Here is a 144,179-nt window from a genome sequence, read left to right as displayed (position 1 = left end):
TGTGCTGTTATAAAGTTTTTTTTTTATTAAAGTTACTTTTAAGAAGGCAGTGGCACCCCACTCCAGTACTCTTGCCTGGAGAATCCCACGGATGGAGGAGCCTGGTGGGCTGCAGTCCATGCGGTCGCTAAGAGTTGGACACGACTGAGCGACTTCACTTTCACTTTTCACTTTCATGCATTGGAGAAGGAAATGGCAACCCACTCCAGTGTTCTTGCCTGGAGAATCCCAGGGACGGAGGAGCCTGTTGGGCTGCCGTCTATGGGGTCGCACAGAGTCGGACACAACTGAAGCGACTTAGCAGCAGCAGCAGCAGTGTTTTTTAAGTCTTTTTCTTGGCAAAGATTTTAATGAAGAATAGATATTACTCAGGTGGCAGAGTAGTGTGCAATTTTCTTCTAAAGAAACTATATTTTTCATGAGAACAAAGAAAGATTGCAAATCATATAACCTAATTTAATTTTCTTTGTCATTCAAAGTACACTTTGCCTCCTGAGGGTTAAATTCCTATACCAACTGAAGATTATTATTTTTTCTATCTTTGCAAAATTAGCAAAATAAGAAGTCATTTATCTTTTAAGTCCTATGATGAAGTGTATATAAACGAATTGTACAAAATCATCACACAAAAAAGAAATTGCCTGTCAGATTCCCTTGTGAGTTTCATACCTGTCAGAAGGAGCATTCTCCTTTAGAATGAAAACAGGCCCACCTTCTCTAATTTTCTACTTGATAAGAGAAAAAGTAATTACAGACAGTTAACCATAGAATTCACCACTTATTAATTTTCTACTCTCCGTCTGACTAAATTTTTTCTTCCATTTCTCTTAACTGAAGTTACTAATTTTACCTAAAAACATCTTTATATGAGTCAATGAGTTAAGCCCGAAGTAGTGTTATTTCAATGAGGCTAAAAGACCAGATCTTTTTGCACTTTTCCAGAGCAACAACACGTGAAGCCAAAGTAAACTATATTGAAGGAAGATTTTTAGTAAGAAAGTGTGTGGCCTGTTCACTTATTAAATTGTTGACTTAGGGTCGGATCACAACTCCATGCACACTGACATTTCTGTTTGCTTGCTCCTGGGGACAAACAGCAGCAAGCCTTGCTTAGCAAGGAAACAAACATATCCAGTCCTTTCCAGAAACATCCTGAACTTCCTCAAGGAGGCTGAATGGACTATGGGGAAATTTTATTTGCTCTTGGTCAAAGGAACAATTAATTCAAAACAGATTTAAATCAGGGCAGCTGTAAGGCATTGGGTTGGAAAGAGGAAAAGGAAAAGAAAAAATTGTTCTGTGTTTCAAGAGAGTTTAGGAGATTTCTTTCAAGTCTAAAAATTGCAACCCAAAGAACACAACGTTTAACTAAAAATAACAGCATTATGACTCTTGGAAAAGAATCAAGACTTTTTTCAATAAAATAATCAGTACATCTGAGCGATCTACTATAACAGTCCTACAATATTCATACATTTATTGATGTTGCAACATAGAACAGTGTATATATTGGACCACAGTTGTGCTAAAATAAGGCAACACGGCAAATGTTTGACTACAGAAGAGTTATTTTATAGTGTAAGCCTCCATGAATAAAAATATACATGCTTATCATCAAACTGACACTAGATGTAGGATGGAGCAATAATTCCCACAGTTGGGTTTCAATAATTTATATATTAAGTGCTTCCATTTTGAGTCAATTTCCTAATACATGTGAATATAAAATTAATTTCATATTTCAACTAGAGAACATACTACATAATTTTATATGGTCTATTCCATTAAGAATGGTCTCTAAAGACTTGATAAGACCATGATATTGTGCATGTATAAAATGCTTTGGGAGTTCTTTGCAAAATAGATAATTTACATTTCATCTGCAAAATATGTCTATAAAACCATATAATTGTATGCAAAAGTATCATAATATTAACTTTGTATTTACTTTGTAAATACCTAAACCATTTGTAAGAAATAATAAACTACTTTTTGTGTTTTGATAATAATCTATATCAGAATTTCCAAATGAACAAAATAGAAAAAAAGTACTTGAAGCCATAAGTTATATTTAGGTATTTGTCAAGAAGCCAGATTCCATGGGTTTTGAATATCTGACCCTTTGGCATCTTCCCACATAATCAGCTCTTTAACCCAGACTTGGAGTAAAGGGAATAACAGTGTTTTTTTCCTTCTCTGTTTAACTTGGCTTAGCTTTCTGTAGAAACTCCTCTTTCCCACAGCCTAATTCCAAACAAATTGTAATGTTAACAATACTCTTACCGTGGTTAATTCAACCATTTTGCCTGTTAACCTGATGAAAGGCCAACATTAGATTGTTTCCTTTTTAGGTGAGAAAGTAATTAGGAATTTCAACCTATGATTGACTTGTATTCTTATTACTGAATTTCCTTTTTTTTTTTTTTTGCTTTTGAGCAAAATTTTCCTCTTTCATTGCTTTTGAGCAAAAATTTCCAGACATGGAGAGATCTTAAGAACAACAAAAAAACCTGAGGGGGATGATATCAAATGATTTAGAAAATATATGCTTTCCCTTCCTGAGTAACCAATAGGTAACAGAATGCTGGAAAATGGGCCGCAGATAAACTTTGATATGATCATTTTTCCAGGGTAAATTTCCAGGGCATCTCGTTTGCCAACAAGACATTTGAACATCTCAAATTTACCCTGGAAAAAAAAAAAAAGAGCACTGGGATGACCCTGAGGGATGGTATGGGGAGGGAGGAGGGAGGAGGGTTCAGGATGGGGAACACATGTATACCTGTGGTGGATTCATTTTGATATTTGGCAAAACTAATACAATTATGTAAAGTTTAAAAATAAAATTAAAAATAAAGAAAAAAAAAGAAAAAGAAAAAAAAATGTCTTGTTGGTTTTTTGTAATCATCAGAGAGAAAATACATGGATTTGAAAAATAATTATATTCTAAGTCAGGAGACGAAAACTATCTGTCATGCTTTTGGTGGAAATTAAATAGCTAGGGGCTGGAGAGCAAGATGATTTAACCCTATGTGAGGGGCTGAATGTGACTATCAGGACAGAGTATTTCAGCTTTGCTTATTTGACAGAAAAGCAGGAACCATGAAATATGTCAAAAGTCTCTGTTCATGAGGCAAAAGTGGGGTCCAAGGACTGCAAACCTGCTGCCCACAACACTGGGCCAGGAGCTTGCTGGTCTGTTCCTGTATTTTCCAGGGGGTCAAAGGGGCGCTACAGTCCTACAAAGCATTTAAATGATGTCCACAGTGGTGGGGGCAGAAGGTTGGGGCAACAGCCTTAGTGATTGCACATGATGTAGAAATGCTATTAATGTATTCATGGTTTGAACGTTTAGTGTTAAACAGATGTCTGACTTTGCTTATCCAGAGCTGCCCACATTTATTTCAGCAAAGAATTTCCCTCTCTATTCCTTGCCATACACACACACACACACACACACACACACCAAATTTTTCACAAACCAGAGAACATAGGTGTCCTAAAAAAAATGCATCTTGGTCAATGATGATCTTCATTGTTGTCAGTTGTCTGAAACTAGGATTGGATATATTGGTGCAAAAGTTGTAAAATATTAAGGACTTTGGAACTCTCAGGATACACATTTGGCTCTTCTTATCCACAGGTTCCTTGTCCACAGAGTCAACCAATAGTAATTCAGAAGTGTTTGAAAAAAAATTTCAGAAAGTTTCAAAAAAGAAAAACTTGAATTTGCCTTGCACCTGGCAAATATTGGGGCTTCCCCAGTAGCTCAGTGGTAAAGAATCCACCTGAAATGCAGGAGATGCAGGTTTGACCCCTGGTTCAGGAGGATCCCATGGAGGAGGAAATGGCAAATTATTCCAATATTTTTGCCAGGAAAATCCCATGGACAGAGGAGCTTGGCAGGCTATAGTCCCTGGGGTCGCAAAGAGTCAGACATGACTGAGCCTGCATGCCTTTGCAACTATTAATTAATAGATTTGCATTGCATTTGGTATAATCTATAGATGATTTAAATTATATAGGGGATATGCAAAGGTCTCATGCAAATACAACACCATTTTGTAGGAGGGACTTGAGCATCCATGGATTTGGGTATTTGAAGGGGGTCCTGGAGTCAGTTCCCTGTGGATACTGAGGGAACACTGTATTTAGTGGTCTGACACTACCCATGAAGGCTGAGTTCAAAGGATCTAAAAATGAATCACATAAGAGCTCAATATTCAGCTACTTAGAGAAGTCTATGTTGTCTTGCCTGGGAAATCCCATGGACAGAGGAGCCTGGTGGGCTACAGTCCATGGGGGCGCAAGAGTCTGATATGACTTAGGGATTAAACAACAACAATAACAAGAACACCAATGCTAATCTACAGAAGCACGGACTCATTCCCTTTGGTCTGTGTACCCAAAGCATCTATCTAACATTGTTACTCAAGGTTGAGTAGACATGGGGACCAGTACTTAAAGACTTATCCTTCTTTCCTTGCTTTTTATTGTTAATTGAAGTTAGGATCTCCTCTAGGGCATTAGATATTTTCTACAACCGTTGTTCCTCTTCTTTCCTATAGAAAATTAATTTTTCCCATTTAGATAGGACCATAAGAGCAAAACCTGGCCCTTATTTCAGTCATGAATATTCTTGAATGCAATGAATGTAAGTGGTATTTTTTGTTTAATATAGTACATAAAAATGAAAACCAGGCCATAGAAGATATGTTGGATAAGCCTTGCCTCATCCTACATACTGTAGGAGGAATAAATATCTAAAGAGGAGAGAATTGGAAAGATATTGAAGATGTTATGATGTAGGAAAAGTGTAACCCATGAAATCTGTTAAAGGACTCCTCTGATTTGGAATTAAAATATTTTATTGCTCAATCCTATAGCTTCCAATAATTATAAAATAACACACTCACAAGTGATTATTTGGGATCATTTTATTTTTATGTGACTCCCATATGCTGAAGAGTCACAGTGTGTCTGAAAAATAGACAATCCTGTTACTAGTAACAAAAGTATCCACTCTCTATTGCTGTTGGAGGAAACCAGGGGAAATATTTAAATGTCTTTCTATATGTAATATCATGACCTGTATACAGTAGTCACTTAATAATGCTGCTACAGTTGTGCTCATATCAAACATAGGAGAGTCTTCACTCCCATTGCTGGAAGGTACTAGGAGGCTACACAGCATAAAAGGAGAAAATAAGGTGCATATAAGGAACATTCATTTAGTAGGAGTCCTAGGTATTTACCCCCAATTCATTAATTTGCTCTGCAAATATGATATGAGATCAATTAATCTTTCTGGCATTCTGATACTTTCCTTCTGGACTAGAGATAATATCACTCATTTCTGGGCATGTGGTTTTGTGGAAATTTCATCATGATAAAGAAACGCTGGGCTGGAGGAAGCACAGGCTGGAATCAAGATTGCCAGGAGAAATATCCATAACCTCAGATATGCAGATGACACCACCCTTATGGCAGAAAGTGAAGAAGAACTAAAGAGCCTCTTGATGAAAGTGAAAGAGGAGAGTGAAAAAGTTGGCTTAAAGCTCAACATTCAGAAAACGAAGATCATGGCATCTAGTCCTATCACTTCATGGCAAATAGATAGGGAAACAGTGGAAACAGTGGCTGACTTTATTTTTCTGGGCTCCAAAAATCACTGCAGATGATGATTGCAGCCATAAAATTAAAAGACACTTATTCCTTGGAAGGAAAGTTATGACCAATCTAGATAGCATATTAAAAAGCAGAGACGTTACTTTGCCAACAAAGCTCCGTCTAGTCAAGGCTATGGTTTTTCCTGTGGTCATGTATGGATGTGAGAGTTGGACTATAAAGAAGCTGAGTGCAGAAGAATTGATGCTTTTGAACTGTGGTGTTGGAGAAGACTCTTGAGAGTCCCTTGGACTGCAAAGAGATCCAACCAGTCCATCCTAAAGATCAGTCCTGGGTATTCATTGGAAGGACTGATGTTGAAGCTGAAACTCCAATACTTTGGCCACCTCATGCAAAGAGCTGACTCACTGGAAAAGACCCTGATGCTGGGAAAGATTGAGGACAGGAGGAGAAGGGGATGACAGAGGATGAGATGGTTGGATGGCATCACCGACTCAATGGTCATGGGTTTGGGTGGACTCTGGGAGTTGGTGATGGACAGGGAGGCCTGGCGTGCTGCGGTTCATGGGGTCGCAAAGAGTCGGACACGACTGAGCGACTGAACTGAACTGAAACCATATTTTGAAAATGCCTACTTATTTATGTATTTTTGTCTGTGCTAGGTTTTCACTGCTGTGCGAGTGCTTTCTCTAGTTGCGGTGAGCGGGGCCTACTCTCTAGTTGTGGTATGAGGGCTTCTCGTTGCAGTGGCTTCTTTTATTGCAGAGCACAGACTTTAGACATGTGGGCTCTGTAGATGTGGTACACAGCCTCAGTTGCCCCAAGGCATGGGGAGTCTTCCCAGACCAGTGATTGAACCCATGTTCCCTGCATTGACAGGCAGGTTCTTAATAATTAGACCAATAGGGAAATCCTCTATATTTCTGAAAGAGTATTAAATCATAGCTAATCACTAGCTTAGAATCATACAAAATGGCAGTTTTTCCTTTTTCTCCCCATTTTATTTCCTTGACTTAATTTGGTCAAATAATAGCACACTTTTAAAAATATTCAGTTCTCAGAAAATAAAAGCTCTTGAAGGATGTAAAAAAAAATGTGTCCATGCATGAAACAGACCACTCAAAGCTGGTGCACTGGGACAACCCAGAGGGATGGATGGGGAGGGAAGTGAGAGAGGGGTTCAGGATAGGGGGACACATGTATACCCATGCCTGATTCATGTCAATGTATGGCAAAAAACATTACAATATTGTAAAGTAATTAGCCTCAAATTAAAATAAATTAATTAATTTAAAAAAACTGTGTTCAATCTCAAAATTCTTCAAAATCACATACAAGACCCTTAAGTAATTTTTTTAGTTTCAAATATATTTACAATTATGTGTGTGATCGTATTCACTGCTGTGCTGTGCTTAGCTGTTCAGTAGTGTCTGACTCTTTGTGACCCCGTGGACAGTAGCCCACCAGGCTCCTCTGTCCATGGGGATTCTCCAGGCAAGAGTACTGGAGTGGGCTGTCATGCCCTCCTCCAGGGGATCTTCCCAACCCAGGGATGAAACCCAGTTCTCCCACATTACAGGAGGGTTCTTTAGCACCTGAGCCACCAGGGAAGCCCAAGAATACTGGAATGGGTAGTCTATCCCTTCTTCAGGGGTTCTTCCCGACCCAGGAATTGAACTAGGATCTCCTGCATATCAGGCAGATTCTTTAGCAGCTGAGCTACTAGGGAAGCCCATGATAGTATCAGTTCAGTTCAGTCACTCAGTTGTTTCTTTATTTTTGCAACCCCATGGACTACAGCATGCCAGGTTTCCCTGTCCATCACCAACTCCTGGAGCCTACTCAAACTCATATCCATTATGTTGGTGATGCCATCCAACCATCTCATCCTGTCGTCCCCTTCTCCCCCTGCCTTCTATCTTTCCCAGCATCAGGGTCTTTTCCAAGGAGTTAGTTCTTCACATCCGTGGCCAAAGTATTGGAGTTTCAGCTTCAGCATCAGTCCTTCCAATGAATATTCAGGAATGATTTCCTTTAGGATGGACTGGTTGGATCTCCTTGCAGTCCAAGGGACTCTCAAGAGTCTTCTCCAACAGCACAGTTCAAAAGCATCAATTCTTCGGTGCTTTCTTTATAGTCCAACTCTCACATCCATACATGACTACTGGAAAAACCATAGTTTTGACTAGATGGACCTTTGTTGGCAAAGTAATGTCTCTGCTTTTTAATATGCTGTCTAGGTTGGTCACAGCTTTTCTTCCAAGGAGCAAGCGTCTTTTAATTTCATAGCTGCAATCACCATCTGCAGTGATTTTGGAGCCCCCCAGAATAAAATCTCTCACTATTTCCATTGTTTCCCCATGTATTTCCCATGAAGTGATAGGACCAGATGACATGATCTTAGTTTTCTGAATGTCGAACTTTAAGCCAACTTTTTCACTCTCTTCTTTCACTTTCATCAAGAGGCTCTTTAGTTCTTCTTCTCTTTCTGCCATAAGGGTGGTGTCATCTGCATATCTGAGGTTATTGATATTTCTCCTGGCAATCTTGATTCCAGCTTGTGCTTCATTCAGCCCAGCGATTCTCATGATGTACTCCACATATAAATTAAATAAGCAGGGTGACAATATACAGCCTTGACATACTCCTTTCCCTATTTGGAACCAGTCTGTTGTTCCATGTCCACTTCTAACAGTTGCTTCTTGACCAGCATACAGATTTCTCAGGAGGCAGATCAGGTGGTCTGGTATTCCCATCTCTTTCAGAATATTCCACAGTTTGTTGTGATCCACACAGTCAAAAGCTTTGGCATGGTCAATAGAGAAGTAGATGTTTTTCTTGTATTCTTTTGCTTTTTCAATGATCCAACAGATGTTGGCAATTTGATCTCTGATTCCTCTGGCTTTTCTAAATCCAGCTTGAACATCTGAAGTTCATAGTTCACATACTATTGAAGCCTGGCTTGAAGGATTTTGAGCATTACTTTGCTAGTGTGTGAGAGGAGTGCAATTGCGCAGTAGTTTGAGCATTCTATGGCATTGCCTTTCTTTGGGATTGTAATGTAAACTGACCTTTTCCAGTCCTGTAGCCACTGCTGAGTTTTCCAAATCTTCTGGCATATTGCGTGAAACATTTTAACTGCATCTTCTTTTAGGATTTGAAATAGCTCAACTGGAATTCCATAACCTCCACTAGCTTTGTTCATAGTGATACTTCCTAAGGCCCACTTGACTTCACATTCCAGGATGTCTGGCTATAGGTGATCACACCATCATGGTTATCTGGGTCATGAAGATCTTTTTTGTATAGTTCTGTGTATTCTTGCCACCTCTTCTTAATAGCTTTTGCTTCTGTTAGGTCCATACCATTTCTGTCCTTTATTGTGTCCATCTTTGCATGAAGTATTCCCTTAGTATCTCTAATTTTTTTTGAAGATATCTCTAATCTTTCTCATTCTACTGTTTTCCTCTATTTCTTTGAATTGATCACTGAAGAAGGCTTTCTTCTTCTTTTCAGTGAAAAAGACATCTATTTTGGGTATTAGTTCTAGAGGGTCTTGTAGGTCTTCATAAAACCATTCATCTTCAGCTTCTTCAACATTACTGGTTGGGGCATAGAGTTGGATTACTGTGATATTGAATGGTTTGCCTTGGAAATGTACAGAGATCATTCTGTTGTTTTTGAGATTGTCTCCAAGTACTGCATTTCAGACTCTTTTGTTGACTATGATGGCCACTCCATTTCTTCTAAGGGCTTCTTGCCCACAGTAGTAGATATAATAGTCATCTGAGTTAAATTCACTCATTCCAGTCCATTTTAGTTTGCTGATTCTTAAAATGTCGATATTCACTCTTGACACCTCCCGTTTGACCACTTCCAATTTGTCTTGATTCATGGTTCGTATGCAATATTGCTCTTTACAACATCAGACTTTACTTCCATCACCAGTCACATCCACAACTGGGTGTTGTTTTTGCTTTGGCTCCATCTCTTTATTCTCCACTGATCTCCAGTAGCATATTGGGGACCTATCGACCTGGGGAGTTCATCTTTCAGTGTCCTATCTTTTTGCCTTTTCATACTGTTCATGGGGTTCTCAAGGCAAGAATCCTGAAGTGGCTGCCATTCCCTTCTCCAGTGGACCACGTTTTGTCAGACCTCTCCACCACGACCCATTGTCTCAGGTGGCCCTACACAGCATGGCTCGCAGTTTCACTGAGTCAGACAAGGCTGTGGTCCATGTGATCAGATTGGTTAGTTTTCTGTGACTGTATTCCATGAGAGTATTTATATATATACTAATTTAATGCCAAAAGCATCCTACTAAAAGGTGAGCATTCCATGCTAGATGCAGAGACTTTTTAATGTTAATTGGTTTAGTAAACAAAGTTCACAATATTGTAGAGATAAAGAGATTACTACTGATTCCATCCCTGGAATTTTCTTGTAGTTAGTTGAAACTATAGAAACTAGTTACATATAAGTCATATAATGAAGCTATTTTCTAAGATGCCATCATCCATTCATTTATTACCTTGCTCATCAGTATTTGTTGAGTAGTTGACATGTACTAGGGATAGAATCGGAGAAGGCAATGGCACCCCACTCCAGTACTCTTGCCTGGAAAATCCCATGGCGGAGGAGCCTGGTAGGCTGCAGTCCATGGGGTCGCTAAGAGTCGGACACGACTGAGCGACTTCACTTTCACTTTTCACTTTCATCCATTGGAGAAGGAAATGGCAACCCACTCCAGTGTTCTTGCCTGGAGAATCCCAGGGACGGGGGAGCTTGGTGCGCTGCCGTCTATGGGGTAGCACAGAGTCGGACACGACTGAAGTGACTTAGCAGTAGCAGCAGCAGGGATAGAATGGTGAGCCCATCAGACAGACTAGGGGCTCCATAAAGCCATGGAGTCCACTCTGTGTACATGTCCATGTATGTTGACCTATTTGTTAAGAAATTAACTGAAAAAATTAATGTCCCCTTTTAGGGTTTGCCTTATTTTAGATTCTACAATTTGATTGCTTTCTTTTTCATATTCCTTGGACTTTAGAGTTTCATTACTTCAAATTAATTCAAAATATATTTGAAACATAAAAGCAAACAAGTCTTTTTATGGAAATGCTACAAGCAATGTTTTATAAATTTGTTTAGAACTGTGAAATTTGCTTACCATCTCCCACTTGATATGGCTCATTTATCTATGGTAACAGCAATGGAAAAAAATTAAAGCTATTCTATATTTAACCATATTGCCTCCAATGCTATATGTGACCAAAATATGATTTCTGATGGAAATATAAATGAGCTCTGCTAAAATATGTCAAGAGATCTAATCAGTACATTAAATAATACTTTTCATACACTAGGTGGGAATATTTCCCTCACGCAAGGTAGAGAGTTTTTAGATGTCAAATGTGTTTCACCATTTAAAAAGAACTGATGAAAATTACCCTCCTAAACAATAATTATCCTGCTCTCATTGATGTTTGGGTAATTTCAACAGTAAGTTAATGGTGGAAATTTTTTTTTTCCTGATGAAATATAATTTATTAATATCTCAGTTGTGGTGTTGGTACAAATGAGGAAGATGATAGGAAGATAGTAGTAAAAACCCATTACATTATAACTTAATGTTTGTAACTTATTCTATTTGTTTCAGTGGCTGTAATGCTTCCCTTTTCCACCCCAGTCACCCACTCCACCAACACTTTGTTACGTGTTTGTTGATCTAACCCAGCTCTGCTGTGTCTGGTTTTCTCACAGTGATGTTTGAACCCCACCACTCACATATGCACACCCTCTCCATAACCACATTTGAAGACCATAATGCTTGAAAATGTCTTAAACTTGTCTGTATTTTTTTTTCCAAATTTCTTATAAATGCTTTATTCTGACTCTGGCTGTGATAAATGACTTTTCCACAGAGTATGAAATAACTCACCCCATGCTCAGGTAATAGAGTGATTAGCTCACACCTTAGTTCTTAAAATAGGATCCTCACATTTGGATCTCGGAGTCCATACATTGACAAGAGCTAACCTTGACAATATACGCAGGAGACAGACTCTGCTACTGAGGAATTTGTGAAGCCACCAAGGACTGTCATTTCCCCAGTGATTTCTTCCTTTTTTTTTTTTTTGGTTTGAAGATAATTTTATTTTTATTTTTTTAAATTTTATTTTATTTTTAAACTTTACAATATTGTATTAGTTTCCCTCTTTAATTCACTAGCTACTCATTCCTTGACCTCTACAATGAAACAACTAACCTTCCACAGACCATTGAATCTGACCCCTACAAGATCATCAAAGACTCTTCATCTTTAAACATACCTTTCCTCCATCCTTGCCACCCCCAGTGCTAGGCTCCCAGAAATAATATGAAGTCACCCTGTGTGTCAGACAAGGGGCTTTGTGGCAACAGAAACTGGTGCTGGCCATCTGTATCTAGTAGGATAGAGAGGTGGTGTGCCATGATCAAGTGGAATTCATCCCAGAGATGCAGTGGTGGATGGATCTGCAAAGCAGTCATGTGATGCACCAAGTTAACAAAACAGAGAAAAAAATCATGATCATTACAAGAGATGCAGAAAAAGCATTGAACAAAATTGAGCATACATTGATGAGAAAAACTCCCAATAAAGCAGGTGTAGAGAGCAGTACCTCCACATCGTAAAGTCATTGGATGGCCAGCCCACCCAAGAGGACTGCTCTCTTGATTTCTGTGCATCTCCTGCCAGACCAGTCCATGCACAACATCCACCCACTCATATGACTGACCTTCCCTTTAAATCGTGGAGCCCCAATCAATAACTGTCTATGTGCTTTCCCCCAGCCCCTGGTCCCCAGCTAGTTATTGATCCAGTATGATAGTGGATCAGTGAGAAACATCCCCCGCTGTTGGTCCTTAGCATGAGGGACTGTGAGGGGCATTTCGCTCTGCTGTTTCCCTGGAAACCCCTCAGCCAACCTGATGTCAATTTCCCCTGTAACTGGGTACTTGCTTCTCCCCCAGTAGCAAAGACTGCGGCCATTTTCTGTCCTGCCCAATGTCTGCAGCACACTGCGGGGTGTTGCTCCAGGGCCTTGCTTCAGACATGAAAGATTCCCCATCCATTAAATCATTGATGTCTCTGTCACTGACTCCAGACTCTTTGGTCTCAAGGCTGGGCTTGCAGGCATGTGGCATACAGTCCAACCTTCATATATGATGAGCCACTGTTAAGCTGTGGTTTTTCCAGTAGTCATGTATGGATGTGAGAGTTGGACCATAAATAAGGCTGAGCACTGAAGAATTGATGCCTTTGAACTGTGGTGTTGGAGAAGACTCTTGAGAGTCCCTTGGACAGCAAGGAGATCAAATCAGTCAATCCTAAAGGAAATCAACCCTGAATATTCATTGGAAGGACTGATGCTGAAGCTGAAGCTCCAATACTTTGGCCACCAAAGTATTGATGCAAAGAGCTGACTCACTGGAAAAGACCCTGAAGCTGGGAAAAATTGAAGGCAGGAGAAGAAGGGGATGACAGAGGATAAGATGGTTGGATGGCATCACTGACTCAATGGGTATGAATTTGAGCAAGCTCTGGGAGTTGGTGAAATAGAGGGAAGCCTGGTGTGTTACAGTTCATAGGGTCGTAAAGAGTTGGAAACAACTGAGAAACTGAACAACAAAAAGAAAAAAAGGAAAACATTCCTCTTTACAATTACATCCACAAAAGCAAAGCAAAATACCTAGGAATAAATTTAAGCAGGAAGTGAAAGACATTTATATTGAAAACTATAAGACATTAATGAAGGATATTGAAGGACACACAAATAAATGGAAAGAAATTTTCTGTTCATGGGTTGAAAGAATTAATATTGTTAAAATGTCCATACTAACAAAAGCAATCTACAGACTCAATATAATTGTTATCAAAATTCCAAGAGCATTTTTCATAGAAATAGAACAAATAATTATAAAACTAGGATGAAACCAAATATCCAAATATTTAGTAATTAGCAAATTAGTTAACAAGTTTACTAAACAAATTACTAAATTACTTAACAAATTACTAATTACTTAACAAATTACTAAAGTAACAAATTTTGTAATTAACAAATATTTAGTAGTTAACATAGTATGTTATTGGCATTAAAAAAAGACACATAGATCAATAGAACAGAAAGAGACCTTGGAAATAAACCCACTCATAAGTGGTCAATTAATTTATGATAAAGAAGAATATACAATGGAGAAAGGACAGTTTCTTCAATAACTTTTTTTGGGAAAACTGGACAACCACATGTAAAAAAATGAAACTCAAGCCACTATCTTATACAATACACAAGAATTAACTCAAAATGGATTAAAGACCTGATTATAAGCCCCCAAATCATGAAACTCCTAGAAGAAAACATAGGAGGAAAGCTCCTTGACATAAACCTTACAATAATTTTTTGAATCTGACATCAAAATCAAAAGAAACAAGAGCAAAAATAAACAAGTGGGGTTGCAGAGGAAGCAACAGAATGAAAAGGCAACCAACTTCATGGCAGAAAATGTTTGCAAACCATATATCTGATTAGGGCCTAATAGCCAAAAGACATAAAGAACCCATACAACTCAATAGCAACAAACAATTTGATCTTAAAATGGGCAGGAGATCTGAATAGACCTTTTTCCAAAGGCCAACAGAGAGATGGCCAGTAGGTACATGAAAAGATGCTCTACATCATTAATCATCCGGAAAACGCAAGTCAAAACTACAGTGAAATATCACTTCACACGTGTTGGAATGGTTATTATCAAAAAGACAAAAATAAAAAGTGTTGGCTAGGATGGAGAGAAAATGTAACTCTCGTACACTGTTGGTGGAAATGTAAATTGGGGGAGCCACTATGGAAAACAGTATGAAGGTTCCTCAAACAATAGCAAATGGAACTGCCATGTGATTCAGCAATTCCAATTCTGGGTGTTTATCTGAAGAAAAGGAAAATACTAACTCAAAAAGATACATGCATCCCCACTTTCACTGAAGCACTGTCTCCAAAGTCTAAGACATGGAAGCAACCTAAGTGTCCATCAATGGAGAAATGGATAAAGAAGGTGTGCTAAATTTATACATACACATATATACATACAATGGAATATTATTCAGATATAAAAATGAAATCTTGCTATTGGTGACAACATTGAGGGCCTTATGTTAAGTGAAATAAGTCAGCAGACAGAGAGACACAAGCACCAGTATCATAAGATCTGTCTTACACGTGGAATTTAAAAACAAACAAAACAAAATCAACACCAAACCCAAGGTCCTAGATCCAGGGAACAGATTGGTGGTGGCCAGAGGCTGGGGTGGGGTAGGAGAAAAAGGTGAAGGGGATCAAAGGACAAAAAGAAATAAGAAGATAAGATAAAAAACAGACAAATCGTTCTATATGTTACTCGTAATCCACCTTAGAAGTTGCAGAAACACACCAAAATATTAAGTACCACAGAAAAGTAAATAAAGAACTAACAAGTTAAAACTCAGATTATTAATTAGTCTTTTCCTAAGAAAAATAGTTTCCAGCCAGTGGGGGCCTCGTGGGCCGTGGGAAGCTGACGAGAACATGTCCTTGTGGCTGGAGCTGTTGTGCCTACACGGCAGACACCTCGCATAGCTCAGCCTCCAAGCTTCTCCAGGAAGATGTCAGTCTCGTCTCTTCACATAAAAGCAAAATTCTCCCAGCCTACATCTTTTATCAACCTTAATGGTTCTTCTTCTTCTCATCTCTTTTTAAAAAATCTCCACTGCCTGACAGATATTTCCACTTGGATGAATTACTGTCATCCCAAATTCAATATGTTTAAGCTTAAATGTATATTCTTCCCTCTCCTCTTTCCAAAGAAACCTTAATGCCTCATTATCCCAAGGACATCTGTACAGCTAGCCTTTTAGCAGGCTGAAAACTGTTAGTTATTTTTAATTCTCCGTACACTCCTGGTTCCTATGTTCTCTTCCAACTTGTCCAACTGAGATATCAGTTTATTTAATTTACTATCCATTAGTGACCTCGCGTGCAGAAAGCCTGGGCTTTGCAACAGGTCCCCTGCTAAGTTTCACTTAAAATGTCAACAATAGTAAGTCCAATGAGGTTAAGAAACTATTTGAGAAATAGTCACTGTTAATAGAAAAAAGGGAAAGAAAGAGGGAGGGAAGTAAGGAAAGAGGGAAGAAAAGAGAGGAGGAAGGAAGTAGAGAGGGAGAGAAAGAAGGAAGGAAGGAAGGGAGAAGGAAAGGAAGGAAGGAGGAAAGCAAGGGAAGAAAAGGAAAGATAAGCTACGTAAATAAAAGACCACTCAATAAAAATTGGGAGAACTGGTTCTCCTTGTACTAGTTAGCTCCAGTAAACCATTAAACACTGTTGGTTTTCAGTAACTTGAGATGGGAGTATTAGTCTGTGTGGCATGAGATCTTTCCAGTCCTGACACTGTATGACTTTTCTTCAGAAATCCCTGTTTTCTAGGTTGCAATCCTCAAGCTAGATTAAGAGAGAGCCCTGGAGTCAAGTAGAGACCTCAGCAGGCCTCGAGAGGTGCTCAGGTTACTAGGGGGGTGCCAGAGAGCATGCAATTCCCCAGTGTCCCCATCCTAAGAAATCAGGACCTGTGATGCTAAGCCAGGGTCAGCTGCAGAACCTGAGAGGCTTGGTCAAGGATAAGATAGGGCATCTCTCGTCCATGGCTACTAGGTGTGGTGGAGGGAGAAGGGTAACCCAGGACAGCATCTTAGGAAGTCTGAGTCAAAGCCAACCAGACCACCAAACAAATCTAAACCATCTAAAGGGCTGGAGCATCCATCCAAGACATGGAAACAACCTAAGTGCCCATTGGCAGATAAATGAATGAAGATGTGCTGCATGTGTACAATGGGATATTACTCAGCCATGAAAAAGAAGAAAATAAGGCCACTTGCAGCAACATGGACGCAACTGGAGATTATCATACTAAGTGAAGTAAGTCAGACAGAGAAAGGTAAATGCCATATGATATCACTTATATGTGGAGTCTGAAATATGACACAAGTGAACTTATCTGTGAAACAGAAACAGACTTGCAGACACAGAGAACAGACTTGTGGTTGCCAAGGGGGAGGGGCTCAGTGAGGAGTGGAGTGGGAGTTCGGGGCTGGCAGTGGTAAACTATTTCATATCACACAGACAGTAGATAAACAACAAGGTCCTAGTGCATAGCATAAGGAACTATACTCATATCCTATGATAGATCATAATGAAAAAGAATATTAAGAAGTTTATTTATATAGCTGAATCACTGTACTGTACAGCAGAAATGGACACAACATAGTAAATCAACTATACTGTAATTTAAAAAACAAAGGACTTAGGCAGACAGGAGAAAAACATATTGGGTTGGTCAAAAAATTCGTTCCGGTTTTTCTGTAAGATGTTGTGGGGAAACCCAAATGAACTTCTTGGTTAGCCCAATATATGAAGCAGAGAAAAATTCTAGAAATTTTCTCTCATGAGAATTTTGTCAAAGGCTGATCATGTCCTCTGGCTAAAACTTTGACCTGGCTCTGTCTCTGTGTGTGTGTGTATATGTGTGTGTGTGTGCATGTATTTCTCTGTCTCTTTGTGTCTGTGTGTGAATGCTAGTTTGACAGGAGGATGAAAGATTAAAGATAAAAAAGCAATGGGCTAAAATAGGAATGAGATATTACATAATGAGTGTGAGTATATGTAAATTATTCTGTTAATGTTTTCAAGACATTTGATAATGAAGGAAAAATGTAAGTAACAATTAGAAGAGGGTATAGATTGAAAATAAATATTTATTGAGAATCTATTATGTCTATATGTTGCTTCTAAAGAGTCAGCAACATATTAAACAAACCTGGACCTCAAACTGTGCCATGATTTTAATGTAAAACTAAAATTACCACAATGCCAGACTTAAATTATCTTGCTTAGCATCTTTGCTAAAAACCACACAGACTAAAGAAGAAAGCATGTACAGCAGACGAGTTAAGAAAGACTGTGACTTGCTAAGCCTCTGTGAAGCTCCTGCAGGTTTGCCTGAAACTTGGTGACACCCCCACTCCCACCTCACATTGGTGGAGGAGGATGAACTTGCCCTTTCAGGCTGTGGAGTGGTCACTGGGTATGACCACAATGACAACGAACACATTCAGGGGATTCACGGGACAAAGATGTAGTTGAGGCTATAATCTACCAATAAAACGCTCCTCCCAGCTCTGTTCTTTGTAAATGTGTGAGGACAGAAAGTGAGGCTAGTATAGGTTGGAGGTCAAAGGAGACAGGTTTTCCTCTTAGCTTTCCATCTGTCACTGCAGCAAAAATCCCCAAGTACCACTGTGCTCAGGCAACTCTGAAGCTGAAAACCTTCCACAGATTCATACTGATGTGTGGCAGAACCAATACAATATTGTAAAGTAATTAGCCTCCAATTAAAATAAATAAATTTAAATTAAAAAAAAGATTTGCATGTGAGAACAGGTTTATTCTTTTCTGTTGGTTTTTTTTTTAAATTTTAAATTGAACTATAGTTGGTTTACACTGTAGTGTTAGTTTTAGGTATACAGCAAAGTGACTCGGCTATACATACATATGTATCTATTTTTTCCAGATTCTTTTCCCTTGTTGGTTATTACATACTATTGAGTAGAGTTCCCTGTGTTACACAGTAGGTCTTTGTTGCTTCTCTGTTTTATATTTAGTAGTTTGTATATGTTAATGCCAAGGTCCCAATTTTTCCCTCCCCCTTTTACCCTTTGGCAATCATAATGATACAAATGAACTTATGTACAAAACAGAAATAGATCCACAGATCAAGTTTACTCTTGACTACTTTCCTCCATTTATTTATTTCTCATTCATTCATACAACCTAGCTATTGGAGAAGGAAATGGCAACCCACTCCATTGTTCTTGCCTGGAGAATCCCAGGGACGGGGGAGCCTGGTGGGCTACCGTTTATGGGGTCGCACAGAGTCGGACACGACTGAAGCGACTTAGCAGCAGCAGCAGCTATTGTGTAAAATTTATGCTCTAGGTCCTAAGAAATAGAAATAAAGTGGTTAAAAAAAAGAAAGGGGCCTGGGCTCACAGAGCCTCCCATCCAGGAGGGGATACAGACAATGACCAAATCATCGCAATGCAGTGAATGTTACTATTACGGGAAGTGCTATAGAAACACAAAAGGTGCACTAGTCGAGGAGTGAGAAATCAGTTTTGAAGAGAATGACACTTCAGATGAGACAATGACTTAGCTGAAGCGAGAGGAAGACTCCTGCAGAAACATGCATCATTGAAAGCAGGCTAAATCATGCTGACAGAACAAAAGAGATCTGCAGGTCTCAGTGGTTTATGTCTCCCTCATGGGTTGGCTGCAACTCTGAGACAGGCTGGGACCTGGGACCCTTTGCTGCAGTGCTTGCACCTGGACAAACAGCTCCTCAAGCAACAAAATACAAAGAAACTATAAGGGACTAAAAATAACTGTCATGGGCAGTTGGGGCAAATTATGGACAGCAAGATACAAAAAAGACCAAAAAAATCCAACAGCTGCTTCTGAAGAGCCTGGAGCAAAAGGAGGAGATTGGGAGCAAAAGCAGGATACTATACAAGCTGTCTGCTCTAAGCCATCCCTCCCACTTGAACCCTGGACACACCCCTCCCCTCACCCCATGTAAGGACCAGTTTGCCCACTCTTGGGGAATGAGCAAGGGGACCTTTTACTTGTTCTTGCTCTCCCAAATGCAGCAGGGCCCCCAATAAATCCTTGCCTAAATTTCTTGTCTGGCCTCTAGTCAATTTCTACTGATTTGGGAAGGGCAAGTATCCCATTTGATATCAGCTCTGCTCTGCTCTCTACCTTCTTTCTCTAAGACATGAGTTGACAGGTCCTTCTTCATCTGGGCCATCACTTGTCTTATGGCAGAAGGCAGACATCCTGTTGAAGCACAGAGCTATTATCCCCAAGTGAGATGTGCCACTTCTGCTTACATTTCACTGGGCAAAGCAAATCATGTGGCCAAGTCCACAAGGTCAGGGTGTTTAACTCCCAAAGGGCACGGCAGGAAGCTGCACTATGAACTGGACTTGGTAGCAGAAGACTGAGACCATCCATCAATGTTGTAAACAAAGGGACAGACCGGTCATTGAAGTGGTGCAGTCTCAGAGTTCAATGGTTGTCATGCTCCTTGATCTTAGATGGTGAAATGGAAAGTGACAAGGCAAGAGCTGGGACAGACAAGCTCCATAGGCTGCCTTAGAGAGAGGATTTCATCACAAATGCTCTGGGAGCCTTTGCTGGCTGCTTGGACTATGGAAACTGGATTGGAGAGAAGTCAGATTGATGGAAGTGTGGACATTAAGCCAGGTGAAAATTTACAAAACCTGAATAAAGGCAGTAGGAAAAAGATAATAGAATTTAAGGGGTGTTTGGAAAATGGAATCAGCAGTGGTTGGAGAACTCTTGTATATGAGGGATTAACACCAGAACATGCAAGGAGACAGCCAAGTTTTGTTCAATTCCCAGAAGAGGGGTCTCAAGCCCAACATAGAAACACAGAGCAGGGTCAGGCTAGGGAACAAGATGGTAAATCGCATTTGGGGACTTTTGATTCTGGCTCTTGGAAGCCATTCCAGCAAAGGTATCAGTGAGTCAGGACATATTTAGGTCTAAGGTTATGGAAGAGGGGAAATCTGAGCTAGAGGTGTACAGAGTTCATCAGGATATAGGCATGAACCGAGCTGAATGGCTGGCGTCACCCAGATGCTGTGTGAAAGAAGAGGGGAAAGGATGGAAGAAGGCAGCATAACAAAAACACCTTTCCAGCTGAGATTTTCTAGCCCTTTATTAAACACACACTTTTCAGACTTCTATTTCTCTGTCTTAGAGGAAGTGCTCTCATTCCCAAAGAAAAGTTTGGGACAGGTTTTCCCACTGTTCTCAACATAGCATGATCAGAAGGACAATTAAACCACAAATGAGGCAACTTGGGTTCCAATTTTCAGCTTTGCTCATAGCAACCATGTGTCTGTGTTGTTCAGTTGATAAGTTGTGTCTGACTCTTTGAGACCCCATGAACTGCAGCACATCAGGCTTCCCTGTCCTTCACTAAGTCCCAGAGTTTGCTCAAACTCATGTCGATTGAGTTAGTGATGCCATCCAACTATCTCATCCTCTGTAGCCCCCTTGTCCTCTTGACCTCAATCTTTTCCAACATCAGGATATTTTCCAATGAGTCGGCTCTTTGCATCAGGTGGCCAAAGTATTGGAGCTTCAGCTTCAGCATCAGTCCTTCTAATGTGCATTCAGGGTTGATGTTCTTGAGGACGGACTTGGGAAATACCTTAATCAGCAGTGTCTGAACTTTCTCATCCTGAAACAAGGGTGTTAACACCTCAGCTCCCTCCTGAAGGAGCTTGTCAGGGCTGGAAAAGCTATATAGTACAGGTGAAAGTTCCTTGAAACTTGAAGTGCCTTTTAAACACAAGTTGGCGTTATACCATTCACCCGAGGAGGGGAAATTCCAAGATCTATTTTGAGATCTCATAAAATATGAAGGAAATAGAAAGTCCTTTGCCAAATCTCATAAAAGCAAAACTGACAACATTTTTGACATGACTCATTCTTCTCTTGAAAACCAACTATCAGATAAGGGTCGGCTCCTTTCAAATAGAAATTTATGGAAAATAGCACTTTTAAGAAATCTTGTTGGACTGAGATTGCTATTGTTTCACATTGCTCATTTTTGAGGTGTCTGTCATTATTTACACATGATTTAGCCTGTAGCCTTGACCCCAACCCTAATATTTGTATTTTCCCCTTCAGGAAGATACATTTAAATGGTAGCAAAACATTTAAGTTTTCCAATTATGTCACCAAATTTTTAGTGATCTTTTTTTATGGAGCTCTCAGTATTAACCAAAACCTTTGAATATCCACATACTTAAACGAAGATTAATTCTAGAAGATTTCTCTAGAGATGTGAATTAGAATGTTTCCACTGCCAACGGTCCAGTGAATGTGTTTTCTATAACTGACATTTTCAAACAGTAATTATGACCCCCTTTCCAATGCTTTTTATTTATTTAGATTAGAGTAACCTTCATTGTCATTGCTTGTGTTTTGTTCTTGTAAACTCCCATTTAAATCTATCCAAGCAGGTTATGGGAAATTTTGGACTTTTGGTTGTAGGTCAAGTGTTATTTTAAAGACTGTCAAGAGTGGGAACTTGTGCTTCAGCTTACTATAGTTTTTTTATTTTCACAACCGAAAAGTGTTCCAAATGTGAAAATATGATAAAATTCATCATATACCACAAGAACTATCACAATTTAGAGAGAAAAAGAACTTCACTACACATTTAATTAAGTTTCTTTAAGCTTTAAATGTTAAAAACATGCTTGGTGCATATACACAATAGAATTTATTTGGTCCTTGAGTTAATTTGTAAGCTATAATATACAAGCTGGAGGGGTAATAAATGTTAGGTATGTAGACCATTAATCACCACACTCACCCCAAACATCACTATCATTTTATATGTTCTCAGTCAGTCCTTAGAATTTTTCTCAACACGATGCTCTGGGAAGCCACGTCCAGTTACTTACCTGTTTGCCACCCTGAGGCCGGCAGTCTTCACAGGTGATAAATACCAATAGTCAAATGTATTTCATCCTACTTTATCTACAGTAGATGTATCTTGTATGTAAATTTTATCTTTGAATATAAAAAATCTTCCATAGAACTTAACCTATGCTATAAGCACTAAAGCTATAGGCAACTACCTATTTTTTTTTTACAGGTATTAACACTACTTATGGAATAATAAATTATGACTCTCCTACTATTACTGTCTCTGTCACTCTTTGCTACCATCCCAAATAATGAAGTATTTGCTAATTGTTAATCACTAATGACTATTTAGCAATCATTCCTACACTCACTTCAAATAAACTGTGAATTTAGGAAGGAAAAAGTTGATTTTAAATCTTATGCAAACCTTTGTTTTATCACTTCCATGACTACAGTCTATTTTCTCAAATCTCAGCTAATCTCTTCATTACTGTTTGTGAAGCAGTAATAAAATGGACATTTATTGTGCGCTAACGTGGAAAGTTATCATTATTCTTCCAGAGCACATCCTATGCCTCTTATTGAGAGGCATTTTCCTTTTTCACATTCCACTGGACTCTTCCAAATGAAAGTCCCCTAACCGCATTGTAAAATTGCACCATGTAGCTCTTGATATCATGCAGATGTGTGTTGACAAAATAGCTACTTCAAACTTTGTGCGTGGCCTTAAAAAAAGTGTTTTAATGACTAGGAAAGGAGATTTGTTCAAGAAAACAAGTTGACGGTAAGCAGCTGTTCCTGTTTTATACATTCCATCTGTTGGACCACATTTTCTATCTGTCCTCTTTTCAAGTCAAATCTTCAACAGATTCATCTTAGTCATTCATCTAATAGTAAATGTCTGGTTTGGTACAGTTATGAGACTTGTAACAAACTAGTTGGTGAGTTTTACCCTGTACCCCTGGTGGGGAGCCTTTGGCAACTTGACTGTAGTGCACAGTTCTTACCTGACGGCATGAAATCAATTTCCAAGTGCTAAGGAAAATGCCATAGTATATCATTGTCTATAGCACAACAAAGAGATCTTAAAAATACAGTTTGGGTAAAAACATATCCAAAAATAGTGGCTTCAGAAGTGTGTCTGGTATCAGCACATAGTATGTCTCTTTGTAGACAGCCCACACTTAAAACTCACTTTGAATCAACTTAATAAGTCTTTGATGGCTAATTATAAAAGGTTCTTTAAATTAAAAAAACCTAACATAAATGGCTATTTGTTGATTTTTATTGTGTATTTGCTGGTTTTTATTATATATTTTTATTGTGTATTTTTGCTGGGGTGTAATTGTGACTGTATACTTATTAAAATATACTTAGATTGCACAAATCACTAGTCATACTACTTACATTGGATAATCTTATAGTACCATAGAAAGTACTCTATTGCTTCAGAAAGGCTCATAATTCATGGGTTACATCACAGCATTGTCAGTCTCTCCTGAATAACCACATGTCTCAAATGAGAATTAAAATGACTTATGCTGTGATTGTGTGGCCTTGATAATTACCAGAGAGCCTAAGGGGTCTAATTTCCATGACTGAAGCATATTGATGGGGGTGGGAATGAATGTTCCTGCTCTTTGAACCAGAAATCAATGATTTGAGGTTTTCTAAGTTAATTATATGACATGTTGTTAAGATTTTATTAGATAATATTAGAACTAGTGAAATGTCAGTCCATTTAAACAAAGAGCTATTTAAAATGTAAAAGTTTTAATATATTCACAGATATAGATGAGTAGACCACAGTTGACAATTTGAGTTCCTCTGAAGAATATTTTCATCAGGGGCTTCCCTGGTGGCTCAGTGGTAAAGAATCTGTCTGCCACTGCAGGAGACACAGGTTCAGTCCCTGATCTGGAAAGATCCCTCATGCCACAGATCAGATAAGCCTATGCACCAAAACTACTGAGCCTGTGCTCTAGAGCCCAGAAGCTGCAACTACTGAGTCCATGTGCCCTAGAACCCAAGAGAAGGCCCTGCAAGGGGAAGCCTGCACTGAAACTAGGGAGTAACCCCTGCTCACCACAACTAGAGAAAAGCCTGTGTAGTACAGCCAGAAATAAATAAATAAAATTTCAAAAAAGAATATTGTTATCAAAAATAATAGAAAACGAATCTACTGAATGAACTTAGAACCATCTGGAATCCAATATTGGCAAAGCAGTGATCAGTAACTTGGTATTGACATGTCACATAGTACTCCCACGAGGTCACAGAGACTCTGTGACTTTGAGGTAAAATGTACATTTGAAGGGCACATGTGACTGAGAGTCTGGGGGTCTTGCAACTTGACAACATTTAGCGGTTCTGAGCACCTGTAAAAAAAGGCTTGATATCAGTGCTTTGATCAGTAGTTTTGATGACAGAAAATGAGACAGTATAACCATGATATGACTCTTGACTTTATGTCAAGATTGTCTCTCAGTTTGTTAAGATTTACTCAGTTTTATTCAGAGAACTTCTAAGCCATGATTTGTCAGGATCAAGTTTTTAAAAAATCTTGAAAATAAATTATTTTATTGATGTATAGTTGATTTACAATGCTGTGCTGATTTCTACTGTATAGCAAGGTGATTCAGTTATACATATATGTATACCTTCTTTCTCACATTCTTTTCCATTATGGTTTATTACAGGGTATTGAATAGAGTTCCCTGTGGTATACAATAGTTCCTTGTTGTTTATACATTCTATACATAATAGTTTGCAAGTCAAGATCAGTTTTAAAGTGTTTTCAAAATTTTAGTTTTCAGCAGAGCAATCAAGAATGTGTGATTTGCTTGAAAAATAAATGATAGTAGATCCTAGAGTCAACTTTCTCCCTATAGCATTGCAGTGTTTCTTGAGTAGAAGGTGAGGAATGACATCAGAGTGAGCATCTTAAGGCCCTGTGAGCTGGCACCCTCTCTGGTCTGAACCTCCTTCCTACTAGACTCATGACAATGAGTGGCTTGGGGCACATCATTCTCTGTGTGGGGCAGACAAAGAAAACCATCTTTACTCTGAAGAATGAATTGGACCCTCAATTGCATACCAGTCAAGGGAGCTCAGACCTCAAAGAACTTGTAGTCAAGGAGTACGTGCATGCTAAGCCACTCAGTTGTGTCCTACTCTTTCTGATCCCGTGAACTGTAGCCCCCCAGGCTCTTCTGTCCATGGGATTGTCCAGGCAAGAATACTGAAGTGGGTAGCCATTCCCTTCTCCAGGGAATCTCCCCAACCTGGGGATTGAACCTGGGTCTCCTGCTTTGCAGGCAGATTCTTTTACCTTCTGAGCCACCAGGGAAGCCTAAGGAGTAGACAGGTGTACACAAAATACTACAATAAAGTATCTAAGTCCTAAAAATTCATATGAACAAAACAGACAAAACTCAAATTGTATTCAGCGTTTGCACATGGGAAGAGAAGACCTCACACATGAGAGGAAGTGAAAGCAGGCAAGGGGAAGGGGTAGGATCCAGGACAGTGCCAACACCACTCTTGGCTTCTCTAATCTCAAGGGTAAGAAAAAATTTCCATGGAAGGGTCTGCAAGGCGCTGAGGCTGGAGCTTGCTCACAACAGAGCCAACTTTACCTGCATCCCAGAGCTGGAGATGCCTCTTGGGGAGAATGGATGTACAGGAGAGTCCAGTGTAGCAGGGGTCCCAAACGGATACACAGACAATAGAATGTGGCCTCTGATCTCTCCCTGGACCACAGGTCAGAGACAGAGGAATTTGTTCTTGTGCATTGCCAAGGCCACCATTTCTCTACTTGGTCTTTTTAATCTATTCTTTACTTCATTCTAATCTCTTCTTTACTCCTTTCAGTCTCCACATCAGCTACACTCATCTGCTTTCAGTCCTTCAGACTTGCTGTTTCCTGTCCTCAGGGATCTCGCATATATTGTTCCTTCTGTAGGAAACCCCCTTCCTTCCCTGACACTCCATCCAGTTCCCATGCACCCTCCATATCTCAACTCAAGCTTCACTCCCTCTGACCACATCTCCATCTCTCATCTGCACCTGCAAAGATCAGGTTCTCATATTTCTTTGTACTTTCCTTTTATAGCACTTGGCTTGTTTCTAACTATAGGGCTGTGGGCAAAATCTTAAACTGTTTTGCTCACCACGGTATTTTGTTAATATGTAGCTAGACTCTATTTAATAAATAAAAAGTATTATTAAATCCATCTGAAAAGGTCATCTTTGAGAACACTCCCCTACCCTCTTGTGTTTACTTCTGTGATATCCCCCATATCTGAACCTCAGCATGAAATTCTCAACCAGATGTTTTATTCATTTTCCATTGCACCTTCTCTTCTATAATCTCAAGCATCCAAAGAAAAATAATCTTAGTTTTTTTAAGAGTAAGACTTAAGGGAAAAACCCTTAGTGTCCACTTTTCATCTTTGCTATTCTTTTGATATATCTAACTTGACAGTTATAAAAAGTTTCTTCTGAGAAAGAAAAGTGCTCTGAACTGCTGGCCCTTTTAATGTGGGGCATAGGAAATTTCTGTTATAAACAGAGGAAGTCAGATGTTTCCTTTTCCACAACTTCTAAGAAAATTATTATTGTTAACATCTATTCCCACCTAGGAATAAAAGGAATTTAATATAAATCCAAGAAAATTCCTCATCACAGAAATAGATTTGCTTCATCTAGAGAAACAGAGGTCAAACCACATTCTCATCAACTTGATGGGAATATTTGCAGTTTGTACACAAGACAGAGAAGCATAATTTAATTATTGATAAGAAATACCATTTGCTGGTAATGTAAGAACATGATTTTATGTTTATCAAATATTTGAATCTTGTAATGATAATAGTCTCTACAGGTGAAATGACAGCCTTGAGTTCAAACACTTGTCCAAGTCAAACTGTAGCTGCCTGAGTCTTCCCATGTAACTTGTAGTCTAAACCAGAATTTCTGAGAGTACAGAGGATGCTACAAGTAACTGAAATTATGCAACTTTTGACATGTTTATTTTTTCAAATAAGACAGCAGTAGTATATTATCGGAGAAGGCAATGGCACCCCACTCCAGTACTCTTGCCTGGAAAATCCCAGGGACGGGGGAGCCTGGTAGGCTGCAGTCCATGGGGTCTCGAAGAGTTGGACATGACTGAGCGACTTCCCTTTCGCTTTTCACTTTCATGCATTGGAGAAGGAAATGGCAACCCACTCCAGTGTTCTTGCCTGGAGAATCCCAGGGACGGGGGAGCCTGGTGGGCTGCCGTCTATGGGGTCGCACAGAGTCGGACACGACTGAAGCGACTTAGCAGCAGCAGTATATTATGGAGACATGCATTTTTAAAAAATATGTCTATTTTCTTTTTTAAGTAACTAATTAATTAATTTTGGCTGTGCTGGGTCTTTGTTGCTGCACATGAGCTTTCTCTAGTTGTGGCAAGCAGAAACTACTCTCTAGCTGCAGGGCATGGGCTTCTCATTGCAGTGGCTTCTCTTGCTGCAGGGCATGGGCTATAGACGCACAGGCTTCAGTAGTTGTGTTGCGCAGCCTCAGTAGTCATAGCACATGGGCTTGGTTGTTCCACAGCATGCGGGATCTTCCTGGACCTGAGATCATAGAGCACTCCTGCTCTCCATGTTACCACGAAACCAACAGGGCTCTTGTATAGCTGAAATTTGCTGCAAAATGCAGACTCTCACTGAAGCCCAGAATCAAGAGATAAAAACAAGAACACTGAAGGAATTTGAAGCCTCTTGCACCTACAGCTCAAGTAAACATCAAGAAAATCCCAGTGCTTCTCATAACAAAACTTCTCAGATTAAAGGCCTATTTCCTTCCATTTCTACTAGTCAATACAAAATGTCCATCTTTCTCCAGAAAATTACAAGGCATGCCAAAGGCATGAAAAGACATGATCTGAAGAAACAAATGAAGCATCAGAAGCAGATTCAGATATGACACAGATGTTGGAATCATCAGGCAAGGAATTTAAAGTAAGTAAAATGAGTAAGTTTAGGTCTCTAATGAAGAGAGGACAATGTGTAAGAACAGATGGGTAATGTAAGCAGAGAGATGGGAACTCTAAGACACAGTCAAAAGGGGATACAAATTAACTTATCTACAAAACAGAAATAGAGTCAAGGATGTAGAAAACATCTGTGGTTACCAAGGGTAAGCAGTGGTAAGCAGGGGGAGAGATAAATTGGGAGACTGGGGTTGACGTATACACATGTATGCATGCTCAGTCATGTCTGGCTCTGGCCACCCCATGGACTGTAGCCCTCCAGGCTCCTTTGTCCACGGGATTTTTCAAGCAAGAATACTGGAGTGGGTTGCCATCTCCTCCTCCTAGGGATCTTCCTGACCCAGGGATCTAAACCATGTCTCCTGTGTTTCCCACATAGGCAGGTGAATTCCTTACCAATGAGCCACCTGGGAACCCCTGACATATACACGCTACTATATATAAAATAGGTAACTAATAAGGACCTGCCGTATAGTGCAGGGAACTCAACTCAATGCTCTGTAATGACCTATATGGGAAAAGAATTAGAAAAAGAGTTGATATATGTATACCTATAATTGATTCACTTTGCTATACACCTAAAAGTATACTAGCACATACTAGTATACTGTATATAGCACACCATTGCAAATCAACCATGCTCCAATAAAGATTTTTTAAAAAAGAAATTGTAGAAGTCAAAAAAAGTACAACAGAAATGAATGCTTTTGACTGATTTTTTTTTTTTCAGTAGAATATGACTCAGTCAAGGAAAGAATCAGGAAATATGAAGATACATCAGGGGGATCTTTAAAGCCAAAATGCAAAGACAAAGAAAGAACAACAACAACAAAATAGAATAGAACACTTAAGAACTATGGGGAAATTTAAGAATGTAAAATATATGTATAATTGAAATATCATAAGGAGAAAAAAAGAGAGCAAAGCAGAAGAAATATATACGTAATAATGGTGGAGAACTTCCTAAAATTAATGACAGACACTAAAGCACTGATACAGAAAGTTTGGAGAACATCAAGCAGAAGAAATTCCAAAAAAGCTCCACTTAGGGCAATGGCACCCCACTCCAGTACTCTTGCCTGGAAAATCCCATGGACGGAGGAGCCTGGTAGGCTGCAGTCCATGGGGTCGCTAAGAGTCAGACACGACTGAGCGGCTTCACTTCGACTTTTCACTTTCATGCATTGGAGAAGGAAATGGCAACCCACTCCAGTGTTCTTGCCTGGAGAATCCCAGAGACGGGGGAGCCTGGTGGGCTGCCGTCTATGGGGTTGCACAGAGTCGGACACGACTGAAGTGACTTAGCAGCAGCAGCAGCAGCAGATACATACTACTCAAGCCGCAAAAATACAAAGAAAAAGAAAAAAATCTTTAAAGACATTGGAGGAAGGGAGGGAATGCTGTCTGAAAAAGAATAAGGGTAAGAATCACATTGCACTTCTCATGAGAAACTGCAAGAAGAAACAGGAGTAAGATAACATGTTAAAAGAAAAAAAAAAATCCTCTAAGCTAGAATCCAGCAAAATTAACTTTTGTAAGTGAAGGAAAAAGGACAAACAAAAACTGAAGATATCCACTGCAAACAGACCTGCCCAGTAAAAAATGTGAAAAGAAATTTTTCAGAAAGAAAGAAAATTCTAAGGTCAGAAACTTAGATCTACTTAAATAAAGGAAGTGCTAGAGAAAGAATTAAGGTATTTTTCTTTTTCTTATTTTAATTTATTTAAAATACCACTGCTTTGTAAAGGAACAATAGTAGGATATATTGAGTGTTTATAAATTATGTTTAATGTAAGTGTCATGAATGACATAATGTCATAGGGATGGGAAGGAGAATTGGAAATATTTTGTTATAGGTTACCTACACCACATATGAATCAATGTAGTATTATTTGAAGGATAACAGATTAGTTAAAAAGTAGTGAAACAAACAAACAAAAACCCTTTAGGACAGCACTCAGTTTTATAAAGACAAGTATAACTGATACACTAAGATAAGAGATAAAATGAAGTCATGTAAAAATGTTCATTAAGCCAGAGAAGACAGAAAACAGGAGAAGGAAAGAAACAATGAATGCATGCAATGAATGGAAAACAGTTACAAATTTGGTGGATATTAATCCGACTATATCAATAAACACCTTAAGTATAAATTGTATAGATATAATAAGACACACAGATTGTATAGTGGGTTAAAAAAGACTCAATTATACATCATCTATGAGAAACCCACTTTAAATATGAAAAACTGATGCTAAAAACAAAGCAATGAGGAAAGAAATACCATGGTAACACCAATCAAAAGAAAACTGTAGCAGCTGAGTTAATCTAAGAGCAAGCTGACTTCAGCACAAGGAACACTATCAAGCATCTAGGGTGGATTTTGACAAGAATAAGAAAATGAACATCAAAAAGTAATGTATATTGCGATGACCTTGAAAGGAGGGAAAGTAGAGAAAATCAGAGCAAAAGCTGGTCATTTGAAAATATAATTGATAAATCTCTCAGTCAGTCTAATAAATAAAAAATAGAGAAGACAGACATTACACATTTCAGAAATGAGAGAAGGGCTGTCATTATTGCTTTCATGGACATTAAAGAGTGATAAAAGAATGTTATGGACAGCTCTATGCCCATAAATTTGATAACTTAGATGAAATTCCTTGAAAGACATGAATTACCAAAATTCACACAAGGAAAAATAGATGAGCTGAATAGACATATAGGTATCAAAGAAATCAAATTAAAAAATGAATAACTTTCCAGAAAATAAATCACCAGACCCTGATGGTTTCACTGGTGATTTGTACCAAACATTTAAGGAATAAATGATAATATTCTATATAACTTTCTCAGAAAATAGGAGCAGAAGGAACATCTCCTAATTCATCCTATGGAGCCAATATTAACCTAATATTAAAACCAAGTAGACGTTACAAAAAAGGAAAACTACAGACTAAAGTGTGTAGCATGGAAAGGAAGAGGCTGAATGATAGGATTTGGGGGAAAAAATAAGATATCTTATAAAAACTAAGGGAATATGAATACACTATGGATTACATAATAATTTATCAATATTCACTTAGCATTGTTGTTCAGTCATGTCCCACTCTTTGCGACCCTGTGGACATGCCAGCCTTCCCTGTCCTTCACTATCTCCCAAAGTTTGCTCAAACTCATGTTCATTGAGTTGGTGATGCCATCCAACCATCTCATCTTCTGTCATCCTTTTATCCTCCTGCCTTCAATCTTTCCCAGCATCAGGGTCTTTTCCGGTGAATTGGCTCTTTGCATCAGGTGGCCAAAGTATTGGAGCTTCAACATCAGTCCTTCCAATGAATATTCAGGCTTGACTTCCTTTGGGGTTTTTGACTTCTTTGATCTCTTTGCTGTCCAAAGGACTCTCAAGAATCTTTTCTAGCACCACAGTTTGAAAGCGTCAATTTTTCAGCGTTCAGCCTTTTTTATGGTCCAACTCTCACATCCATACATGACTACTGGAAAAACCATAGCTTTGACTGGATGAATCTTTGTCGGCAAAGTGATGTCTCTGCTTTTCAATATGCTGTCTAGGTTTGTCATAGTTTTTCTTCCAAGGAGCATCTTTTTAAATTTCATGGCTGCAATCACTGTCCACAGTGATTTTAGAGCCTAAGAAAATAAAGCCTGTCACTGATTCCATAATTGGCTTATTAATTATATCAAAAGTATGATATTAATGTAAGATGTAAAATCATAGGAGAAACTGAATGTGGGGTATATAGAAACTCTGTGTTCTAATTTGAATTTTTCTATAAATATAAGACTGTTTTTAAAAATAAAAGTATTTAAAAATAAAGTTTCACTCTATAAAAGAGTATTAAGAGAATAAACAGGTGAGTATATTTACTTCTTATGACAAACATGGTTTATAACTATAAGTGAAGAAGTAAACTTTTTAAAAAAAATTACATTCAACACAGAGAGTGAAGGAAAATGAAGAAACAGAGGAATATATTTCAAATGAAAGAACAGATAAAACCTCAGAAAAAGACACTACTGAAGTGGAGGTAAGTGATTTACCTGATAAATTGTTGAAAGGGTGCAAACGTCTAGTATTTGCAAAATAAATGTCACAATGCGTTGCAGAGTTACTATAGTTAGTAATTCTGCCTTTTGTATTTGAAAGGTGCCAGGAGAGTAAGATTTAAAAGTTCTCATCACAAGAAAAATGTGGACATCTTTTACTTGTTATTATACAAATATTATGTTGTATAAATTGATACAGCCACTATGGAGAACAATAAGGAGGTTCCTTAAAGAACTAAGAATAGAGCCACCATATGACCCTGCAATTTCACTCCTGGGCATATATCCAGAGAAAAACATGATCTGAAAGCTTACATGCATCCCAGTATTCATTGCAGCACTGTTTACAGCAGCCAAGACATGGAAGTAACCTAAGTATCCATGGACAGAGGACTGGATAAAGATGTTGTACATATATACAATAGAATATTACTCAGTCACTAAAAAGAATGAAATAATACAATTTGCAGCAACATGGATGGACCTAGAGAGTGTCGTACTGAGTGAAATAAGTCAGCTAGAGAAGGAGACATATTGTATGACGTCTCTTATACGTGGAATCTAAAAAGAAATGATACAAATGATCTTACTTACAAAACAGAAAGAGACTCACAGACTTAGAAAGCGAACTTATGGTTGCCTGAGGGGAATGGATAGGTAGGGAGTTTGGGGAAGTCATGTACACACTGGTATATTCAAAATGGAAAATCAAGAAGGACCTATTGTATAGCACATGGAACTCTACTCAATGTTATGTGCCAGCTTGGATGGGAGGGGGGCTTGTGGGAAAATGGATACGTGAAAATGTATGACTGAGTTTCTTCACCGTTCATCTGAAACTACCATAACATTGTTAATTGAATATACCCCAATACAAAAGAAAAAGTTTGAAGTTTGAAAAAAAAAACAAAAGCATTATGTTGTACACCTGAAATGAATACACTGCTACATGTCAATTATGTCTCAAATGAAAAATAAAGGAGTACAATATAAATGTTACAAAGATTCTCATCAAGTTCAGGATAACAATGGGTGAACAAAGTGAGAACTTCAACAAAGAGGTAGGAAATAAAGGAAAATACCAACTTGAAGTCCCAGAGCTGGAGAATATAATATCTGAACTGGAAAACACAGTAGAGGGCTCAACAGCAAACCAGATAAAACAGAAGGAAGGGCCAGTGAACTGGAAGACAGGGCGATGGAACTCATTCAATCAGAATGGCAGAAAAAAAAAAAATGAGAGAGTGAAGATAGCATAAAGGACTTAAGTGGTGTAGCTCAAAGCCCTTGAAAATACTGAAAAAAAATTCACATTATAGGAATGTTCTTTGCCTCTTTTAGGAAACAGGATTAAAATAAAATAGGTTATTGACATAAAATATGGAATAAGTATAAATTAAACTTGTTTTGTGCACACAGATATAGAAATATTTTTAGCCTACACAAAAGGCGATCTTTACCCTGTGCTTTCTTTACTTGTGCTCAGAGAACTAGCACAAGTGCTGAAAGTGTCTGTTTCTGGGGTTTGACCCTCTTTTCTCAACCTAACTTTAATCAGGGTTAAGTTATACAAAATTAAGTATTTGAATTTAGAATTTTAATTTCTACTTAATAGATGACCCCATCCTTAAGTTTATGGAAGCATATTTCTAGCACATATGGAAGAAGTGAAAAAGAAGATTCTTTTCTGAATTTTATCCTCTCTACGATGTTAATATGATCTCAGGTTATAACTGCAAGAGTGAAAGAGATGAGCTAGGCTCACTCGCACCCCATATGGAAGGGAAGCTTAGACAGAAGATATTAGAAAGCTTATAATCTGCAAACCGATTATAACTGCTGCATGTGTGACTGCTGCATGTCAAGCTGATAACCGTAAAATAGGTGTAAATAAGGGCTCACAAGGAAAATTAAGAGTTTTTTGAAAAGTCACTTCAAGCACACATTATTAACTGGAAGCTAATGAGCTTCTGAGAAAGGTAATAGCCTGCAGCATTCCAAATTAGAGCAGTCTTTCTACTGAAGCGTCCCTGGTGGCTCAGAGGTAAAGAATCCCGCCTGCCAATACATGAGACATGGGCTCGATCCCAGAGTCAGGAAGATCCCCTGGAGGAGGAAATGGTAACCCACTCCAGTATTCCAGTATTCTTGCCTGGGAAATCCTATGGACAGAGAAGCCTGTCAGGCTACAGTCCATGGGGCCACAAAAGAGTTGGATACAACTTAGAGACCAAACAACAACAAATACTACTGATGCGACAAAAGGAAAAATTACAATCAAGTAAAATATGTAAACTAGAAACTCTGATCATATGGTAACAGGTAATCTGCTGCATGTGATTCACCAGGACTGCGTCTGCTGTTCCACTTACTCAACCACACGGCCGTGTTAGTTGCTCACGTTCTTTGTTATCGCTTCCCTGATATCTATAGAAATGACTGGTATTGATAACTTCCCTTCCTTAATATTAGGGAAAAGTCTAGTATCCTCTCAATGTCTCTCTCTCCTTTCACTGACCCACAATTATGGCTCCAAACACACAAAAGTCCATTCTCCAGAGAATATATACTGTTCCTACCGTACATCATGACTCTGATCTTGTAAAGAGGAATAGAGGCCCCTCACGATAAAACTTGAGGGAAAACATATTGAGAAAAGATGTGCAGCAACCGACAGTGCTGAAGAGCCTATGGGTGAGGTGAGCGGAGGCTCAGTGTTCAGTAAAGTTCTTTTTACTGAGAACACATGTGTGTGCGCAGGAGGGTGGAGGGTGCAGGAGGAGCGGTCCTGATGGAGAAGGAAACAGTCAGAGACAATTTGCCAGGAGGAATTCTTGTTCCATGCTTGCTCTCCCAACATCATTATTATTAGCACACTCTCCATTCTCATAAATGATGCAGTTTAGACAATAAATCATTCTGTCAGCCTAAGATCAGTCACCAAGTCTCAGTTTTTGAGTAACTTAATGCAGCCGAGATTTTTCATCTACTAATGATGCCTGCCTTATTTTACTACTTTCCCACACTTAAGTTTATATCAAATATGTTAAATTATTTTTCATTGTAAATTATTTCCATATTTTAGCTGACAATTCCTAACATCCTTAAAATTATCCCAATCTATGCACCAGTCTCACCTTGCATGAAGAAAGGAAAATTGAGACACAGCAACTTTACCATTATGATTCTGTTTTCCCATCTAGCAACAATGTTCTAGTATACCACATTTCTAGTTACTTTAATTTACTCATTTTAACTCCCCAAAGATTACAATCATAATGTGCAGAAAGAAAGAGAGAAAGAAGGAGAGAAAGCACATAAGTAAATATAACAAGGTTCCTGCTGCTCCACTACGATGAAAATAATTAACTTGACTTGATAACTAACTTATTAAAAGTGCCTGGACATGGCTTCTAGGCTAAAATTATTGTTATGCAAAAGCCATCAGTCTCAGAAGATTCTTATATCTTTTGATCTTAATTTAGATTACAAACGCACAACAAGAGCAGATGCAAAGTACTTGGGTATTCTTTATAGCGTTTGTTGAATTAGTAAAGATAATATAAAACCATTATTAAAGAGTATGAATATAGTTGTGAACTTTCTTATAAGCTTTTTTTCTTGCCTTCTTGATTCCCTTTGTTATAATTATCTAACAATTATGTGTGACCCTTAAGCAGTTTCTGTGTGTGTGTGTCTGTGTGTGTGAGTGTGTGTGTGTGTTCACTGTCAGTATTGTTTGGTAGGTTGTTGTTACAATAAGAAATTTACTTCTTTTTCTTTTAAAGTACACCATGAGTCAAAAAAGGAATCTGAATCAAGCACTAAGCTCTTTATTTTCTGAAATTTGAGAATATATACCTTAGAAAACACCAGGGAATGCAGTGATATCTTCATCTTCATTTCTCTCAACACCAAGCCACCTCTCACCCATCCATCTGCTCAGCAAACATCTGGGAGCCCTGTTCTGTGTCAGGCACTGTGCTGGGTGCCGCACGAATCTACTCGGTTACCCAACCTCTCTGAGCTGCAATTTCCTAGTCCATAAAATTGGAATTGTAATTTAACTTCCACAGAAAATTACTAGACAACCTGGAAATCCCATATTAAGCTCATCAACTCTTTGAAATGACTCATGACCCTCTGTGGGTTCCTACACACCATCCAGGTATTTCTATTATATTCTGTATATCTATTTTGCAATTATTTTTCAATGTCCTTTCAGCCCATAGACTGTGAACTCCAGGAGGGACTATAATTAGATAACACCTCTTAAAATTCACAGCGGTTAGGTTACTAGGCAACTAAAATATTATTGAATCAAGTGAAATAATTAACTAATTGATTGAAGCATTACCTTTAAACGGCAATTGTTGTCTCATGAAATGGTAGACTATATGTTTAAATGTGTGAACTTAATTAATAAATATGAAATGTAATTGATTGAACTCATGTAATTGATGAACTAATGTGTCTATCACTCTTAACGTCTTGAGCTTTCTCAGTCTACCAATCAGCCCAAAAGGGGACTCCCCAGAGCTACCTTTCCTCTCACTCACCTTCCCACAGTGTTCTTCTGCAACCTGCTCTTTTTCTAATACCATCTCTCTATGGCCAAACTCAGAACTGGTGGATTTATTTACAACTTAGATGAGCAAAGTCAATATCCTATAAAATAGATTGTATGTGGGAAAAGGCCAAAAGCATACTGGTGTGGTGTTTGCAATAATGTTTTCAAGCTATGTTGTTAGGCCAGATGTTTTGTCATCAGTCCTGCCCTTTGCTACCGTCTCTTTAGCACCACAAGCAGGGAACTTGGAAACTACGCATCTCAGAATCCTTTCCAACAGCCTTGAGATTGGATTCTGAGTTCACTGGAGGTTTAGCCAGCAGAGAGAAGGAGCGTCTCTGGTCCCCTGGGCAGCAGCAGACACAGAGGGACTTATGTCCCCCACGTGCAGGCAGCTGGCATCACCAACACCTTCCTCTGATCCCCACACTCCTTGCCAAGGTCTTCATACAGCTCTGTCTAAAATGCATCAGGTGATTTCCGTTTTCCTGAAAAGAAACAATCTGACATAGTGTTCATAATAAAACATATATTTTATACCTGAGATATTAAAACGATGGCATTGGTCAGACAGTGACTTCTCTTCCCTCCCACCTCTCCACTCTGTGTCCATCGTCTTTCTCTGCTTTGTTTTTCTCACACCACACACCACCATCTGATGACCTACATTTTTTGTTAATATTTTTAATTGTCCTTCATAGTGGAAACACCATGACAACAAAGGTCTTTGTTTTACAGATTGTGAAGTGTCCAGTTTCTAGAACAGTGCCTGCTGTGTGATTGTTTTTCTACCAAAATATTTTAATGAATGGGTGATTCTGAGGGAACACTTTTTATTCCAGAGAGAATTTGTATTTGCTTCTGCCAGGCTCCTGCAGTCTTCCCAACACAGGATCACTTTTAAATTCAAGGTTCCACCTGCGGAGTTTCAAGCCACTGAATATGCATGAATTTCCGAGCTGAAACCATGGACATGCAGGCTTCAGATCAGGAAAACTCAGGAGAGACTGTCTTCTCTAGGTTCTAAGCCAACACTGAGGAGAAAATGCACCCCCACCGTGCAAGACCTCTATTGTGGTATCACTTCCTATCTGCGCTTATTCTCTCTTGTCCCCATGTCCGAGCTCCGAGGCCCTCGCCCACAGCGTCAGGTGATGAACTCCCAGGAACTCCTGCTACTACTGTGCTTGCTACCAGTGAGGCCCTTTTTTCCCCTCTCTGTTCCTTGCTTCAGTTTGTTACCCTTTCTAAACATCCAGCCTGCTTAAACCCTAAAATCCCATTTTTAATTTTACCCAGAGTCATCAGCGGTTCTCTACCAGGGAGGGCTTCTCTGCATGTCTGCCCCCATGTTGGAAAGGGGAGGCCTTTTAATTGCTTGCATTATTTCTATAATCAGACCAAAATAGATCCTCTGAAAAGGAAGAAGAATCTGGTAAGACACTACTTCTTGTAGGTAATATTGTCAACTGTTTAAACACTGTGTTTTATAAATATAGGAGCAGCAGCCATAACTGTCATTTTCATAAAGTGAGATTTCAACAAGTCTGCCTCTGCATAATCCGCCTTTTCTTTATGTCAAAACAGAGTTCTCTTTACTCTGAAATTCAGATCATTTTCTTGTTTTGAACCAGGGCTCAAGATATGCCTTTGGGCCCCATCCAGCGAGATGATCCCTTAAGAGCATCTTATTTCTCCTTGGATGCCTTTTGTAGCTTTCAGATCTATGTCTTTCGTGTTTCCCAGAAGAAGAAGCAAACATTTATGAGCGAGACTCAAAGGAAACGTCTTGTCTTTGCAAGTAAAGTGAAAACCAGAAGCAACAGTGGTAACCATCCCTTAGATACTTCTGGCATAAACTCATCAGCTCACGGATTCAATACATCCTCAGGGTGAGGCTCCTGTGTTGGAATAATGATCAAGGTATACTCCCATGAGACTGCTCAGGGAGAGGCATATTATTTTTGTCATGCCATATTTTATGGTTTTAAATTATAAAATAAAATATAGGAAGCAGAAAAAGTTTTTTAAATTTTTAAATTAAATTTATTTTTAATTAAAGGATAATTGCTTTACAGTGTTGTGTTGGTTTCTGCCAAACATCAACTTGAATCAGCCATAGGTATACATATGTCCACTCCCTCTTTAACCTCTCTCTCACCTTCCTCCCCATCCCACCCCTCTAGGTTGTCAGAGAGTCCCGGTTAGAGTTCCCTGAGTCATACCGTAAATTCCCACTGGCTATCTATTTTACATATGGTAGTGTATATGTTTTCATGTTATTCTCTCCATTTGCCCTCCCTTCTCCTTTCTTCCCCTAACCTGTATCCATAAGTCTGTTCTCTATGTCTGTGTGTCCACTGCTGCTCTGCAAATAGGTTCATCACACCATCTTTCTAGATGCCATATGTATGTGTTAGTGTATGCTATTTTTCTCTTTCTGACTTACTTCACTCTGTATAATAGGCTCTAGGTTCATTCACCTCATTAGAACTGACTCAAATGTGGTCCTTTTTATGGCTGAGTAATACTCCACTGTGTATGTGTACCACAGCTTCTTTATCCACTCATCTGTTGATGGACTTCTAGGTTGCTTCCATGTCCTGCTGCTGCTGCTGTTGCTGCTGCTGCTGCTAAGTCGCTTCAGTCATGTCCAACTCTGTGCAACCCCATAGACAGCAGCCCACCAGGCTCCCCCGTCCCTGGGATTCTCCAGGCAAGAACACTGGAGTGGGTTGTAATAAATGGTAGAGTACATGTGTTTTTTTCAATTTTGTTTTCCTCAGGGTATATGCCTAGGAGTGGGATTGCTGGGTCATATGGTAGTTTTAGTCCTAGTTTTTAAAGGAATCTCCATACTTTGAAAGCAGAGAAAGTTTTATCTGTTACAATATTTGAAAGGAGACAGGGAATGTTACTGACTAGAATATTCTTTTCATTCCTTTTACCAAAAAAAGCAACGTTGAAAATGTGTTTTTCTACATAGATGGCTCTTTTTCCTGTAGGTAAGTATGTCATATTGGTTTGGAACGTTCCCCTTAAAACTTAAGGGCTCAAATGGAGATGCAGACTTAGAGAACAGACTTACGGATGTGAGGTGAGGTGGGGAGGAGAGGGTGTGATGAATGGAGAGAGTAGCATGGAAACATATACATTACCATATGTGAAATAGACAGCCAATGGGAATTTGCTGTATGACTCAGGGATCTCAAACCAGGGCTCTGTGACAACCTAGAGGGGTGGGATGGAGAGGCAAGCAGGAGGGAGATGTAAGAGGGAGGGGACATATGTATATCTATGGCTGATTCATGTTGATGTTTGGCAGAAACCAATACAATATTCTAAAGCAATTATTCTTCAATTAAAAATAAATAAATTAAAAAAAACTGAAGGGTTCAAAGATTCTCCTGTATTCATATTTACATAAAAACCTCTTCTCATTTGGATTAAATGCATTCCTCTAAAAATGTCATTCTTTTAAGGCTGTGATTTTTTAAAACTCTATTTCAATTTAGCTTTGCAGGACCCCCTGAAATTGGGAGATGCTCAGCCTGGTAAGGAAGATGCTTCACCTGTAAGAGTTCTGGGTTTTTTTTTTCAAAGACCACTGACCAGACATGGCAGATGCTAAGGAATTTTCAGCTTTTTGTCAAAGGCTTATTTTCTAATATGCCTTGCCATGAAAGGAAGCTGGGACAAGTCAAGTTTTGGTAACATTTGAATAATTGGGATAAGATTACCTGAGTGTGATTGCCTTAATATTTTCTTTTGTAAGCAGTTTTATTAATATACTTCTAATGCTTTGTCTACTTGTTTCAGGAATCTTCCTTTCTCTCCTTCCTCCTCCTTCCCTTCCTTCCTTTCTTTCTTCCCTTTATGTCTGAATCAGTTTCTCCTCTCTTTCATTCTATAAGTGTATAAATAAATGGAAACTCATTATTACACCAATTTAGTTAACTGTTCCATTAGGACATAAAGCTTGTTAAAGATGTCTCCACTGCTCACATGCAGCTTAAACTAGCTTCAAACAAGGAAATTAAGGGAGTATAATAAACAGTTTGAAGTGTCAATGTTGAAAATCCTATTGCATAACAGTGTTGGGAATGTGTACCCACCCAGGGACTTCTTCACTAAGACATCTTTACTACCATGAAATATTCCGTGTTTCTGATTGTGACCCTCAACAGCAGAATGATCTATAGGTGCTTGTTAAAATGTAGGTTCCTGGGACCTGCAAGTACCCAGAGAATCAGATTTCATCAGCCTGAGCTGGGCTTCTTTGTCTTGCACAATTAGCAAGCTCTTTGCAAGATGGCCAGAGGGATTCACACTCTGGTTTTAGAACTAAGCCACCTGAGTCTGAGCCCTGCTTTCACCACTTGCTACTTGTGGATTTGGGGGAAATTGGTTAATTTCCCTATACTTCAATTTTCTCGTATGTAAAGCAGATATAATAACAGTACTCACCTCAAAGGATTCCTGGAGGAAAAGAATGACCTAACACATAGAGTGCTTGGAACAGTGTCTAATATATAATTATATCCTACAGTGCAATCTACTATGATTCTTTCCTGACGATTAACATTTACAACCCCAGAAAACAATTCAATCATCCTTCTTTAAATAACTTTGAAAGTTGTTGATGTTGTTTTCAGCTCTCATTTTAAAGCCAGCTTTATTGAAATAAGTGTGTGTGCGTGCTAAGTCACTTCAGTCACGTGCAATTCTTTGTGACCCTATGGACTGTAGCCACCCATGCTCCTCTGTCCATGGGATTCTCCAGGCAAGAATGCTGGAGTGGGTTGCTGTGTGCTCCTCCAGAGGAATCTTCCAGACTCAGCGACTGAACCCACATCTCTTACATCTCCTGCCTTGGCAGGTAGTTTCTTTACTACTAGCACCACCTGTACATACAATAAAACACCCATTTTTAGTGCAAAATTCGATGAATTTTGATAAATACATACACCCTCATCATCTCCACCACAATCATGATGTAGAACATTCCCATCAGCCAGAAAGTACCTTCTGCCCCTTTATTGGCAATTCCCAACCCTGGGTCTAGGCAACCAGGGTCTGCCATCTGTCTCTATAGATTGGTTTTACCTTTCCTAGAATTTCATATAAATGGAAACATGACACATGTACTCTTTTTTGCCTGTTTTTCTTCTTTTTTCCTCAGCATTGTTTCTGTGATTCATCTGTGTTGCTGTCTAGATTAGTAGTTTCTTTTCTGCTACTGAGCTGAGTTTTATTTTATGGATGTACTGTAAGTTGCTCATCCACCCATTTGTTACTGGGCATTTGAGTTGTTTCCTATTTGGGGTTACTATAAGTAACTCAAGTAACCTTTTTGTTGGCAGCTAGTTTCATTTTTTCTATTTAAAAATGACTAAGATCAAGGACTCAGAAAATAGTCTGTCTTCACATGATCAATTTTGGAAAACCTTGAAGACTTGTAAGAGCAGGGTGTGGTGTGAGGGACTAAGCTGGGAAAGAAAGAGCAATATGGAAAACTAAGTGTTAAAATTTTTTTTTTTTTTTTAATTTATGTGGCCACATCATGCAGCATGTGGGATCTTAGTTCTCCAACCAGGGATCAAACCCAGTCTCTTGGCCGTGAAAGGGTAGAGTCCTAACCACTTGAATTTCCCTAAGTGTATTTTTTAACTAAGTTAGAATAAAAGCTTTACCTTAGCTGTGGACTCCTTTTTTCTTTATGGACAACATATCTTCGTGTGACTGAACTATTCTTTTTAAACCTGTCAAGTTTTACTCATATGAAATATCTTTTACTTATTTTTTACAAATATCTTTACATAACATGTGCTGTGCTTAGTTGCTTAGTCATGTCTGACTCTTTGCAATCCAACATAGTTACACTCAATAAATACCTTTGAACTAGTTTGCCAAAGTTTATTTTGCAGTATCCATTAGCCCATTTATCTTAGGACCTTTTTCTGTCACTGTTTCTATCTTATGTTTTCCTCTCAGTTTCCTGAAGTCAGTGCAGTGGTAAGTTATTCCTGTGAGGGAAGCATTTTAAAAGCAGCATTAAATATGTTGAGATTCATAAAAGAACATTTTGGCCTCCTTTTGGAGCACAAACAATTTATGAATAGCAGTGTTATGTAATGATATCAGAGCTAAAAGAGTCAATATAATTAATACTCTGGGACATAAAATTAAAATACAGGGATCTGTTGTGTTAATACATTTAGCAGATTTTTCAAATATGAGAATTAACAAAACCTCTCAGGATTGCCAAAGCACGAGGACATCACTGTTTACCTAGAAGAGGATGGCGTGGTATCCAGATAAGCTTAGGATTTCCCAAATCACCAAGTCCCGGTTCCTTTCTGCTTAATGGTTCTTCCTTTAAGTTGTCTCTTTCCTTTCACATTTTCCAATAAGCAGCAAGAGAAACCAGCCTGTTCCTTCAACACATTGCTTAGAAATTGCCTTTGGTGAATATCCAAATTCATTGGTGCCACATAACCTGCAGCCGCCAATGCTGCTGACGTCTGCCACTGTACAAGGATTTCCTTTCCTCCATTTTCTGATAATGGGTTCATTTCCATCTGTGCCTTCCCTGGCAGTACTTTTGCCAGCAGATTATTCATGATGTGCTAGGAATTCTCTCAGATTATGGAGGCTTTCTCTGCCCTGCTTCTGACTCCTCACTAGCAGAGTTAACAGTCATATGTTTACTAACAGTATTGTAAGCTTAAAAATATTCACAGCCTAAGACAGAATTATACTGTATTCAACAGAAATTTTTAGGACTTGAGCCTGGGAGGCAGCATCTCAAGAAACCCTGAGAGAACTTCCCTGAGGAGGCAAGGGGAGGAACCAGGTTATATAGAGGTTTGGCAACAAAGCGCAGATAGTCTGAACATCAAAAGATTATTCCTAATTAAAGAAAACCAGATATCCTAAGTTAAGGGGTTTAGTGCTTTTCTATGTACGGGAAGATGCAAGAGCCTGGGTTCACTGAAATCATTCAGTGAACCGTCTGGGGCACCTCAGCTGTCTGGGGCCTGCGTCCTGTACTTTCCTCTGGGCTCACCAGCTATGGTGGCTGCAATCACTGAGGACTGTGACATCCTTTGTTTACTGACATTCCAGGAAATATTCCACTTCTCAAGACATTCCAAGCAACCTAGGCTTTTAAAAAAATCATGCTCCACAAAATTCTTCCAGTCTTGCCCCACTCCAAAGCTACTTTACATTTTGGGGATTTGTTACAGCAGGATCCCAATCCTGCTGGGACCAAAATCGTATTAGTTTCCTGTTGCTACTATAATGAAAAGCCACAAATCTAGTTATTTAAAAGAATGGGCATGCATTACCTAATATTTCTGGAAGTCAGAAGTCTGAAATGGGTCTCACTGGGCTAGAATCAAAGTGTGTATGTGGCTGCTGCTTCTCTGGAGGCTCTTGGGGAGAAAGGGTTTTCCAGCCTCATCCTTGTTCAGAGGCTGGACACATCTCTTGGCTACTCACTCCTCTCCATCTACAAAGCCAGTCATTCTGGTCAAGAGTTTCTCACACTGCTTCCCTCTGACTCTTTCTGATGAGGACACTGACACATTTGCCTCTATCTTTCATTTGTAAGGACCCTTGTGATTATACTAGGCTCACACAGATCATCTGGGATGATTTCCCATCTCAAGGTCAGTTGGTTACAATCCTAATTCTATGTGCAACCTTGGGGGGAAGGGGGCGGCAGAGGATGAGATGGTTAGATAGCATCTCCTCCATAATGGACATGAATCTGAGCAAATTGGGGAGCTAGTGAAGGACAGGGGAGCCTGGCAGGCTGCAGTCTATGGGTTCACAAGAGCTGGATATGACTTAGCAACTGAACAACAGCAACAAAACTCCCCCTTGCCACATGCCATAATCTATTCACAGGGTTCAGGGATCAGGAGGTGGCATTTTGGGGCCAAGGCCAGAGTGACAGGTATGGGGTGCATTATTCTGCTGACCAGACCACTCTAATGTTAACAAACACCATTGTTTTGAGAAAGTAGAATGAACTATATTTCTGTCACCCTTGAAGATCCCCTGGAGTAGGAGATGGCAACCCACTTCAGTATCCTAGACTGGAGAATTCCATGGACAGAATTCTACAGACCATGGGGTCACAAAGAGTCAGAGGCAACTGAGAGACTGCTGCTGCTGCTACTGCTGTCACTTCAGTTGTGTTTGTCTCTGTGCGACCCCATAGACGGCAGCCCACCAGGCTCCCCCATCCCTGGGATTCTCCAGGCAAGAACACTGGAGTGGGTTGCCATTTCCTTCTCCAGTGCATGAAAGTGAAAAGTGAAAGTGAAGTCACTCAGTCATGCCCGACCCTCAGCTACCCTATGGACTGCAGCCTACCAGTCTCCTCTGTCCATGGGATTTTCCAGGCAAGAGTACTGGAGTGGGGTGCCATTGCCTTCTCCGCCTGAGAGACTAACACTTTCATTTTTTAACTTTTGGTATCCCCAAACCCATGTTGCTTCATGAATGTCTATAACAGGGCCAGAAATTTAGGGAATCTGACCTCATGCTGTTCCACTTTCTTTAATTAAAACCTCACATTGCAAAAGTGACGTGGATGCTAACATGGTCCCAACCATCACAAGTTACCTGGTATCTAACCAGGTGCATTTCAAACACATTGAGGGTAAAGGACCTTAAGGAGGAAAAAAGAATAATAGAGAGGAAAAAATATAATGAAGTTTGACAATTTACCTTGATAAACGGTACAGCCAGTGCTTTGCTTGCTAAAAAATAAAGAGAAGTTCTGCTTCTGAAATATTTTTAAAAAGTACATGTGCACTAGTACCTCATATTTCTCCCTCCTACCCCCACCTGCTTTTCTCTAAATCCCTCTTGGTTTGTGAACTTGTGGTTCTGGTTTATGAACTAGACCAAGAAGCCAAAGAGATGAATTCTTCAGTCACAATACTGTTAATTTGAACTGAATGGTAATAATGTCCCAGATAAAAAGGAAAAACACTGGTTATAAAAATCCCCAGGTTTAAACAGATTCATAAAACCCATTTCCAGGTCAAGCACACTTAATGAGCTGACTGCAGATCAGTGCTTCCAAAACTGTAATATGTGTATGAGTTAACTAGGATTTGTTCAATAAAAGTTCTGATTCAGGTTTGGGGTGAGACCTGAGAACTATATTTCTTTTTTTTTGTTTCTTTTAGTCAAGTTTTATTTTATCTATTTTTGAATATTTATTTAGTCATTTATTTATTTGGCTGCACTCTTAGTTGTGGCATATGGGATCTAGTTCCCTGGCCAGGTATTGAACCTAGGCCCTTTTATTGACAGAGTGGACTCAGCCTCTGGATCACCAGGGAAGTCCCTGAAGCCTGTATTTCTGACAAGATCACAGGTCATGGTGTGGCTGCTGATTCACAGACCACACTCTGAGTAGCCAGGAGTTAGACGGCATCTCTGACTGTCATTGTCGTTTGCAAGTGTGAAAAGAATACACAGTTGAATGCTTGTGTGCTGTTGCCAATTGTGCTAACAGGGGAAACAAGGCATCTTGAGAAGAAAATTTTGATCTTTTCTGCCTGAGAGACAAAGTTACCTGCAAGTTGTTTTAAATCGAATACTTGTCCTTGTTAATATTTTGATGAAGTTGTCATGACGACTTTCCTGTGCTCAATAAAGTGAAAACAAGTAGGTTTTAAACTACACATCATCTATAAGAAAGAACTGATCTCAAAGATGATGAAATATTCAGGTGTTAATTTATCCACTTAAGGATAATTTTACTAAATCCCTACTGCAAATCATGTTCATTTCTGGGCACTTAGGCTGGAAAGATGTCTTCCCTAACATCAAGGAATTCTTGGTAAGTTTTCAGGGCACATCAGTCATTCAGATTAGAGAATGTCTTTCATCAGCCTTCAGTGGTTCCTGTACCTTTTGCTTTTTCACACACCCCACAGAGAATAGGGCCACAAAGAGAATAGGGACCACAAGCAGACTTCCTTTTATTACACTTCCCTTTGTTGCATTTTTTTCTACAGCTTGAAGTTTCGTGACAACTCTGCATCAAGCAAGTCCATCTGAGCCATTTCCCCAACAGTTTTTACTCGTTTCATGTCTGTGTCACATTTTGGTAATTTCAAAGATTTTCCTGATTATTTTATTTGATATGTGATTTTTTAAAAGATATTTTTATGTGAACCATTTTGAAAATCTTAATTGAATTTGTTACAATATTGCTTCTGATTTATACTTTGATTTTTTGGCCCTAAAGCATGTGGCATTTTGGCCCCAGAGCTCCCTGGCTAAGGATGGAACCCCTACCCCCTGCAACGGAAGAAGTCTTAACTGCTGGGCTGCCAGGGAAGTCCTTCAGTGATCTTTGATTTTACTACTAAGACTTGCAGAAGACTGACAGATGGTTGGCATTTTTTAGCAACAAAGCATTTTTTTTAGTCAAGGCAGATACATTGTGTTTAGACATATTGCTATTGCACACTTCATAGACTACTGTGTAGTGTACACCTAGCTTTTATATGCACTGTTGTTCAGTCACTCAGTCGTGTCCAACTCTCTGTAACCCTGTGAACTGCAGCATGCCAGGCTTCCCTGTTCTTCGCTATCTCCCTGAGTTTGCTCAAACTCATGTCCACTGAGTCAGTGATACCATCCAACCATCTCATCCTTTGATGCCCCCTTCTCCTCTTGCCCTCAGTCTTGTCCAGCATCAGGATCTTTTCCGTTAAGTCGGCTCTTTGCATCAGGTGGCCAAAGTATTGAAGCTTCAGCTTCAGCCTCAGTCCTTCCTATGAACATTCAGGATTCACTTCCTTTAGGATTGGCTGGTTCGATCTCCTTGCAGCCCAAGGGACTCTCAAGAGTCTTCTCCAGCACCACAATTCAAAAGCATCAATTCTTCAGTGCTCAACCTTCTTTATGGTCCAACTCTCACATCCCTACGTGACTACTGGAAAAACCATAGCTTTGACTATAAGAAACTTTGTTGGCAAAGGGATGTCTCTGCTTTTTAATACACTGTCTAAATTTGTCATAGCTTTTCTTCCAAGAAGCAAGTGTCTTTTAATTTTCATGGTTGTGGTCACAATTTGCAGTGATTTTGGAGACCAAGAAACTAAAGTCTGCCATCGTTTCCATTGTTTCCCTATCTATTTGCCATAAAGTGATGGAACTGGATTCATGATTTTCGTTTTTTGAATGTTGAGTTTTAGGCCAGCTTTTTCACTCTCCTCTTTCAATTTCATCAAGAGGCTCTTTAGTTCCTCTTCACTTTCTGCTATTAAAATGGTATCATCTGCATATCTGAGGTTGCTGATATTTCTCTGGGCAAACTTGATTCCAGCTTGTGCTTCATCCAACCCAGTATTTCACATGATGTACTCTGCATATAAGTTAAATAAGCAGGGTGACAATATACAGCCTTGACATACTCCTTCCCCAATGTGGAACCAGCCAGTTGTTCCGTGTCTGGTTCTAACTGTTGCTTCTTAATCCCCATACAGGTTTATCAGGAGGCAGGTAAAGTGAAAGTGAAAGTCACTCAGTCGTGTCTGACTCTGTGATCCCATTCTCCCCGCCAGAATACTGGAGTGGGTAGCCTATCCCTTCTCCAGCTGATCTTCCCAACCTAGGAATCGAGCCAGAGTCTCCTGCATTGCAGGCAGATTCTTTACCAACTGAGCTATTTAGGGAAGGTGGTCTGGTAGTCCCATCTCTTTAAGAATATTCCAGTTTATTGTGATCTACATAGTCAAAGGCTTTCGCATAGTCAATGAAGCAGAAGTAGATTAAAAAAAATTATTTTGCTTTTTCTATGATGCAGCGGATATTGGTAATTTGATCTCTGGTTCCTCTGCCTTTTCTAAATCCAGTTTGTATATTTATTTAGAAGTTCTTGGTTCATGTACTGCTGAAGCCTAGCTTGAAGGATTTTGAGCATAATCTTGCTAGCATGTGCAATGAGTGCAACTGTACAGTAATTTGAACATTCTTTGGCATTACTTTTCTTTGGGATTGGAATGAACACTGATATTTTCCAGTCCTGTGGCCACTGCTGAGTTTTTCAAATTTGCTGGCATATTGAGTGCAGCACTTTAACAGCATCATATTTTATATGCACTAGGAAAAAAATTCATGTGACTCGCCTTATTGTGATATTTGCTTTATTTTGGTGGCCTGGAACTGAATCTAGAATGTCTGAAGAACTGCCTGCACAGGACACTCTCTAGCTGAGAGCTAACTTTGGTGAAACTGAGCAGGTCCTGGTAGAAAGGACTGAGGTAAATGTAATCCTTCCTAAAGAGTTTGTGTCTGAGGATGGTAAAGGCACAAGTGAATGAGTTAAGCAAGTCATAATCCAAGATGCAGAGGCATTACTTTGCAAATAAAGGTCTGTCTAGTTAAAGCTATGATTTTTCCAGTATTCATGTATGGATGTGAGAGTTGGACTATAAAGAAAGCTGAGTGCTGAAGAATTGATGCTTTTGAACTGTGGTGTTGGAGAAGACTCTTGAGAGTCCCTTGGACTGCAAGGAGAGCCAACCAGTCCATTCTGAAGGAGATCAGCCCTGGGATTTCTTTGGAAGGAATGATGCTAAAGCTAAAACTCCAATCTTTGGCCACCTGATGCAAAGAACTGACTCATTGGAAAAGACCCTGATGCTGGGAAAGATTGAAGGCAGGAGGAGAAGGATATGACAGAGGATGAGATGGTCGGATGGCATCACCGACTCGATGGAGTTTGAGCAAGCTCGGGAGTTGGTGATGGACAGGGAAGCCTGGCGTGCTGCAGTCCATGGGATCGCAAAGAGTCCGATACGACTGAGCAACTGAACTGAACTGAATCCAAGATGAAGGCATGTTGAGAAGAGTAATGCCAGTAGAAGAAAACAAACAACAACAACAAAAAACAGGTTTTATACAACCCTACAATGTATGACAACTAGAGGTGGACAAATGAGACCATCTGGACTCAACTTATTCTTCTACCTCATTTGCCTATACTTTCTCTCTTTTTCTTTTTTTTTTTTAATGTACTCTGGAAATGGCACCACTTCCTTTTCATTTAAAAAAAATTTTTAATTGAAATTGGTTTACAATGTTGTTAATTTCTGCTATACAGCAAAGTGATTCAGTTTTATATGTACATAGTGGCTCAGATGGTAAAGAATCTGCCTGCAATGTGGGAGACCTGGAGAAGACCCCCTGGAGAAGGGAATGGTAACCCACTCTGGTATTGCCTAGAGAATTCCACGGACAGAGGAGCCTAGCCGGCTACAGTCCATAGAGTCACAAAATGTTGGACACAACTGAGGAACTAACACTTTGACTTTTTTCACATATATATAATATTATGTTTTTTCATATTCTTTTCCATGACGGTTTATCACAGGATACTGAATATAGTTCCCTGTGCTAAAGAGTTGGACCTTGTTGTTTATCCATTTGACATGTAATAGTTGGTATATGCTTGCTAATCCCCAACTCCCAGTCCATCCTTTCCCTCTCCCCCACCTTTGGCAATCACAAGTCTGTTCTCTATGTCCTTGAGTCTGTTTGTGTTTCACAGATAAGTTCATTTGTGTCATATTTTAGATTCCACATATACGTGGTATCATGTGGTATTTATCTTTCTCTGTTTGACTTACTTCACTTAGTATGATAATCTCTAGTTGCATCCATGTTGCTGCAAATGGCATTATTTCATTCTTTTTTATGGCTGAGTAATATCCTATTGTATATATGTACCACACCTTCCTTATCCACTCATCAACAACATCTAGGTTGTTTCCCTGTCTTGGCTATTGTAAACAGTGCTGCAATGAACACTGGGGTGCACGTATCTTTTTGAATTATAGTTTTGTTTGGATATATGCCCAGGAGTGGAATAGCTGGATCATATAGTAGTTCTATTTTTAGTTTTTTAGGGAAACTCCATATGGAGTTTGTTCTTCAAAGTGGCTCTACCAATTTATATTCCCACCAACAGTGTAGGAGGATTCCCTTTTCTCTACACCCTCTCCAGCATTTATTATTTATAGACTTCTTAAATGATGGCCGTTCTGGCCAGTGTGTTCATTGTTCTCTTTTTGAACATCAGGGTCCTATCTTCCCACCTCCAGGCCTTCACTCACAAGTTTGCCTCTGCCTGAAAAACACAAAAGACAAAACTTTCTTTATTTTATCTTTTCTTAAATATGACCTACCCTGTAGGGCCTATCTCTAATAGTGTTCTGTTGCAAAGTATTTCTCCCGTCAGAAGATCTCTCTTCTTCCTCTGAGTTTTCAAATCATTAACTTTATATTTCCTAAAATAGCATGAGCTCCCCTTTCAACTATGTGTTACTGGGTATTTCTTCTTGTGTTTCCTCCTAGGTCTTAAATTCTAAGTACTCTTGGACAAAAGACCAAAATTTTGACCCAAGAGATTATCAAGTGTTGCAAGTAGAGAAATAGAAGTTTCCAGAGACAGCAGAACCAAAAAACACAAACTTACAGGTCTGGACTTTTCCCCAAGACTAAGACAAATTTTAGTTAAATGCATTTTTTCTAATTTAAATGTCTTCTTAGTTTGACTGATGTTTGCCATGAGAACAGCGTAGTTGTCAGGGTTGGGAGATGAGTCTAAAATGAACGGACTAGGTGGGTAAGTTTGGGGAGAAATATTAATATAAGAACTGGAGATAACCATAAACAATCTATCTCAGAGTTCCTGGGTTTGAAGAAAGATCGCATAATAATCATAATTAATTAATGAATTCAAAATGAAACAGCATAATGAGTTTTTCTTTTAGTCAGAAAGGTGACTAAAAACATTTATGTAAGAACCTATTTTTCTGTGTTGGAATACACACACACACACACACCCTGCACACCCACCAAACAGAACTAAATGTACCAAACCAAGCAGAATCAGGACCTTACTGGAAAGATGTAAATACTCTGCAACAGTAGAACTGCATTTGCAAAGGAGTGGTTTGGCTTTAACCTGAGAACCAGGGCACGAAACCCATCCACGCAGACATCAATTTCCAGCAGGAATGCTGGAGTTTCTAACTACGGAGAACTACAGTTTTTCCGGCCCAGTGCACAGCATAAAATATATATATTTTTAAGTGGGCCAAATTTTCCTTGAGTTCCCTCCCTCTTTTTCCTTTCTCCTCGTTTGTCCCCATCCCCTAGTGTCTGTCACTACACAGGAACTGCTGGGAAAGCTATTGGGCGGCTGGAGGACTCAGTTCCCCGGCCCTAGTCGGGTCGTCGTGGTGGGTGGGACTCAGTACCGAGCTGATTTTCCACGATCTGGTTTCACTGCAGTTTTTCTCCACTCTGGCTGCTAGACTCCGGGCAAAAAGCAGGGAGTCGCCTTGGGGAACCCTCCCACCCCACCCCTCAAGGCGACCGACCGACTCCTGCGAGGAGGGCGCGCCGCGAGCGGACAGAGGCCTCGAGTGACCTCACCATGGTGCGTTTCAGCCTCTACTTTCTTTTTCAGTCTTTCGTTGCAGGGAAGGGGAGGGGTTCCAAAAAGAAGTCAAAGGCAGCAGGGAGAGGCTGTAAGGGATCCTTGGGGCGGGGGGAGAGAGAGAGAGAAAGAGATGGAGACGCTGGGAGAGACCCAGGCTGGAGCTGGCTGAGCGTGGGCGCAGCGCGGGAACCGGGTCTGCAGCGCTTTGCGCCTGCCCCGCCTGTTGAGCAGGAGCCGAGTAAGCGCTGGCTGTGGGGAAACCGGTGCAGGGAGCCGCAGGTGCCGCCGCCGGGTCTCCTCTCCCGCCCACCGCCCCCTCACCCCCCACCCCTGCCGCCCACTCTCCTGCGTTGGCAGCGAGGATCTGCTAGGTGCGCCCGGGAGCTACCGGCGATCCCAGAACGCAGCCCCGAGGTCTGGGACGCAGCCGAGTAAGTGGTCGCCGTGTGCCCGCGCGAGTCAGGGCTGCCAGGGGAGCGGCCCTCTCCGCGGCCCCCGGCCCAGGCCTATCCCCCACCCCTTTGGGAAGACTTCCTGAGCTCCCAGCTGTCTAGCCCTGGGGCCGGCCGGGTTCCCACGCCAAGGAGGAGCGAGGGCGCAAAGAAGACGGCGCCCGGGGCAGCTCAGGGCCCGGGGGACCCGCGGCGGCCGAGGGCGGAAGGCCAGTTGTGGGTGGGCGCCGGGCCGCGCCGAACTGGCGGCTGCGCTCCAGGGGCTCTGGCGTGAGAACGCCGGGAGCCGGGAGCTGCTCTCCCACGGCCCGGGCGCCGGGGGATCGGAGCCCGCAGAGTGAGGCCGCGCTGCGCGGGTGCGCGGTTCGCGCTCCTACGGGGCGGGAGGCTGCGATCCGGTATAGCTTAGCGGGGCCGCCCTCAAACTTCCACGGGGGCTGCCGGGGCTCCACCGAGGAGTGAATGTGCGTGCGCGTGTGTGTGTCTGTGCATGTTTGTCGGGGTGTGTGTTCGCGTGTGTTTGTGAGCGCGCGTGTCTGTGTCGGGGTGCCCGCTGGTGCGTGTGTTAATTGCTGCTTGGGCTGTGTGATTCCCACTGTGATTTGGGGAGCAGTGAGCAGGGGTCTGCGTCTCCGTGCCCGGAGCCCGTCTTGGATGGGCTGAGCAGCCTCGCGGGGGCACTTGTGCGGAGGCTGCTTTGCACTGTGGTCACGTGGTTTCAGGCTATGGATTCCCTGCGTCTTCTTTTGCTCCCTCACTTCACAGGGTTGTGCCTTCCTTTTACATTTGGTGAACAGTGTGTATCTTCCGAAGTAAACCAGAAGGTTGAACGTGTCGCTTACTTGTGGCAGTGCATCTTGGTTTCCAACATATTGAACCCCTTCGGAATTTTAAGAAGAACAGGTCATAAAACATAGTTCTAAATTAGAGCTTCATTTATAACGTATCAGAGTCTGTTCTGTGATGGTGATTTTATTAAATGTTTACCTCTTCACTAGAACTGCTCTTAGGAGGAACATCTTTGATCCTCTGATGACACATGGGTAAGCGTTGGAGTCTTCAAGTGATGGATATAGATTTTTATCTTGGTTCATAGTGTAATACTAATCTGTTGCTTTTCCTAAAACGGCTGTTTTTGTTTTGTTTCTTCAGGAGTTGTCATTTCCGGTACTATATTATGAAGAGTGGTAAAAGTCAATAATGGCAACAATATAACAAAAATATGAATGTCTAAAATTTCAAAGCAAATCTTAACTTGTCAAAAAGCCATGCAAACTTTATTAGGCATTTGGGGAGGTTGCCGGTGTAGTCTGCACTCTGTTCAGTTATTACACAGCTTGGTTTGTGGATTGCTTCCCGGGGTCTAGAAATTTTACATAAAACATTTGAGTCGCTGCATTTTGAGGGAGATAACCCAGGGTTCTCAGGTAATTTAAAGTGATTTTCGACCCAATAGAAAAATAAAAACCACAGAGTTAAATAAGCTATTCTTTTCATGTTAAAACAGCAGGCTTTTTGCATAAAACCTGTGTAGGAAAATTCTAGAATAATTAAATATTGTTACAGTAATTAAGCGTCTCACATAAAACAGACACACTTGTATATTTTAAAATGTATCTGTTAGGAAACTGAAGTAGCAAAGTTTATTTAATAGAAATATGTAATTAATAGATGGCTACCTTCTGCTGCTTCTTGTGCTGTAAGATCTTTTTTTCAGTGCATGACAGAGAAAAAAGGAATTTTATTTTTCTCTCATTGAAACCCAACACAAATATAATGGAAAGTACTTATGCATGGTACAGTGTTTTATAATGTATGAATATAAGAAGCACCTTAAAGGTCTGCTACAAGGTACTTGGGTATAAAATAACATGTTCAAGGTACTTTTTTGTCATTCTTGAGAACATAGAAGGAGATGCAGCTTCACAAGGCTTGGTCCTCATACCTCTTATAACTACGGTTTATTAAGTGATCTTATGTTAAAACATTATTTTGAAAAACTTTAAATCAATCAAGATTGGATTAAAAATATCGGATTAAAATTGGATTAATTAATTGGAATGAATTGGATTAATTAAAATTGGATTTAATCCAATATTGGATTAATAAGTAAAGAAGTAAGTGAATTCAAATTGTTATTTCCGTTATGAATGTCAGATTTGCCAGGAAGTTGCTTAGCTTCCTTTTATTTGCTAGGAAATAAAACTTTTATGTCATTGATTTTTATACCACTTAATTATAAATATTTACCCAAGCAACTTTTGTTAAATGTTACTATTTATTACTTTTTTGCACATTTGTGGAAACATATTTTTCTTTCTAAAATATCAGTGATTTCACTGGTTTTTCATCTCTAGCCTTCTAGATGTTTTCAGTAAGCATTTGTTAGGTGGCTGGGCAGTAGTTTTGGTTAGGTCTCTCCCTCTTGATACAAGAAGAGTTTTTTGCCATTTTTAGGTCTTTAGATGAATAAATTTAGCCACTCATAGACTAGTTGACTCATTTGACACTAGAGTAATTTTTTGGCTTTCCTGACTTACATATGCTTCTTCTGTTTTTCTCAAACGGTTTGGAAGTGTCTGACCTAGTTTGTTTCTCTGTCCCCTGAGTGTAGGCCAATAGGCTTGCACTTCCCATAGCCTTGAGGCTTATAGAGTATGAACGGAAGTATTTGCTAGGAGTGAGGGGTTTTAGGCCAGTCACCACCAGCAGCAGTAGTTTATAAAACTGGAGGGACTCTGGGCCATGTACCCCCGTGGGCACACCCCCTCACCTGGCACCCCCCACAAAATTGTGATTATCAACTGCTTGTAGTTGCTTTCCTGGAATTCTTTCTGTTAATAATCTTTTGTTATTATTATTATTAAAATAAACCCTCCCTTGCAGAAAATCAAAGGCAACTCAAGTTAATTCACTCACCACCTCCTCCTCCTCACCACAGTAGGAATTAGTAAGAAGCCCAAAGAAGACAATGGCTTTGGGAGCGAGCACTCTGGGAAAGGGGTCTGGGCAGACCAAGGAAAGCTTCTTCATTCTGAATTTTTTCCAGGTCTGACATAATTCTATTTGCCTTTTCGCTGTGTTGCCTTACATCAAAAATACCCATTCAGACAGGTAACCAGACAGAGAAAGACATTTATCATATGATGTCACTTATGTGTGGAATCTAAAAAGCTGATACAGAGGAACTGATTTACAAACCAGAAATAGGCCCACAGACACAGAAAACAAACCTATGGTTACCAAAGCAGAGAAGGGAAAGGATAAATTAGGAGTTTAGGATTAAAATACAAAACTACTACTTGATATAAAAACTACTTTATATAAACAAATACAAAACTACTACTACTTTATATATATATATATATATATATAAAGCAGGTAAACAATGGAGACCTACTGTATAGCACAGGGAATTATACTCAATGTTTTGTAATAAATTATAACGGGAAAAGAGTCTGAAAAAGAATATACCTACATATGTGTGTGTGTGTGTCTGTGTATAACTGATCACTGTGCTGTACACGTGAAACTGAGACAGCTTTGCAAATAAACTATACTCCAATTTAAAAAAATACCTGTTTATGTATCTGCATCACTACCAAATTCAAATCACTCTCAGGCTGTTCATCCTTGGATTCAAGATGCCTGGCACATGGTGGGTGCCTAATAAGCTTAATTGTGTTATCTTCGTAATTATTTTTTTCTTCTTCATAGTTATCGATTCAAGTTTTTTGATGCGTTGGTGCTGTGGGTATTTGGTTTGGGAATACTGTCTCTGGATTAGCATCTGTCTTGTGAGGAGCCTGCAGGAAAGAACACTGCTGTGCTTTTTTCCCATGGGGCTTGCAGCTGGTTCAGAGCTGCTTGTAACTGCTCATTCACCACTGCCCAACTACCTTTTGTCTTTCTAAGTTTACACCATTTACCCTCTCCCCATGACCTGTGCTTATTGACTTCCTGAACATTCCACTTTCCTTGAGAATCTACACTAACAGAGGATTTGCTTTCTACACTTTGACCAACTGTAATCGCCTATAACTTAATTCAACTTCTAAGCATTGGATCCACAGGACTGCAGTCCACCTCCCTGGGCCTTTCTGCCCAGCTGAAGATGCTGAGCATTTCATATTCTTTTTCTGACCTCAACCCCTTGTCCTTCCGATAAGCCCTTTTACTCAAAACCACTTACACCCTCCTCTCCGGTGACTACTCCTTAGCCATTTCCAATTTTCTCAGGTTTTTCTGTCTTTACTCAGTGCAATGATTTTGGCAAGAAATGTCAGCTGTGCTCCATTCCTCTGCTTTCTTGCTGCTAGACCTCTTAGCTCTTGATTCCCACCAACTTCAGCTTCAGGGGTGGTTAATAGCTCTAGGCGGTTATTTTATTCTTTCTTGGATAATTCCTATCAATTTCTCCATGGGACATGTGGCAGAGTTTTCCAGTCCAAATTATCTTTAGTTTTTTCATTCTTAGCAGGTGACCTTATTTCCAAATTCAAGGTGAATATTAAGATTGATTTAGCAAGCTCCTTACCAAGATTTATCTTGAATGTGGAAGGCATTCCTTTATTTGACCTGTTCTGAGCATAATAATTCTTTTCTTATATTGAGCTATACTATTTGCCTTTATAATATTCATATCCAAATTTTTACCTTTTAGAGTACTTATACAGAAAGCTTTTATATATAATATTTGAGACATGTATGGCTTCCCTGGTAACTCAGTTGGTAGAGAATCCACCTGCAATGCAGAAGACCCTGGTTCTATTCATGGGCCAGGAAGATCTGCTGGAGAAGGGATAGGCTACCCACTCCAGTATTCTTGGGCTTCCCTGATGGCTCAGATGGCAAAAGAATCCACCTGAAATGTGGGAGACCTGGGTTTGATCCCTGGGTTGGGAAGATCCCCTGGAGAAGGGAACAGTATTCTGGCCTGGAGCATTCCATGGATTGTATAGTCCATGGGGTCACAAAGAGTCGGACATGAGATCTCTATGGTAATGTTCATTTTCTTCAACTCACCCTTAATTGGCATAGTTTGAATATCTTATTATCATCAGGGAATTTCTCCTTTGGGTGCATTCTTGTTTTTCTGAAAATGTGGTCCTGAGAGCTGAAGCAAGACGAGAGGACTAACATAATTAATCTCTTCTAAATACCATATGGTAAATCATCCTAAAATCAAATCTGGTGTCTCTTCCACTGTATTTTTTGCATCCATACTACAGTGTTTAATTAGGCATCTTTTTGCATTCTCCTCTGCACGTATACTTCTTTTCCTCAGTTTGCACATTTGGCCACTAAATGTGGGACTTTAAAAAATAGTTACTGCAACTAAATACAATCTTTACCTTTAGTTAGCCTATTGTTCCAGAGGGTCAGGATATTTTCGGATTTTAATTCAATGAGACAGGCTAGCTATTCTTCTTCATTTAGAGGCATGAGCAGATTTAATCAGGATACAATTAATACCTTCTTCCAATACCTGTACAGAATGGAGAACGGGCAGAACATTTAGCCCCAGATGCCTCCCCTCACGAGTCCCTGAATTAATCAGCCATCTTTAGAAGGCTGTTCATGTTGTGTTATGGTCAAGTAACTCATTCATCAGAGTTTACATTCCTTTGTGTGGCCCGAGTGGGTATATTCTGTGACAGACTTGATCAGATTCCTTGCTGGTGTGCATTTCCACTTTCTGCAGACTAGCTGTCAAGTAAACCTGTAAAAACAGAAGGAAATAACCCCTAGGCTCCTCTGTAATGATGGGTTCCTTGTGTCTCCCTAGCTGGTAGGTAACAATGCTTCACATTTTGGTTGTGTACAGACCATAATGTTGAGAATCTAGCCTGGAATCAGTGTCAAGTGCTCTTGGCTATAAAGTTGGTGGAATCTAACTTCTGTATTTTGAGAATTGAGACCATAGCAAGATTCCTTGCTCTCTATCAACCCTTCCTTCATCATAATGTTTTAAAAGATGATTTTAACTGTTCCCTTATCACATCCACACACGCTTTCAGTACTTTGTGGTGAGATTTTTCCAAATTAATGGATTTAAACTCTTTTGGAATATTTAACTTCATACTCTTGCTTGGACCTTAAATTTGTTACTTTGATTTTGGCCTTGCTTTTGCCAGGATGATGATATTTTCTTGAAGAGCTGAGATGAAACCATACCAGCATCCGGTAATTCTGCCTGTCAGTCAGGTAGCATCGTTTGAATATCTTTGCCGCCAGCAATCAGTGTGCTCTTCCTACAGCTAAAGAACACGGTTAGCACTTCTGTATCTGGCAATAAGAATGAGAATTGAAAGAACATTTTTTGAATTTGTGATTTTTCAAAACACATGATTTTTCGAAAGCTTCAGCTTACTTTATGTTTTAGGACACACTTTTCAGAGGTTAGTCCCTCTTTCGTACCTCATGATGAAGTGTATTATGGATTATGTATGTCTCTGAGGAAGATGCAAAGATTATGACAGTCCTGCCTGCCTGAAGTTAAAGTCCGTGTGTGAAAGATACCAGCACCAGAACAGTCTCAGAATTACACAGCAGCACTCAACTGAGAGACTGATATTTGTGCTGCAGTTGTATAAGTTCTCAAGAACCTCAGAAGCTGTAATCCCACAGGAGGGAGGTGCTGAAGAAGGCTTTCTGGGGAAGGTCTGGTGCTTAGGGGAGGTTTTACAGCAGGACGAGGTTGCTGGATGTTGCAGGACCTGTGGGGTATAAATATATGGGAGGGTGGAGAGTGTCAGAGGCAGACGAAAGGAAGGGGCCGTGCAGGAGGCAGCTGGGTGTGTAGGTGTGAGAGGTGTGCAAGTGTGTGTGAGTGTGTGAGGGTATGTGTGGGCGAGAGTGTGTGAAGGTATGTGTGTATGTGAGGATATATGAGGGTGAAAGTCTGTGAGGGTGTGAGAGAATGTTAGGGTGAGAGTGTGTGAGTGAGAGAGGGTGTGTAAGGCTGTGAATGTGAATGTGTGAAACCATTTATGGACGGAGAACTGCATGGGCAGTTCTTCACACCCCGCAGCTCTGTAGTGCCCCTTTGCAGGAAACGGGATGACATCCCATCCCTTTCTAGATTCCCTGCCCCTCTCTGGGTTTCAGGGGAGCTGGTACCTCCTCAGCCTTCACATCTCAATCTGGGCTCTGCTTCCCAGAACCTTAGTTACTCTTCCACATCTGCAAGAGCTTGTTATGTTTCTTTGCACCTCCCTGTTCATCCCTCATCCTATTATTATTGTCTGCTATAATTTATTTATTGGACTATAGTTGATTTACATGTTGTGTTAGTTTCAGGTATATAGCAATTTGAATTGGTTACACATATACATACATATATATCTATTCTTTTCAGATTCTTCACCCTTATACATTATTACAAAATATTGAGTATAGTTCCCTGTACTATACAGTAGGTCCTTGTTTATCTATTTTATATATAATAGTGTGTATATGTTCATCCCAAACTCCTGATTTCTCTCTCCCTCCCTTTGCCAGCCATAAGTTTGTTTTCTATGTGTGTGGGTCTGTTTTTGTTTTGTAAACAAGTTCATTTGTACCAGTTTTAGATTTCATGTATAAACAATATCATATGGTATTTGTGTTTCTCTGTCTTATCCTCTGCTGTAATCGCTTCCTGAATTGTCTGCAATGAGAGGAGGTACCATCTCAGGTTAGTTCCCATTCTGTTCACAGACATGTAATAGAAGTGCTCCAGAAATCATGAGCATTCGATTGAAATTGTATGATGTGAAATGGGCAGCTGGGAGCAGTGAGTGTTGGAGAATATTGGTAAAAAGATTTACAGTAAAATGGGGTTAGGTTACAAGATTGGGATGGCCACTGAACCTTTCTTCATTAGGTTATGTGAAACCATTTTGTTTTTTTGAGTTTTGGGGAAGGGCTGTGTGGCTTAGGCACCACTTTTAATTAGACTTTCATACATCAGTTTGAACACTTCAGAGTTTGGGGTGCACCTCTAGACGTAACAAGGAAATTGTGTGGCTCCTCACCTTGCATCAGGTGTTTCCATCCATGAGGTTGACAAAGCTTAGAACTTTAATACTCTGTCTTTTAAAAAGATTTGTTTACTTACTTGGCTGCATCGGATCTTTTGTTGCAGCGCACAGACTCTCTAACTGTGGCGCATGGGCTTAGTTGCTTCACAGCATAGGGGCTCCTCATTTCCCAACAAGGGATCAAACCTGTGTCCCCTGCAAGGCGGGGACTGCAAGGCGGATTCTTAACCCCTGGACCACCAGCAGAGTTCCAATGCTGTGTATTTTTATTAGATATGTTGCATTACTAGTCTAATTTTATATGTATGCACTGGAATTGTCAGCTCCTTATTTTCAATTCTCAACCATTTTGCAACTTCAGATATGCTCAATTATAACTAGTTAAATGATATGTGGCTCATATGATTAAGTTAAGTAAATATGGGACACAATTTCACTGTTTCATTAGTATAATATGAACTTTTAAGTTGTGTATTTGTGAATATAAAGCTTAACATAGGTTAATTCTTCACCATGGATGAAGAATTTAGAGGATTACAAATATAATGTGGAAGACACTTGGATAAACATACTAACATTATTGAGACTTGATGTGTCGAGATTTGAAGCAACAGATTTTTATGCTGGATTAGCACTGTATGTTTCCAAGTGTGATCAGCAAAAGGCAGTCCTCCCCATGAAAATTCTGGGTTAAAAATTCATTTTTTTCAATGTCTTAATAATATTTGCAGTCACTAATGATAATTAACATTCTTCTTTGTTCATCTCCACAGCGAATAACAGTTTCATATTCCACAGCCTCTATTTCTGGGTCTTTTTTGTGGGGACTGTTTATAATAATGTTCTTAAGCTCTTACTGTGTCATCTTATGCTAAAGAATTTTCCCAGTGGAGCAAGATGTGATAGTTTTGGATAGAGTCTGAGGGTAGCAGGTCATCCTAGCTGAAGTCACTATCTCTCACCACCTCTGTCCTAGTTTATCTTACTTAGGCTGGATTATCCCTACACCTCACTTGACGGCTTGTCCAGGAACAAGAAGACCGGGTGTCACAGGTGTCCTAAGGTTACTCTCTACAAAAGTTTCTCTTCCGTTGGTCTTGCCCCACAGTCAGCTCTTTTGGATTGATCCATTCCTTTGGAGTGGACACGGGGTAACTGTTCTGTATCTTTCTTCCCTATTAGTTTTCTTCTTTGCTGACGAAGGAATGTCTTAACCGGAGGTGGCTAGAACATTTTTGCTCACCTGCCTTGATTATCTATCTAAATCAAACCAAGTAAAATCTGTTTAGTTCTTCTTGTCTTAATATTGGCTCTGTTTCAGTGCATGGTGGATGTTGGGAGCTGGGGTGTGTCAATCTGTTTTACACACAGTAAAATGGCATTTGGCTTTTTTTTTTTTTTTTTGCAGTAACTGTCCTTGATAAAAAAGCATTGGTCATTGCGTGAGTACCAAGAATTTTTGCTGCATGCTCGGTGTCACACAGCCTTTTAAGTGGTGTAGAAACCCCGTGGTGCTCACAGCATCAAGTGGATAATCTGACAGCATACTTTATGTCTAACTCTGGTCCCGTGTTTCAGTCATGCTCCTACTTGAATACTGTGTTACAGCTATATTCTCTTGGCTGCAGTTTGTCACCCGACTCTCTTGTTTTGCCTTTTTCCTCTGCACAAATTTTTCTGCTCCTTGGAATCCTTTTTCTTGTTTCCTATGCTTTGTTGTTCTTACTTACTCAACAAGGCTTATCTTAAGTCATTTATTTGAGGAAGCACTTACCAAAGTACTGTGTCAGGGTTAAAACAGGCTTTTCTGTGTCCCCATGACACAGAACACCTCATAATAGAGCACACTTCACTAAATTTGTGTGTTTTTATTCTGTCCATACACTGACTCCTACACGAGACTCTCCTTTATCGTCTAGTGTTGGCTTGTTTTCGTTTGATTTTGTTTTTAATTCCTGAAACCACGTCCTTTAAAATGCAGTAATAGGTGCTTAATAAATAACTTGCAGGATGTATGAATAAATGAATGGTTGGATGGATGGGTAAATCCAGGAGTTCAGAGAGACAGAAAGATTAAAGATTTTACGTAGGTAGAATAATTATAAAGAAAGGTCTTAAAGAAAGCATGGGCTCCCCAGGGGGCTCTGTAGTAAAGAATCTGCCTGCCAAAGCAGGAGATGCAAGAGACACAGGTTTGTTCCCTGGGTCTGGAAGATCCCCTAAAGTAGGAAAAGGCAACCCACTCCAGTATTCTTGCCTGGAAAATCCTATGGACAGAGGAGCCTGGTGGGCTACAGTCCATAGGGCCGCAAAGAGTTGGACACAACTGAATAACTGAACACAAAGAAAGCACTTGTGATGAATTCCAGGACAGAATATGAGCTTTAAGAGGAAAGTTATAGTCTTGTCCAGGATTGGAGAGAAGCATGCATCCTTGGTTGATGGAGAGTGAGTGTTAAGATGAGAGTAAAGCGGTGGTATAGCCACACAGTTAGTGAGACTTACAGTTTTTCATCTGTGAGCAGTAACTATGCATTTGGTAAAATAACTCACAATCAGTATATAATTGTTTGAAATAAAAAGGAATATATTTTCAATATTTAACACATTCAAGTTGTTCCAGTTGAAGTGTATGAAAAAATCCAGCTTTACCCTGAAGCACAATTGAAAAGAGAGGAGTGGTTTCATGTGTCTTAATACAGCTATAGATATTCTTTTGGTATAAAAATTTTGAAATTTGAGAAGTTATCATTTCATAAAGGTTGCTTGCCATATAGGATCTGAAGCCATTAAAATCCATCTTTCTGTGAATGGAACCTTTGTTCCTGCATGAGTTTGGAACATCATGGTCACTGGAAAATTCTGGTCTCCTTGTTTTGCAGATCTTCCAGATGTTGACAAACTACACTTTATTATAGAATAGGAGAATAATCACATTAATTAACATCACCATGATCTCATCAAGAAAACTTGAAGTATTGGGAAGCTGTCCAACTGCCATGGTAGATGTACACGGGGCAGTTGTGGGTTGAGGAAGTTTTCCAGTTCCCTCTTTTCAAGCCAAAAATCTGTCCTTAAATAGAAGAAAACTATAAATAAATTATTCTTTAAATTAGAATAAATATTATTAAATTTTAAAATAATAACTGTTAAGCTGAAAATTTCAAATTAAGAAAAGTTACTATAATTTAATGTCACTGCAAAACAGAACCCACAAGAGTGGTTACTTCTTGTGTTTACAGGTAGGTGTAAGAACAACTTGGGAATTTCAGAATAATGATTTATTGGACAATAATGAAGTTAACAGAGATCAGAGCAAGTACAACCAACAATAGGGAGAAGGAGCACAGTAGAAGTTCTGAGAACAAACCGAGTTTACCTCCCCCAAATACATACATTTATAACATTCATACCCTAAAGCTCCTACCCTAGAAAAGTCTACACAGGCAGCATTTCATTAGTTGTAGAATGATGACATTGCAGCTGTCATGTGACTTCCAGGAAGCTGCACAGTGCCCTTGGGAGAGAATGAGAATGGGAAGGACACAGGGTGTCTGAGCGCTGGCATGAAGGCAGCTCTGACCTTGCACGTCCTGTGAGTGACTCTTGAGACATCTCCCAGGGTGTGCAGAACTTTGCACACACTGACAACTACTGCTTTGGTAACCAAGCCTCGAACAAAGAAACATCAAGGGGCTAGAAAGATATAAACCTAATTTCAGGCAATAATAGTCAACGTTCATTAAGTACATACTATATTCCAAGCACTGGGAAAACCAAATTACCCTTCTTGAACCCCCTGGGAATTGTTCTACCCTCATCATTTAATTTAAGATGCGGAAGCAAAGTCAAGAGCAGAAAAGTAATTTGCCTAAATATCATACATCAAATTAGTGGTGGAACCAGTCTTTTTAGCCAAGCATCTTCTAAAAACTATGTTTACCACCTTAACCGCTTACATATAGGTGTTTCTGATGGTTTGCATATAATCAATAGTGTTTTTAAAATAGTCAGATTAGACTCTGTAGCATAATGAGCTTTAGAGTTAGGTTTTGATGGTCTACGAACTTCCAAATAAAACACATAAGACAAGAAAAATTAATACATTTAGTACAAATGATAGAAATATAGTTTAACTAAAATAAAAGTATCATTAAATTTTCACCAGTCTAAAGTTATGACTGTGATATTTAGGAAATTGTTTTCATATTAATTCTTAAAGAATATTTTGTTGGATTTACAACTTAAGGTAAAGAGAGTTTTTTTCTTCTTTCAGCCCATACATCTTTGTTGCACTGTCTGCTAGTCTTTATTGCTTTGGTGAAAAGTAAGTACAGATCATATCATTTCCTCTCTGTTTCTTTTTCTTTAACCTCTGGATATTTTTTTAAAAGTTTTCTTTTTATCTTTGAATTTCAGAAGTCTGATAACATTATGCCTAGCTGTAGTTTTCTTTGTGTTTATCATGTATGAGTTTTAATGAACTTCTTGGATCTGTGTTTGATACTATCATCAAATAGAGAATGTTTCCAGCCATTATTTGTTCAAATATTTTTCTACTTCCATTTCCTCTATTTTATTTTCTGGACTCTAAATGCATATATGTTAGGCCTTTAGGTGTTGTCCTACAGATTTCAGATCTATTTGATCACTCTTTGTTCTCTTTGTGGCTTTGTTGGAGTTATTTCTATTAATTTGACTTCATGTTCACTGATCCTTTCCTCTGATGTTAAATGGAATTCTTTATTTCTGTTGCTGTGATTTTTAGCATTTCCAATTGTTTCTTTTTCTTTGCATTCTGTTTCTTAATGGAAACCCCCTCTTATGGCTGCTATTCAACTATACCACTGGATTCTAATGTATATTTCTCATGGTTGTTTTATTTATTTATTTAAAAATTTTATTTTATTTTTTAACTTTACAATATTGTATTGGTTTTGCCATATATCAAAATGAATCCACCACAGGTATACATGTGTTCCCCATCCTGAACCCTCCTCCCTCCTCCCTCCCCATACCATCCCTCTGGGTTGTTTTAAAGTTCTGTTTGATGACAGCATCTGGGCCAATTCTTGGTCTCTTTCTGTTGACTGTTTTCTCTTGATTGTGGGTCACTTTTTTCTTCCTCTCCTGATGTCATGTATCGGTTGTGTGTGTCATATACCACATATGCATCTTAGCTGAGGGGTTCTTGGTGTTCTGGTCTCTCCTGCAGCTGCTAAAAGTCTGATAAAAAGACTCTGACGTGTGGGAGATTTTGCATCTTCCACCACTTCTTCTGGGATGAAAATAGCACAGGTCTCACGTCTCCTGGGGCTTCTTGTCTATTTACTTTGGAATTTAGCTCATTTAGATTTCTTGTAGTCCTCCACTGAGTTTTTTTCCCTTAAACTTGGCTAAGGTACAACGTATATTAATACAAACAACCTCAAATACAAAAAACAGACAATAATTAGATAAGATTTGATAGCTGTACACACGCATGAAACCACCACCACAATCCAGATAAAAATCACTTCTGTCATTTCTCCTGTGTCCTTTTCCAATCAGCACCCTGTCCTCTATTTGCAGAAAATAGTTGTCTGTAGGTATAGGTTTGCTTGCAGTACTTAGATTTTATACAAAGTAATATTTCAATGTGGACTCATGTGTGCAGTCCCATTCACTCACATAATGGTTTTGAGATTTATCTTTGTTACATGTGTCTGCTGGATAGTAGTCATTTTCACTATATGGCTGTTCAGCATCTTTTTCATTCATTCCCGTGATTCAAGACATCTCAATTGTTTCCAGTTTTTGACTATTATGAGTAAAGCTGCTTCATGAATATCTGTGTTCAAGCCTGTGTTTGTATATATATTTACCTTCCTCATGAGTAATTACCTAGAAATGGAATAGCTGGGTGGTATGACAGGTTGTGTCAGCATTTCCAGAAACAACCAAACTGCTTTCCAAAGTGATTGTTCATTTTTTCATTCCCACCAGCAGTTTATGAAAAATTCCAGTTATTTCTTATCATCATAAAGTCTTGACATTGTTGCTTTTAAATTTTAGACATTCTAATGGGTTTTTGTCTCATGACTAATATTATTGACATAAAGAGATGTTAATTGGTTAGTATTAGGTTTAGGTGAGATCATAGGGTGGGAGTGTTACCAAGTACAAGCTCATACAGCTTGCCGCATGACAGGTCAATAAATCCAGCGATGAGTTGTTGGGACAAGGAATATTGGCTTTATTCAGAAAGCAACCAGATCAAGAAGATGGTGGATTCGTGTTCCAAAGAACCATCTTCCCTGGGTTTGGATTCTAGTTTCTTTTGTAAAGCAAAGAAGGGGAGGTGAGGCAGTAAAGTATAAAAGGTGATTTTTTGTTGTTGTTGTTCAGTTGCTCAATCATGTCCTACTCTTTGTGACCTCATGGATTGCAGCATGCCAGGTTTCCCTATCCTTCACCATCTCCTGGAGTTTGCTCCAACGTGTCCATTGAGTCCGTGATGCCATCCAACCATCTCATCCTCTGTCGTCCCCTTCTTTTCCTGCCTTCAATCTTTCCAAGCATCCAAGGTCTATTCTAATAGAACAGAATAGAATAGAATAAGTCTGTGGCCAAAGTATTGGAGCTTCAGCTTCAGCATCAGTGCTTCCAATGAATATTCAGGGTTGGTTTCCTTTAGGAGTGTTTGGTTTGATCTCCTTGCTATCCAAAGGACTCTCAAGAGTCTTCTCCAACACCACAGTTTGAAAGCATCAATTCTTTGGTGCTCAGCCTTCTTTGTGGTCTAACTCTCACATCCATACATGATTACTAGAAAAACCATAGATCTGACTATATGGACCTTTGTTGGCAAAGTAATGTCTCTGCTTTTTAATACACTGTCTGAATTTGTCATAGCTTTTCTTCCAAGAAACAAGTGTCTTTTAATTTCATGGCTGCAGTCACCATCCACAGTGATTTTGGAGCCCAAGAAAATAAAGTCTGTCACTGTTTCCATTGTTTCTCCATCTATTTGCCATGAAGTGATGCGACCAGATGCCATGATCTTAGTTTTTTGAATGTTGAGTTTTAAGCTAGCTTTTTTACTCTCCTCTTTCACCTTCATCAAGAGGCTCTTAATAAATTATTGCAAATATTTTGTGGTTCAAGCCAGACCCTGGAGAAGATGGGTTAACTTTTCTTTCTTGCAGCCATTCACAGGTGGGCCTCCTCAGAATGTTTCTTGTGAGCTGAACAAAGGTATTCAGGCATGGGAAGCATTGTTCCCAGAGACAGTCCATTTTGTACACTTCCAGCTATTGGAATAGATATTCCAGCTATTGTACACTTCCATCCCTTTAGTAATTCATTTGTAGCAAAAGCAATAGAACACAAAGGGTAGAGAAAAAGAAACAGTTCCAATATGGAGTCAGATGTGTTCTTCCCTGTTACAGTAACTTGTGATGGGGTTGGTGCCCTTTTAACAAGAGACACCCGAGAATTATCATTCTCTCTGTCTCTCTTTCTCTCCCCTTCTTGTGAAGGCACTGTGAGAAGGTAGGCATCTGCAAACCAAAAAGACAGCTTTCACCAAAACTCATCCATGCTCACGCCATGACATTGGTCTCCCACCTGTAGAACCTAAGAAAATGCATTAATATTGCTCAGGCCACCCGGTTACCCAATATGGTGCTGTGTTATGGCAGCCTGTCTGAACACAATACCGTGACTGTCTTCAGACTCCCAACAAACACCTCCTTTTGAATAGTGCCCTCTTCTTTTTCCTTCTCAGCACACTTTTCTTTTTTCTGCTTCTCCATCTGAACCATAACATCCTTAAGTATGAATATTCCCCAGAATCTTCCATTTGGCTCTTTTCTATTTCTTTTGTTGCCCTTTAACTTTGAACAGTTTGAGTAAAAGTCCCGATTTGAATGACTTCCTGTATGTGGAGAACCACAGATTCATATCTCTAATCTGTTTTATGCTATTTAATTAAAGACTTGAATTTTTAGATGTATCTCTATCTATATGTCCCTCTTAACAGTTCACGATCCATGTGTACAAAACACAGTGGACCATCCTTCTCTCAACCTGGCTTCTGCTGCCAGTTTCTATTCATGGCACATCATCCTCCCAGGCAGAACTTGAGTCATCCTGCTCCTCGGACCTAGTCAGTTGCCACTGATGCCAACTTTAATTTTGGACTATCTCTGGCACCATCCTTTCCTGCACTCCCCACAACTTCCTGTATCCCCTCCGTTCACCCACACTGTCCTTCTTTCACGGCATGCCCTTCTGCTCATGACTTCACGTCCAATCTCTCGTCATTTTCAAATGACCTTAGTGAACTTCATGCATTTCTATGTGCAATGAGATTTTTTTCTCTTTCCCAAAAGGTAAACATTAAATAATAAAATGGAAAAGGAAGATAATTGATAAATATAATAAAAATGAATAGGACAGCTCATACAAAACAATAAAATAGAACAGGAAAATATATAGAAAAATACTTTCAAAATAATTTCTTCTCTAGTTGTTACATATTTGTGTTTGTGTTGCATGTACAGAAGGACCTAGGGAAAATAAAGGGAAAAGATGGAGTGACCCATATAATAAGGACTTAATACCTCTATATCCTTTCCATGTTTATACCAGATGACTCCAAGCTGATAGTCTTGTCTTTTAATTTCAGCATAAAATAACTTACTAGAAGCCTACAGCTGGATAAATTGTGACCTGCACTGGCTTGTTAGATTAAGGCTGGAAACATACTTAATTTTCAATTAAGTGGCAGAGACAGGGTAATGAATAAGTCAGGCTATTTAGAAAATATGTTTGGAGAATTAAAGAAAGACTAAAGATAGCTTCTTGAGAAAGTGCAAAAGGTGATGAGAAAATCATGAAAAAGAGCCTGGGGAAATGTTTTAGAAGCTGTAGATGCCAAAACAGTTTTATAGTGTGCGTTCATATTGGTGTGGTATGAAGATGAAGTGTAGCATGTACAGTAACTTTCAGGTGTGAAACTTGAGCTCAGAGTACCAAGTGTGAAGTTCTTGAAGCCATTGCAGCTTTGGTGGGGGGCCGACAGAAAGCGGGGGCTTCCCAGCCTTTCAGTTGAGGAGGCGATCAGAGTGCATGGGAGTGAACTCTGGACTCCAGGTCAAATGGCCTCCCTTTCAGAGTAACCTCTGACCCTCAGCAGCTTTGGATTTGGGCCAAGTCACAAGAATCTGGATTTCTGTTCTGCCATCTGTGAGTGGGAAGGATTGCAGTAAATAATCTCTAATGTCTCTTCAGGCTCTGAGCTCGTGTTATGTAAATGCTGTGTCTTTGTGTAAACGATACTGAAATGAAGGAGAAGCATTGTTTGGGTTCACTGTGAACAGGAAGATTTCTTGGAACTTTCCCTGTTTCCAGGCAGTTAGAGATGTGAAGGCCTTAAAACAATGTTGTTGTGGTTTTAGATTTAATGGGAAAGGACTCACTCTTTCAACATGTCCTTTGCGGTATCCAGATATATACCTGCAAACCCATGCTCAGAAGCCAAGTGTCATTTCTGGTAATGATTTCTTTTGAACCAATGTGGCTCAGACGGTTAAGAATCTGCCTGCAATGCAGGAGACCCAGGTTCGATCCCTGGGTCAGGAAGATCTCCTGGAGGAGGGCATGGCAAGCCACTCCAGTATTCTTGCCTGGAGAATCCCATGGACGGATGAGCCTGGTGGACTATAGTCCATGGGGTCTCAAAGAGTCAGACACAGCTGAGCTGTCTAACATCTTCAATCATAATGTAAAAATTCAGAAAGAATTGAATTTCAGTTGGAATTTGCTGCATTTCTTTGGCTGACCTGGTTCCAGCATAAGCTTCAAGCATTGTGTGTCAGTGTCAATGACAAAAGACTATTTTCTGTCTCAAGAATAAGAAAGAGCTGAACAGAACACTTGAGAAGGCCCCTTCCTGCCCAGTGGCCTCTAAACGGTTGGTGGCCTGTGCCCCGTGGACCTACCAGAGAGACTCTCCTCCGGTGTTGCCAGGACGGAGCCCTGGTTGAATGGTAGGGGAGGGGAGGGAGTCTTACTCAAAATCTCTCTTCTGTGTCAGCGTTACTCCAATGCACCTCTATTTTTTCACCTTTGTTAGTCTTTTCCTTGGGATTTTAAAGGAAAATTTCTCAGAAAAATATACTTTCCCATAATTTATTCCTCTGCTTTACTATAAAGACCCCTTGAGTGTGTTAGAGACACTCACAGACTTTCTAGTTGTCTTCTGACAATACTTGCTTCCCCAAACCATAGAGATAAAAGTAAAATTTTGCACAGGGGGGTCTCATGAGAGTTCACGGGGTCCTGAGAGGGCATCTCACACCTGCATTTCTGGGATGTCCCGGCTTCATTCCTTCAGTCCACAGGCCCAATGGCAGGTATGTACTGGTGGAGACTGTATGTACTGGTGGAGGAATTTGAGGAATAATCCCTGTGATATAGAAAAGGTCCCCCATTTATCAAAGGCACCCTAGCACGTTGGGTTTATAATCAGATGGGCCTGGGTTCACTTCCTGTTTCTGCCACTCACTAGCAATGATCAAGGACAAATAATCTATGTTTTAGATTCTTTTTATGTAAAAGATATAAATACACACCCCTCATAGGCTGGTAGTGATGATTCAAGGACATAATGTATATGATGTTTTATAAGATCAGCAAACTGATTCTATAAAGGATCAGACAGTAAATAGTATAGGCTTTGGTGGCCTTGGGGGTCTCTCGCAATTACTTGGTTCTGCCACTGTTCCAAAGCTGCAGCTTTAGGCCACGTATAAATGAATGAACTTGTAAACATGAAAACCCCTGTTTTCCCTATATTATCGGTACTTCACTTCCAACACCAAATGTGTGTGTTTCCTCTTTCCAGAAATTGCGACACCAGCTGGGTGTCCTACAGTTTAATTCAGTTCTGAGACCATATCCCTAGAGTTAGTGTCGGGATCCCTTAGGTTGAGGGCACAGTCCCACAAGACTGCCCCGGCTTCAGATCCTAATCTCACATTCATGCCTCTGGTGCTTCTGACCAACTAACCGTGAATGAAAGGTCCGCACATCTCCATTCTCTGTGTTCCATAATAGCCACATGAGCTTACAGAATTCAGGAAAATAGCTTGCTTACTGTATACGCATTTATTATAAAAGAATACAATTTAAGAATAGTCAGATGGAATAGACACACAGGGAAGGTGTGGGGAAGGACCTGGAACTTCATGGGCTCTGGACGCCCCACCTTCCTAGCACCTCCACATGTTCCCCAGCCCAGGAGCTTGCCACCACAGTTGGGTTTTTCTATGGAGGCTTCATTATGTAGGCATGATGGTTAAATCATTGGTCATCATTTGCAGAGATGTGGATGGACTTAGAGACTCACACAGAGTGAAATAAGTCAGAGTAAAACAAATATGATGTAATATCACTTACACATGGGATCTAGAACAATGGTGCAAATGAACCTTTTTGCAAAGCAGAAAGAGAGACACGTGTGGATACCAAGGGGGTAGGGGTGGGTGGGATGAATTGGGAGATTGAGATTGACATATACACACTACTATGTATAGAATAGATAACAAATGGGAACCTACTGTATAGCAGGGGAACTCTACTCAGTGCTCTGTGGTGACCTAAATGGGAAGCAAATCCAAAAAGGGGGGATGTATGTACACATATGGCTGATTCACTTTGCTGTACAGCAGAAACTAACACAACATTGTAAAGCAACTACACCCCAATAAAAATTAATCAAAAAAATAAAGGCGCAAAAAAAGAAAAATCATTGGCTATTAGTGATTAACTCAAACTTCAGCCTCTCCTTCCCCTACCCACCAGAGATCTGGGTGGGATGCAAAGTTATAACCCTCTAACCCCAGGTTGCATGCTGTGTCCTAGGCGACCCAGAGGCCCTGGCCACCAGCTACCTCATTAGCATTAAAAAAGGACCATCACTCTGGAGATTCCAAGGGTTTCGGGAGCTGTGTGCCAGGAAACTGAAAAGAGCAAGAGTGGGCAGAGACCAGATATGTATTTCTTATTATGGCACAACATGGCCGTGTTCCAGTGAGACTGTATTTATGGACATGGAAATTTGAATTTCATGTTGTGCTCATTTATCATGAAATTTTCTTTTGGTTTTCCTTCACTTTATCATATGAAGACCATTCTCAGGACAAGGGCTGGGCAAAAACAGGCAGCAGGCTGGATTTGACCCACAGGTCATGGTCTGCCAGCCCCCTGAGTTTCCGGGTCTTCCTCGGGGCTGATTTACCTTCCTCTGACCCTCCCACTATTCCAGGACCAGCATCTCTTCCACCACCCACGCCTCCGTCGTGATGCATTTCTTCCTGGTCTCCTTGTTTTGCTCTTTGCTGGTTTCCATGTGGCCAGGCCTATATGTCTTGATTAATTTGCTCTTGGTTAGGCTGAAGAAGGTTCCGTCTCCAGCAGAGCTTACAAGTCTTAGGTTTTTATAACTCTATTAGTTTGTGGTCCTTTTTTCTCAAGGATCTTGGTAAAAGTTCCAAGGGCTGGACTAGAAGAATCAAGACTCACTATTGTATCTTCTTCCAGAATCTTCCTTCCAAATCTGATAGGTTAGACCTCAGATAATTTGACTTTCTTCCACTGTAGAGTGAGTCCATGCTCATGAGGTCACCCTTCTTTCCCATCCAGGAGAAGTCACTTGGATGCCTCCTCATTCAAAATATTAAATCAGATGCTCCACAGATGTGACAGTCAATACCAGAATTGACTTTACTCTTCTCACAAACCTATTTTAGTCAGATGTTGGGTGACTTATCTTGATTTCACAAGTATCTTAAACATTTGCCTAAGTGTCTCACCTCTCCCTCCTCATCACCTAAACCTTTCTACAAAATAAACCAACTTTGAGAGGTAAATAGAAAAAAGGGTTACCACTGAATCAATTTTGAGAAGAACAGGTAACTTATAAAAGCAAAAGCTGGAGATAAGATTCTTTGTATAATAAACACGAACCATTTGTCAATCTAGCATTCTAGGAAAAGAAAATCAGATACCATGGGATTCCTGTTTTAGCTTGGTTTTAATTTTAAAATGTTCCACATTGGAAATAATTTGGATTTATTGAAAGCAGTATGCACTGCAATGACATAAGATTTGCTTGACTGATATAACGTTTGGTTTAATGAGTGGAAAAAGAGATTTAAAATCTAGCATAGTTCTTCAATGTTTATTCTAATATTTTATTAAAGAAATTTGGCATGCAACTTATTAGTTAATAGAATTACATAAGATGAAACCAAAATAGAATCTTAATGTTCTGGGTTATGCTGTATACTCCATTATTTTGTAATTCAATAAACAGAACCCTAACTATTGACATAGATACGACTTTCTTGGTATGCTGTAATGTTCTTCAAGTGGAGAATGTTTTCTGTATTTGTGGTACACTAAGCACCTGCTATGGAGAAGGCAATGGCACCCCACTCCACTACTCTTGCCTGGAAAATCCCATGGTTGGAGGAGCCTGGTAGGCTGCGGTCCATGGGGTCGCTAAGAGTCGGACACAACTGAGCGACTTCACTTTCACTTTTCACTTTCATGCATTGGAGGAGGAAATGGCAACCCACTCCAGTGTTCTTGCTTGGAGAATCCCAGGGACGGGGGAGCCTGGTGGGTTGCCGTCTATGGGGTCACACAGAGTCGGACACGACTGAAGCGACTTAGCAGCAGCAGCAGCAGCAGCAGCAGCAAGCATCTGTTATAAATGAGGTTACTTGGCTTTGAAAAGTGATGATTAAAAGTGGCATAGGTTTAACATATTACCTGTCTTTTTGAGAAGATAGAATACATTTGTCAATCATTTATTTAGTTACTTCTGTGAGCCTGACTATCCTGTGGAATGCTTTTGCATAACTTTTCCCTAATCATTCATACACCCCTGTTTCCTCATCATTTTTTGGGCAAGGTAATAGAAGCTCGGTGAAGTTAAGAAAATGATTCAGTATCACCCTATTGCTGAGAAGTAATTGGGATGCTTGACTGTACAGCACATGTAGGAAATAGTTATTAGTCTACCTATTTCCATATGGAGAGAGTTGGGGTGGATTAGCCTAGGAATTTCGGAGAAGGTAATGGCACCCCACTCCAGTAGTCTTGCCTGGAAAATCCCATGGATGGAGGAGCCTGGAAGGCTGCGGTCCACGGGGTCACTGAGGGTCAGACATGACTGAGCAACTTCACTTTCACTTTCATGCATTGGAGAAGGAAATGGCAACCCACTCCAGTGTTCTTGCCTGGAGAATCCCAGAGACGGAGCATCCTGGTGGGCTGTCGTCTATGGGGCCTCACAGAGTCAGACACGACTGAAGTGATTCAGCAGCAGCAGGAGCAGCTTAGGAATTTGACTAAAATCAGAGTTGATAAAGGGTAGAGTCAAGAAGTAAACACACAGCCTTTGGTGTCAGAACCTAACTCAGCCTTTGGTCCTGGAATCTGACTTGGGTCCACGCACCTGGTCCGTTTTGAAAGTTTCATCAGTGTTTACTACCTGAATAGTAATGAAATCTATAGTCTTAGTGAATGTGACTTTATTGTTTTTTTCCCTAAGTAATTAAGTAGGATTTCACCTTACTTGTAAATTTCAATCAAACACTGTTGAAATACAGGCATTTCTCATACAACATGATACAAGTGTTCCTAAAAATCTCTGTATGCTGCAAAATTATGCACTAAAAATAAATGGACTTATGGGAAGAAAATGTGTTGAAGTGAAACCAATCAACACTTACGGCACTAGCTAAAGCTATAACAGTCCTAACAAACATACAAGCTTAGTTAAAAAGACAAGCTGAATTCTGATGAATACCGCACTACAGTAATTATAGGACTGGTTTAAGGGGAAGAGGTAGCTTGATGGGAAGGAATTATAGGAAAGTGAAGAGCCTGATGAGTTATTGAGAAAGGGAACTAAACAAGGAAACTGTATCAAGACACGGTGTATATTCAAGCTGAGCTGCGGGGATTTGCAGGTGTGAATGGGGGTCTAGTTGACCCCTATTTTACACTGACATTATCCCCCATTAGTGAATATGAGCCAAACCACATCACAGAAATACACAGTATTTATCTGCAAGTAGATGAAAACAAAATGGCTTTATATAGGGTATAAAGGAATCACTTATCTCTTGTAACTCTGCAGAAGAATCACCATATTTTCCATAAATATATTCATAAAAAGATGAAGTCATCGTAAGGAACTATTTGAGCAGTATAAGTATGATGTGGATTCTAGGAAGAGCTGGAAAATATTCCACATATTTCTGGAACAAAATATTGAAACATTTATCTGATTTCCTTGTGATCTGCCATTAAGAGGGTATGATATTTAATTTGAAGAGATACTAACTGTATGCACTCAGATTTCAGTGATAATCCTGGTAGAGAGGTTTAAAAGCGGATATTTAGAATTTATAGTCCCCAAAGTTTTGCTCTTTAATTAGCCATAAAACATCCTGTAACAGTTTGCTATAAAAATTGAGAATCAAAAAGTGATAATTCTTAAAGTTAAAATCTCCCAGCTCTAGAGTATCAACATTGCTCTTATTTCAAAGTTGTCACTGAATTGCCTGCTGAATCTAAGAAAGGTATGGATCACGCCCACCTTATTTTTAAGAAAGAATTAATGTAGTGTGCTAAGCATTTGTGTCCCGTGCTATAGCTTTGGCAAAGCAGTTATTTTCAGGAAAAGGAGAGTTCTTGTGTTTTGGGTCCCCAGGACTGACGTTGCCATGACCTTTAGAGGTAACTTCCTTGTTCTGCGGGGGGTGACAAGCATGGGCTCTTAGTAACAAAAATTTAAACTAAGCATCTTCCGCTTGTGCAGAGAGCTGGAACTGCCTTGCACTGTGGAGGTCAGTAGCCGGCCTGGAATCTGAACTGCTGTTGGCTTGCCCATGTCTGGGCTTTGGAATAAGGAGGAGCTGCTTCCCTAAAGAAGGCTTCAGAGGAGAATTGGAGCAGCCCAGTCCCCATGAATGGTCATGTAATATTGCAAACCCCACATCTGGGCTTGGTTATGACTGAATAACCTGGTCTTGGGAAGTGAGCTGTGGACAACTTTAAAGGGAGCTTTTCTGGATCCTGGTCTCCCCTGGGCTATGGCTTATTGATAAGGTGAGTTGGGAGCCTATGGGCTCCCTTGCCTTCAGCCCCATGTCCCACCAGGAGATGAAGCCTGTGGGTTCTCTCTCGGAGATGCTTCAGGATTGATCTGCTTTTTATCCGCGGGGCCACTCTGATCCAACCTAGATCAGCCGCCTGTCCAACTCTGACCTGTCCCTCATCCTGCATTTCAGATAATCTCTTGAAAATACAATGATATTTTCACTTCTTAGTCACCTAGCTTTTAGAACAGACTGGTGGCTTAGGTAGCATGGTTTACACGCCCCCTCCATCTGTATGTCCTGACCGCCACTGGCTCATCTGCATCACCTTCCCCAGGTTCTCCCTGGCCGCACGCTTCGGCTGGGCTGGGCCCGTTCATTTCCTGGGATGTGCCCTGGTCTGTCCTCGCCTCCAAGCATGCTCGCTGTTTTCTCTGGGGCTCGCTTCTCTCGGCTCACAGTCACCATTCAGCTTGGTTGTCTCTTCCTCCTGGGACTGGATTGGGATCCCTGGTGTCACTCCCGGAGTGCGGTGTGCACCCCCTTTGATAGCACACGTCACACTTGGAGCTGAGTGTCAGAATTAGTTTTCCTAAAGGGATCCTCTTACACTGTTGCTAGGAATTTCAACTGGGACACCACCATGGACAGCCACTATGAACAGTGTAGAGATGCTTCCTTTAAAAACTAAAAATAGAAGTACCATATGATCTAGCAACCCCACTTCTGGGCATATATCTGGGGAAAACCATAATTCAAAAAGATCATGCATCCCAGTGTTCACAGCAGCACTATTTACAATAGCCAGGACATGGAAACAACCTAAATGTCCATCAACCAAAGAATGGATAAAGGAAACATGGTGCTTTTATACAATGGCATATTACTTGGCCATAAAAAGAAATGAGATAATTTCATTTGCAGCAACGTGGATGGACCTAGATATGATGATACTAAGTGAAGTAAGTCAGAGAAAGACAACTACCATATGATATCACTTATATGTGGAACCTACAATATGATACAAATGAACTTATTTGCAAAGCAGAAACAGACTCACAGACATAGAGAACAGACTTATCGCTGCCACAGGAGAAAAAGGATGGGAGGGGGGATAAATTAGGAGTAAAAAATTAAAAATAGTCTAGTCTTCCTGCTAGATTGTAAGCTCCCCCTGACTATGATGCCTTTTGCCCATGGCTCTGCCCTTGCACCTGGAAGAATGTCCCACATATAGTAGGCCACTCATAAATGCTTGTTGAGTAGACTGGAACGTGAACAAATGAAGGGATGAAGCAGGAAGCAAGACGCAAGCCAGTGCATCAGACAATCTGTGGGAATGGAGCTTACGAAAAGCAAAATGCCAGGGGAAGGTCAGGTGTGTTTGGAGGTTTAACTTTCAGGAGCTCATGGCTGAATTTAGCAAGGAGGTTTGGGTGACACGGTGAAAGCAAAGCCAGAGCCTGGTCGGTGGAAGAATAAATCTTGTGTAAACGGGCTGAGTGCTGCACGGGGCTGTGACTGGAAAAAGCAGCAGAGCTGGCATTGGAGCTGGGAGCAGGGGCGGCATGAAGGAAGCCGGCTCTCCCCTGCCCTTTCCCTCCAGTCAGGGAGGCACAGTTTTTCTACTACTTTGTCCAGCTTCCCTGGTCTGTCACAGGGGACTGTTCTGTAAATATTGCTTCCTGCCAAGTGAAAAGAAACACATTTTGAAGGCCTGATTTTTGAAATATTATTGAACAATTTTTCAGCTTTGGAGGAATGAAAACGTTCGATGTTCTGAATGTTAAGCTGCCTTCTTGACATTTGTTTATGAAGATGGTTGTTACAATTTGGGTGGGGCATGCACACTTTATCCTTACCGAGGGGGTTTGTTTTGAAGGTCTCTCTTTCAGCTACTGTTCTATATCTGGACTTTGGAATTTAATCTTAAAACACATATTTCTTGAATCACAGATTTCGGTATGGCTGGGTGCTAAGCCTGGCATGTGACCTGCTATTGTAAAACAAGCTTTCTGTGTGAGAGAGTACGTGTGAGGTGCTTCCCTCCCCCGCACTCCCCACCCCCCAGGTTTTTCACATGTGGAAAACAAGGGTTTGTGCTTAATTCTTTCCTTAGAGGTTAATGATGGAGTATCTCATTACCTACACAGCAATGCATCCTGGTTATTTAAAAAAAATTATATTGGAGTATAGTTGATTTATAATGCTGTGTTAGTTTCAGGTGTACAGCCAGTGAACAGTTCTACATATACATATATATACTGTTTTTGCATCCTGGTTATTGATATGAGGTCAATAGGTCTTTATTGTCACTCTAGAGGAATTAATAACTTACCAGTAAAGGGAGAAAGCATTCAGTCAATTTGGAGGCTGTTTAATCATCAGCCTGGGGAATGGCAAATACCTCTTTGAATTTCTGAGAATATCTCTCCCACTGCCTGCCAAGGCCTTGTCACCAAATTTATCACTTCAATTCACTTGTTTTTTTCCCTCCCATGTCACTACCACATCTACACCCAGCTCTGTACTGCATTCAGGAACTGACCCAACCATTTCTGAAGTTGCTGCTGGTGTTTTACAAAAGAATCATCACTGGTTCCCTTGAAGAGCATAGTCTGTCTTCCTGGCAACCTGGCAAATGACTGACAAACACGAGTCTCCAAGGTATTGGCATTGGCTGCATCTGTTCGTAGTGTAATTTCATCAGCTGCACAGACGAGGGACGCTAATTAGTTTGTTGATACATATGTGATTTAATGAGACTAAACACTTAACTGATCTTGAAGTAACCACAATTTGTTTCCTGTTGCTGTTTTTACTTTAATTAAAAAAAAATGTTAGGCACATTGGCTGGAAATTAGAGCACTGTGTCATATTGGAGAAAAAAGAATTTCCAGGAAGTCTGACTGGTCAGTTGTGTCCTGCTCTAATGAGATTGAAGAGAAGAGGATAAAATATTGGGTTTGAGAACAAGGGTTGAAATCCAATTTAAATAGAAGATTAAGCATAAAGGAAGAATTTTCATAAACTACATTATGTCGGAATCCTCTGTCCAATACTAAAATTATAATATGTACCAAAATAACTGATTTTAGGAAGAAATTCCAGACCCGCATCAGCTCCAACATATAATCTATTTTTATGGCCTTTTTTTAAGTGCCCTCTTTTCTAGTTATTGTATTATATTTTTATGTAACTGAAACTATGACATTCAATTAATAAAATTTTTCTTCCTAAAAATTCACATAAAATAATGGTATTTTGATTTTTATTAATAAATATTTATTTAGAATTATCTACTAGACTCTTCTTAATTACTTTCAAGTTGTGCAAAACTGAATCCAGAGAGGTTCTCTATTTTGGGACTGGGAAGAGGTGATGAGGAAGTAACTCTAACCCCATGGTTAAAATTATATTTGTATTAAAACGCTTCATCTAAGTTGCTTAGCTTTTTGCAAACACGAGTCAGTACTATGGTCTGTGCAGCCTGTTTTCATGGGACCATGTCCATGCTCTCTCCTCTGTGTATCTGCTGCAGTGGCAGAGTTGAGGCATTGACCACAAGCTGAAGTGACCCACTCTGCCTTTATGGGGAGGTTGGACCCCTGATCTACACCATGCCGGAGGACAGGAGTTGATAAGTAGTAATATGAGACGTGGGTTTGATCCCTGGACCGGAAGATCCCCTCAAGTAGGAAATGGCAATCGACTCCAGTATTCTTGGCTGGAGAATCCCAAAGACAAAGAAGCCTGGCGGGCTACAGTCCATAGGGTCACAAAGACTCGGACAGGACTGAAGTGACTTAGCATGACTACTCAATAGTGTTGTTGAGAAACATTAAAGACTAAGAAACAGCTACTTGTAGAACTGAATCTTAAACAGATCTTGGTGGAGAGCTGTAGATCTGCAGGTCTTTCTGAATCCAGTAACCGGTCCTCCATCACCAGATCACCTCTAGGCACCCAGCAGCCTCTGAGATAGACCATGCCCTCTTCTCTGCTGGCAGAATATGGTTTCTGCTCCTTAATGCTGAAAGGATCTCCCTTTGTACTTTCCTGAAGATTCATAAATTATGTGTGAACACAGATTTGGGGTTTGACTTTAAGAAACAGAGTCACGTAGGTGAAATCTTTGAAAATGATACAAATGAACTTATTTACAAAACAGAAACAGACTCACAGACATAGAAAGCAAACTTATGGTTACCAAATGGTAAAGGGGGAGGGATAAACTAGGAGTTTGGATTAAATGTATACCTATGGCTGATAATCATGTTGAGATTTGACAAAAAACAACAAAATTCTGTAAAGCATCTATGATTCAATTAAAAAAATAAAAAAAAAAGATACACACTAAGGGAAAAGAATCTGAAAAAGAATAGATACATGTATATGTAAAACTGAACTATTTTGCTGTACACCTGAAACTAACACAACATTGTAAATCAATTATACTCCAATATAAAATAAAAATTAAAAAATAAAAAGAAGCAGAGAGTTCCAGCAGTTTCTTCTGGCCTGTCAGCATCCATCATCTTCCCCAAACCTGATAACCCAGCAACACCCCAGGGGCTGTCAGATGTGAATTCAGCTTCCTTGTTTGTCCCAGTTTGGGAAATGAATTGTACATTGTTCTAAGCCTATCAGTAATTTATCTGTGAAAAATTATAAGCTGATGTTATATACATTAGGAACATACTAAGAGCACTGAGGTGCATAGAAAAGACACAAAATAATTGAACTCCAATTCCGAAGACTGAAGTATAATCCTTTTCATGATTCAAGTACCACCAGCCAGCAAGCAGGATAATTACGTTCTTATTTGCTTTCTAATGTAAACTTATAAACCATATCTTCAAGATAAATTAATTCCAGTGTATAAACTAAGCCTGATTGTTTAGAAACAAGTGTAACTTGTTAATATATGAGTTTGAGTTAATGGAAACCCATTGGCTGTGGAATCAGATGGACCTATGTTTGAATCATAGCTCTTGCACTTTCTAGCATTTCAAATCAAAGATGACACAAACGTTGAGCCTCTGACCCACTGGTGATAAGAATACCTATTTCAAGTGGTTGCTGTGAAGCTTAAATGTAAATACAGGGTTCTTAGCACTGTACCAGACCATGTATTCTTTTTCCCTCTTTTTTGAGTTTTTTGATTTTCCAAGTATCGAAATAGCTGGTGGACTCAGTTAATCAACATCACTGTATTGTTGACAAGCTGAATTTACAACCAGATGGTTCCACTGAAAAGTTAATGAGACATGGGTTGTGAATTGTGTGGAGACTCCATTACAACATCAACAAAAACAAAAGTACAGGGGAAAATTGGCCAGAAGGGTCATGCTCCTGACTTTGGGGACTCCTAGAAAGAGAGGCCTTCTTGGATTACTCCAGTGTCATCTGGATTTGGATTCAAAGTCTCCTGTAAATCCAATGGCCTATTCTTAGGAATCAGGAGTCTTTTGAAAAAATATTATTTGTTTTTCATTTTGGTGATATTTTAAAAATATTTTACTATTTATAGAGATAAGTCTCTTTGTCAGTAATCATTTCAATTAATTTTTTTCATGTAAAAGACAATATTTCAGATCTAACAACATATACTTGGGCATCATTATATACATTTTTTTCTTTGGGTATGTTTAGGAGACATTATGCATGCTATTCTGATTTTTTAGAAAATACAGACTAATGAGAATTTAGTAGTATGAGCAGTGATATGACATAGTTTGAGACCCAGCTTCTGTCATGCTGCCAAGTCGCTTCAGTCGTGTCCGACTCTGTGCAACCCCATGGACTGCAGCCTAGCAGGCTTCTTTGTCCATGGGATTCTCCAGGCAAGAACACTGGAGTGGGTTGCCATTTCCTTCTCCAATGCATGAAAGTGGAAAGTGAAAGTGAAGTCACTCAGTCGTGTCTGACTCTTAGCGACCCCATGGACTGCAGCCTACCAGGCCTCTCTGTCCATGGGATTTTCCGGGCAACAGCACTGGAGTGGGGTGCCATTGCCTTCTCCCGCTTCTGTCATAAAACCACAATATTTCACCCTTGTGGAATCAAATGAGACCAAATGGGCTACAAAAATGGGAATCAGTAGTTTGTGCTAAAGACATTTTGGAGAAAATTATATTCTATTTGAAAAATATTAAAATACTAAAAGCAAGTATTTTTCTAGTATACTGGAATGCACACATAGGAAATAAGATCTTTACCAAATGTTCCATCCATTTTATAATGGACATTTGCACCAGATTTTTTTTTTTTAACTTGCAAATGACATAGGACTGTTTGGTCTTCACTTTTTCATACCTGTATTTTTCTCTTTCCATAGGAATACAGAGTCACTCCTCTTTCTCCTCTGACCTTCTGCAGCCCCTGGACTCCCTGGTCATCAGCATCTCTGGTCCGCTAGTGGCTTCTGTGTGTCCATCCTGGTAAGAAGAACCAGGCCCAGGAGCAATCACCATGTTCTGCGCAAAGCTGAAGGACCTGCAGATCACGGGGGACTGCCCTTTCTCCCTGCTGGCCCCGGGGCAGGTCCCCAGAGAGCCCTTGGGGGAAGCCACAGGGAGTGGGCCAGCATCGACCCCAGGGCAGCCAGGCGTCTGTCCAGGTGTCCCCGACAAGAACCCTCCCGGAAGGCTTCCCCGGAGGAAGACCAGCCGCAGCCGGGTCTATCTTCACACTTTGGCAGAGAGTATTTGCAAACTGATTTTCCCAGAGGTGAGTGCCTGCCCTTTCAAGATCTTACTGACATTTTGAAAATGGTAATAGGGTGTTTTCCTAAGGAAAATGTGAACACTCACTTTCTCACTTTCAAGGCTATAGTAGATGTAGACAATTTGACAATTTTCTGAAAACATTTAAAAACATTTTTAAAAAGCAATCATTTTCTTAAATTGTGTTTAATCTTAAAATGTTTACAGTCTTGCATTCTTTTCCAAAGCATCCTGCACTCTGACAAGCTTTATGACTTTGAGCAGCTGTTTCATCCTCTTGGCCTCAGCATCCTTATCTGAAAATAGACATGCTCACAATCCCGGGTCCCTAGAGTTTGCACAAGCATTAGGTGAAATAATCCACAGCTTTCACCACCCACCAGGACCCATTAGTTACTTATGGATGGCAAGCTTTTTTTTTTTATGGATTCATTAGCTATTTTTTAAGAGCTAAATTCCTTGGAGAATAACTTATTCTCTGCTGGGTTTCCCTCATCTAATTCCTAAGAGCATCATCTGTTCCCGCCAACTTGCTGAGGTGGGAAGACCCACCCTTGTCCTGCTGTGTTGGACAGGGTCACAGGCCTGTTCATGACACCTCTGTCACCACTTTGGACATGTCTTGGTGTAGGTCTGTGGGCGGCACAGCCTAATGCTGTTTTGAGATCTGGAGCACCACCCTTAAAGGGATTCAGGAAAGACACTGTATGGTCTCATACGTGGAATATTGAAAAACAACAATAACTCATAGAAAAAGAGATGATGCATGTGGTCCCCAGAGGCAGGGGAAGGGGAAGGGGATTAGAGGAAGGTGGTCCAGAGATGCTGGAAGATAAGATAAATGAGTACCATGGGTGTAACTCATGGTGACCCTGCCATCCTGTGTGGTGTGTAGGAAGGTTATCTGGGTTCTCATCACAGAGAGAAAGTTTTTTGTTTTCCTTTCTTTTCTTTGTTCTGCATCTGTATGAGACGATGCATGTTAGCTGAGCCTATTGGGGCCATCATTTCACACTATAGGTAAATCAAGGTGTCATGCTGTATGCGTAAACTTAAACAGTGATGTATGTCAATTATTTCTCAATAAAACTGGGGGAAAAAGAGAAAACAGGGAATGCTGGGGACAGGCCATAGACCTAATTAGGTAAAATATGTTTGGAATAGACAGGGCATGTGGAGAGCTCCTCACTCCATGGGCCTAAAGAGAAGAGCCACTGAAAGTCTTCATGGTGTGTCTTCCTCCTTCTATCAGTGTTCACAGTTTTATGCACATTCACTTAGCCTAGGAGATTGGGCATTGAAAAAATCAGATTCTGGCTCTCATAATTTATTGATGATTTTTAATTGACTCCACACCAACCCTTTGCCTTGTGAGAAACACTGAAGGACCACAGGCTGCTGACTTTTAGGACTGGAAGGAACTTCAGAGGTAACCTTGTTTAATTCCCAAGAAGGACCTGAGAGGCTAAGTGACTTGACTAAAGTCACACAGCTTTTGAAAGATATAGCAATTACTGCTGTCAGCAATATGGGCTCAACGGGCAAAGAAGAGACTTGAAGTTTGAAGAATGGATAAATTAGAATTGGCAGGAAGTTGAGGGAACTTATTTCAAATATAAGATAAGCACAGTAGTAGACTGGCTAGTGGCCTTTGAGATGGAAATATTTAATTACAGTCTCCCCGCTCCAGTCACCAGCAGCCAGCATTGACTAGGATGAGGGATGCAGCTCTTCCCAGGCAGTTGGTTGGTGTCAGTCTGGGAAGCGGTTGGCACCCTCATTTCCAAGGGCAGAGCACAGGGATGAGCAGATGGTGAGGTTGGGAACCTGGAGAGCGGCCATGCTTTCCCCAGGTCCTATCATTACCCTGTTGGCTTTATTATTTTGTTTGATAAATTCTGAATTCCTACAATGGAAGTCATGCACATATTGGAATCTCTTTTAAAAACATTCAGAATATCAAATATATGCGTTCTTATTTTCCTTTATTTAGGATAATGTGTGTCGTTTGTTTGCGGGCTCATAGCTTTGAGTGTGCTGTCATGTAGTAGAGAAAGCCAGGCTGAGGACTTCCAGGAAGCAAGAGGTCTGCCCTTGACCTGAAGAACCAGGACTCTTTCCCACAACTGAGGCCATTTTCATTCACATTTTAGTGAACATCCCAGGGCTGGGTACATTCATGCTGAATAGCAACCAAACTAGATTACTTCATCAGCTATTCAAACATCTAGGTGTCTTTGATTAAATAGGGCTTTTTAAAAAACTGATCTTTTTTAAGTGGACAGATTTAATGCTTAGCTTACTGTTCAGTTTCAGTCCCATCCGTAGCCCCAAAGAAGAGACTCCAGATAGCATTTGATGGCATCCTCATTCTTGTTTTTGATAATAAGATGTAAACTCCAGTTATGTTTTATGGGGGACAAGTATTATAGTTCATTATCCTTAGAAGATTTAGAGTGGGAGATGGCATTCCAGAGTCATGGAATCGTAGGTTACAAAGGTCTTATAGCTCATCTAGTGCAAACTTTTCATTTGTTTGAAGAAATTAAGACACGTAAAAGTTAGATCACTTGCTTTAAGATAACTAGGGGAGATGGAAAGGTCTCTGCACCTCATTCATAATCTGTTGCTCTTCTATTTTATTATTAGCTGATTTTTCATGGAAATTCTCCCCGATAATCCTGTAAGCTCCTCAAGCAGAGTGTTTTTAAAATAACTGCAGCATGATCTTAGCCACAGTTGTAGCAAATCAGAACCCATTCCCTGAACTAAATTGAGTCACATATGCTTATATGAGGGCTTCTCAGGTGGCACTAGTTATACAGAACCCACCTGCCAGTGCAGGAGACATAAGAGATGCGGGTTCGGTCCCTGGGTTGGGAAGATCCCCTGGAGGAGAACATGGCTAACCCACTCCAGTGTTCTTGCCTGGAGAATCCCGTGGACAGAGGAGCCTGATGGGCTACAGTTCCTAGGGTCGCAAAGAGTCAGACACGGGGCTGAAGCGACAGCACAGCACACAGCAGCACACGCTTCTGTGAAGGATATTATCCCAAATCACACACCTTGTGAGATGAAGGGGGCTTGAAGGAACTCCTGAAGTCTCTGAAGGTGTTGTGGAATATTGGGTTGCAAGAAGAAAAAAAGAAGTAGTATTCCATTATGCTTATGAGCTAAAATTTCCTTGGTCTAGAAGAACATGAAGAACTATAGAAAACATTCCATCCCAGGTCCTGCCATACTCAAAACCTTTCAATGACTTTTCTTCGCTCTTACATAAAAATAAGCTTTCTTAATGTAGTCTCTAGGCAAAAAGAAAAAATGCAGAAAAGTTAAAAATCATCTGAAGTAGCCACTAATCCATAAACCAGACCTATGAAATTCCATTCAGAGTGTTCCCAGCAATACTGGATGAAATGGCAGTTGTACCTGAAGTGTTAATATACTGGTATCCTCCAGGGCCATCCTGCAGTCGTTGATTCTGTATCCTAAGGCGTGAGATCTCAGGGAAGTTGAGTCCTGCTCCTGACATTCTTGTGATCTACATCATCTCAGGGTGTAGGCTCAGGATGTGTTCGAGAAGCCTTAGCACCAAGGTAGGAAGCTCTAGGCACCAGCAGCCTTTACCAATAAATGTTTTGTCTGAAAAACTTGTGGGTTTTGTTTTGTCTTATCTTGAATTTATAACAGTTTCCAGAGGAGCAATGGTGTATGATGAAAGCAGACACCAAAGCCTGTTAAGCTGTAATATCACTAACGTATGCGGCTACAGCTTGGCTAGGACTTCAGAACTTTTTACTTAAAAAAAGCAAATTCTTTTTTAAAAAAAGTTTTATTGGAGTAGAGTTGACTTACAATGTTGTGCTAGTTTCAGGTGTACAGAAAAGTGAGTCAATTATACATATACTTATATTCATTCTTTTTTCAGGTTCTTTCCTCTTATAGGCTATTACAGAATATTGAGTAGAGGGCCCTAAGCTATACAGTGGGTCCTAAGTTCTGATTCAGCATAGAAAGTCAGGAAGACACCTGTTCTAGGAAGTCCAGCAATGAGAGAGGGACCATTTGTCCTTTCTTACAATGACAGCATATATGTTAGGAGGAAAGGACAAGAAAAAGAAGTTTCTGGTGGCAGTGGGAAGGAAATGAAAGACCAGGAAGAATACAGACTGAGAATGGTAAAAACGTGTCCTAGTGTTTAACCAAAAGGTCAAGAGGAGAGAGGATGGTGATATTTCCACTAGTACTTGAGGTGAGGAAGGAGAAAGTCTTCAGGGGCAGAAATGGATGGATTTTCTTTCCTTGTTGCCCATCCCAAGTTCCTGGTCAGAGCCATAAATCATGTATAAGCAAATGTAATTAAAATTATTTTAACTTGAAATAATATAAATTGTGTTTTTGAGCAAGCTGCAATGGTAACATCTCTGTACTGAGTTATATTGCTTCACTGATACACATGTTACAGACTAAGCCTTCAGGACTTGGAATGGCTGACAGGGGAGATGATGTGCATTCATTCCTTTCTTCCTTCATTCCATCAGTATGTAGGTAGCATCTCCTGTGACCAGGTACTTTCTAGGTGCCCAACATGCGGTGGTGAGCTAAACAGATCTTCCCTGTCCTTTTGGAGTCTCTATTCTAGTGGAGAAGACAGAAAATAAGAAAAAAAAAATGTCAGGTTGCAAATGCTTGAAGGACAACCAAGATCTTCTGTGCAGGCAGTGACCATCATGTCACTGATGACCCCTCTTCCAGATGGCTCAGTTGTAAAAAATCTGCCTGCCAACATGAGAGTTGTGGGAGACGCAGCTTCTGTCCCTGGGTGGGGAAGATCCCCTGGAGGAGGAAATGGCAACCCACTCCAGTATTCTTTCTTGGGAAATCTCATGGATAGAGGAATCTGCCAGGCTACAGTCTGTCGGGTCACAAAGAGTCAGATGTGACTGAGCATGCACGCATGCACACACTTTCTGTCTGATTAGGTTTTAGAGAAGGGCAAAACTCCCAGCAACCCAGAGTTTCATGGGCTTTCATCCACAAAGACTTGCTGGTGTTCGTGATTCCAGAGTCACTCTCTATGAAGTCAAAGACCCTTGATGGGGTGAAGCTGACACTGGCAGTCTTATATATAACTGATGGAGTGACAATGGCTACAAACTCTTATGAAATTGATCTGGAAAGAGCTACTGGAAATCCATAGATTTTAAGGATTCCACTTAAAAGAATATAACCTACAGAAATAAAAAGCAATACATAAGAATAAGAAAAAAACAGCAAAAAAATGCCCTTGAAATATTGAAGCCTTCTTAAGCAGCCTAGGCTGTCTGCTTCTGCTTCCTTTAGGGTCTCAAGTCTAATGTTTCCTTCTTCCTTCCTTTCCCAGACCTGCTCTCTGCCTGCCAGGCAATCACCCTTTGCCACAGGGTGCTGGGCCCTTGCTCAGAATCTGCCTGCTGGCCCAGCACCCTCCAGCCCTTCTGTCTCTCGCTCCTTATCTAAACCATCAGAAAAATTGTTATATGGGTAAATTTAAGTTCTATTTTATTTCTTTTCAGCACTTATATTGTCTTTCAAGAAATTTCACATTTAAATTCTACTAATATATGCTCTTTAGAAACCAAAAGTTCTTTTCATAATTTCATTAAAACAGAATCTTGGTCGATTTTGCTTGACTTTACTGTCTTACAAGAGGGATATAAATAGTTCTTAAGGAAAAAGGAATTTCACAACTTGGCACAGAGCCAGAGAATTCTCCACTGTCCTCTGGATAAACTACAGAAGGTGGCTGTATACACATGCAGATACATAGAACTTTTTTTTTTTTTTATGGAATGTAAAGAAGTTACCAATGATTTACTTTCCACTTATTAACTGGTTAGGGAGAGCAAGCTGCTAAGAGATATTAATTATCAACCAGTATTTAAAACTATGCAGGCTTACATACAAGTATTTTGCAATCTAGGAAGATTCATGAGATACTCAGAAATCAGTAAAAGAGAAGAACACTGTTAAGTATTTTGTGAAGATTGTTTGTTCAAGGAAAAGAAATGAGTACAAGTTTGGGGAAATCCAAGATTTGTTTCAGTCAGTAATCAACTGAACTCGGTGACAGATTGGATTTAAGGGATAAAAGAAAGGGAAGAGACAGATGCTTGGAGTTTCTAGAGAAGGAAGAGACAGGAATGATACATGAGCAGAATGTGAGGTTGTGGGAGGGTGGAGGATCTCAGCATAGGGTAGGGGGCTGCTATGGGTCTGTGGAAGGAAAGAGGGTCTCCTGGCTTGAGCCCCGTTGAGACTGAAGTCCTGGCTGCACGTCCAAGGGATTTCCTGACCTGGAGGAAGGGGTGCCTGACTTCACCAAACTGAGTCTCTTGTGTGATTCCAGCTCGGTGGCTGTTGGAGCCACCCACCAGGGACACAGCTCACATCCAGATTCAAGTCAGTCTGAGTGGTTGGCTTCTTCCCAAATGTGAGAGCTGTTGAAAATCAGTCCTCTTTTCCACAGGGGTAGTTCAACTACACTTGTCTTTAAAGTAGCAATGCTTCTGCTTCTTCCTGACAAGCTCTCAGAAGAAATTTTTGTGAAATACGTGTCTTCAAGAAAATGATTATTTAAGGGAGTGTTTAAAACTTTTCTTTTCAATTTTCAGTTTGAGCGTCTGAACCTTGCCCTTCAGAGAACATTGGCAAAACACAAAATAAAGGAAAACAGGTAAATTGAATCATTTCAGTTGCATGAATCTCCTGTTACAATCACTGTCACAGCTTCTAATAACCAGCGCTTAGTGGTGTCTCGCATATATGAATCACTTTGGTATGTAGGAACTGGGCTAAGCATTTGAGCTGCCACTAATCTGAAAGGAAATGTGTTCATTTTTCACAGTTCTTATGTCACTAAGCTCAGGTTTCTATAAAATGTCTAGAATTTTATAGCTGTTTAGGAAATGACAGAATGGAGTTTCAAGCCTGGGTTTTTCAGAGCCCGTGATTTTAACCATGTTACCCTGTGCTTCTCCATTTAGTAAACTCCCAAAAGGCCTATTCTTTTCTGCTAGGGTGTAATTTCTGAAATATTTAACAAAGTTAAGGCATAGATCAGAGCAGACTCCTGCTTGAAGAACAGTGCCAAGAATCTGGGGCTAGGTCCCAGTGCAGCCTGCCTGTCCCTTTGCCCCAGCCTAAGCCACAATTTTTTAAAATTAATTAACTTATTTTAATTGGAGGCTGATTATTTTACAATATTGCACAGGTTAAATTTTTAGCTCCCACATCAGCAGGGAAGGATGTGGGAGTAAGAGGTGGGCAACTCAGGAGTGGGGCAGCAGCTGGATCAGTCCTTAGGGAGGTGTTTTGGTCTTTTCCTAACTAGCTTGGTTATACCGATTATACTGATATTCAAATACCTATTCCATTTGTACTTTTTCTTCTACTTTGTCTTTGAAACTTTCTTTAAGAAAGCTTTCTGTAGCAGTTTCATATATAAGGTGAATTAAAAACAAACAAACAAACCCTGATTTTTAGAGTTCATTTTACAAATACATCTTGGCACATTTACTGTTGGTGGAAAACTTGATTTGGCTTTGTTTTGGTTTCCCAGAAATTGAAGGATTATTTGCTGTGTAAATACTACAATAAACACTTGCATTCAAATTTCAGAATTGAATTTGCAACTTTTGCAAACCAGTACCTTTGTCAGGAATATTTTATACATTTATCCATCTGCTGCTCAGGAGGGGATCATCTGCTCTGTGCGTTTTCTGGGCTTAATTTCACTCGCTGACTAACTGGTCCCAGGCTTCAGGCAGCAGGCAAGCCAAGAAGGGGTCAGAGACAGATCCAAAGAGAGTGTGAATCTATGTGTCTGACAGAAGCTGTGTTTGCAGAGTGATATGGACAGCATTCCAGAAGCCTCTGACCTTAATTCTCAGTCCGGCTGATAAGATAGCCAGCAAGTCCTGGAGCTGTGCTACTCTGTCTGTCTGCCTGAGGCCTTGGCAGCCAGTTGACTCAGAATTTATTCCCAGGGCTTGGTGTCCTGAAATGTGCCTAAGCTCGATGCTGATATTCAATTAGGATGTGTTCCCAGCGATGGAGCTCCTGAAAAAAAAAAAAACAAACCTCAAAACTTAAAAAAATGATTTTATTTGAAATTTTGAAAAATCTTTTTACCTCTTCTTTGACTTCTTAAAGCATTATCATACTGTTAAAGTGTCCTAATGATTATACCACTGTTGAAATAAGAAGAGGGACTTTTTCTCTTATGAGACTGCCTGCTGATAATGCCAAATGGCTTCTCTCTGCTTTGTTTCTTTAGTTCTTGGCTATGTGGGGCCTTTTTCCCCATCTTTCTGGCAGGTTGGCTGCCATTTCTACTGAGGGCACTGTGCTGACTGCTGAGGGGAACTTCACTTTCCCACCCACCGCCATTTTTAAAATTTTAAATTTATTTATCTTTAAATTGAAGGATAACTGCTTTACAGAATTGTGTTGGTTTCTGCCAAACATCAACATGTATCAGCCATAGGTATATATACGTCCCCTCCGTCTTGAACCTCCCTCCCATCTTCCTCCCTCTCCCACCCCTTTAAGTTGTTACAGAGCCCTGATTTGAGTTCCCTGAGTCATACAGCACACCCACCACCATTTTTAAGTGAATGAGTTTTATTCAGTCATTATGATACCCTTTTGGGTTGGTTTTGAGCTTTTGCTTTTATCTTTTCCTAGGACCTTTTGATCACATCATGTGTGAATTCATGGCTGGTGTATGTGTGCCTGTGTGTATAACATACTTACATTTGCTGGTGTACATGCAGACATACACCTTATTTTTAAATTTTTTGAAGGTAAAGTTAAGGAACTTAATTTGAATGGCACTGTATGATGTCCATGGGGTTGCTACAAGTCGGACATGACTGAGCGACTTCACTTTCACTTTTCACCTTCATGCACTGGAGGAGGAAATGGCAACCCACTCCAGAATTCTTGCCTGGAGAATCCCAGGGACGGAGGAGCCTGGTGGGTTGCCATCTATGGGGTCGCACAGAGTCGGACACGACTGAAGTGACTTAGCAGCAGCAGCAGCAGCAGCAGTGTGATGTTTGACTTAGCTAAGCTTTGCTGGGAATTGGCAGAAGAGTCCTCTGAGCAGCTTTAGGCTAATTCTTCAAAAAAAAAAAAGTTGCTTAAATGAGAAGAAGGAACAAATCTGGAGACTGACTAATATAGTATATAACAAGGGGTTGGGGGTATCTAATTCAAACTAGATGTAATATCATAGCCTGATCCCCAAGTTATTTAGATAAGAATATATTTCTGACTGTTGTTGTTCAGTTGCTAAGTCATGTCCAACTCTCTGTGACCCCATGGACCGAAGCACTCCAGTGCTTCAGACTGAAGCACTTCCCTCTCCCTATCTCCCAGACTTTGCTCAAACTCATGTCCATTGAGTCGGTGATGCCATGCAACCATCTCATCCTTTGTTGCCCACCTTCTCCTCCTGCCCTCAGTCTTTCCTGGCATCAGGGTCTTATTCCAATGAGTTGGCTCTTTGCATCAGGTGGCAAAGAGTATTGGAGCTTGAGCATCAGTCCTTCCAATGAATGTCCAAGGTTGATTTCCTTTAGGATTGACTGGTTTGATCTCCTTGTAGTCCAAGGGACTCTCAAGAATCTTCTCCAGCATCACAATTTGAATGCATCAATTCTTTGGTGCTCAGCCTTCTTTATGGTGAAACTCTCATATCCAAACATGACTACTGGAAAAACCATAGCTTTGACCAGATGGATCTTTGTCCGCAGAGTGATGTCTCTGCTTTTTAGCATGTTGTCTAGGTTTGTCATAACTTTTCTTTCAAGGAGCAAGCATCCTTTAATTTCATGGCTGCAATCACTGTCTGCAGTGATTTTGGAGCCCAAGAAAATAAAATTTGCCATTGTTTTCACTTTTCCCCCATCTATTTGCCATGAAGTGATGGAACCAGATGCTATGATCTTAGTTTTTTGAATGTTGAGTTTTAAGCCAGATTTTTCACTCTCCTCTTTCACCCTAATCAAGAGGCTCTTTAGTTCCTCTTTACTTTCTGCCATAGAGTGGTATCATTTGCATATTGGAGGTTGTTGATATTTCTCCCAGCAGTCTTGATTCCAGCTTGTGATTCATCCAGCCCAGCATTTCACATGTTGTACTCTACACATAAGTTAAATAAGCAGGGTGACAACATACAGCCTTGACATACTTGTTTCCCAATTTTGAACAGTCTATTGTCCCATGTTATAAGCAGTATACCTTTATGTGATCAAGTAGCCAGTGGGATGATTTTCCTTGTCAAGAATTTTTTCTTTTGAAGTTTCTCTACATGTATCATGCTTTATTGAAATCTGTTTGATATAGTATTTTCAACTTATGCCTATTTGTGATCTTGGCTTGTCTAATAGCAAACTGAACCACAAAATAACTTGGGTATCTTTTAATATGCTTTAGTAGTTTTGTAAATTTGATTTTAATCAGTTATCACTATCAGAACTCATCAAAAAAACAATTAAGCAAACATGAATCAACAAGTTGTCCAGTTGAAATTACAAAATCCTATCAGTCAAAATGTATGCTATTATCATATATCATTAATCATATATATTAAATTATATTGATTATTATTAATATATAAGTATATTATAAACATGTGTTACTTAAAGCAGTTCAGTAATTTAATAAGGAATAAATTTATTTAGTTACTAATTTTATATTAGATCAAGGATAAAAGTTTAATGTGATGATGCCTGATAGTTACATATATAGAACCTAAAACCTAAAAGTAGCACGTACTGTGTATTTGCTTTAAAAAATAAATAAGGACTTACTTAGAAGTGAAATCCATCAGTAGGTAGATTTTTCTTCTTGGTTGTTTTATCAGAAAAGCCCATCCTGATTTATTATCATCCTTGGCCATTTGTACCATTGGGTTTTCTGCCAGCACAAACCTTTGTACTATTAGCTTATATGAAGTTAGTCTCAAGGGTAGATATGCTTTATGAAAAGTGATGAAATAGTCTAGGTCATGTATATTTGGGGGTTTTCCAACGTTGATTTGGTTTGTACATGTCACTGCTCCTATCCTTTAAACTCGACAGTCAAGATTTGCCTCTACAAAGAAGGTAATTTAAATTATTTTCTGTCAGCATTTCTGTATGTTATAATCTGAAATTTTAGCATTCATTTGTCAGTTTATAATTTAAGATATTGAAATAATTTCAGGAAATCTTTGGAAAGAGAAGACTGTGAAAAAATAATTGTGGACCAAGCAATTGCAGCAGGTAATAGAATTAAATATATGAAATTAGAAAATAATTTGCTTATAGAACTATTTCACCTGTAAAGTAAAATTTTCTATTCCTAGAAAATATTTACCTGGAGAACTAATATTTTCTTTAAAATATTCATGTTTATTTGTTGGTAACATCCAATGTGAAATGTTAAATATCATGTTTTGTGTTAATGTAAAGAATTACTCTTTTTCATACTTATACCTTTGTTTGACCTCAAATGTTTCCTCTTCTTACAATGTTTATTTGCTGAGAAGTAGATAAAGCTGCCTGGCAGGCTGATTTATAGACATTCATATGCTTTGGTCTTGAACTTGGTAACTAAGTGTCCTTCATTTATGCGTGAAAAGTTCTACTCAGCATAGTAATATAAGTAAGTTTTTAAAGGTTGGAAGCAATTATGAGAAATATGTGAGCAGTGCTTACATATTAATACTTAGTTTGCCAGAATCAAGCAGATGAGTGACTTTGTCATACTGTCCTTTTCAAAGTTCGAGTATGTGGACCAACTGGTGAGGGTTTTTTTGAAGTAGATTTGAAGAATTTGCTTCTGCTGCTGCTGCTGATGACTGACTTGCACTGAACCCTCTCTCTGGGTCAGGCACAATTCTAACATGGCCCACAAACACCACAGCAGTGCTGTGAACAGGGCATCCATGTTTCCCCTACGTTATAGATGAGGAGAGTGTGGTACAAAGAGTTTAAAGAATAAAGGAGACTAGTGAAGGAAAAGTTGTGGAAAGTAAATGATATATTCCCAACACATTTTCATTCAGGTAACATTAAACAACAAGAATGCTATTTTGCTCAAAAATAATAATAATAATATTTACTACTATTATAATATATTACTTTATATCATCTCAAGAAAAATGACAAAATTGAATTTCACCACCAGTGATATAAATTAATTCTATATCTGATGCTTATATTCCAAGGGGGCTAGTTAGTACCCCTTCACAACATGTGCCACTGTTTCTGATGTTAACAAGGTGGGAAAACTTTTGAAAGAGACTTAACCCTGTGATTCCAATTGCTCTTTTATAGTTAAGTTTCAGGGTGATAAAAAGTCATATACTCAATTGATCATTCTTTCATAATTAACCAATTCGGGTGTATATTTGGAGTTACTTGAATTTTAGAAATGAATTTATGCAGATAATTTTAACAAAAATGATTAATTTTGGTTGGAACTCTTATAGCAGATATAAAGCAAGCTAAATTGTCAGATACGGTGGTATTAAAAATAGTAGTAAAAATACAGCTCTGCCAAGATGATGCATATGATATGGCAGAAAAATGTGTTCTATGCTTTCAGGAGTTCCAGTGGAGATCATCAAAGAATCTCTTGGTGAGGAGCTTTTTAAAATATGTTATGAAGAAGATGAATACATCCTAGGTGTGGTTGGAGGAACCCTGAAAGATTTTTTAAATAGCTTCAGCACCCTCCTGAAACAGAGCAGCCACTGTCAAGAAGCAGAAAAGAAGGGCAGGTTTGAGGACGCATCCATCCTATGCCTGGATAAAGATCCCGATGTCTTATATGTTTACTATTTCTTCCCCAAGAGGATCACTTCCCTGATTCTCCCCGGCATCATTAAGGCAGCTGCTCGCATACTGTATGAGATGGAAGTGGAGGTTTCCTCGACGCCTTCTCGCTTCCATCAGGACTGCCGTGAGTTCGTGGACCAGCCCTGCGAGCTCTACTCCGTCCACATCAGGAGCGCCCGGCCGCACCCGCCCCCTGGGAAACCCGTGTCCTCGCTGGTCATCCCCGCCTCGCTCTTCTGCAAGACCTTCCCTTTCCACTTCATGCTTGACAGAGATATGAGCATCCTGCAGCTCGGCCACGGCATCAGGCGGCTGATGAGCAGGAGAGACGTGCAAGGGAAGCCTCATTTTGATGAGTACTTTGAGATCCTGACCCCCAAAATCAGCCAGACGTTCAGCGGCATTATGACCATGCTGAACATGCAGTTCCTGGTGCGAGTGAGGAGGTGGGACAACTCCGTGAAGAAATCTTCCAGGGTAAGAAGAAAAGTTGTCCTGTTGTGATATGGATTCAATGATTTCACTTTTAAAGACTGGGTGTGAAAAATGTAAAAATATACCGTATCACTTCACAATATTTTAAACATTTTTTAATGTGGACCATTTTTAAAGTCTTTATTGAATTTGTTACAGTGTTGCTTCTACTTTTTGTTTTTTGGCTTTTTGGGTGAAGGGAATGTGGGATCTTAGTTCCCCGACCAGGGGTCAAATTTGCAGAGTCTTAACCACTGGACTGCCAGGGAAGTCGCCAGAATTTTTAATAAAATATTTCTGTTTAAAATAATTCTAAAATACTTTGAAGGCTTAAAACAAGATTCTTTGTGCATTCATTTGCTTGCTTACTTAAGGCATTACTTCACAAATATTTTTTGAACGCAGTCTACCTTTTAAAATCTTTGTGTGCTGTGCTGTGCTAAGTCATTTCAGTGGTGTCCGACTCTTTGCAACCCTATAGACTGTAGCCTGCCAGATTCCTCTCTCCATGGGATTCTCTAAGCGAGAGTATTGGAGTGGGTTGCCGTGCCCTCCTCCAACGGGATCTTCCCGGCCCAGGGATGGAACCCATGTCTCTTACATCTCCTGTATTGGCAGGTTGGTTTTTTACCACTAGCGTCACCTGGAAAATATTTATGGAGTATTTTATAGCTGAATTACAAAAATACTTATGTAAAAATATGGCTTCGATCATCACAAAATAGCTGACTTAATTTGGATAATAAGAGGAATTCTACAACAAAGAAACAAAAATGACTTGTTTCTTAGAGGAGGCAACTAAATGGATTCTTAAGTCAATATTTAATAGACATGGAAAAAATCAATAACTTGTTTGATTAACTGTTAGAAAATGTGGGAGAAAGTGTTCTGCTCTCATCTCATAGTAGAGAACCATGCGTGATTTAGAAAAGAAGTTTGGAAACCACAGTCAGTAGTATAACTGAGCTCATAGAAAGGCTCACAACGCACCTCTCTTCTGGACAAGTTAACCCAGAAGACAAACCATCTGTCCTCCCAGATGGAAACAGCTTTATTACTTTTTGTCATAAGCACAGTACAACTAAATGTTTAAAAATAGGTACTACTTTTAAGATGTCCATTGCAAAATCAAAAACATTATGTACATTTTTGTTTAAAACAAAAAAGCCACTTTTTACAGTTCTTTTTTAATCAGTAAATGATATCTGTGTGTATTCTTCCATGTCATTAGACACCAGTCTCTTTCATGATGGGATAGGCCGTGTCGTATCCCATTGTGTGGTCGTCCTGAACTTTGGTTAACCATTCACTGTTGAAGGACGTCCAGGCTGCTTTTGTGGCTCTGTTTCGTTAACACGTATGTACACATCTGTCTCCTTCACACATGTGAGCTTGTGACCCAGAATGAAAACGTGAAGCCCCCTCCCCCAGGGGTCCTGTGCACCCTTCTGCTGATGGCTGCTGCTGAGAGAATGTTGGAGCAGAAGCATCAGTGTAGCACGCAGTGAGAAAGCCTTGAAGCAAGAATTTGGGGCATTGTTGATTGAAAAATCATATTTTCTGTGTAATCTGTGATACTGGGAAAGATTGAGGGCAGGAGGAAAAGGGGGCAACAGAGGATGAGATGGTTGGAAGGCATCACCAACTCAGTAGACATGAGTTTGAGCAAACTCTAGGAGACAGTAGAGCACAAGGAAGCCTGGTGTGCTGCAGTTCATGGGGTTACAAAGAGTTGGACATGACTTAGCAACTGAACAGCAACAATTCTCCAGTATATTCTCCAGATGTATGCATGCATTTTAGAGCTCATAGTAAATTGAAACCGTAAGAGAGCCTATTGTTTTTGTCAACAAGTAGAAAAAGCTCAAGTTTAAAAACAAAGGTGGGGTGGGGGGACTAAGATCCTGCAAGGTGTGTGACTTATTCAAAAAAAAAAAAAGAAGGGATTATCACTGTTCCTGTTTCCTCACTTTTTGTCTGTTGGGAACGTGAATAAGCCACAAAGCTTGGTCCTCCTTTTACACAGGTGATGGACCTCAAAGGCCAGATGATCTACATGGTGGAGTCCAGCTCCATCCTGTTCCTGGGCTCACCCTGCGTGGACAGACTGGAAGACTTCACGGGCCGAGGGCTGTACCTCTCCGACATCCCCATCCACAACGCGCTGCGGGATGTGGTGCTGATTGGGGAGCAGGCCAGGGCCCAGGATGGCCTGAAGAAGAGGCTGGGCAAGCTGAAGGCCACGCTGGAGCAGGCCCACCAGGCCCTGGAGGAGGAGAAGCGGAAGACGGTGGACCTGCTGTGTTCCATCTTCCCCAGCGAGGTGGCGCGGCAGCTGTGGCAGGGCCACGCTGTGCAGGCCAAGCGCTTCGGCAATGTCACCATGCTCTTCTCGGACATCGTGGGGTTCACGGCCATCTGTTCCCAGTGCTCCCCGCTGCAGGTCATCACCATGCTCAACGCACTCTACACCCGCTTTGACCGGCAGTGTGGAGAGCTGGATGTCTACAAGGTAGGGGGCCAGGCCCTGGACGGGGAGAGTTGGGCATTGGGCCAGGAGCCTGTCCTGGGAGCAGACATCCTGCCTTCGTTGTATGGGTGTCTTCTGGCTCTGAATCTGCTCAGAGATGATTATTCCAGAAAGGACAGCCACTGTGTCTTTTCACAGAATGCAGGGTGACAGCAAGAGAGTGGGCTGCCAGACCCTCAGAAAGGTGACGTTTTAAAGTCAGTGAGCCTGACACTTGGACTGTGAAAACTGAGATGAATTGGTTTGGTTTTGTTTTCTGTTTGTTTTTTTTTTTAAGTATTGATTTTTTTTTTTTTTGGCTGCTCTGGGTCTTATTTGCAGAATGTGGGATCTAGTTCCCTGATCAGGGATTGAACCTGGGCCCCCTGGATTGGGAGCTTGGAGTTATAGCCACTGGACCACCAGGGAAATACCAAGACGGACTGTTAAGCCTGAGATGTTTCAAAGAGGGAGGATGTAGCCTTTCCATCTGCAAAAGTAAAGAAGCAGGGGGATTACATCAATTGTCTTCCAACACATTCATTCAGCATAGAGTAACAGGATGCTTTTAACGGCCAGGGGACAGAAACTCAAATCACCTGCTTGTCTGGTGACCAAGGGCAGGAGACGGCCTGTCTTCAAATCTCGTTTTCTGCCTTGTTTGCTTTGTAAGCAGAGAAAGTTAAACAACCTTTCCCATTTCTGAAACAGAGGATATAATATCCATTCACAGAGTTAATATGCACGAATAACATGCTTTATGTCCTGTAATCTTCATGAACGGAGCTCTGATAAAGATTACGGTAAAAAAAATATCTGTTATTCATCAGCCAGCAGGGTTGACTGAGTGCCTGCAGGGTACCAGGCATCATTCTAGGCTCTGGGGATGTAAAGAGATTGTCCCGGAAACATAATAAACTATTTTTAATGTAACTATTGTTAATAAGGGGCTTCCCAGATGGCACTAGTGGTAAAGAACCTACTTGCCAATGCAGGAGACATAAGAGATGTGGGTTTGATCCCTGGGTTGGGAAGATCCTCTGGAGGAGGAAATGGCAACACACTCTAGTATTCTTGCCTGGAGAATCCCATAGACAGAGGAACCTGGCAGGCTATAGTCCATGGGGTCGCACAGAGTTGGACTCGACTGAAATGACTTAGCACGCATTATTAATAAGAGAACCAATGAAGAGATTCTGACTGTTTCTTTAGAAGTAAAACATTTTCTTACTGATTTAATGTTTCTTACATATTTCTCAGCATTGGCTTGAAGAATAAAGCGTGCTTCTCATTTATGTGGCTTGAATCATGTTTTAATTTGCCACATAAAAAACTGACATTTCAGAGCTTAACCTAACATGAAAAAAATAAATGATTAAAGAGGAAACAAAAATTATTTATGGGACAACGTAAGCCCTGCTTGGTTCCAGTCTAGATGCTCACGGTGAAACTTTCTCTTTAAAACATTTCTAACAGGAAATTCCAGACAGAGCTGTGTTTCCCTTGGGAAAAAAGAGGTCCATGTATAATTACAGATAAAATAATTGGCTTCAGTTAGGTTAAGCTGGATGGCCTCTTGTGGAATTCACTGTATTTATTTGTAGACAGCTGATGTCTTGAGAAGGTCTCCTCTCAGAACTGTGAGGAGGTCTCGCTCTCCTCTGCAAACTGTCCAGCTGCTCACAGAAGCCGCCCACTGCTGCATGGTGCTCCCTGCTGAAATGTTTAAAACTGTTGTCACTCCTCTCTAGCGTTCAGAGCCTTACTCCTCATGGTGAGGATGGGGCGCAGAGTCCCCTGGGGACCCAGCTGCTGTCCCAGCCGGTGAGTCTGTGTCCTCGCTTCACCTGCTGTTCACGTCAACGCTGTGTGGAAACACTGGAGATGCTGTGAATAAACGGGGAGGGGGCCTCCCCTCAGAATACACTTAGGATACAGAGTGTGTTCCCATCACTGGCTCACCTGTGCCTGGCTGGCTTGTTTATCCCAGCCCCGAATTGGACCAGGACTCCGTTCAGTTTCATTTTCTTTCTTTCATTCTTTTGGTCATTTTCCTGCTTGTTTGATTATTTATCTAGTGGTTTAGAATATCCTTACTGGTCCTCCAGAGTTTGCCAGCGTGGTGGGGGGCAGAGTCCAGTCCCTGTGATAAGAGCCCCAGAGCAGGGAGGGAGCCAGGGAGGGACACACAGATAGAGGACAGGATAGATTCCCTGTGACGCTGGGGACATCATGCCACGCTTGCCAGCGCAGGGGCTCCAGCAGGGCTGAGGGGGCCTCTCCCCCTACTGAGTAGCTCTTTGAGCCCTGTGACAGGTTAGCGCCTAGGCTGAGTGCATCTCCGTGTGTGTGGCCAAGGTGATACTGTCGGATGCCAGGCTCGCTCACTGGTGAATATCCTGGGCCCCAGTGGTGGAGGAGTTGATGAGACAGCAGACTCAGGGAGCTCGCTTTCCACCAGGAAAACAGACAACAAAGGCGTGAATTCACAGTACCCCAGTTGGTGTGCTCTCTCTGGAAGGAAATAGAGCAGGTGCAGGGGAGCCAGGGATTTCACGGAAGTGGCTGGAATCACCTTCCTTGCAAGGTGAGTTTTAGCAGAGCCTGAGGAAACCAAGGACGTGCCTAGTGGTCACCTGCAGGAATACTGATCTAGACAAAGGAATAATAAACATTTGCAATGTTTGAGGGAAAACAGGAGGCCAGCAGCTTGGGACAAAGTGAGCAAGAAAGAGAATAAGGAGAAGGATCAGGATCAGGGGCAGTAGAAAGGCAGGACAGGAACTTTGGGGGCAGCTTAAGGGCTCTGGCATTTCTTCTGAGTGAAATAAGCAATTGCTGATGCTGTCCCCCTTTCTCTTCTCTCTCACCTTCACCCCTCCAGATTGCCAGCTTTGGATCAGAACAGTGATATGATCTAGGTTACAATAAGAATTTGGAGGAGAAAAATGCACCTATTACAATTTGGTAGCTAATTTGTGGATTTAAATGAACTGTTAGTTTTCTATATTCAGCATGACAACTGAAAATCACTCGTAACAACAGCAATCATGACAATGATAATAACTGATCAATACATGAAATTCACAGAAGAGATTGATTTCCGATAACTTTCCAATCACCATTGTCTCTGCCTCCTGTTTGACATCTTAGTCTCTGTACTTTATGATTAATATTCATGTAGACAGTTTATCATTGCTATGACAGCACCAAAAGTTCTTTGAAAAGTTGCAATGTCAGTTTTAACCTTAACTATATTCATAGGACCTTGATTCAGTAGTGACTTTGTTCAAAGCACTGTATTTTATGCTGAGAGGATATTATCACCCAATATCTCAAACGTATTATAATAGATTCAAAGTAAGTCATTTGCTTCTACAAAGTCCATTTTACATGGTGTGGGAAGAAAGAGGTGCAGGGATATGGGGGAATCAGTGGCAAGTTTGGGAGCAGACACCCCTCCTGACACTGTATTCACAGCAGGGTGCTGCCTTTCAGCTTAGAAACCTTGTGAGTTTCCTGGAAAGAAAAACCTTTTCCAAGAGTCTGTGATTGACTCTGATGTTCCATTGGCCCATGAAGCTGAGATTTCTGCTTCATGATGTAATTTCTGCTGTATGATGTACACTGTGATGCTTCCTGGATTTTTGTTGTTTTTTTTTTTGTAATGTGGAGAATCTGTTGTGCATAGGTGGAGACGATTGGCGATGCGTACTGTGTGGCTGGGGGCTTACACAAAGAGACTGACACCCACGCCGTTCAGATCGCGCTGATGGCCCTCAAGATGATGGAACTCTCTCATGAAGTCGTGTCTCCCCACGGAGAACCCATCAAGGTGAGCCTGCTCACGTGTTGTTCAGGAGATGTCACGAGAGTAAATGCTGGGTAGTTAGTCTTGCTGTATCTCACTGTTCTCTGAACCGTGGGTAGGCAAGGTGCCAGCGGGGAAGCTGGAAGAAAAGTCAAGGAGCTGTAGGAACTGCAGACATGTTTATTCTTTCCTGACTGGCACAGCAGCCATAGCAGCAGACAAGCTGTATTTTCTCATGGTTGACCCAGCGGACACAGCCATAACCGTGGCCATAACGCAGCCTCAAGGGCTTTTCAGGTGGATCTTCTATATGTTTACAGAACAGAAGTGGCCCGTGCCCAAGTGGGTACATTGTGACATGCATGCACAGTGCTATAAGTTAGCTCAGCTGTTACATAACCATGTATTTACAACACGTGGGGCCAGAGTGAGAGGCCATGGGGTGAGAGAGCCTGACCAGTACCTGCTTGGCTAATTAGCCTTTTCCCTACAGTTAGTTATCAGTAGAATGGTGCATCCATCAGGGTTTAGTTGCATAGAGTAGATCTCCAGCTCATTGAAGCATCAGAAAATCTGTAAGTGGCTTACAGATCACTAGGACCAAGGAAGCCATCCATGACTTGAGCTCTCAGAGAGTGGATCCTAAAGCCATGCTTCAGAACCATGGCTTCCTCTGTGATCTGGAAGCTGGTTCTAGAACCACACAGCCACAGCCAGGCAGCAAACCATTGTGCTCAGAAAGTAGCTGTCTCCACTACTGGCTGCACAGCAGAGTTGCACCCACTGTAATTGCATCAGCAACGTGGAAATCCTGCATCATGACTCACAAATTGAATGACTAGAAACCGGGCTCCCTGCTAAGCCTGGGAGACAGAGCACGCAGTCTTCTGCTGTGCTCACAAGGGAAGCTATAGGCAGAAATCCAGATTCCCAGAGCTTATGCAAGGGCGTCTGATTCACCAAAACCTCAGTACATCTAGAAACTTCGAGGGAGTTTGAAAAATGTAGTTTTGGGTTTTTTGAGCCCTGCAGGGGAGGAATTTAACTAGAATGAATGTGGACTGGGTAATCTAGTAATATTTTCCAGGACACATAAAATTCCAAAATTTCTAAATAAGCCAGATCCCAGAATAAGAATGTCTTATTGCAGATGATAAAATTAACGTGCCTGGCATAGATTTAATAGATAACACATGAACAGATATCTTTATTTGTCCTACTTGAAGTGAGTCTGCCACTTAACTTTTATAGAACAGTCCTCAATTGATGACCTTCAGAAATGAGCCTTTGAAATAATATGGAATCCTATCTGGCATGATATAAAATACAGAGAGAAGGAGGAAAAAGAAGTTTAGCCAGAGCTCTGGCTTATACCATAAAGAACCTGCCTGCAATTCAGGAGACCCAGGTTCAGTCCCTCGGTTGGGAAGATCCTCTGGAGAAGGGAACAGCTACCCACTCCAGCATCGTGCCTGGAGAATGCTATGGACAGAGGAGCCTGGCAGGCTACAGTCCATGGGGTCACAAAGAGTCAGACATGACTGAGCCATTAACTTTCACTTTCTTTTTCTCTCCAATGTTACTATCAATAGAAGCTGTATATGTAAGCCTTCACAACTATTTCTTAAGAGAATGGTCGTCCCAGTTATATGCTGATGTGTGACATGCTTCCCTAAAGTTAGTGGTGTAAAACCACAGAGCTTTTTTTTTTTTTTTTTTTTAAGCATTTTTATTTTATTTTATTTTTTTTCTAATTTTATTTTATTTTTAAACTTTACATAATTGTATTAGTTTTGCCAAATATCAAAATGAATCCGCCACAGGTATACATGTGTTCCCCATCCTGAACCCTCCTCCCTCTTCCCTCCCCATACCATCCCTCTGGGTCATCCCAGTGCACTAGCCCCAAGCATGCAGTATCGTGCATCGAACCTGGACTGGCAACTCATTTCTTACATGATATTTTGCATGTTTCAATGCCATTCTCCCAAATCTTCCCACCCTCTCCCTCTCCCACAGAGTCCATAAGACTGTTCTATACATCAGTGTCTCTTTTGCTGTCTCGTACACCGGGTTATTGTTACCATCTTTCTAAATTCCATATATATGCGTTAGTATACTGTATTTATGTTTTTCCTTCTGGCTTACTTCACTCTGTATAATAGGCTCCAGTTTCATCCACCTCATTAGAACTGATTCAAATGTATTCTTTTTAATGGCTGAGTAATACTCCATTGTGTATATGTACCACAGCTTTCTTATCCATTCATCTGCTGATGGACATCTAGGTTGCTTCCATGTCCTGGCTATTATAAACAGTGCTGCGATGAACATTGGGGTACACGTGTCTCTTTCCCTTCTGGTTTCCTCAGTGTGTATGCCCAGCAGTGGGATTTCTGGATCATAAGGCAGTTCTATTTCCAGTTTTTTAAGGAATCTCCACACTGTTCTCCATAGTGGCTGTACTAGTTTGCATTCCCACCAACAGTGTAAGAGGGTCCCCTTTTCTCCACACCCTCTCCAGCATTTATTATTTGTAGACTTTTGGATCGCAGCCATTCTGACACACAGAGCTTTTGTGATGCATTGATTCTGTGCGGTGGAATTTGGATGAGGCACGAGTACCTTGTCATTTCTCACAGTATCTGGTACCTCCACTGGGAATTCTCAGTGGTTGAGGGCATGCAGAGTAGCTGGGATTACATCACTTGAACCAGAGGACCATTTCAAGATGCCGTCTATCTCACCTGCCTGGTTGTGGCTGGGCATGGCAGAGGGTGGACCCAGTTGGGACTGTCAGCCCAGTGCTTACATGTCCTGCTCCAGCTGGGCAGCCTTGGGATAGTCACACTTCTTACCTGGGGGTGGGTGTCCACTGAACAAAGTTGGTATCTGCTGCATGGCCTTTTACACCTTGGCCTTAGGAGATACACGGTGACACGTCCATTGTATTGGTCAAAGCAACCTTAAGCCTGCCCAGAAGGGAGAAGACATAGATGCCAGGTCACAATAGGAAGAGTGTGAAACAATTCTCCACTGTGTTTTAAAAGCATCACAGTGTCTGACTTTTTCAGATGGTTAATTTCTATAATTTTTTAGAAGATAATTATATTTTGTTTTGTTTTTTGATGAGGAATCTCATAGCATCAAAGTGAATACATAAAATATACGGATTAATAATAAACCCAGTGATCTCCACTTAAATGGATTCTATAATTAAGATGTGTGTGTTTGGGGAAGGGGGTTAGTGCCATGATTTTTGACATTTGTAGAAATGTACTTTTACAGTTTTGCAATTGCAAGAATTATTTATAGCTAATTTCAAAGATGGTTACCCAGGTGATAATAATTTAGCTTTGCTGCTGCTGCTAAGTCACTTCAGTCATGTCAGACTCTGAGCAACCCCATAGACAGTAGCCCATCAGGCTCCTTCTTCCCTGGGATTCTCCAGGCAAGTTTTACTGACCTATAAATTCAGGTTTAAACATGCCTTTTTATTTGTACTGACCTAGGAAATTTCTTATGGCCTTAGGGGTTACTCATGAATTACCAAAAGTGCAGACTATTTTTAGTAGTGAGAAAAAAACACTAATGTGTGTCACGGGAGCAGTTGTGACTTAAACATCATTTTACTTAGTATATATGTAGTATATTTAATGTATAATATAATTGAGCCACATTGTAGAGGAATCCACAATTCAGTGATGGACAAGGGCAATCAAGACTCTACTGGATTTGAAGCTGTGTGTTTCTGGGTGCAAAACCCAGGCTTTTACGCATTCTTACCCTCCTTCCCCATGAAATGGAATCACAGTGAAAGAATAGGAAATATTTTTGTTTTCAAACTCTATGTCTTTCTCCAATGTGTCATGTGTACTAACTGTCTACTGGTTATTCTACCAATTTCCTTACCAACACCCACCCACTGAGGCTTGGAAGACCGCAGGTGAATTCTGTCTTAGGATGAAACTTTGACCAGGCTGAGAAGCACAGCGGGAGTCAGGAAGTGCAGAGTGCATGCTCTGGGAGCCTCCCTCCCAGCCCAGCAGCCAGTGTGTGGAAGGGCTATGTCTAAAGTGGCCCTGATTGGGAGACTCCCCAACAGATTTCCACTTGGGGCATGATGGGCACCTCAAACTTTGGACCATTTTTGTGCTTGTAAATTTACAAAGATCTCTGATATAGCTTTGGAGTCAAGAGTGCAGTTCAGGGCCGGGGGAGGGAGGGAGGGGAGAAAGCAAAGGACCTTGGCCTTGTCTGTGTTGTTTGGATGTTTACAAGGAGGATGCATTTCTATATTAATTATGCAATAGAAACATTAAAACACTATGATGAACTTGTCCTGTTAAAAGCTAGAATAACTAGGTACAAGGGAGAAACTGGTTTAATGAGAAGAATGCCCAAAGAAAATAAAAACTTATGAAAGTATGCTTGGTATTTATAAGCAGAAGATAGCCTTTTGTCACCTTTTCTTGGTTTGTTTAAATTGTTCTTTGTTAATTGTTTATGTATAGAACCCTATTCTCCTAAGGAAGAAAAAGCTGGATGCAATAGAAATCTATGTTTTTGTGCTTAAAGTAAAACTGATGAAGAAGAGGCTTTAAAAGTAATCCAATCCTGAATTTTTTAGGTGAGGAAAGAGTACAAGGGAAATATGGAGATTTAGAGAAAGTCAGACAATCAGACGCAGAGAACAAGCCAGTGGTCACCAGTGAGAAGCAGGTAGAGGGAGAGGGCAGGGAGTGGGGGTCAGAGATACAGACCACTAGGTATGAAATAAGTAAGTTATAGGATGTAATGTACAGTGCAAGAAAAAGAGCTAATATTCTATAATAACTTTGTGTAGGGCATGATCTGTAAAATATTGAACAATTGTATGTCTGAAAATAATATCGTAAGTCAAGTATACTTCGATTAAAAAAGTCAGACTGCCAGCTATTAGCAGAATTTTGGTTTCTAATACAAATCCCTTGATTCATGATGTAGTGCTTTTGTTTAAAAATGTTGCAGAATTCATGGTTTAACAAATGATTCTCAGAAGTTTCTAGAAGAGGTCTGAAATTAGCCATAAAACTTGGGAAGTGTGGGGTCTCCTGTATTCTAAATTACATCTAGGTGACTAAGTCCTTAGCCTCTGTGTACAATACAGGAATCTGATGGAACTTGTTTTAAATGGTCAACTGAACATAGACTTTGAAAATAGCAAACGTGGTGTCTGATTGTCATCTTAAACATCCTTACTCTCACTTGCTTCGTTGTAGCAGTGATTTAAAAATCTGTGCCTCCTCTAAGATCAGCCAGTTTTCAGTCTAAAAGATCCCAGTTTAAAACACTGCCTTAAAGTGAAGTCGCTCAGTCGTGTCCGACCCTCAGCAACCCCATGGACTGCAGCCTTCCAGGCTCCACTATCCATGGGATTTTCCAGGCAGGAGTACTGGAGTGGGGTGCCATTGCCTTCTCCAAAACATTGCCTTCACTGCTCTCCAAATTATCAATTGCTTTCAGAATTCCTAAACATTCACCTCAGTGTATTCTGACTGCCTCCTATACCCAGATATGGCACAACTCTTGTTTTCCATGGATCCAGATGTTGACTGAAGTGTTTATAGTCGCTGCGATCCAGGCTCAGCAATGCCAGCTTTCTGCTTCCTCCATCATTTTCTGCTTCAATATTACAATTCTTTTTCTCCCCGGGTTGGTCATTTGAATAGTGAGGTAGTGTCTGGCATAAAGTTCTTGCGAGCAAAATACCTGAACACCCACACTTTATATCCTGAGAAGTGACCGTGTTTTGGGAAACAGCTTCTGGGCTCCAGAAGTCCTGTCTGTCTTACCCAATGGACAGAGCATGTTCACGTAGCCTGCAGAGACTTCGTCTGGTCACCATGGCGACTGTGGTAGGTTCGTGGGGGGCTTTGATTCAGATAGGAAAGACGAGTGAAATACATGTTGTGTGATAAACCCAAGTGCATCCATGAGAAGTGAAGAGGGGTGACTGATGCCCCGCTAGTGGTTCTTCCTTGGAAGGGAGGAGTAGAGGAACATTGGCTGGAGGTTTGGAGGAAGGAGGAGGTGTGGGAAGAGTGAAGAGTATAATAATTTCAACAGGTCCACAAACAGCACTGACAAGCAGGGGTGTTTTTCCAATGGCGAGAACACTGACTGACTTTTCGCTTTCAGATGCGCATTGGGCTGCATTCTGGGTCAGTTTTTGCTGGAGTTGTTGGAGTTAAAATGCCTCGTTACTGCCTTTTTGGAAACAATGTCACCCTGGCTAACAAATTTGAATCGTGCAGTGTTCCCCGGAAAATCAACGTCAGCCCAACCACTTACAGGTATGACCCCACTGAGCACCTGCAATGTACTCTTTTATATGCAGTTGTCATTTTTGTTCATTGATTTGTCTCATTCTTCATAACATTTTCTTGCTTAGATAATATTAGAGAAAAGTCATAATTGAGTCATCCTCATTTTAACTGTTTTTAAACTACTTGTTAGTCTATGGGAATGACCCTCCTGAGATACCTGTAGCCTGGCTGTCATCCTCAATGTATATCCTATCTTCCCCCATTATTACCCTTTAAGCAAAGGGTAATAATGTATTCCTTCTCAAGGGCTTGGGAGGTATTCTAACACTGACCAGAGTTACAGAGACCACACAAGTTGATGGGCATGGTCCCTGAAAAGAATGCCCTTAATTCATGTGCCAGGTGTATATACAGTTTATCTGCTTTGAAAAATCAAATTATAGTGGAAATCCTCGAAGAACAAAAAGATTTTCCAGATCTAAGCAAATGAACTGCTATGATCGTTTCATAGCATCTTCTTTCTACTCCAAACAACTTTCCTTTCCAGCCCTGATTCTAAGTTGAAAACCTTGCTTTGTTTTGCCCAAGAAAGGTTGAAACCTGCTAAGACCCGCTCCAGCTTCATGCTTAGATCCAGTGCACCTGGCTCCCTGGCACTCTTGACTGTGTGTGGTTCCTGTCCTGGGGACCAACAGCCCTGCTCCGGATTTGCTGTCCTTTCAAACATTTTCTTTTGAAAATATCAGCCTTGTCTACGATCAGTTCCTCCAATGAAATGATTCTTCCCATCAAAATACAGCCGTATCTGTTTACTTACCTCTTTAAAGGTAACATCTTTGTTTTGTTTCCAAGACTGTCTCTGCTGTCTCCTTGTGTTCCTGCTCCTTTTCCAGAAAAACTCTGCACACAGGTCGTCTGTGCTCAGGGCCTCCCCTTGCTCTTCAGCTCACTCTGGTCAGTGTTTGTCCCTCACAGGCCACTCCAATGGCTCCCCTTGCTAAACTCAGGGTCAGTTCTCTCTCCTTATCTTCCTCACCATCTCAGGATGTTTTGAATATCTTCTTCTTCAGGCTTTTGTGACAACAGATTCACCAGGTTCCCTTGTGGCTGCGCCTTCTCCTTGTCTTGGTTGCTGCTGTCTCCACAAAACCGTTCCCCACCAGGTTATTGCAATCCTTAATCAGTAGAAACTGACTAGAGGCCAGATAGAAAATTTAGGCAAGGCTTTACTGGGGCCCCTGCTGCCTGGAAAATCCCATGGACGGAGGAGCCTGGTGGGCTGCAGTCCATGGGGTCGAGAAGAGTCGGACACGACTGAGCGACTTCACTTTCGCTTTTCACTTTCGTGCATTGGAGAAGGAAATGGCAACCCACTCCAGTGTTCTTGCCTGGAGAATCCCAGGGACGGGGGAGCCTGGTGGGCTGCCACCTCTGGGGTCGCACAGAGTCGGACACGACTGAAGCGACTTAGCAGCAGCAGCAGCAGCTGCAACAGGAGGGAATGAGAACAAGTAACAAGTTTCTCTTGCTCGCTCCTGGAGTGGAGGATAAGTTAGTTGCTTTTATGGGGTGAGGGTAGGGTGTGTCCAGGGGTCTGGCTGAAGGGGTGGCTTAGGTGGATTCCCCATCCCTCTGATGGTGTTGAGTGCAGGGGGCATGTGCAGTACCCTACTTTTGCTTCCAATCCCCTGCTTTTGCTCCTCAGAAGTGGCAGTTGGGTTTTTGGTCTTTTTGTATTTTTTGGTCCAAAATTTGCTGCAGCTGCATATGCACATAGTTATTTTGACTCCCACAGTTTCTTTGTATTTTGTTGCTGGAGGGGAAGTTTGTCCAGGTGCAAGCATTGCAGCAAAGGATCCCCAGGTCGCAGGCTGTCTCAAAACCACTAAACTTTGGAAAACTGTCCTGCCCAGAGCCATGTCTGTGTTCTCATGTTTCTGAAATGTTATGATTTACCACTTTTATCTCTAGCCTGACCCATGATTCTCTACTGATCATATAGATTCAGTAGATTCATATAATTCTGTCCTGTATTTCTACTTGGGTGACTAATTGACCTATTAGATGGCTAATGTGATCATGTTAGAACAACTGATTTCCAATTCCCCACCCCCACGTGGATAAAATCTACTTCCCACCCAGCGAAACTCCATCAGTCTCTTTAAAGAGCAGCAGTGTCTACCTCAGGGACCTCAGAGTGATCTCTCCCTTCTCCTCATCGTGCCCCGCCCCTGCCTCCACACGTGTGTCCTGCACATAGCCTTTCTCACCTCCTCCAATGCCACCAGCCCAGCCCAGCATCACCCTCACTCTTGTATCTCATGTGCCTCCTCCTTGGCTCATCCTCCACACGAGAGCCAAGTTCTCTTCCTAAACCATAAGCAGATCTGTCATCCCTGCCCTACAAGCCCTCCGGTGGCCTCCACTGCAACCAGAATAAAATCAGACTTGTAACCACAGACTCAAGTGGTGTCTCTGGTCATAGTCACATCAGCTCTTACCACCTCATTTTCTTCCACTTTCTCCTTATTTCATGGATCTCCTGCAACCCCAGCCTCGTTTTTATTCATCAGACTTGCTAAACTGATTCCTGAATCTGCTTTCCCTTTCTCTCCTGGGTCATCTCCTGTTTTCCTCCTTCTTGTGATCTGACCTTAAGTCAGATGTCATCTCTTCAGGGACACATTCCTCACCTGCCCTGGATACACCCTCACGTGGTCATCTCAGCTCATCCCTGTGCCTGAAATGGTTAAGTTCAGGACAAGGGTAGATTTTATGAGAATTCATGCAGATATAAAAGGTGATTGTTTCTTTGCAGAGCTTTAATGATAGAACGTTAAATCCTGGAATGGTATTTCTTAACAAAATAATATTAGGAAGCTTACCTTCCTTGATATATTTATGAAACCTGTACATTTAGGACACAGACTACATCCCCACACCCAGAAATATCCACTACCTTCAAACTTCTGTTTCCAAATTCTAATCAGTAATTTAGAAAGTAGCAATGTAATAGCAGTTATACATTCCTTTCTTTTAAATGTCATGAGGAGTTTTATTCTCGGGGACAATTTTCTGCATTTTTATTTGTTTTTACTGAACTGCAGAGAACTCACAGAGACTAGGTTTGGTATCGTTTGAGTTTTGGATCAGTGGATTGAGGAGAAGGGTGTGTGATGATCCCAAGATCATTAAAGACAAAACTGGGGCATAATGGAGCATAATGGAGCCACCCCTGTGAGTGGGAAGGTTGACCTAGGAACTCCTGAGGTGACACAGAAGCAGGACTTGGATTCTGTGAGGGAACAAGGAGCGTAAAGGGCAGATGACAGAATTAGGAGAGTTGATGCAGCTGCTTGGAGGACATGGTGTCCAGTCCGGGGGAGTAAGAAAACCGCCTTCCGTGTGTGAGCATCCGCCCTGGGACTGTTGCTGCTAATCTCGGATCTTTCTTTCCTCAAGCTTTCATCTAAATGGTTTTATATTTCCAACCTGTTTTTCTTATAAATTTGGATTTTAAAAAAGATTTAATGAACATTTCTAATTCCATGACACTGTGTTTATCTGTAAGTTTCTTTAAAAAGCATGGGATTTGTAGTCAAAAGACATGTCTTATGGGTCCCCAGTACAGGGCTTACCAGCTGTGTGATCTTAAGAAAAGCTCTTAATACATTCTAATGATTTGCTTTAAAGCCACTTCTTAATGCACCAGATACAAAAATAAAACCAGAGAAAAATAGACTCCCACTCAACCTGTCCATATTCTTTTGCAACTTGCCTTGAATCCATTCAATATTATGTTTTTGAGATTTTTTTCTTGATAAAATGTAAATCCAATTCATATAAATCTAGTTCATTTAGTTAAAGTATTCCAAATGCAGTGGTAAGCTGGTCAACCAGCTTGGGGAGTGAAGTAGATACTCCCTGACTTCTAGCATTTACCATTTCTAAAGTGTAAACACTACACTGTGGCTGGTTTCAGCCTATCCATGGTTTAATTGGCTTGCAGATTACTGAGTATTTAACAGTTGGTTCTCCCAGGCAGGTCAGAGATAAATCTAACATGTCGCCAGATGTGCCTATGATGTAATATGTATTCTAGGATATAAGTAAGCCACTCTGTCTTCTGTCCATGGTTAATTTCAGGATAGCCAGTTTTTCATTATTATGCAAACTGATTTGATAAATATACTTATATACATGTCTCTAGATAACATACCTATGAATGACATTCCCAGATCGTGAACTTCATTACTCAGTTTCAGCTTTACTCAGCATCACTCAGCTGTCCAAACCCATCTGTGTTCCATTGTGTCTAAAGGTTTCTATTTCCCAATGCCTGATATTATCAAACTTATTGTTACCAATATGGCAGGTGTTGTGTGACATCCAATTGATGATTAATGAATCTTATTTAAACAATTTATTTAATCTTCATAACTGTCCTAAGAGACCTGTATTATTATGAAAGTGAAAGTGTTAGTCGCTCAGTCGTGTTTGACTCTTTGTGACCCCATGGATGGTAGCCTGCCAGGCTCCTCTGTCCATAGAATTATCCAGGCAAGAATACTGGAGTGGGTTGCCATGCCCTTCTCCAAAGGATGGAAGAAAGGAAGCTAGAGATGGAGTTCCATCTCCAGGGGATCTTCTCAACCCAGGGATCGAACCCAGGTCTCCTGCATTGCAGGCAAATTCTTTACTATTTGAGCCATGAGGGAAGCCCTGTGTATTATAGTTTCCTTTTAAAGGCTAGAAATCTGACATCTTTGCTGTTATTCAAACTTAGATCTACCACACTTTGAAGCTTACACTTTCAATACTATGGAATTCTGTAATTTTTCACTATATATTACCAACTACTATGCCTTGGCTATGGTTTTTCCTGTGGTCATGTATGGATGTGAGAGTTGGACTGTGAAGAAGGCTGAGCGCCGAAGAATTGATGCTTTTGAACTGTGGTGTTGGAGAAGACTCTTGAGAGTCCCTTGGACTGCAAGGAGATCCAACCAGTCCATTCTGAAGGAGATCAGCCCTGGGATTTCTTTGGAAGGAATGATGCTAAAGCTGAAACTCCTGTACTTTGGCCACCTCATGCGAAGAGTTGACTCATTGGAAAGGACTCTGATGCTGGGAGGGATTGGGGGCAAGAGGAGAAGGGGACGACAGAGGATGAGATGGCTGGATGGCATCACTGACTCAATGGACGTGAGTCTGAGTGAACTCCGGGAGTTGGTGATGGACAGGGAGGCCTGGTGTGCTGCGATTCATGGGGTCGCAAAGAGTCGGACACGACTGAGCGACTGATCTGATCTGATCTGATGCCTTATAAATAATAGGTACTTGAAATATTTACAAATCCGTGACTAAAACATCATTTCACTTGTTTTATTCTTTTGCACACTAAATATTTATTGATGCGCTTATAAAATTAGTTAATTGAACACTCTTGTGTATTCTGTCTGAGGTCTGTAATCCTTGAGACCTTCATGTCTATATAGCAGTTTCCTCAGTACATATAGAACATCACAGTTCTGAACTTTAGCATAATATCATCACATCATTTAGATGTCCCATTGCAGGGGAGTGGAAGGGACAATATGAGTAATTTTCTGTAGAAGCTGGTTTAGAGCTTGTTCTCATCCATGGCCTGAATAATAGATCAGAGAGATGCTTATTAAGTTTGCATTTGACAGAGACCTCGGGAAGCAAATGGGAAGAGGAGCCAGTAACTTAATCAGTGTGATTAGAATTTAAAATGAGTTTATCCTCATGGACCAATGAAGCAAATAATAAAAGCTGGTAGAACATCTGAATTTAAGAGGAAATTTAATTCTTAAGAATTTAAGAAGAAAACATATTGCAAATATCAGATAGTAAGTAGAGTATACATATATACAACTAAACCTCACTTTAGTCCTACTAACCTAGAATTCATAAAAACTTTATCCAAAGAGATCCCAAAGTTATTTCCCCATTTTGTGTGTACACTCAGTTGCTTTGGTTGTGCCTGATTCTTAGTGACTCCGTGGACCGTGGCCCACCAGGCTCCTCTCTCCATGGGATTTTCCTGGCAGGAATACTGGAGTGGGTTGCCATGCCCTCCTCCAAGGAATCTTCCCAGTCCAAGGACTGAACCTGTATCTCCTGCATTGCAGGCAGATTCTTTACCACTGAGTCACTGAGAAAGCCCCATTCTCACATTATATGTGTCTGTCTGTCTGTGTGTATATATATATATATGGCTTCTCTGGTAGCTAAGCTGGTAAAGAATCTGCCTGCAGTGCAGGAGATCGTGGTTCGATTCGTGGGTTGGGAAGGTCCCCTGGAGAAGGGAACAGCTACCTGCTCCAGTATTCTGGCTTAGAAAATTCCATGGACTGTATAGTTCATGGGATCACAAAGAGGTGGACACGACTGAGTGACTTTCACTTTCACATATATATGTGTGTGTATATATTATGTAGAACTTTTCTTTCAAAAGTTCTTGCCCATGATTATTTCTCAGTAATATTTACAAAATGATTGGGTATAGTGTCTTATATCTTTCAACTCCTTCAGTTCTATATTATTATTGTCTTATATTATTAGACTTTGTATCATTTGGGTTTTTTCCACTACTATGAATTGCACTATTGTATAGATTATGGATGATATCTTTACAAAAATATTTTATAGTTATTTTTCCTAATATGAGTGAAATCCATTATTTGGTGGAACTTTCTGTTATTGTGAATTGATTCTTCATTGTTCTTCTGTGAAGAACAATGTGTTTGTAAACATCATTAGGATTTTTCTGTCAATCACACTGAAGATGGTGGGTTTATCAGCATTCTCAGGAATGTTCCCTTAGTTGTGTTGCCTTTTCTTGACTAGACAGTTATGTCAATGTTGTTGTATGATCAATATCTGCCTTTTAATCTTTCCAGATTACTCAAGGACTGTCCTGGTTTTGTGTTTACACCTCGATCAAGGGAAGAACTTCCACCAAACTTTCCTAGTGACATTCCTGGGATCTGTCATTTTCTGGAAGCGTATCAACAAGGAACAACTTCAAAGCCATGGTTCCAGAAAAAAGATGTTGAGGAAGCCAATGCCAATTTTTTAGGCAAAGCATCAGGAATAGATTAACCAAACACACACCTGATTGTTAGCCTTTGGGGTTTGACTCCTTGGAACGTGAGTGGACCCTCTGAGAGCACACTGGCATGGTGGTGAGCTGAGGAGCAGTATTAACATTTCAGGAGCCACGTCACCATCTACTTTTCCTTCCACTTAACATGACAAAAATGTATTCACTTCAATATTCAGTTTTTCAGTGAAAAACAAAGAAACCTCAAAAAGTGACTTTGAGGGGATGTAATATACTTATTACCTGTACTCAAAACTCAGCACCTTGTATATAAATCAGGTAATGTAGTGACCTGTACCACCTGGTGAGCTGTCTGCGTATCCTGCCCTGGCCGAATGCCCTGGTTATCAAAGTGCTTGTGGTAGTGTTGGTTGCCTTAAAAATGCTTGTTGAATAGAAACAATAGTCTTGATACCATAAGCTCTTTGAACCTTTCAACTGTACATTTTGTTACATTTCCTCATTTAACAGTTAGCATATATAATAAGATAGACTGAGTTTTTTTTTTTTCCTGTTGCACTTTTTTCTTTTTCCTTTTCTTAAAGAAAATAAGCCATTATGGGTTAGATGCAATATGAATCTAAAGTAGTTCTCCTGTAAATATCAAGATGATTTTATAAAAATATTCTCTACAACATAATATGTCATAAAAATAAGTATTTCCTTTTTTGACATTTGTAAAAGTCTATACATGGTAAAGGCTATTTTAATTCATAATAGCAATTTCATTTCTATTAATTCATTTTTGTGTCATCTTCAGGGTAAAAGAGGGTTATGGCCTATATTAAAATGCAATAATATCATTATGATTTACTTTAATTGAAGCAACATGGAGTAAAGGCAGCATTCAGGGAGCGAGCCATAAAGTCAGAAGCAAAGTACTTACACACACCGAAGTAATTTTGACCTATTTCAGCAGACACCCTCCATTGCCAGGCTGAGCCACAGAAAGTTGCATGAGGAAAATCTAAGTTCAGAAGTCGGAAATAAGACTTGTTCTTTTTGCTGATAGCTTACTTTTAAGTATTTGTGTTGAGCACTTTGGTGTGTATATATGTCCTCAGAATCAAGCTTTTGTCTTAAGTACACATCTGTGAATATTTTATTCTAGTGAAATAACTCAATGATATTTTTAAAGGGAATGTTAATGTTGATGAAGAAAATGATGCTGTGATTTTATTCTGGAACTTTCAAAACATTTTTCTGGAACATAAACTTTTATTTTTAGTGATGTTAGTCTAAGATCTTTGCTGAACTAAATAACATAGAGTTTGGTTGGAGATAAGATCTGATTTTTAAATGAATACAGCTTCAAAGCTAGAGAAAGAGGAACATAAAAGTGTTTAGGTCACTATTAGCAGAGCTATAGATACAGCAAACTCTTATTTGTGGATCTGAGAAGTAATTCAGCTTAAAAATTTAAAAATTATCTCCATTGGTCCCCAGGCTAGTCCATGGTGACCTCAGGAATACCAGTAATTTCTGATAGGTCTCTTAGCATCCCTGTGTGTTATTATATATATTACAATAATTATTATTTACTCAATAATGATCCTGTGTCTTGAAGCACTGATGTGGCTCATTAAATGCCAATCCTATTACTGGGGACTACCACAGGCCTTGGAAAAATATAGTTATAATCTTACAAGCATATGAAGTTAATAAAAGAATTTAAAAGTAAAATCAAGACTTAAATATATTTTTCTTTCTGGAACTGAGCCCTTATTACAAGGAAAATATTAGAAATTAAGGAAAATTAAAAAGCATAAAATGTGTTATCACTTGTTTAAGCAGACACAAATTTGCTAATAATTTACTTTCCAAAAGTTGTAAGTTAATTGGAATTCAAAAAATATTCTCTCTCTGTGTGTATAAACACATGTACACACACAGAACCAGTGAAGGAAAATATAAACAATCTGTTGTTCAGTCGCTAAGTCATGTCCAACTCTTTACAGCCCCATGGACTGCAACATGCCACGTTCCTCTGTCCTCCACTATCTCCTGGAATTTGCTCAAATTCATGTTGATTGAGTCAGTGATGCTCTCCCATCATCTCATCCTCTGCTGCCCTCTTCTCCTTTCGCCTTCAGACTTTCCCAGCATTAGGGTCTTTTCCAATGAGTTGGCTTATTGTATCAGGTGGCCAAAGTATTGGAGCTTCAGTTTCAGCTTCAGCATCATAGCTTTGAACATTCTTTGGCATTGCCTTTCTTTGGGATTGGAAATGAGAACTGACCTTTTCCAGTCCTGTGGCTACTGCTGAGTTTTCCAAATTTACTGACATATTGAGCACAGCATTTTCACAGCATCATCTTTTAGGATTTGAAATCGTTCAGCTGGAATTCCATCACCTCTACCAGCTTTGTTCATACTATTACTTCCTAAGTCCCACTTGACTTCACAGTCCACGATGTCTGACACTGGGTGAGTGACCACACCATCATGGTTATCTGAGTCATTAAGATGATCTTTTTTTTTTTTTAATAGTTTTCCTGTGTATTTTTGCCTCATCTTCTTAATCTCTTATGCTTCTGTTAGGTCCTTACTGTTTCTGTCTTTTATTGTGCCCATCCTTGCATGAAATGTTTCCTTGATATCTCTAATTTTCTTGAAGAGATCTCTAGTCTTTCCTACTCTATTGTTTTCCTCTATTTCTTTGCATTGTTCATTTAGATAGGCCTTCTTATCTCTCCTTGCTATTCTCTGAAACTCTGCATTCAGTTGGGTATATCTTTCCCTTTCTCCCTTGCTATTTGCTTCTCTTGTTTCCTCAGCTATTTTTGTAAAGAATCCTCAGACAACCACTTTGTCTACTTGCATTTCCTTTTCTTTGGGATGATTTTGGTCACTGCCTCCTCTACAACGTTATGAACTTCCATCCACAGTTCTTTTGGCACTCTGTCTACCAGGTCTAATCTCTTAAATCTATTCATCACCTCCACTGTATCATCATAAAGGATTTGATTTAGGTCATACCTGAATGTCTTAGTGGTTTTCCCTACTTTCTTCAGTTTAAGATTGAATTTTGCAATATGGAGCTCATGATCTGAGCCACAGTCAGCCCAAGGTCTTTGTTGTCTTTGCTGACTGTTATAGAGCTTCTCCATCTTTGGCTGCAAAGAATATACTCAATCTGATTTCAGTATTGACCATCTGGTGATGTCTAGTGTAGAGTTGTCTCTTGTGTTGTTGGACGATGGTATTTGCTATGACCAGCATGTTCTGTTGACCAGACTCTGTTGAAAACAATCTGAGGGAAATGTAAGCAATCTGAGTCAAAGCTACATGGGAATTCCTTGTACTATTCCTGCAATCTTTCCATAAGTTTGATATTTTATCCAAAGAAAAAGTTACTAAAATGTGTTTTCTTGAAAATATTCAGTCACCTGTTATGGATTACCTAGCCCAGTGTGCAAAGGCTCCTTAACTGTGGGATGCTACGTAGCCAGATGGACACACAACATTTCTGTGATGGAATGCACTCAAAATCTGCAACTTGGATGCTAAAAACTTGGAGGAATCCCTTTCTCATCTCTGCCTTATCAATTCTAGAGGATGTACTTGTCAGAGACACATTCAAGTCCGGATCACTGAAGGTGCCTAGGGACAGAGCTTGAGGGTAAGTTCACAAGGAAAGTGAAGGACCAAGACAGAGGCTTGAGACTGGCGTGGAGTTGAGAATGGATAAAGAGTGGACACAGAGGGTCTCTGACAGGGTTGAGGGCCGAATCTTACCGCCAAGTCAACTGTTCTATAATACAATTTGAGTCCCCAGATGCCTATTCCTCCTGAGAATTCCATGAGCTGTTCTTCTGTTCTGTTGTTTCCATGACTTCTTGTCCCATAATTTTGTGTCCAGTACACAGAATAAATTTGCTTGTCACATATCGTTCTCAAGTGAGCATAGAGTTCCCTTGAAGTCTCCCAGAGATATCTGCAAAGTGAAATACAGAGTTCAAAGATCTGTTCCCATTTTCCCTTCTCTTTCTACTTCCATCTGGACTTCGTAAGAAAACACAAAGTTTTTGAACCTAGCACTGAAGAAACTCATTTCATGTATTTGTTCATCTTTTACTGAATGACTACTATGTGCCAGAGACATATAATGCTGTTTTTGGAATTCCAAGTAAGGCCTCTTTTATCAAGAAAGAAAATTGGAAGGTGCACATAAGAAAAATAATCACAAAATGCCATGGAACCCAAAGGAGGAGACTCAGTGCCTGCAGAAGGGTCTTAGTCTTCGAGGAAGTAGCTCATCAGGCCAAGGGGAAGGACTGCCAGGCAAGTGCACGTGTGCACACGGACACAGAGGCTTGGGGTGCAGGGTGCACTCTGCATCCTCAGGTGCCTGGAATGAGCAGTGGTTGGGGGAGGAGAAAAAGGACAGAAAGTCCATTTGTCAGAGTGACTATGATTGTTAATCATTGTTATTATTAGTTATTATTCATGTCCATGGAGCCCTTTGTTCAAAAGGGCTTATAAAGGAAAGAAAGAAGCAAAACAAGCAGACCATTGGCTTCTGCCTCTGTCCCCAACAGTTTTCAAACCACTTCAAGCGCAAAAGGAAGGCATGTGATGCTGAGATGTGAGTCTGTGCAAGCGTGCCATGAGCAGCATGGATGAGGATGGAATTTACCTGCGCAGATGACTAAATGAGCATCCATCTGTATCTCAGAAGAAAATGATGCAGGACCATAAGTATGAACACAAAGCTGGGATGCCCGGCCTGGAAATTGCATGTCACTCTCACTTGTCCTTCACACCCTTTGGTGGGAAAGAAGGAATGGTTGCTACAGTAGCTTGTTTGTTTGTTTGTTTTTACTACTAACCTTTTCTCCAAATTACCCATCCGTGACTTGGCCAGACCTTCCAGGGCAGCTATGGTGAGGTGAGGAGCAGTTGTGGACACAGCAGGCTGCTGGGCAAGGTAAGGGGGAGTGAAGGGAGGAGTGACTGGGGGGCACGCACGCCCCCATCCCACCCTGAGAGCACTAGAGCAAAGCCCGAATGCTGTCTAGGCTGTGTAATGCTGGAAAGACATGCTCACATCTCTGCTAAAGTGACAGGTAGTCGTCCCAAAGAGAATGGGTTAGTGGATTATCCTGGCTATAAGTGCATGGGTTTTACCTGGATAAGTCATTATTCCTCAGAGGAAAGGACTCTCTCATGGGTATTTGTCGGGGTGGCATCATAGGGCACTGCCCTTCCCTGAACCATGAAACAAGGAGCTTGTCTGTGCCTGATTGTGGGCCTGGGTGCATTTCCCTCGGGGACAGTTAGGTAAAGGAGGGTTTGCAGAGTAAAGGATGACAGATGTAGCACACGTGAAGGGGGAGGGCGGTGGATGGGGGGAATCTGGCCAGAGGCCTTGCAAACCTGTCAAGAAGGACTTATCATCTGCAAAACCAAACCTGCAGAGACTGCCACAGAGATGCTAGGGAAGTGCAATCCCCTGGGTCTAAACACAGGCTAAAAGCAGGGACAGCTTGCTTTATTCAGCAGACTTTATAGTGTCGCAGTGTACAGTCTCTGTTGGAATTCGGCTCCAATCCTGGGAAAACTGTTCTCTCCTGAGGGGGAGGATCCCTCCCAGTGTGAGAGGCGGGGAGCTTCTGGAAGTGATTAGCCCTTTGCAGTCCGGTTGCCTTCAGTTTCCTTCTGCTCTTTGCGTGTTTGGTTCCAGATTGTAGGCGAAGTGTGGCTCCCTTTAAATGCTTCTTTTGTGGTGTTGGTGATGTGCACTGACTTGGTGACGTGCACTCTTGGAACATTCTACACTTTAGTGCCACCTATATTTCTCCTGAAGCAGCTTTGCCCTTGACCTGTCACACATGCATCTGTTTTGACCAGCTCACACAATCCACACACTTTTACCTCTAAAACTATTATATTCTTCCTGCATTCAGTGCCTGCAAAAAAAAATAGGTTTCATAAATGCATAGATTCCGAATTAAAAAAAAACCTAACCAAAAGATAAAAAAAATGGTATCCTAAAAGCCAGGCTTCTTTTATTATCAATGCAAATTCTTTTTCATCATAATAAATTTAGTGTCAGGAAGATGGGGTAGAAATTGGGATGACATATAAGTTGCAGGTCTAGGACTGAATCTCAGAAATTTTGGTAGAAGATTTGCAATAAAGGTCTGCTGCCTTTCAGTTTTTCCAAGTATTTCATGTCAAAACATTAAATTGCAACTAAACCTTATAGATTGAGAAGAAAATCACTTGGCAGAAAAGGACTTTGCATAATGCCCAAATCTTAAACTGTTAGCTAAGATGTTTGTTTAGTCTGAAATGTTGCCAAACCCATCTGTACTGAAGCAAGAGCAATGAGGTAGTCTCGGGGGAAACTAAAACAAAGCAAAGCAAAACAAAGATGCTGTTGTAGAAGTTGGACACTCCAACACATTACATACCCAAGAAGAAGGTAAAGCTGAGGGCTTTTGGGAAGTCACAGAGACGAGGCTCAAGAAATTCTGTGCCTTTGGCAGCACTGGTGGCCAGTGAAGTTGTTCAATCACAGTGAGCTGCCTGCTTCCTCAAATAAATGGTATCTTAGAAAATTGAAGTGGATAAAAATATATTAGTATTTGAGAATGTTCTGTTCCTTTACCTCCTCCCACATGTAAGTTAAAGATGCCCTGCAGAATCCTATGACACAGCTTGATAATCACTAATTTCAAGCAGCGTTCTCCAACCTTTTGGATTCTGCACACCATTAGTATTAATAAAATTTTTAGTAAACTGACAATATATTATGAATCCATAAAAATACATGTTATCATATATGTATTATTAATATTTATGATTAATATAATATGCTGTTCTCAATCTGATATATTACAATATAGTAAGAAGCTTATCTTTAAGAGAGCATGAAAATAAGTAGAAATTATAGTATTTTCTTCACTTACCCTAGTGAATTGTCTTTATATTTTACTCTGGAAACTGTTACAACAGGCTGGTGGGCCTCCACTTTGATTGAGTCACAAATCACTTTGAGAACTGGATAAAAGATAACAGATAAGACCATCACCCTCCCAAGTATGTGGGCATGCTCTTATACCCCAAGACTGACATGAATTTCCAGAGGTTTGGGGATTCCTTGGAATCTACTCCTGGGCCACCCCAGTGGGGTAGCAGAGACCCTCAAACCAAGAACTTGTTATCTAGAAGGGAGAAAATAGCAAGTCCTATTTGGAATGAAAGGAGAATGAAGAACCAGAAGTCTGTGAATTTTGGCTTAGATATGACCAGTTGATTTTTGAAGCACAAAGGGAGTAAGTTCTTTCACTCCTGGTTCTGTGGAATGATTCATGGGGCTTCACATATGAGCAACTAAAGTTTTCTTTTTAGCAAATATTAAACATATCTCTCAGTGTATTTTCTCAAGCTTTTGGTAACTGTGCATTGCTCTAAGTATCTAGTAATTTTTTTCTGGTTTAAGTATTTCTTTTCATTGTTCCTCTATGTGAAATAGGAGAGCCACTGAGCCTTGCACTGAAAACCTCCTTAATATTAACAACACTTCTTTTATTATTACTTTAACAGTTGTTTTAAATAACACATTTATTTTGAGTTCTACTTCTGGCAGAGTTGCAAAATCTATCAGAAATTTATCCTGTGTCTCAGAAGCTTGTTAAATATTGCTGCCACATAAATATTGTAATACAAGTGTTAAATAAAAATCTTAAAATGTTAAATGAGTTCTGTTTAAAAAGAAAATGAACTGTTGACTTAAGCAAAAACAACATTGAATATTTTGTTTTCTTGTGGGTCTTGCCGTTTCAGACAGAGGAAACCCCCATACTACTAGTATGACTGAAATATATTTCTTTAGGTATGTAAAACTCCTATTTCTGATAAAACTCATATTCAAGTTTTTCAAATCACAAATAAAATCTTTTTTTAAAAGAGAAAAACCTTAAATTTAAGACTAGAACTGTGCTCAGCTTATCCGAGTGCAATGTAATGGTTAGTAGCACCAGCTCTGGGTCAGTTTGTCCTGGTCGCATGCTGCTAGATGTTTTTCCATCACTCTTTTGCATTTTGTAGAGAAATAGGAGGACTGACTGCCTTCGTTCTACATGATCTTTTCAAGGATGTTTGCACAAGCGCCCTTAGAAAATAGCAATAATGCCTTCCTGCAGAGCAAAAGGCAGGCACAGTTACTACCCATTATAAAACGTTTGTGTTCCTAAGCTGGGGGTTTCTGTCCTATAACTGAAACCACTGTATGCAGAGATCACATTGTCTTGTGGAAATGGGGTTGGGGGCAGGAAGCCAGTACAAGACACTCTGATTCTCTTTGTCTGCTGGCATCACTGTGAGCCACGAAGTCTTCTGTCCCTGACCCAGAGAATGTGTGTGTCTTCTTCCAGAATTCATGAAACCGTGACAATTTAACCTGTTAACTCACAAGTAGAGTAAAATCTCACTCTTTGTAGTCTTGACAGTTTGGCAGTGAGGATGGGAAGCTGATGGAAAGTGTGGCTTCCTGGAAGAGGGTAGGTGAGGGTCTTGTGGGCTGATCAATGGGACTTGAAGGGAGAGTCCATGGGATGTGGGAGCAATGATGGTGACCAAGATGTATGTCCCACAGAGTGGTAAGTGTTTGTCTGTTTTGTCAGCTAGTGAGGAAGGCTCATGGGGAGTTTCATGTCAAGTACCAGACAGGAGGTTCCAGTTCAGTTGTCTCAAGAGTGACTTGGTTGTTGCAACACTCCTCTGGGTGAGAACTTTCTCCCCAGTCAGGCTGCCAGCTCAAATCCACATTGTCACCATAACCAGTACTAAGAACAGTCCTGGACTGGAGCAAGGTTCCAGACTCTTCAGACCACATTCGCGGAAATGGACGTTCACACTTAATACAAAGGAAGACCATCCATATGCCCTGTGAGCTGAAACCAGATGAATCACTGAAACACTGGCTAGTTCACTTGTGAGGTGCATGTGCTACGTTGGAAGCATCGTGCCTGTTAGGGAAGAATGCAACTCCTGGGAACTCTTAGGCTTAGCTCTCCTGACAGACTTTCACGCGAACCTCAGATCTTTGCAGAAATGACAGTCAGGGATCGATGAAATTTTTCAGTAGTCCTGGCTGCCATAAGTGAGCTTGGTTCTTTGAGGGAGATTGCCCTGAGAAATCTCATGGAAACCACACAAACTCGCATGGAAACCACCGAGAAGGCATTGCTGTGGGGTGAACTGTGTCCCCCCAAAATCCATATGTTGAAGTCCCTGGTCCCTATTTGGGAATAGGGTCAGAGTAGGTGTGTAATTCGTTGTGATGAGGTCACATGGGGCAGATAGACTAGACCCCTAATCCAACATGACTGGTGTTCTTAGAGAAAGGAGAAATCTGGACACAGAACTAGGAGAACCCATATGAGTATGAAAGCAGAGATCGAAGTGATGCTTTTACAAGTCAAAGAATACAAATTATTGCCAGAATCACCAGAGGCTATGTGAGAGGCACCGAACAGGTAGTTCTCACAGCTGTCAGCAGGAACCAAGCTGCTGACACCTTGGTCTTGGACTTCTCATCTCCTGGGCTGGGAGACAGTAAATTTCTGCTGTTAAGCACCTGGATACTTGTTTCAGCAGCAGCCCCAGAAAACTCATGTAGGCTTGGTCGTGTATTTGAACCTTTTGGGCCCTCAATTGGGTTAAAGTGCTGATTAATGTGACTGGAGAGACTGACACCGACAAGTGATGGAAGGGACACCCACACCCTGGAAGACACCCTAGGCCTCACTTGTCAGCTGGGAAAGAATTTAAGGATATTTTCTTGAAAACAGGGCAACACATGCCCCAGATTAAAGTAATCTCCTTAAAAAGAAGTTGCTGCCTTGCAAGTGGAGCTCTCATCAGCTGGAGTGAGTGAGTTCCACACCCCCAGCTGGAATTCAGTGTTGCAAAGGCTGCCGACCCCACGGTCCCCAGGCTGAGATGGATGGTGTGAGCCCAAGGACCCCAGCTTCTGCTCCAGGGTGTTGGGCCCCAACACTGGACCTTCACTTTGCCGAACCATGAGCTGCCTCCAAATTAAATGTGAAGGCTCCTCACTTAGCCGGTGGGAGCCATCTCCCACCTGCCCCCAACCCTGCATTCCCTGACCTCTCCTACTCAGGCCTCAGCGGCTTTAAGGAGAAAGACAGGGATGAGGTCAAGGTCTCTCTGCCCTGGGATGGGATCACAGGTCATGAGCACTCACCTGAATATTGGGTAGGAGGAGTGGGAAGGGAGGAGGGAACTGAAATGTTATGACTTATGTTTACAAGTCACGTCCTAGCTCATTCCCTGGTGACATGGGGCATGTGAATTACATTAATGGGATTTAGGCTAGGTGGCGCTAGTGGTAAAGAATCCACTTGCCAATGCAGGAGATATGGGAGACATAGGTTTGATCCCTGGGTCGGGAAGATCCCCTGGAGGAGGGCCTGGCAACCCACTCCATTGTTCTTGCCTGGAGAATCCCATGGCCAGAGGAGCCTGATGGGCTACAGCCCTTAGGGTCGCAAAGAGTTGGACACGACAGCGATTTAGCACACACATGTACATACTGGACAAGGGAAGCAGCATGTTTGGGACCTTTTGGGCTAATCCACTACTGTTGTTACAGCTCTGAGTGTCCACTTGGAAGTGACCTATCTGTTTTCCTGCTTTCTTGATTCCTGGTGTCTGAGGAGATGCTCCTGACCAAACAAGTGCCCACGACCCGAGGAGCTGAAGTCATCAGGCTGCGGGACTCTGGTCCGATCATTTTGGTGACTAGAGCCCCTTGCAGAGGGAATCAGCCTTCACCAGAGGTCCCTCTGGGGGTTTAGACCTGTCACCTCCCTCACAGCGATGAAAACCTCCTTCTGCCCCCACCATCCCGCCACCATCTAGCCTAACTGGCTGCTCTGAGGCTTTGGTCAAAACCAAATGCCTGACCAGAAGGACTGTGCTGGTCTCTCCGGCCTGCTCTTCCATCTGGGGACAGCTTGACTCAGTCTCAATGATTAACAAGGTGGGAAGCTCCCACAGCCTCACTCAGTAAGTGGAAATGGTTTGTTTAAGAATGCAGTAGCCTAACCCTGCAGCATCTCAGCTTCATAGGAAAAGGCAGCAGCTGTAGAATTGGGGGGCATCATTATTCTCCCCAAAGCTACTGGCTCAGTGGAGCCCTTGGTGCACAGAGACCTCTAACTTGTCTGGGCCTGGTTTGCTGACAGATTGGCTGAGCTGAAACCCAGGGTCCTACTCTATTTTTGCTTATTCTTGGGTTATACTAATGTCCTACGTCCTTCAAAAACTATACACCCACAGGCTAAAGGCTCCTTTATTTGGGGTCCTGACTGTGGAAATGAATCACAAGTGTTGATGTTCGTGTAAATGCCTACACTAAGGATCTGCTCTCCAAGGACAGTGATAGGACTCCTGGGGATGAATGAGTCTGGATCACTCAGATTCCCACCATTACCACTTGGATGTGTCATTGTACCGAACATGACATAGTCACTATTGTAGGTCAGGCCCCAGCATAGCTCAGATTCAGAGATTCCCCCCACCTGCTAGGCTTGGGACTCCTGCCAAAGGTAGATCCACCTATCTCCTGGTGAGACTGCCTACTGGCTTAGAGCATCGCCCCTCCCCCAGTCCTGGCAGACAGGCCACATCAGACTTTGACACCACCAGTGTTGACACCTTTTTAGGTCATGATGCTGAAGCAGATCAGCTCACTGAAGTCACGTTATTATAGTCCTTGAAAAGAAGCTGTACACTGTTTTCAGGTTTGGGGAACATTTATAACCTAACAATGGTGTAGTTTTATTGCAGAATTGTGCTAATGGTCAAGTTATTCAGCTGACTTTCCATGCTTCCTGTCACCCACAAGCACCTAGGACTGCAGACCATGAGAGCAGCCTTCTCAAAAATAGACTAAAATTTCTATTGGCTCCACTCCCATCATCTCTCCTGATTTACACACCTTAACAAAGATGTTACTGACTTCAGTTGGTTGACGAAAGTAATCACTTCCTCTGGGATGCTTCCTGGGTAATGAACAGGATAAAAAGAATAACTAAAAGTAGAGCGACCATATAATCCCACTCCTGGGCATATATCTGGAGAAGACCATACTCCAAAAATATAGATGCATCCCAATGTTCACAGCAGCATGGTTTACAATAGCCAAGACATGGAAGCCACCTAAATGTCCATAGACAAATGAATGGATAAAGAAGTGCCACATTTATACAATGGAATATTACTTATATGTGGATTCTAAAATATGACTCAAATGAACTTACCTATGAAACAGAAACTGACTCACAGACATAGAGAACAGATCTGTGGTTACCAAAGGGGAAAGGGGGTTGGGGGAGGATAAATTAGGAGTTTGGGATTAGCAGATACACACTACTGTATGTAAATAGATAAATAACAAAGACCTATTGTATAGCACAGGGAACTATACTCAGTATTCCATAGTAAACTACAAGGGAAAACAATCTGAAAAAGGAATGTGTGTGTGTGTGTGTATCTGAATCACTGTGCTGTACACAAGCAATGCTGAAACTAACACGGCATTGTAAATCTACTATACTTCAATCTGTTGGCAGCCCAGATATTAACAAGAAGACCTAGAAAGTTCAGTTTTAGCTTTGGTTCAGCTGCCTGGGTCCCCGTGCCAGAGTGACAGGTTCCAGATCACAGGGAAGAAGAGCTTTTGGTGGAGCATCTTCTGGTCCATTCCCCGCTCAGTGGCTCATCCAGGCCTGAGTGGGGAATAGAACTCATGTCTCTAAGTTTTGTTAAAAAACATACCCTTGTCTTTCCTGTACCTGAGTTTTCCAGATGAATGGTACGGGCTAAATTAGGAGAGAACTGGGAAAAGGCTGAAGTCATAGCTATTGAAACAGGTCATAGGTTCACGATGGTAGAAGGGGGCCATGATCCTGGTACCTAGGGAGGGGCCACCTTGACCACAGATCAGCAGAGGAAGAATATTCTTGGTCTTTGTCCTCCAGAGCTGCCCGGAGCCTTTCTCATGAAGAAACAGGCCCCATGTGTGCAGCTCTCCAAACTGTTTTAAATGCCTTAAATTGTATTGATTCCTGGGCCTGCCATTTCCTGCCAGACAACCCTGACTGTGATCTAATCACTGTTTCCCTTAAACTGACTGATTCCATCAGCACCACAGGGCCTGGCTCCAGCTCCTGCAACTCCTGCACAACTGCCTGCCTTCCCACTCTCTCCTATAGTGGCTCCTTGGCCTTTTTTTGTGCAGAATGGACGCCTTTGGCTGCTGAAGTCAGAGACACCACCCAGGTCCTGAAGACACTGCACTCAGACTCAGCTCACTGGTCAGGGACCTTAGGAATGATGATAAAATTGCCTGGATTTTCTCCTTGAGGTCGTGGTGGAGGCTGAGCCATCACTAAGAGGACCAGTTGGAGAGGGCTGGCTCTGTAAGACAGGCCTGGTGGTTGATGGACTTGTAATGCTGGCTGGGTCCAGAGTCCTGGGGGTCAGGCGTGGTTAGGGTTAATCCTGCAGAGCGGTTTCACTGCCACTTGGAGTCAGATGGTAAAGAATCTGCCTACCAAGGCAGGAGACTGTGGTTTGATCCCTGGGTTGGGAAGATCCCCTGGAGGAGGAAAGGGCAACCCACTTCAATATTCTTGCCTGAGAAATCCCATGGACAGAGGATACTGGTGGGCTACAGTCCATGGGGGCACAAAGAGTTGGACATGACTGAGATGAACTTGAGACTTAAGCCAAATTGAAAAGATTAGGGCACAGTTTTCAATCAGATTAATCGAAGTGCTACATTTGTAAAATAAACCAAATGCCAGGATGGTGTAGAACTAGGGGTAGATTTTGTTGGGAGACAATTCTCTATGTCCCCTCATATTTGTGCCCATCTCACGACCAGAGGCTCTGACTGCCTTTGGTCCACACTGTCTTTCCAGGGATGTGAACATGGTTGGCTGCCTTAGAAATAGAGATAGCACCTCCCTCTGAAGCAAAGCGAGGCATGCCGACCATCTAGCAGAAAGGATTCAGCTCCTTAAGTCCAGGACTCTTGCCTGTACGTCAGCCTACTACTAATCTGTGGCCCTCTTGGTATCCCCCTGTGAGAACTGAGAGTTGGGAAACTGGCCACTCTGGCTACTGCTGTTGATGTGAGGAACCCGTGGTCTTCACCACTATCCCAGGAGTCTCATGTCTTCCATCAGTGTTCTTGAGATGGCAGCAGGCTAACTTGTTGGTTTGCAAGGTGGATGTGGTTAGCATAGGATGCTAACTTTTAAAAATCAGACTATTTTATTTCTATTTTGCATAATAATCTAGATCAAAGCTATCACTAGGGAATTTCAGTACATTTGGCATCACTGTCCCATCAAGGAATGTCTGTCCCTGCGTAACAACTGCAGCATTTGGGCTGATAAATCTTCACCAGTCCACTGCATTTCCTAACACTCCCTTTTATTTTAAATGTTGCAGAACAAAGAATAGCATTTGTATTGTTGGAGGTTTACAGAAGCACTGTGATCTGACCTAGAGGGAACAGCTGCAACAACAAGGGATTCCCATACCAAGAAGTTTGCAACAAGCAACCACACCCCCTAACGTTTTAGTATAAAAGAAGCCTGAATTCTAACTTAGGTTAAGATGTTTCTTTGGGACATGAGTCCACCACCTCCTTGGGTTTGCTGGCTTTCCAAATAAGGTCACTATTCCTCACCCCAACAACTTGTCTCTTGATTTATTGGCCTGTCATGTGGCCGACAGTATGAGCTTAGATTGGGTAACAAACCTACCCAAACTGCCTCATCACTTCACATCCCTTGCAGCTCTGTGGGTTTTAGAGCTGTGATTCTTGAATACCTCTTTAGTATAGCAAAACTGCTCTATGAAAATTATGATAAATGGATTGTTTGCTGTGTCAAGAGTCTTCCTCTAGAGACTCCCATATTGTGTGTGTGTGTGTGCTCAGTCACTTAGTCATGTTCAACTCTTTGTGACCCCATGGACTATAGCCCACCAGGCTCCTCTGTCCATGGAATTTTCCAGGCAAGAATACTGAAGTGGGTTGCCATTTCCTACTCCAGGGGATCTCACATCTCTTACATCTGCAAGAGAGACACACACAACTATCTCTGGCCAGTACTATGGCAGAATTGTATCAAAGCAAACCTCACTTTACAGAACCTGTGTTCTTGACAACTACACTCAGTTCTCAAGACAATGAAATGTCATGCAATCCTACCATGAACTATAGGACTTTTGCATTAAATTTCTTCCCTTGTTACACCTAAATGTGACTTGATTCATGGTCTTGACAACTGTGTGTAGTTGTCAAGAACACAGGTTCTATAAAGTGAGGTTTTCTTTGATACAATTCTGCTATAATACTGGTCGGAGATAACTGTGTGTATCTCTCTCAGAGATGACACGGTGGTGGTCAGTTTGCATCCTGAAACTAGCTGAAGTACAGGCTTTAACAGCTCTGAGTTCAGTCCGCAGGTACTGGTATCAACAGCTCGATTATTGTGAGTAATCTACCTGATGACTGTAAGACCAAAGTTCCAACTCACACCTTTGCTTTCTGTTTACAGAAGGAGAAGCCATCTTGTTTGTAATCTGGATTCCTAACAGGAGGGCAAGGCCCAGGTCCACCCAGTTTGGATGGACATGGTATAGGGAAAATAGTTTCTTCAGTTTCCTGCCCTGGGAAGGCTGTATATGGCACAGAAAATAGTGGCATCACTAGGGTGAGCCATCTGCAAGGCTGCCAGCCGGTCCGTGTTAACATAGGCTAATCCTCAAACAGACCCTGAGTTTTGGTGCCCACATGAGCAATTTATTTCTCACATAACCAATCCTTCAGAGGCTGACAGACAAAGCTGTATCCTCCATGATGTGCCCTGAGGAGAGGGTCCCTTCCTCCCAACGGTGAGATGGGAAAGAAAATGGGAAAGTCTGCGAGGTGGATTATGTCCAGGCTGGGAGGTGAGCACATCTCTTCTGGGGCTGGAACTCCAGGACGTGTCCAACCTCACTGCAAGAGACATTAGGAAGAAACGGGGTCCTTGGGTAATCAGCGCGAGCTCTGGCACAAGCATTCACTGTGGCCTCACAGGGTACCAGGCAGTACCTGTCCACACCCTGCGCTACATGGTATCTGGAAGTTCCAAAGAAACAGGAAATTGAGTGATTTGCCCAGATCAGGCTCATCATCCATGCTGCCAGAGGCAGTGTAACCTGGAGAGCAGGTGACAGTGGGGGAGAATCATGATGTGGCAAAACCCACCAGATCCTCCCCAAAGGGAGTCGGATGTCCCTTTCCCTCTTCCAAGTTAGGACGACCACGGATGGTGCTCTCTGGACTGTGTCCATCATCTCTGGAACCTACTGGACCAGAGCCCAGAACTCTCTAGGGAGAGATGAAACACATCTATTATAAGCCTGGCGGTTCCCAGTTTGGGGGTAGGGCACCCCCGGGAGGACATAACCAAACAAAGAGCTTGTCATCACCTTGCAAAGGCAGGAAACATATCTCACGGACAGGCTGTGTACAGTCACGTCCATCTGCTGCAGTACAGGTTGTAAAGGGACCCCGGAGGGGTGCGGTCTCTTGTAACCAGATGCTCTGAACAACCAGGGCTTGCATGCTGGGGGCTTCCCACCTGCCAGCTGCACATTGAAAGCGGCTTCTTCCCAGATGGGTTTTGCACTAAGAGCAGGGACTAAGTGCACTAAGAACACTGCCAAGGGACTGCTAACAGAAGCTCGTTACTGCCAGGGCTGGATGTCATCTGTGCAGAACTTCCTTGTAGCTGCTGCAATCTGCTTGAGAACCTCTTGAAGTTTTCCACCTGGAGTTCCTGTTGTTCATTTTCCAACCTGGACATCAAGGAAGGGGAGCCAGGAGTGCTGAGCATGTGACTTACCCTGGGGACTGGACAGGGGTGTCTGAATGTGGACCACCTTTTGTAGAATCAGTGGAGGAAGAGGGTGCTTGTTAAAGTTGCAGATTCCTGCAAACAACCAGACTCATCAATTCGAATGATAGGCTCAGGGCCCAGAAAGCTGCACTGTAAACAAATGCCTCAAGAGGTTTTCATCAGAGTTTTCAATTCCAGGAGCCTACTCTAGTCCCCTTCAAAGGGCTGGGTAACTCTGTTAATGTTTACCCACTGGATGGCAGAGTCTGCTAACTGCAGACACTGCTACAGACATGTGGATTGCTAGGTAAGTGTTGCAACCCACAGCTCCTTACTTCTTGGACCACAGCCACACCCACAGAAGTGAGAGGAACCTCAAGCTTCCTGGGCCCATCTCCTAGGCTAGATAGCTTAGAGAGTTGATATTCCTGCTCCAGCCCCCTGAGTCTAGAGCAAATGAAACAGATTGTCCATAGTGGACCATGCACCAACAGGAAGAGAAAATGACAGTCACTAAGAATCTGTGCCATAGAGAGGCCACTAAGCCACAGACCAAAAATGAAAAAGTAGAATCAGAGTCTAGAAATGCCAGCCCATGGGCCCACAGGGGTTTTCCTGCATTTGTGCTCAGTTGTACAATCAGTATCTTCAGCACAATCCGTGATAAATCACAGTTTTGATTTGTATTCCCAGGCTCATCTCTGAAATGTGACTCATTTCCTTTGGGTTTTTTCTCTGCCTCTAAGATGAAGAGTTTCATCTGAGTCTCCTTTTCTTTTTTCCCAGCCTCCGAGCTTCACCGCTGGCTCATTCTCAGACCACATTCTCAACTCCTGGGATGAACCACCTCCCTTTACATATTCCTGATGTTCAAATGTGATGGGAAAAAAAGAAAAAAAATTAGTGTTGGGAAACAGACAAGGATTTTGATGGTGGTGGAAGGAGGGTTTCTAACTGTGGAAAGACAGGCAGGAAAATACTGTAGATTCTGTAATATACTCAGCAACACAAAGAGACCCCAATATTAAATAAGGTTATGTCTTGAAAGAAGTCACTCCCTCCCCCCACCAAATCCACATACTTATGTAACTGATGCAACACAACTAACTCTTTTGGGTCACTTTTCTTGGAGGAAATGAGTAGAATTAAACATAAATTCCCCTGGAGAAGGGAATGGTAATCCACTCCAGTATTCTTGCCTGGAGAATCTCATGAACAGAGGAGAGCCTGTTGGGCAACAGTCCATGGAGTCACAAATAGTTGGACACGACTGAGCGACTTTCACTCACTCACTCACACATAAATTGCATCTCCTCCGCCATTTTCACAGTCTTCCTCGTGATTCTGTGAGTTATCCAATATTCCTATGTTTCTTTTCCTTTTAAGTCAGCATAACTTCTGGGGCTTGCAGTGCAGCTTTTTGAGATGCACAGACCAAGATCCATTATAATCCTGGGGAAACACCCTTCCTTCAGAGAAGGCTGTGGTTGTCCACTGAAGTGGAGGTCCTATATCATGTATCAGGTACCTCAGTGGGGTGTGTGTGAATCACACAGAGCACAGCCAACAGGAGGAAAGAGACAGATATACCAGGTGACAGGACTGCCATCAACACCTTTGACCTCTGCTTCTGCTCTCCCAGCTTCCCTGCCTCTGCTTAGAAGACACTGGACCCACTCAGAAAATCTGGGGTCCTCTCCTCGTATCAGTATTCTTGACTTAGTATGCGAAGCCCCTGTGGTCAGGTAAGATGACATATTCCCAGGCTCTGGGGATGAGGACACAGATGCCTTGGAGTGGGGGGAGATGGGGAGGCAGTGGTCTTTCCCCTGCAGCACAGCAGATGCTGCAGATGCGGGAAGGACCGCATCATAACCCAGGACTCCCCACCTCACAGGCCACACTACTGTGCCATTTTTTTTTTCACGTGAGAAAACTCTTGGTTTCTCTAAAATCATCTTTACCTAGATTAGATTGGAAAAACCACAGACTTCTGTAGCAAGCCAAAAATGTAGATTGAACAGCCTTGGAGAGTATGGCCAATTGTTTGTGGTCTTTTTATTGGTTTTTTGGCAGGGATGAAAACGAAAGCAACAAAGTCCAAGAAGAAAGAAACAAAGCAGCTTGATAAAGTGAATGCCCATTATTTTGGTGGATAGAACATAAAAACATACCCCAGGGTGGCTTGAATTTCATTCACTTAGGATAATAGATTGGCATCAGGCTAGAGCTGCTTCATTCTGCTTATGTTGGCTCCTATCTGCGGGGCTGGATTGACAATAAGGGGAAGGATGCGGAAACCATGGTTTTTTCCATAATGCCAGTTTTCTACAATGCCAGCGTGGGATGTAAGCTTTATCTCGAATACAGCACATGTGGACATGGAGTGTTTACATTACATATGTAGAAACACATTCCTTAAATTGATCATGAAGTTCACATTTGGTGAGTATTTACATGTGTCAAGCACCAAAATATGTCTTTACATATATTATACATTTCCTCTCCATGACTGACTGACTTTGAGAGGTGTAGTAAGCTGTCCACAGTAAGACCAAAGGCCAGAAGCTCTATGAATCCCATTCTCTCGTCCCCTTCATCGCATCTTCTTACAAGAAGAATGTTCAAAATTCATATAATTCGGACAGAAAATTGGTACTGACCAAAGTTCTTAGCTTCCTTGCGTGTGTGCTAAGTTGCTTCAGTTGTGTTCGACTCTTCGACCCTATGCATGGTAGCCCATCAGGCTCCTCTGTCTATGGGATTTCCCAGGCAAGAATACTGAAGTGGTTGCCATGCCCTCCTCCAGGGGATATTCCTGACCTAGGGATCGAACCTATGTCTCTTATGTCTCCTGCATTGGCAGGCGTGTTCTTTACCATTAGCGCCACCTGGCTTTTTTAATCACTAAAAATTGATCAAGGGTCAGACAAGAAATTCAGGCAAGGCTTTATGGAGGCCCATGTTGCAGCAGGAGGGAGTGAAAACAAGTAACAGGTTCCTTTGCTTACTCCTGAGGCCGGTGCCAGGCGAGCTGGTTCCTTATATGGGGTGAGAGTAGGAGTGTGTTCATGGGTGGGGCTGGCGGGGTGGCTTAGTGGTTTCCCCACCTCGTTTGTGATATTGAGTGCAGAGGGCATGCACAGCACACTGCATTTGCTCCTTGCTCTTCAGAAGTGAAAGTTTGGTTTTGGTCTTAATGTATCTTTTGTCCATAATTTGCCCCAACTGCTGCATGCAGGCAGTTATTTTTACTCCCTTAATGTTTCTTTGTATTTTGTTGTTCTAGGAGATATTTGTCCAGGTGCAAGCACTGCAGTGAAGGGTCCCGGGTCCCAGGTCCCAGCCTGTCACAGAATCATGTAATAAAGACAGCAATTCCAATGTGTGATTAAATTGTACTATATCTCAAACAGGAAAAGGAGTTTCTCAAGGCTGTATATTGTTACCCTGTTTATCTAACTTACATGCAGAGTACATCATGAGAAACGCTGGACTGGAAGAAACACAAGCTGGAATCAAGATTGCCTGGAGAAATATCAATGACCTCAGATATGCAGATGACACCACCCTTATGGCAGAAAGTGAAGAGGAACTCAAAAGCCTCTTGACGAAAGTGAAAGTGGAGAGTGAAAAAGTTGGCTTAAAGCTCAACATTCAGAAAACAAAGATCATGGCATCCAGTCCCACCACTTCATGGGAAATAGATGGGGAAACAGTGGAAACAGTGTCAGACTTTATTTTTAGGGGCTCCAAAATCACTGCAGATGGTGACTGCAGCCATGAAATTAAAAGACGCTTACTCCTTGGAAGGAAAGTTATGTCCAACCTAGATAGCATATTCAAAAGCAGAGACATTACTTTGCCAACAAAGATCCGGCTAGTCAAGGCTATGGTTTTTCCTGTGGTCATGTATGGATGTGAGAGTTGGACTGTGAAGAAGGCTGAGCGCCGAAGAATTGATGCTTTTGAACTGTGGTGTCGGAGAAGACTCGAGAGTCCCTTGGACTGCAAGGAGATCCAACCAGTCCATTCTGAAGGAGATCAGCCCTGGGATTTCTTTGGAAGGAATGATGCTAAAGCTGAAACTCCTGTACTTTGGCCACCTCATGCGAAGAGTTGACTCATTGGAAAAGACTCTGATGCTGGGAGGGATTGGGGGCAGGAGGAGAAGGGGACGACAGAGGATGAGATGGCTGGATGGCATCACTGACTCGATGGACGTGAGTCTGAGTGAACTCCAGGAGTTGGTGATGGACAGGGAGGCCTGGCGTGCTGTGATTCATGGGGTCGCAAAGAGTTGGACATGACTGAGCAACTGATCTGATCTGATCTGATATCTAAAATACATGCATATATGTTGACTCATTCAATCTTTATCAAAATCTTCAGTTCAGTACAGTTCAGTTCAGTCACTCAGTCATGTCTGACTCTTTGCAACCCAGTGGACACCAGGCCTCCCTGTCCATCACCAAATCCCGGAGTTCACTCAAACTCATGTCCACTGAGTCAGTGATGCCATCCAACCATCTCATCCTCTGTCGTCCCCTTCTCCCGCCTTCAATCATTCCCAGCATCAGGGTCTTTTCAAATGAGTCAGTTCAAATGAGTCAGTTCTTCACATCAGGTGGCCAGAGTATTGGAGTTTCAGCTACAATATCAGTCCTTCCAATGAATATTCAGGACTGACTTCCCTTAAGATGGACTGGTTGGATCTCCTTGCAGTCCAAGGGACTCTCAAGAGTCTTCTTCAACACCACAGTTCAAAAGCATCAATTCTTCAGCACTCAGCTTTCTTTATAGTTCAACTCTCACATCCATACATGACTACTGGAAAAACCATAGCTTTGACTAGATGGACCTTTGTTGGCAAAGTAATGTCTCTGCTTTTTAATATGCTGTCTAGGTTGGTCATAACTTTCCTTCCAAGGAGTAAACGTCTTTTAATTTCATGGCTGCAATCATCATCTGCAGTGATTTTGGAGCCCCCCCAAAATAAAGTCAGCCACTGTTTCCATTGTTTCCCCAACTATTTGCCATGAAGTGATGGGACTGGATGCCATGATCTTTGTTTTCTGAATGTTGAGCTTTAAGCCAACTTTTTCACTCTCCTCTTTCACTTTTATCAAGAGGTTCTTTAGTTCTTCACTTTCTGCCATAAGGGTGGTGTCATCTGCCTATCTGAAGTTATTGATATTTCTCCTGGCAATCTTGATTCCAGCTTGTGCTTCATCCAGCCCAGCATTTCTCATGATGTACTCTGCATAGAAGTTAAATAAGCAGGGTGACAATATACAGCCTTGACAAACTCCTTTTCCTATTTGGAACCAGTCTGTTGTTTCATGTCCAGTTCTAACTGTTGCTTCCTGACCTTCATAAAGGTTTCTCAAGAGGCATGTCAGGTGGTCTGGTATTCCCATCTCTTTCAGAATTTTCCACAGTTTATTATGATCCACACAGTCAAAGGCTTTGGCATAGTCAATAAAGCAGAAATAGATGTTTTTCTGGAACTCACTTGCTTTTTCAATGATCTAGCGGATGTTGGCAGTTTGATCTCTGGTTCCTCTGCCTTTTCTAAAACCAGCTTGAACATCTGGATCAAAATCTTACAGAAGGTATTAATATAGAATTACTATTTATAAGGTCTTCATTTTACAGACAAGAAAAAAGAAGGAAAATGGTGTGAATTGCCTCAATGTACACAGCTATCATGGAGAAGGGAATGCCAACCCAGTCTGGTGTTTTGCCTGGAGAATCCCATGGATAGAGGAGCCTGGTGGGCTACAGTTCATGGGGTCACAAGAGTCAGACACGACTTAGTGACTAAACCACCACCACCACCACCACCACACACTATCACATTGTGGGGGGAGGTGGGGCAGGCAGTGGTCTGTTCCCCACAGTGCAGCATATGCTACAGGTGACATCTCTTTGGATTCTTATCTACTCTATCAGATAATATAATAAGCAAACAAACACCACCTGCTAGTTCTTTAGACACATGATGGAAAAGAGCTACATCATAAGGAATGGGCTGTGGTCAAGGGGTCAAGGGTTGCCCCTCATCAGCTTGTGAGCCCCTCTCTCCTCAGGCCTCAGGTTCTCACATCCAAAATGAGCAAACCAAAACCTTACAGATCACGAGATCAAGAACAGGAAGTAATGTGCATGAAAGTACTTGGTCAACTGCAAAGGCTATTTAAAAGTAAAGCTTTTTTTTTTTTTTTTAAACTAAAGAGCATTAGACTCATTTCAGTGGAACAAATATTGTTTCACACTCCAGTCTTTTCAATAGGGTATTGATGCTTCTCAAGTGAAGCACCATTAAGGGCCCTTTGAATCTGGTTAAACCAGTTTAGGGCTTTTTGTTTCTGCATTTTGGCTTGATATTTTTTATCATGTGGAGGAAGGATCCTTCAAAATGCATTCTAAATGTCATTTTAATAAATACATATGTTTGAGGGACATACTACAGAGTACATTCAATGCAATTATTTTGCTTCAAAAGTCAATAAAAATTATGGGGGAAGGATGGAGGAAGGGATAATTAGAGGGTTTGGGATGGACATGTACACACTGTTATATCTAAAATGGATAACCAATAAGGACCTACATAGCCCAGGGAACTCTGCTCAATGTTACATGGCAGCCTGGATTGGAAGGAAGTTTTAGGGGAGAAAGAATACATGTATATGTATGGCTGAGTCCCTTTGCTGTCCACCTGAAACTATCACAACATTGTTAATTGCCTATACTCTAATATAAAACAAAAAGTTTAAATAAAAGCCAAAGCTATGGTTTTTCCAGTAGTCATGTATGGATGTGAGAGCTGGACTATAAAGAAAGCTGAGTAATGAACAATTGATGCTTTTGAACTGTGGTGTTGAACTGTTGGTGTTGAGAGTTCCTTGGACAGCAAGGAGATGAAACCAGTCAATCCTAAAGGAAATCAGTCCTGAATATTCAGTGGAAGGACTGATGCTAAAGCTGAAGCTCCAATACTTTGGCCATCTGATGCAAAGAACTGACTTATTGGAAAAGACCTGATGCTTGGAAAGATTGAAGGCAAGAAGAGAAGGGGACAACAGAGGATGAGATGGTTGGATGGCATCACCAACTCGATGGACTTGAATTTGAGCAAGCTCTGGAAGTTGGTGATGGACAGGGAAGCCTGGCGTGCTGCACGCCATGGAGTCACAAAGAGTCAGACATTATTGATTAACTGAACTGAACTGTGCTCTACAGTAGGACCTCGCTTATTCATTCTATATATAACAGCTTGCATCTGCTAACCCCAAACTCTCAGTCCATCCTTCCCCTATATCCCTCTCTTTTGACAACCATCAGACACAACTGAGGGTCTGACCGAACTGAATGAGAATGAGAAAGATTTTATCACATCAGCATAGGATAATTTCAACTTTTTTTGTTTCTAATAAAACACTCATTCAGGAAAAAAAGCATATGCTCCATATAAATGGATAATTTGCTTCATTTTCATTATTTTAAACTCATATTTGTTAGAAAATTCATATATTATTGTATCTTTTAGTTAGGTTTGGATATTATTTTTAGCAAATGAGAAAATAATAGAATTTGAAAGGTGAAAGGTAGACACAGCAAATGATGATCAGATTGTCACTTGCCATTCAGAGCTTCCCACATGGTGTCCCGAGCTTATTCACTCACTGACCCCAAACAGTAAAGAGCAAAGGTGGACAGGTCTTTAAAGCTTGTGAGATGCTTTCACATAGGTCTCCTTTGATTCCCCTGGCACGTTAGCTGAAGAAAGTGGGCCAGGCACTGTTGTCATGATTATAAAATGGGGTATTGGAAACCCCAGGTTACTTACCAAGCAGAAAACCGCCAAGGTTGATACAATCGTCAGACTGCCAGGTTTCAATTCTTTTCACTGCGCATTTGCTGCCAGTGGACACACTGCATTTCTGTAAGGTGGACACTAAAAGTTTTGTCACTTTAGAGGCTTTCACTGCCCGAAGCATCAGACTTGGGTTAAGCCATTTGCTGTTCACGATAAACCTGCGAGGCAGGTGTTATTTTTGTCTTTGTAGCACTGGAGTGTATTTATCTGTATTTTCCCCGTTTGATTAGTGAGAAAACTGTAGCTCAAAAAATTAAGTGGCCTGTTCAATGTCACTCCTCTACTAAACGGTGAGAAATGGGAATCTGACTAAAGAATTGGTACAACTAATGGTACAATACACTATACTGTTCCCATAGCTGACTTTGTTCTTTGCTTTTTCAATTAAGAAAAGATAAAAAGTGTGGTATTCAAACAATTGAATCTGCGACTCTCATTCTCCCCTATTTCCTTTTGTATCATTAATATTCAGTATCTAACCAAACAGACTAGAAACTTCAGCACAGAATCGAGAGGCTTCTAAATGCTATTTAGAAACAGACACATTGAACTTAAGCACTAGATTTCAACCATCTCTGGGTGGGTGAGAGAGGAAAGTATATTTAGCTCTGGCTTCATGAGAATTTTATATCTTCCAGGGCTTCTGAGAACAATAATTCATGACTTTACTAATTATTACTTCTTAAAAAGGCTGAGACTTAAAATTTTCATTGTTCCCCAACAAAGCAAAGTGCTTAAAGGTTTCCTGATATAGAAAAAGAAAGTTTCTACTGAATGGCCTTTAAAATATGTTTCAAAGCTCAAAGGAGCTGAATCTTTGACATATTAATGGTAAATCTATTTTTATTAAAAAAGTCTATAAATGTGGACTGTGGCCAAGGTACGACCAGTTACTTTTTATTTTAATCTGACTCCAGAAGCATAACATGAGAGCTGAATCTGGTTTTCATAAGTTTCCTCAGGAATATAATGTATTTTATTTAATTATATATATTCCAAATATAGGTGATGAATTCATTTATCTTAAAGTTTTTAATTATTATAACATCAGCAGGATGCATCACTTTAAATTCTCTTTTAATTTCTTTCCATTTATTTATGGAGTTCAAGTATTACTTTTATTTTATATATATCTTATATATAGCATACATATTTATATAATGTATATATATTATATATATATCATATATATTATATATGAATATATATATATTCAAATATATATATGTATGTGTGTTTATTTATAAATTTCAATGGCACAATAAACATTGAAAGGAATTTGGTACAAACAAGTAACTTCAGAAGGTGTTTCTTTTGCTCTTCAAAATACCTTTTTCAAGTAACTAAACTTGCAGTTAATTTGCAAATTAAAAGGAAATCTGAATGTCACTGCTTTAGGAATCTGAATTATTGAATCTCTGTTTTCCATTGATCCAGAACCATGGCAAATAAAACATCATCCAGAACTTACTTTTCTCTTTGCTCATAAGAATTCTGCATTATCTGCTATAAATACTGAGTGACTGTATTAGCGAAAATCATGGGAGAGGTGATTACTCTGTGCTTTCCGAGCACTGAGCACCAGAAACTTCATGAAGAAAAAAACAACTGAGCTCTGAGCCATGCAGATGAAAGAAGCATATGAGTACCAAGTAAAATGTATAAGGAATCATTGAAATTAAAGAACATGATGCTCCACGACAGGATCCAAAAACAGAAGCCTTAATTCCCTGGTGAAAAAAACTGGCAAAACACCAAAAAGCTCTGAAAAACAATGCACAGACAGAAGAACAACCCCCAAAGGTTTGTTTCCTCTTTATCTCCAACCCAAGGTACGTATCTTCCCATCACTGGAAAAGCTTTGGGAACAATGCTTACAATAGCTTAATGTTTAACTTACCCAACACATTTATTGTTATTAGCTGAAAATGTGAGTCATTTCAGCTGACACTTTGGAAAGCCACATATTAGCTTTTTGCTTATTTATTTTTCATGCATTAGATTGATCTCAAATAGTTTATGTTGACTCCAGGCAGGCTAAACATTCCCCAAGCGCCTCCTTTTCCTCTGTAGCTGGTTCTCCTCAGTTTGGCCATCCAGACCGGAGTGCAGTAATAGATTGTTTCCGAGAACACAGGACAATCTTCTTGTGACCTGACTGCTCTGCTCCTTTGTCAACAGCAGTGACAATGGGGAAGTGCTCGCAAAAGCCTATAACCCCTTTGGGGCCCCTCATGGCTGGGAGGTTCCCTCTTCCTAAACGTCATGTGCTCTGTATTATTTGTGGGCCAAACAAACATTGGCAAGGTTTCCTTTACACTCAGGTGAGTATAAGATAATTAGAATATAAAATATTGTAATTTGCTGACAAATGGGGCCATGAAGGCTACAGGGTGAATTCAGGGAGAAGAAATAGTTGGCAGGGGTGCTCATCCCTCACTTCTCGTGTCTTTGTCTAGGTGGACTTCCCTGATTTTCCGT

General features: G+C 40.9%; 1 protein-coding gene across 15 annotated transcripts; it reads left to right on the top strand.

Moving 5' to 3' along the window:
• The first annotated feature begins 52,122 nt into the window (after positions 1-52,122).
• Positions 52,123-118,556, top strand: GUCY1A1 (guanylate cyclase 1 soluble subunit alpha 1). Of its 15 annotated transcripts, none has more exons than XM_086347000.1 (11): positions 52,627-52,834; positions 65,156-65,206; positions 79,566-79,709; positions 83,383-83,774; positions 90,424-90,485; positions 95,024-95,082; positions 96,410-97,119; positions 99,143-99,628; positions 103,317-103,460; positions 109,617-109,771; positions 116,671-118,556. In XM_086347000.1, exons 4-11 carry the CDS (start codon positions 83,517-83,519, stop codon positions 116,870-116,872), a joined length of 2,076 nt encoding a protein of 691 aa, XP_086203126.1. In that variant the 5' UTR covers positions 52,627-52,834; positions 65,156-65,206; positions 79,566-79,709; positions 83,383-83,516; the 3' UTR covers positions 116,873-118,556. The 15 variants fall into 15 exon arrangements, with proteins under 15 accessions (XP_086203133.1, XP_086203135.1, XP_086203125.1 ...); XM_086347001.1 differs by lacking the exon at positions 52,627-52,834 and adding an exon at positions 62,287-62,321; XM_086347009.1 differs by lacking the exons at positions 52,627-52,834; positions 79,566-79,709 and adding an exon at positions 52,131-52,400.
• Positions 118,557-144,179: the final 25,623 nt, after the last annotated feature.

Source organism: Bos grunniens, chromosome 17 (assembly GCF_055505025.1).
Source record: "Bos grunniens cultivar Pamir isolate PY7600 chromosome 17, Bosgru_T2T1.0, whole genome shotgun sequence".
NCBI lineage: Eukaryota > Metazoa > Chordata > Mammalia > Artiodactyla > Bovidae > Bos > Bos grunniens.
Note: the sequence above shows the minus strand (reverse complement) of the source record. Positions and strands in the feature narration are given on the sequence as shown.

Coding starts and splice junctions, on each gene's coding strand:
- GUCY1A1 (XM_086347007.1), top strand. CDS start 83,517: ATGTTCTGCGCAAAGCTGAAGGACCTGCAGATCACGGGGGACTGCCCT. Junction 83,775..90,423: donor GCAAACTGATTTTCCCAGAG/GTGAGTGCCTGC, acceptor TTCAATTTTCAG/TTTGAGCGTCTGAACCTTGC. Junction 90,486..95,023: donor CACAAAATAAAGGAAAACAG/GTAAATTGAATC, acceptor AAATAATTTCAG/GAAATCTTTGGAAAGAGAAG.